General features: G+C 38.2%; 1 long non-coding RNA gene across 1 annotated transcript; it reads left to right on the top strand.

Moving 5' to 3' along the window:
- Positions 1-51828: 51828 nt before the first annotated feature.
- Positions 51829-125765, top strand: LOC110938758. Its single transcript, XR_002591659.2, has 4 exons — positions 51829-51925; positions 114884-114950; positions 115185-115381; positions 125546-125765. It is a non-coding gene; the product is annotated as an uncharacterized LOC110938758 (long non-coding RNA).
- The last annotated feature ends 18414 nt before the right edge of the window (positions 125766-144179 follow it).

Below are 144179 nucleotides of genomic sequence, written 5' to 3'. Positions count from 1 at the left end.
ACGAGACTTCGAGACTTCATCCATGTTGTGGCATCAACGTTTAGGCCACATCTCAAGAGAATGATTAAATCGTCTCGTAAAGGATGAAGTCTTACCTCCTCTCGATTTCTCTGATTTTGGAACATGTGTCAAATGTCATAAAGGTAAAATGACATTAGCGAATAAGAAAGGTGCCACAGGAGCTCTAATTTATTAGAACTCATTCACACTGACATTAGTGGTCCCTACCAAATCGCTGGCATAACAGGACATACTTCATTTATCACTTTCATTGATGATTATTCTCGTTACATGTACTTGTATCTTATTAAGGAAAAGTCTAAATCTCTTACAACTTTTAAAGATTATAAGGCTGAAGTTGAAAGCAATTAGATCGTCAGATTAAAGTTGTGAGATCAAATAGAGGCGGTGAATATTATGGAAGACAAACTGATGTGGGTCAAGCTCCTGGTCCATTTTATGAGTTTTGTAAGGGCCAGAGGATTGTGAACCAATACACCATGCCTGGTACACCTCAGCAGAACGATGTCGCTGAAAGAAGAAGGCATACCCTTATGAAGATGGTGCGCAGTATGTTAGCCAACACTAATATACCATTATTCCTCTAGACTGAAGCGTTAAAAGCAGCTGTTCATATACTCATAGAGTTCCTTCTAAGTCTGTCCACAAAACTCCTTGTGAACTTTGAACGGGAAGGAAACCGAGTCTTAAATATATGAAAGTATGGGGTTGCATTGCTGAAGCAAAACTTTACAATCCTTTCCTAAGGAAACTTGACCCTAAAACAGTTACCTGTTTCTTTATCAGGTATCCTGATAACTCAAAGGGTTATCGTTTCTATTGTCCTTCCCATGTCACCCGTATTGTTGAAACCAAGCGTTCTGCGTTCCTGGAGGATTTCAAGGTCAGTGGGAGCAGTACCAACCCTTACGAAGAATTGCAAGAAGTATAAGATGCGGGGGGAGAGACTCGTCGCTTACCATTACTCCAATTACTCCTCTTTTACCTAATGCAACTACTGCACCTGAAGCTATTGCACCAACTCCAAATTTATCTCCACAATCAGAACCTATTATACCTCATGACGAAGGCACATCAAACTCTCAAAACCAAGACAACGATGAACCCGATAATCCACTCAGGAGGTCATCTAGGCAAAGAAGACCTACTAATTGGGATGATTATGTTACCTATCTGACTGAAATGGATCCTGGAAAGCTCAATGATCCTATCTCTTACAATGAATCCATTACTAGTAATCAGTTTTCTGAATGGAATAAAGCAATGATTGATGAGCTTGAATCCATGAAGAAAAATGACGTTTGGGATTTGGTAGAATTACCCAGCGGTGTCAAACCCGTAGGATGTAAATGGGTGTTCAAAACAAAACTAGATCCGAATGGGAATGTTGAACGCTACAAAGCGAGATTGGTTGCAAAGGGCAACACTCAGAAAGAGGGAATTGGTTATCAAGAGACGTTTCACCTGTCTCTCATAAAGATTCATTAAGGATCGTCATGGCCCTAGTAGCTCATTTTGATTTAGAGTTGCATCAGATGGATGTTAAAACTGATTTCCTTAACGGAGACTTAGACGAAGATGTTTACATGAAACAACCTGAAGGCTTTAAACCTGAAGGTCAGGAGCATCTAGTCTGTAAGTTGAAGAAATCCATTTACGGGTTAAAACAAGTATCACGTCAATGGTACCTCAAGTTTGATGAAGTCATGAAGAAACAAGGTTTTATGAAGAATCAAGTGGATCAATGCACCTACCTCAAGATGAGTGGGAGCAACTTTACTATACTTGCCCTTTACGTAGATGATATTCTATTGGCAAGTAATAGTTTAGACATGTTGCATGAGTCGAAGCTAAGGCCTAGTGCTTCTTTCCTTGATATGTACTTCACTTCACCATTGGTTCTGACCAGAGTCAATACGTGGGTCTTTTGATCAGATATCCACTTTAGTATTTTTAAACCTAATGGGTTTCTTGGGAGAGATTTATTCTTTGATGAGTTTGGAGATGATGGCCTTGTGAACACTTGCAGACTTTCAGACATTCTTTTGAAGGCCATCTCAATGACATTGTTAGCAGCAGCTATGTCTTCTGCAGTCTCCTTTTCGATCAGCTCTTGCCTTTCAAAGTCTGTCATGCCTGTCGAAGTGTTTGGTGATGCAGGCTTGGTTAATACCTTTTAAAAAAGGTTCTGAAGCTTTGTTGAGTTCTCTTCTTTTAGACCCATTTTCATGATGGCATCACTGAAGTACCCAGCTTCCTTTTCTTTGACCTCTTCTTCAGACAGTTGTTTTCCTTCTTCTTGGTTTGTCACAAGAGTAGGACTGTCTGCTGATTTGAACATTGTTCTGAGGTTTTCTATCTGATGTTCAAGCTTCATCATTTGTTCATGCTTCTTTGAAGTGCTTCAAACAGTTATCTTTCTTTTCTTCAGCCTTTCATAGGCTTCATCAGTCTGCTATTTTGACCATTTTGCTATGGCATCAGCAGTGTCTACTTTAGTATCTACCAATTCCCGTTTCCTCTTTTTATATTCAGAAGTAAGATAAGCAATTAGCTTTTTATATTTGTTCCAGTTTGGAGCTGTCTTCTTCTTACTTGGATCACCGTTAATCCTTTCAATCTTGTTTGCTTCATGCTTCAGAGCCACTATTGGCCATTCTTCAAATTGGTTTTCTTCAGCTGGATAGAATTTTTCTTTCATGATATATGCAATAAGTTCTTTTCTTATCGCCTTTCTTTGATCTGTCTTTTCTTTGCTCAGAACTTGTGCATAATCTTCCATCAGCTTAACTTTTGTAAGTAGGAACTCCAATCTTTTAGAAATGGCTTCATCACCCTGATCTTTACATTCGAGTTTAGCTCTAATCTTTGCTTGCCTTGCTTTCATTTCAAGATATTCATCCATGTCTTCTGGAACTATGAAGCCTATGAGAGAAGGAAATTTTCTTTTTGAAAGATCATCCTCGGTGTAGAATTGTTTCATCTCATTCTTTACAGCATCTAGTTCCAATGGATATTTTGCAGCAATAAGATCAAATTTTTCATCGGTGGCTTGAGTTGTTTCTCTTTTTCTTTTGTAAAGCTTTGTGGATGAAAAGGATTTTGCTTGTGACATAGGAATGGTGAGAGCAGAGGTGGATGATTGACTAACAGCAGTTGAAACAACTGGTGTCTCAACCGCTGTTGTCATTACAACTACTGATGTATCAGCAGATGTCTTCTGCTTTTGAGCAGGGGTTGTGATGGCAGTTGTTTGAGTTGTGATGAGTGGCTGACTAATAGTAGTTGGAACAACAGGTGTTTCAACCACTGTTGTCATTACAACAGATGTTGTAACATCTGTTGTCTTCTGCTTTTTGGCAGGAGGTGATGATGGGGTTGCTGTTTTTGATGGTGATGATGGTTTTGGTGCTGTAGACACAGATGGTGGTGGAGCAGTAGTTGTGGTGGTGTGTGGTGATGTGGTGTGTGTTGATACTGCAGTTTTGGTTTGGCTACTTTCTGGCTCAACATATATACCATCATCAATTCCCTTTTTCTTCCACTTGATCTTCTCCCCCCTTTTTGGCATTATCTGAGAAGGGTTCGTTCATGAAGAGAACAGTGGAGGGAACTTTTCCAGAGGCACTTTGAATGTGAGCTTTGATAGCTTTGATATCTGCCTAGGTATCTTTGAATCTTGATTCCACCATATTTGTCAGCTTTTGAACATGTATAGCATGCTGCTGATCTGCCATCTGCTTTTGTCTTTCCAGTAGTGGTTGGAACATGTTCCATAACTCATTTGCAGCAGGTGCCTGTTGAGCAGGTGCTTGAGCTGGAGGAGCAGTGGATTGGGCTTTTTGAGCTTTTAACAGCTGCTGTACCATCTCCTTTATTTCAGCAACTGAGGTTTCCAGGTTTTCAACCCTGCCCGTCAATTCCTGATATTTTGAATCATCACCTGAATTAACAGGATCATCTTAATCCCCACCAGCAATGGTTTTACCAATGTATGACTTAGGAACAGAGTGCCAAAAGTCAGCCATTGATGCCCCTTGTTCTTGGTACTGGGGACTTCTTTCTTCAGCACTTGATAATGTTTTGATGTTGCCAGTAGTTAGAACAAACTCACTGGTGGTTCTCACTGGTGCTATTGAAGAAATTGCCTTCAAGGCAGTCTTATGAATGTAACCACTGTCCAAATGTAAACCAGTGGGTTCAACATTTGTAGTGGCTGCTCCACTTGAACTACTGACAGGAATTACTTGTAATTCCTGCAGTGTACCTCCTCAGTTGTTGCTGGGATAACAGAGATATCAACATCAGACCCAGTCACTTGTGGGAGTATACTCTCAGTGATAGGTGTTTGAGAGGAACTGGTTTGTGTCTGAGTAATACCAACTCTCTGCAACAAAGGTATCATAGATTGTAGTAATATGGGGGGTGAGGGTGAAGGTGTAGAAAGAGACATGTCCTTGGCATTAGGACTGTGGAAGATGGATCCGAGTGGGTCCAGAGCTTCATATTGTGGGGTCCCTGTGCTTACAACCTGATCCTTTTGTGAGGATGCAGGAGGAGTTTGAGGCAAGGGTTGAGATCTTTCTTTCATCTGCTGTGAGGAAGTAGCAGCAATGGTTATTGGTGACTTTTGTGCTGTCACTGGCATTGACTCTGGGATCTCATCTTCCAGAGGTGCCTTTGGTTTGGGTTTGGTGGGCTTTCTGGATGTTTTCTTTTTGGTCTTTTTAGTGGTGGCAGGTGTGGGTTTCAAAATAGTGGGTGTGCTGCTTTGATCACCTGGAGTAGTGGGCTCAGCAGCAGATACCTGAGGAGCAGTTTCATCTGCTAAATTCTGCTCAGGCACCTCTTCTTTTGTTTTTATTGGTGCCAACATTCTAGAGAATGTTTCAGGTGTTAAACAGTTTATTTTAAAAGAAGCACCTTGTTTGGGAAATTCTGCATCTTCCTTTACAAATTTTTGTTCAAAATAGTAGCTTAAAAATCTTGGAAAGAGCAGGAATGCTTTATTATCAACGTTTTTCACCAAATCATCAAATATTTCCTGGGAATAGCTAAAATTTTCATTGTTTAAAATTGATACCCCAGGCATTGAATTTTTGATGGTATTTCATTAAAAGACGTTGTTTTATTAGAAACACACATCAATAGAGTGTGAAAAAAAATCTGGGTACAGAAGGGAAATAGCCTTTTTGTAAGCTATCCCTTTTTGGTTGCTCTGCATAACCCCTATTTATGAAATCCCTTTTCAACTCAGTTTTCGAAAAAGAAGTTTTACCTTTCAGATCATTGAGTTTGAATACTTCAGAAATAGATTGTGGAGAGATTTGAATCTTTTTACGATGTATCGAGGAGTTGATGGCTGTGATAGTGTCTCCTTGTTTTTCAAGGGTGGCATTGTTCCAGAACTCTCTCTGGGTTTTTAGATAGATAGGAGCGTCTGCTGTTATAAAGTTTTATACTTTGATGTAGATAAGGTGTCAATGATGGCGTCAAAGGTGTTTTCAGTTGTGGGTTTTATGAGTATACCCACATAGTTGTGAGGGGCTTTGTAACGGATTTCTATGGTTTCAGCGGCCATTTGAGTGGCGTCTGTTGGGGTGGTGGAAGAAGATGGTTTTGATTTTGACTTCGATTTTGGTTTCGTCATTTTTGATGAAGAAGATCGAAGAAAGTTTTTGTGAAGAAGAGTGGGAAACTACTTTGAGAAGAGAATTTTGGAATTCAATTCGACAGTGTGAGCCCCTGTTTGGGTTTAAACAGGGTTTTATTTTAGGGAAAAAGTGAATGCTGATGTGGCAGCGGTTATAACGATCTGATGACTAAAAAGCTGACCACGTGTACACCTGATGAAAGAGTAAATAATGGAGGACAGTTGTTTTGACAGCCACTGATGGATCAACCATTAGTAGTTACAACAGTAACAAAATGAGGTAGTTGATGATTTTTACTATCAGTGGATAGTATATCAGTGGATAGAACAATGATTTTGAACATCAGTGTTTTTCAAGATTTTCAAGGAGTAGGGGTTGACTTTTGGCGGTGGATAGACTTTAGAGAGCAGATGTTGAGGCACAACAGCATTTAAGGTACAACAGTGGTATAAAGCAATAATGAGGGTCATTAGTATAACAACTGTTTGTGTAGCAGTGTTTTGACTTTTGACAAATAATCTTAGCATCTGCTTGATCAGAAGTGGGTATTGATTTTGCCTTGTGTAAACACAATATCATGTCCAACATCTGTTTACCTTCAGAAATGCTATACTCAACAATTTACATTTTGGATGTAAATTCTCAAGTTTAAATTGCCAGTAGTTATCTCAGAAATCTTTGTTCAAGGCTTTGCCACATGTTCATTATTCCTGACAGTGGTTCAGCATCCCAGATAATGAAGTCTTTTCTACCAAGGCTACTCAATTTGTGTCTAATTATTTGAAGTAGAACATGAGTATCTCAGTAGTTGAAAATCAATTTGCAATCAATTTTTTGATCTGTGACAAATAAACTTGAGCTTAACATGACTTTGACATGTGTGCCATTTCCTTTTGATCAGATTTAGGGATAGAAATTTCACACAAAAATAACGAAATTGTATCCTGACCGGTGAGAAAACTTTTACTATAAAAAATGAGTAAAAGTCCAAAAAATATTATTCGAAATAAAATGAAGTAATATATCCGGTTTTATTTGAGAAAAAAAAACACCTTAAGAAATAGTAGAAAGGATGTTTTGAAAAATAACATCAAAAGGATCTGACAGCTTTTCAAGTAAGAACATGATCATGTCATTCTCAAGTTATTTTGACCATTGTTTAGGGTCATTTTCTTGACAATTGATTGTAAATTCTTCTTTTAAGGTCAATCACTGGAGATGCCATTGTTACCTGAACGATTCCTGTATTTGGTGAAAGCGCACAGTTGCAGGATGACCACTGTTTACCTAACTTTGACCTCACAAGTGTTTTATGCTTATACTCTTTTTCTTTTGGTTTCAAAAGCTTTGAGATAAGCACACTTTTGAGTTTTGTTCATTTTCTTCTTCCCTTTTTACCCTTCCCATTCATAAGTAATAAATTACTTACTGGGAGGTTTTTATGAAAGAATCCTCAACCCAAAATCATTTTCAGCAATGTTTTGAGAGATATGGCAACGTTTGTACATGTTTTATTACCAATTCTCACATTACATATGATTTGGACAGTTTTGACTCCAGATTTTCTTCATGTGTTTTAACAGAGTTGATTTGGTCCTTTTTAGGATTCTCAACCTGCCTTGTAACACATAGGATTTCATGACTAAAGTTTTATTTCCCTCTTTCTAAGTTAGCAAAACACTAGTGTTTATTATGAACATAGGTTTTGTTAATCTGAGGTTCATACTTTAGCATAAAACATGATGAAATCATCACAAATTCCATAACAACAGTAGAAATCAATTTTGAATGAAGATAATCATATCATAGTTACCAGATAAGTTTCCAGATCTGGGGACTATGAGTGATTTGTGCATGACATCACTAGTTGTATGAGATTTGTGAATCTTATGACATCTTGGTTGTTTTACAGAGTATCAGATTTATCATTTTGAACATGATTTCTCTTGCTCTGTTTTTCAACAAAATGCAATCAACCTTAGTATCAATAAATTTTTGAGCTGAACTGTTATGTCAAATTGATTGTTAGATCGAATTTGACTGTCCTTGCTCTGATACCAATTGTTAGGATCGGAGGCTGTCATGATTGTGCTTGTTTGTAAGAATTTGACAAATCAATGGATATAAAACAATGTAAAGTGAAGCGGAAATGGATACAAACTTTATAAACACAATCAAAGAAGAGAATAGTTTGATAAACACATGCTTTCTCATTAATTTGAATGATTACAATGAAAATCAAAAGATTACAAGCATGCTTACACAACTAAACTCCCCCTCAGCCTGATACCCCAAGGTTGGTTGCACAAGATGAAAGGATTGAATTGAGGAGAAGAACTCACTCAAAACGATCAAGTGTAACAGTACAGAGTACTGTTACATTTATAGACAATCCAAACCACTGAAGCATCTCAGCTGACGTCAACATGAAAGTGACATCTAACAACCTAACAAACACTACCTACTGATCTACCCAACTACTGCTTTGCTAACTACTGATATTGCATTACATTTCGTGAGATGAATAAAACTGCTGCTGCATCGTTCTACTGCTGTGAACCCAAGAGTACTTGTCATGATCGGTAGTGCTTGACTCAAGGCAGCAGATTGAACAGCAGGGCTTTTGGTCTTCATCAGTCCTTGAATGGAACAGCAGTTGTAGGTCAGCAGATGTTGATAGAAGCAGTACTTTGGAGTATAGCAGATGTTGGAGCCACAGTCAAGGGGAAAGCTTATAGTAAACAGTTGCTTAATGTGAGTCCGCTGTTGTGATCCGGTTTTGGCTTTCATTATCTGTTCCTCTGGTAGGGTTCAATCCCAACAGTTTACAATCTTCACAACTCGAGACCAAGATTTCGACTTGAGACCACAAGGTTTCGACTCGAAATCATAAGGGTTCTCAATCTTCACAACTCGAGACCATGGTTCCGACTCGAGACCACAAGGTTGCGACTCGAGACCTCATTATGGAGTCGAGATCTCATAAAACTCAGTACTCGAGACCTCGAGATTTCGACTGAGGTTGCGACTCGAGACCTTAATGACTTGAGACTTTATAATGTTTCAAGATGAGTCGAGACCTGACTCGAGATCTCACTCGAGACCTCATAATTGAGTCGAGATCTAACTCGAAACCTCATTATTTTAGGTTGTTTAATGTGAACTAAAATATGGCTCGGGGCTCTGCCCCAAACCCTGTGAAGGGGGCATGCTGTCCCCCTGCACCTCCCAGCGATCCACGCTAACAGGTGGTTTGCTATTAAATAATTGGTTTTTGTAAATACTTAGTTAATTAATCAGAATCAGATAATGTTTTACAAAACCAAAATGGCTTAACTTGAATGAGCTTCTGATGTATCATTTCTAGCCAAAGTTGATTTGATACATCCACTTATCGTTCAAGTATTACGAAAGCTATGTTAAGTGTGCATTACAAACGTGAATGTCTGATTTAATTCTTTCATGTATATCATACTTCACAAGTGCATAACTAAAGTGATTGTCTCATTTCTGGCCAAAGCTGATTTGTTACAATCACTTTGCACACATGCTTAAATGATTACACTTCTGGCCAAAGCTGATTTGTCTTCGTTTAAGTAGAATTTTAACTAAGTTTATTATTTTGATGTTAGTAATAGACAATATCACAGCTTCATAATTAAAATGGTCATTATTTATGCCAACCTTAGTATAATATGCCCTTAGATCACATTAGGACTTCTTTCTTAGTATCATAACTTGCTCATCTTATTTCCACTATCAGCACCCAATTGCGGGATTCCACCTTTGACTGGTGATAACTTTGTTGCATGTTAGGATGCTCTCATTCTTACGCTTGGATTACTGGACTTTGATTATGCTCTAAGAGAGAATAAGCTAGCGGACCTTACTCCTTAAAGTACTGCTGCTGAGTAGTTGACTCATGAAAAATGGACTAGGTGTAACCGCATGTCTCTCATGTTTGTCAAGCAGTCCGTAAGCAATGCAATCAGAGGAGCTTTTCCTGATTCTGAAGATGCTAAAACCTACTTGGCTTCTGTGGAGGCGCAATTTAAGGGAACGTCTAAAGCACACGCTAGCACCCTTATCCTCAAGCTGGTGACAACTAAGTATGATTGGAGGAGTGGCATTCGCGAGCACATCATGATGATGAATGACATGGCCAATAAACTGAAGGGGCTAGAAATGGAAATCAGTGATGGTTTCCTCGTTCATTTCATCATTGCTTTGCTTCCTTCGTCCTTTGAAACATTCAAGATCAATTACAACACTCAGAAGGACAAATGGATGATGAGTGAGCTGGTCGCTATGTGCGTACAGTAGTAAGAGAGTATGAGGATGGATCGCACTACTGATGTTGCTAACTTCACCACCTCCAACTCTAAGAAAAGGAAGAACAATCATCACAGAAAGGATGCTTCCAAAGTCCAAAGGCCCAATCCTAATACAAGTGCACCTTCCAGCTCTAAGAAATCCTAAGGCAAAATCCATTGCAAGTTCTGTAAAAAGGCAGGACATATGCAGAAGGAATGCCCTGACTTTAAGGAGTGGCTGGCTAAGAAAGGTAACGATTATTTTATGATACTTGAGTCCTATAATTTAAATGCTCTTGTTAATTCTTGGTGGTTTGATTCTGGTTCTATGGTTCATGTTACCAATTCAACTTAGGGATTCCTTACAATCTGGAAGCTGGAAAGAAACCAAAGAACGCTTAAGGTTGGGGATGATCAAGAATTAGAAGTGAAGGTCATTGGAACATTACAATTATTTATGAAAACGGGTTAATGTATTAAACTTTTTGATACCTTATATGTTCCTGAGGTAACTCGGAACCTTGTATCAGGACCAAAGTTAGACATGGACGGTTTTATTGTTTCCCATGGTCATCGCAAACTCTCTATCCTCTATGATTTTGTTCTTTATGGTACTGGTATTCTGGATGGTGGTCTCTATAGATTAGAACTAGATGATGATTTTTTCCAAATCTTTGTTCTCATATAACATTAATGAATCACTCACAAAAATGAAAGAGAAACGAGACTTCGAGACTTCATCCATGTTGTGGCATCAACGTTTAGGCCACATCTCAAGAGAATGATTAAATCGTCTCGTAAAGGATGAAGTCTTACCTCCTCTCGATTTCTCTGATTTTGGAACATGTGTCAAATGTCATAAAGGTAAAATGACATTAGCGAATAAGAAAGGTGCCACAGGAGCTCTAATTTATTAAAATTCATTCACACTGACATTAGTGGTCCCTACCAAATCGCTGGCATAACAGGACATACTTCATTTATCACTTTCATTGATGATTATTCTCGTTACATGTACTTGTATCTTATTAAGGAAAAGTCTAAATCTCTTACAACTTTTAAAGATTATAAGGCTGAAGTTGAAAGCAATTAGATCGTCAGATTAAAGTTGTGAGATCAAATAGAGGCGGTGAATATTATGGAAGACAAACTGATGTGGGTCAAGCTCCTGGTCCATTTTATGAGTTTTGTAAGGGCCAGAGGATTGTGAACCAATACACCATGCCTGGTACACCTCAGCAGAACGGTGTCGCTGAAAGAAGAAGGCATACCCTTATGAAGATGGTGCGCAGTATGTTAGCTAACACTAATATACCATTATTCCTCTAGACTGAAGCGTTAAAAGCAGCTGTTCATATACTCAATAGAGTTCCTTCTAAGTCTGTCCACAAAACTCCTTGTGAACTTTGAACGGGAAGGAAACCGAGTCTTAAATATATGAAAGTATGGGGTTGCATTGCTGAAGCAAAACTTTACAATCCTTTCCTAAGGAAACTTGACCCTAAAACAGTTACCTGTTTCTTTATCAGGTATCCTGATAACTCAAAGGGTTATCGTTTCTATTGTCCTTCCCATGTCACCCGTATTGTTGAAACCAAGCGTTCTGCGTTCCTGGAGGATTTCAAGGTCAGTGGGAGCAGTACCAACCCTTACGAAGAATTGCAAGAAGTATAAGATGCGGGGGGAGAGACTCGTCGCTTACCATTACTCCAATTACTCTTCTTTTACCTAATGCAACTACTGCACCTGAAGCTATTGCACCAACTCCAAATTTATCTTCACAATCAGAACCTATTATACCTCATGACGAAGGCACATCAAACTCTCAAAACCAAGACAACGATGAACCCGATAATCCACTCAGGGGGTCATCTAGGCAAAGAAGACCTACTAATTGGGATGATTATGTTACCTATCTGACTGAAATGGATCCTGGAAAGCTCAATGATCCTATCTCTTACAATGAATCCATTACTAGTAATCAGTTTTCTGAATGGAATAAAGCAATGATTGATGAGCTTGAATCCATGAAGAAAAATGACGTTTGGGATTTGGTAGAATTACCCAGCGGTGTCAAACCCGTAGGATGTAAATGGGTGTTCAAAACAAAACTAGATCCGAATGGGAATGTTGAACGCTACAAAGCGAGATTGGTTGCAAAGGGCAACACTCAGAAAGAGGGAATTGGTTATCAAGAGACGTTTCACCTGTCTCTCATAAAGATTCATTAAGGATCGTCATGGCCCTAGTAGCTCATTTTGATTTAGAGTTGCATCAGATGGATGTTAAAACCGCTTTCCTTAACGGAGACTTAGACGAAGATGTTTACATGAAACAACCTGAAGGCTTTAAACCTGAAGGTCAGGAGCATCTAGTCTGTAAGTTGAAGAAATCCATTTACGGGTTAAAACAAGTATCACGTCAATGGTACCTCAAGTTTGATGAAGTCATGAAGAAACAAGGTTTTATGAAGAATCAAGTGGATCAATGCACCTACCTCAAGATGAGTGGGAGCAACTTTACTATACTTGTCCTTTACGTAGATGATATTCTATTGGCAAGTAATAGTTTAGACATGTTGCATGAGTCGAAGCGGTTACTCTCGCATAACTTCGACATTAAGGATCTCAGAGATGCTTCTTACCTCATTGGCATCGAAATTCACCGAGATAGACAGAAAGGGATCTTAGGATTGTCTCAAAAGGCTTACATAGATCGTGTCCTTACACATTACAACATGCAACAGTGCAAACCCTCCGTCGCTCCAGTAGTTAAGGGAGATGTTTTTAGTTCATTCTAGTGTCCGACAACAGAGGTTGAGAAGGAGCAAATGAGCCAGATACCTTATGCGTCCGTAGTCGGGAGCCTGATGTATGCTCAAGTCTGTACTCGCCCAGATATCGCTTATATTGCTGGAATGCTAGGCCGTTATCAGACTAATCCTGGCCTAGATCAGTGGAAAGCAGCTAAGATGGTACTTCGATATCTGTAAGGGACGAAAGACAATAAACTAACTTATTGAAGTAGTGATCATTTAGAAGTGGTAGGCTATTCTGATTCTGACTTTGCCAAAGGCAAAGATGACAAGAAATCCACTTCGGGCTACATCTTTATGTTAGCAGGCGGACGCATCTCATGGAAGAGTCATAAACAACAGTTGACCACAACTTCCACCATGATGGTAGAGTATATTGCTGTTTATAACGCAACCTGTCATGGAATGTTGCTTAGAAATCTGATCACTGGACTCAAAATCGTTAATTCCATTTTTAGACCATTGAAGCTTTACTGTGATAACTCAGCTGCCGTTAGTTTCTCGAACAGTAACAGTTCAACTGGAGCTGGTTTATATCTCGATACAAAATATCTGTTTGTACGTAAACGAGTTAAGGAAAATAATCTTTGTATTGAGTATATTAGTACTAAAGATATGCTTGCGGATCAGATGACTAAAGGTCTCCCTCCTAAAGTTTACGAAGAACATGTTCGGAATATGGGATTTAGTAAAGACCTTGTTTAGCATATTGTACTAGCTTATGTTTTATGTTAATGAAATTTCCTCAGTTTGATTTTGTATGTCTCTTAGAATATGTTCAACCGGTATAATGGCATATAGACAAATAAAGTTACAAATCAAACAAAGGGCTTATGCGTATTTTGATTATAACGATTAGGTTTAAATTAAGGCTATAGTATGACTAACGGGGGTCCTGAGTCGCATAATGATTCAATGGCTGTATTTCTCTACTATAGTTCTTGTTTAAGGCTATCTGATCAGGCTTATCTAATGCTCATAGTAAATGATTACTCTGCTAAGTGGGAGAATGTAAGATTAAATATATTATGACTTAATATTTAATCTAGTAGCCATTATAATCATTTACATAATATAGATCAAAATAGATAACAAACTATTAAATAATTAGTTGGTAATTGTTGATGTACCATATTACCCTTATTAACTAATTGGGTTTCCTCTTGGGTGCATATATAAGGAGACTTATGTAGAGGTTCTAAGGTTAGAGGCATAACCTAATTATCATAAAATCAAATTCGGACTCCTCTCCATAACCGAACTCCCTATTCGGTTTCATCATCACCATCATCAGTTTGCACCCTAAGGAGGAACCAGATCACAGTGACAAACATGTCGAACTCAATGGCATCATCCCTCACTGGATTCTCCACTGCACTGTCTGCTGTAACAGGTATGTTTTCATGTTTTCCATCATGTTTAAACAGAACTGAACAGTACATATATTACAAAAGACAAAGCCGACGCTCTTTCACAAAATTACATTTCATAATGTCGTATGAATGTGTATAAGTGTTTTAAGCACTTTTTTGTACAAACCATTTGAGCGTAGAGAACCTCAACGACTTACCTTTTACATTCTATACTTCTGCTTTTGTTTTTTTTTCCTTTCATTGGGCCCTTCCTGCTTTTAACACATGGCACACTCATAACTTTTTGTTTGTATCTTATATCTTTTAGAAATATGATGTTTAATATATTTCTGAATATGCTGTTACAATGTGTTTATTTTTTTTCTATATTTCAATGTAAATTTTATTCAAAACCTAGTTATGTATTATAATATACAAATCATCGAAGCAAAAACGTACAAGCTGTCAAAGTTTCTTTAAGATAGGGGTGTTCATGAGCCGATCCGATCCGATCGAGGGTTTGCTCGTGCTCGAAACCGAGTGATCGACAAGCGAGCGGACCTTTGCTTATGCTTGGCTCGTTTTCAAATCGAACCGAGCGGCTCATTTACAAACTGAGCGGAGATCGAACGAGCATTTTCAGGCATTTTTCGAGCGATCATCGAGCGACTCTCGATCGTCGAGTAGTTTAGATAGCCCTACTTTAAAATTTTGTTTTTTCCTCTTACAACCTTTAGACATGAAGGTTTCTAATTTCTAACCATAATCAAATCTTCAATCTTTGTTTTGATTTGTACCGAATGAATTGGAGCAAAATAGATAATAAATAATGTCTTTAGCATATTAGAGATATCAATATATTATTTTAGCTTCGTGGAAATAATTTTTTTTCCTTAGGACCCTCTATAATAGAGATAGAGAACAAAGTTGAGTTATCAAAGAATAAACATACAAGCCAAAGCTAATTTAAGAATACATATACAGACCGGTACCGAAAAACAGGGAAACTGGGAATCGGTACCGAATACTCGGTACCAAATGCTTATCCCTACATCAAAGCTACTCCACAATTTCATCGTCATTTTGCCTTCTCGTTTTATAAAATACCGAATACACTGTTACAATGTGTTCATTTTTACCTACGTTTCAACACAAATTTAATTCAAAAATCAAAATTGAGTTTTACAAATTTCTTATCTATTTATTAAACGCAAATGACATTAATTGCCTAATTTTTTCAAGTTACATTTACTGATTGGTGTTGATTCAAATGACATTAAATCATTTTCATATATTTAAATTTTTTATATATATATATATATTCTTTTTAAAAATTTATATTCAAGAGGCCTGTATTTTCTGTTCGCACAGAACCTAAAGATTTTCGAACATTTTCAAAGACGGCCCTGTCAACATGATATAATCATCTCCTATAGAATTCGCAGATCATTAACCACATTATAAGTTTCTTGAATACTTTTGCAATCATGTGTGTGTATAATAACTTATCCCACTCTACCTCTTTCTCATTACATGTGAAAAGCACGATCTATAAGTGCATTATTACAATATGTATAAATGCATTATGTGATTCTTATAATTATTTACTTCAAAATGATTTCGTAATACATGTGTTCCGATATATGTGTGACTTGTAACATATATTTTGATGAATTAATAATCTTTCTAATTTCTAACCATAACCAAATCTTCAATCTTTGTTTTGATTTGTATCGAATGAATCGGAGCAAAACAGCTAGTAAATAATGTCTTTAGCATATTAGAGATATCAACATATTATTTTGGAAATAATTTTTTTTTTCCTTAGGACCCTCTATAATAGAGATAGAGAACAAAGTTGGGTTATCGAAGAATAAAGATACAAGCCAAAGCTAATTTAAGAATAGACATACAAACCTGTACCGAAAATCAGGGAAACTAGGAACCGATACCAGTATCGAATATATCCGGTACGGTTTGGTACCGGTATGTTACCGGTTCGGTACCGATACCCGATACCAAATGCTCATCCCTACATCAAAGCTACTCCACAATTTTGTTTGCCATTTTGTCTTCTCGTTTTATAAAGGGTTAACTTTATACAATAGTAACCAAGTTTCAAGAGTGTTCTAATTAGGTCACTCATATTTTTTTTTGTTCCAGTTAGGTCATTCAAGTTTTATTTAATGTTTCAATCCTAGATATTTTACCCGAATAGAAGGTCATCCATCCTACATGGCATTTATTTAGGTTTTCTATTTAAAAAATTTGTTGACATGGCACATAAATGCCAAATGGGTTAGAAAAAAATTGCGAAATAGATTTAAAAATTGTAGAAAAGTTAAAAAAATGCGAAAAAATTAAAAAATGTGATTTTTTTTTTTCAAAATCTCTAAAAAGTTATCAAAATTTTTATAAAATCGTGAAAAATAGTTAGATGTCAGTAAATTTTTAATGAAAGAAAGTACTAATTACTTCTACACCAAAAGCATTTAAATTATAGTCATAAAAGAAGATAAACAACTAATCATAAATAAATGCTATGTAGGACTATGACCTACTATTCAGGTAAAATATCTAGCATTAGAACACCAAAATAAAGTAGAATAATCTAATTGGAACAATAAATTTTATTAGTGATTTAATTGAAACACTCCTAAAACTTCATTACTATTCTGTGACATGTTCTCTTTTATAAAATACCGAATACACTGTTACAATATGTTATTTTTACCTACTTTTCAACACAAATTTAATTCAAAAATCAAAACTGAGTTTTACAAATTTCCTCGTGCAAGGTGTGTGGTTTTAATATCAAAGAAAAAAAGATGGCTGAAGTGGCTTGGGATTTTGTGGTGTCCCTAGTTCTATTTCAGTGACTTTATGTATAGCTCAAAGCTTAGGACCCGCAATTGATTCAGTCACATGGTTAAAAATGACCATTTGTTGTCATTCAGATTGACAATCCAAGATGTAAAAAACAAACAAACACGTATTGGGTCACCACTAAACAACAAAGTATCCTCACACATGCACGGGACTATATATAAACCTCTGACCGTTCAAGTTTCAACTTTAGATACTTATAAAGTTCCAGGACCTACAATCCATTATTACACTTCACTAGCTACTCACATGAATCTTAGACCCCACGCAAAAGAGAAAACACACCCCTCGCATTCTACAGACATTTAAGACGAGGGTGACCGTGTCGGGTTTACTAGCCAACGCTATTGTCTAGTAAAAACGTCCTATATTGGTCACCATTAGAGCAGTGGGTGTTGTTTAATTAGGGACGGTATAGACATGCATTGTATGGGGTACCGCTAGGGAACAATGCTCCACCCCATAAAGGATGGTGAGGGGGTGGGTGGGGGGGGGGTATATTTACACCGATCATACCATTTTCATTTTGTATTTTTTTAGTTAACCAATGTACTAACTTTTATTCATATTGTATAATAAGCTAATGGTCTAGAGATGTGAAAGATGGTTATTTTCATGATTCAAAAAATTGAATGAGAAGAATGATTTGACGCTAATTTGAAAGAGAGAAAGAGTTATCGATGCTAAGAATTATAGAGCACCCCACTAACTCGGCTTTAGGGGTTGTTTTTGCTAGTTTTAATACCTTGGACCTTTTATTTATTTTTTTTTTTTTGCAATTTTGCCTAAGAACATCCACAATAATAAACTTGCACTAGTACAAAAATGAACAAAGGATGCTATGGGTGTTTTCAAAAGATGCGGTTGTAGGTTGCAACTGCATCTTTTGATTCATCTTATAAAGTCATGTATTCATTTTGAAAAAAAAACATCACCTAAAAGATGCGGTTCTAATGTAACCGCATCTTTTGCATCTTTCAATTTCGCCCATAAGATGCGGTTCTAATGCAACCACATTTTTTGTATTCTTTCAATTCATCCGATCAAGCATTTAAAGCATCGCCCAAAAGATACGGTTCTGGTTCTAATGTAACCGCATCTTATGTATGAAAAATGAACAACAATATCTTTTGATATTCTTTAAAAATGATCGAGTCATGTGTGAAGTGTTTTACTTATTATTATTTTTTTTAAATTTAAATTTTGATATTGAATTCAAAATTTTTATTATCATCTTCTTATCTTGAGATTTCAAAATTTGATCATCTTCTTCCATCTTCTTCCTTTAATATCTGAAACAAAGATTTCACATTTTTCATCATCTTATTCCTTTTAATATTTGAAGAAACGAAGGCTCATGAAATTTGTATCATCTTCATCGTTTTATCTTGTGTATACATTAAACTAAGAGTAAATGACAAGTTTTGTCCTTTATATTTATACCAAATTGCAGGCGTTGTCCTTTAGCGCAAAAGTTGACAGGTTTTGTACTTAATGTTTCAAAATCTTGCACGTTATGTCCTTTAGGCCAAACCCAGTTAGATTTTTTTGTTTAAATCATATTACACAAGGGTAATTTGGTCATCTAACTCAATTTTTTTTAATTTTATCTAACAAAATAAAGCAGAATGATATGTACATCTCTCTCTCTATCCCCCTCTCTCTCTCTCTCTAAACTTTCTCTCGCTCTCCAGTCACCCACCTCCCAAAAAGTGTCAGATTCTGAATTGGGGACCATAGATGAATCGCTCGTTGAAAACATTTCCGACAAGATTCATCGCTTTAATTCTTCTTCGTCGTCGTCAGATTCTGAATCGGAGAAGAAAATGAAGTTTGATGATGATGATGTTAAGAAGCATCATGATGCTGCTCCGTCGTTATCTTCTTCTCTGAAATGAAAGAGTAACCAATTGGCGGTGGAAACGTAAGGAACAGTTGTTTTATTAGTTTCTTCTTTCAATTTCTTGCTTTCAATTCTCAATCAATCGATATTATTCTCATCAGTCGGATTCAGGATTAGATTTTTCCATCTGGGTTTCACTCAAGATTGATTCTTGTGCATTCAGAAATACAAAAAAACTGTTGATTTGAAATCATTTGATTTATAAATAAATAATCTTTGATATGGGGTTTTGAAGATAGAAACAGAGATAAAGATTATTCAATTCATGGGTTGTTTTTCTTGTTTTGATTCGAGGGTAGAAGAAAAAAAGATTCCTCAAAAAGTTGAGGCTGATCAACCTCAAGTCCACTCACCTGCTTCTTCCAACATCTCCAGATTACCTTCTGGTATGTGTGTTTGTTTAATAGTTTGAAGTATGAATGGATATTAGATAGATAGATATACAATATTGGTTGTTTGTTTGATCTGATCTATGTTTGTATGTATTAGGATTTAGGAATCCCTTTTTGGGTCTGAATGTTGAACATCGAGGTGACACAAATGCTTTAGGGATTGTGAGGGTTATAAAGGGGGAAATAGAAAGGGTTAGAGGGAAAAAGACCATTGTACCCTCGTGTGCATTGCATGTGATAAGAATTAACTGAGATTTCTAACAAGGTTTGGCCTAAAGAACAAAACGTGCAAGATTTTGGAAGGTAAAGGACACCGCCTCTAAACTTTTGGCCAAAAGGACAGCGCCTTCAATTTGGTGCAAACATAAAGGACAAAACTTGTAATTTACTCTTAAACTAAAGGTATTATTTCATTTATTGAAATTTTGTTTTAGTTTCATTGAATGTTATTGAATATCTTTTGTTATATTTAGGTGAAGGTCGAATTTTACAAGTTTTTTTTAAACATCTCGTTCATTCATCAAGCAAAGGTATGAAATTTTAACTTTATGTGGTTATTTGTTATGTGTATATATATTTGTGTAATATATATATATATATATATATATATATATATATATATATATATATATATGGGGAAAGTGAATATGGGGTTGTTAGCAATTTATTCAATTTAATATTCTTCCTATTTAGAGTAAATTAAAAGCTTTATCCTTTATGTTTACACTATTTTGCAGGCGCTGTCCTTTAGTGCGAAACTTTACAAGTTTTGTACTTTATGTTTTAAAATGTTGCATGTTTTAACCTTTAGGCCAAATTCAGTTAATTTTTTCTAGTTAAATCAAATCATGTACAAAGCACATGAGGGTATAATTGTCTTTTTACCCCTTTTATTTAAAAACTCTTTTCTTTTACCTTTAACTTTACCTTTACCTTTCTCTTTATGGCTCTGTACAAACTCCCACCAATGAAACCCCAACCCTAACCAAACACCCACCCACCACCGTCCACCACATTCACCGTGATTATTTTCAATTTCTTTAGAGTATTCTTGATTTGTGTTTACTGCATATGCTGTGTAGTTCTCTCCTTTTTTTCAATTTGGTAAACTGAGTTCTGAATTCATTCAATTCGACTATTTATTCAACGACTTTCCCGGAGGAATGTCTTTTATTGAGTTATATTTACCACATTGTGACTCACAAATGAGCTGAACGGAACGGTAAGTCAGAAACCTTTGGATTCTACTTGGTTTTTCTTTATCTGATTACTTTAACAAAATAATATTATGGAGGCACAATGATGCCGACTGAGCTAATTCTGGAGATTGAAAATGTTGTTTTTGTTAGAAGTTGTTAGTAAGAACATTAGAAAGATCACCATTTCTTTTGATTTATTACTTGCATTTTTTAATTAACCAACTTAATGTGTGTTTATCTGCGCTTGTGTGTGTTTATTTGTCTAATCGACCTCACGCAATCATGCGTCTTATCTGTTAGGCAGACTCGGTCAGACACGAGAAACAGAGTCCGACATACCATAACTGGACTATCAAAGTTTCAATCTTATCTCCCACCCAATTTTTTGAAAACGACGGTAGATTAACAATGGGATGTGGCCTTTTGTGGTAACTAAAATATGTGCTGATCAACTAGTAAGCATTGCAAGAATTGTGATGGTGGTTATGTAAGTTTGATGAATGATAATAATTTTTCAAGCACTTGAATCTGATCGTGTATAAATAAATTTAAGGGGTTGGTGAGAGTTAAAAATGGGGTAATAGAAAAGGGTTGAGAGGGAAATTACCATTTTACCCTCATGTGCATTGCACATGACAGTTTTTAACTGAGATTTCTAACCAGTTTGGCCTAAAGGACAAAACGTGCAAGATTTTGAAAGGTTAAGGACACCGCCTGTAAACTTTTGGACAAAAGGACAGCGCCTGCAATTTGATGTAAACATAAAGGACAAAACTTGTAATTTACTCTTATTTTTTTGTATGGTCTTATACTTGAATTGAGATATTAATATTTAGACAGACGACATACACAACCCAAAGGGTTTAAGAAATGTCATATTAATGTATATAATATATATTTTCATATCCATAATTGTTTTTTAATGTCTTCATTTGGTAATCGCAGGAACTGAGTGAGATTGTTTTTGCACATGAAAAGCAGATAATTGTCAAAAGCCATCAGTGAGGTACAATAATATTAACCACGCGTAACACAGACCGTCTCCATGTATCAGTCTAGTCTCTTAATGACATGTTTTGCAATGTAGTTCGTGCTGCTATACAATTGAAATTTGATTTTCATAGGGCCATCTACAACCTCAACACTGTTTGGGTTAGTTTAACGAACTTTTCTTCTCTACAATTCCGGTTGCAAGCATGGATTGAAGACATTGGTTTGGGTTAAAAATATGAAGACATCGGTTGGTTTAGGAAGTTATTGTATCTCAATTTCATCTTTAGAGTTATATGTATTATTGTGTTACTAGAAAACTTTTGTAATATTGTGTTACTTTGAAACCTTTCTATTTTATATTCTTGGGTTGTATTATATTTGTTCTAACTAATTTTGTTTTTTTATATATTTTATTTTATTTTAATTTTTAGACAATTTGTTAATCATGGGAATTTATTGGAAATTTTTAATAAATTTCCTGAAAATTATATATATATATATATATATATATATATATATATATATATATATATATATATATATATATATATATATATATATATATATATATATATATATATATATATATATATATATATATATATATATATATATATATAATTCCAAACGCTAAAAGATGCGGTTCTAGAACCCCATCTCTTGAGTATATTAGGAATAACTTTTTTTGTTAATATATCAAAAGATGCGGTTCTAGAACCGCATCTCTAAAGCATATTATGAAAAAGTAGTTTTTTTGTTAATATACCAAAAGATGCGGTTCTATAAAAAAATGCGGTTCTAGAACCGCATCTCTTGGCATATAGCCAAAAGATGCCTTGCCATAAGATGCGGGTCTAAAACCGCATCTCATAGCCAATTTAACCACATCTTTTGATCAAATCTGTACTAGTGTTGGTCCAAGCTCCAGAGTGTCTAGTCAACATGCTAAATCATTCCTAATCACCATCATTCTAAACCCAATTTTTTTCCACCAACAATAAACCACTCCAAGAATTCACCTCATTATCCATCTCATCACTTCCTTTTCATATAATTTAAACTAAATCTAGTTTATATAATCTATTTTTATTTTATTTGTTGGTGCAGTCATCTGTCGTCTTCGTCTTATGTCGAGTCTCGAGTTTGTTGCAGATCTGATCAGGCATGAAATCAAGAAACAGGAAAATGAAGGCTGGCCGTTTGAAATGAAGTCTGGTCGTTTGAGATGAGTGATGTCCGTTTGAAACCCTTCCGTTTGAAGGGTGACCGTTTGAAGTGTGGTGTGTCACATTCAAACGGTCAGGGAACTCTATAAATACCTTTCAAACGGATTCATTTGTAACTTTCCTGATTTCCGACGGCGAAGCTCCGTCGAAGTGTCTCTGTACTGTAAAAGTGTTACAAGATCAATAAACAAGACAATTAATAGTGAATCCAAGCTAAACGAAGACCAAAACAATGTATTCCGCCTCTGATTTGGTCTAAGCGCTCTTCTGATCGACTCATCAGGTCGATTCACGATCCTACAATTGGTATCAGAGCTCAGGAGGAAGAGTTCTTACCGTTTAGCTCGTTTTCGCTAGCAAATTCTGATTTTCTACACCTTCTTTCACGAAACTGATACTTTTCATGGTTAAAATCAACTAAAAACTTCACACTGTGTTCGGAATTGATAATAGACAAAGCTTTGAAAGTTTCAGCTTAAAATTCGAAGTAAAAATGGTGAAAATTGACTAAAAACTGGTGACCGTTTGAACGAAGACAGAACCAGACCGCTTGAACTTGTCATCCAATCATTTGAAAAGGAGTCTATCGTTTGAAACTGCTATCCAATCGTTTGAATCAGGAACCTATCGTTTGAAATTGACACGTTCCGTTTGAAATGGTGGTTTCCGTTTGAACTGATCGTTTGAAGCAGTCCTGTCGTTTGAAAGTATACACTTCCGTTTGAAATTAGTTTCTGTCGTTTGAACAACATCTTGTCGTTTGGACAGATCATTACCGTTTGAAACTGTTCCGTTTGAAGGAGGATATAGTTTGAACTTGGTATTTCGTTTGAACTGACTGTGTTGGAAAAATGGCAATGAGGTTTGATGAGCAAGAAAACAATGATCTTAAAAGATTGAATGATTGGTATCGAGGATATCTTAGTAGTTCTTATCAGAAATTACCCAAAGAGGTTTGGAGTAAACGTTTCGAATGTTTTCTGAGTAAGAAAGATGAGAAATTGGATGTTTTGGAGAAACGTTTTGATCGGTTGATTGACTATTTGAAGGAAAATCAAATAGCTATAACAGAAGCTGATAAGATATCAAAGTTTGCTAATGGATCAGCTGAATGGGATGATTGTTTGAAAAATTTGAGAGAAAAGTATAATTTTTCACAAATATCCCTGAATAAATTCATTAGAAAACTTAAAGAACATGATGATGAAAAGTATGAAAAGAAGAGAGAGATATTGGATAAGATAAAATTGAATTTGGAAGATTTGAGTTTAGATGTGATAAAAGAAATAAACAAAAGAATCAATGTTTGTTGGGCAGCAAAAAGAAATTTGATATATGATATGAAAAGAGGTTGCTATATTGATGATAATGAAAATCCTATTGATTTTGTTACGATCTTTGGTGCAGGTACTTATAAGATAGAGAAAGATCAAGTGCCAAAGGTTGAAGAATCTGTGAAGTATGAAACTTCAATTTCTGCTTCAGTGTGTTTCAAATGTGACAACTTCAAGACTGAGAATGACAAACTCTTGAAGGATGCGGAAAGTTTGACATCGAAAGTCAAGAAGTTGGAAGACGAGAAGCAAACTGATATTAAACAGATTCTTATGTTGCAGGGAAATTGTGATAAACTGAAAGTTGAGAATGACAAATTGTTAAGTAATTCGAACAGTTTGAAATTTGAAAACAAGTTTTTGAAAGAAAAAGAAAAAGACTTTGAAAGTAAAAAGAAATCTTCAGAAGATGAGGATTTCTGGATTAAACTGGAAAACAAGAATCTGAAAGCAAATGAATCAAAATTCCAAGAACAGATAAAAGTTTTGGAAAATGAAAAATCTGTTCTTGAAAATTTGAAGAATGAGAATGAAGAAACAATCAAGACTCATTTTGGGAGAATATCTCGGCTTGAAAGTGAAGCTGAGAATTCAAGGAACAAAATTGAGGAACTTGAAAAGAAATTGAAAGGTTTTGTGACATCATCCGAGTTTTTGAATATCCCCTGTCCAAAACCGATCAATTCTGTTCCAATAAGTGACAATGTCACAAACTTTGATAAAATCAAAGTTGAAGATTGCGATGTGAAATCTGATGATGTAAATGAAAAAATTGAAAAACAAAAATTGTTTTTAAATTTAAAAGAAAAATTTCAGAAAACTGTTCTACAATCGACTGAAAAAGGTGAATGTTCTAAACAGAAACCTTTGAAGAAGAAAGTGGAACAGAAACAAAAAGATAATAAAAGTTCATCAGATCGATCATCCAATCAAAAGAAAAAATTACAAAAAGTAAAAAATGATAATTCAAAAAATGTTGGTAATAAGTGGTGCAGGTCGGACCACAGTGCTCAAAAGCCAAATCTAGTAAACTTGAGGAAAGAATATCACCAAGCCAGACAATGCTATGATCTGAGCGTTTGGTGTGAAGGTGGTATACGGTATGATAACAGAGTATGTTACCGATGCGGTTATCAAGGACATATTGCTGTTAACTGCCGGAATTGGAGTTATGAGACCAGAAGATGTTACAATTGCCAAATCAAAGGTCACATTGCCAGAGAATGCCGAAGGAAATCGAATGACAGATTGAGGGTTAATTCTCAGAGATTGGCAAGAATTCCAGTCAAGGTCAAGCCCAAAGAACTAAAAGTTCAAGAACCAAAAGTTCAAGAGCAAAAAGTTCAAAAGACGAAAGTGAAGCTTTCACAGGGGCAGAAAGACCGACTGAGGAAGAAGAGGAAGAAAGCTCGAGAGTATTTAGAGAAGATTTTGTCCTCGGGTTCATCCGTTGGAAAGAATAAGAGTTCTGATGAATCAACTTTCTCGGCTGCAAAGTCAAGCAAGATGTGTTCATCAGATACAAATCTGAGGACGAAAGAGGAGAAGAAGAAGAAGATAATGGTCGGCGATGAATCTGACAGGTCAAAGTCAGACAAGTCACCTGCAGGCAATGATTCTGGTTCGTCGAAGCCAGAGGAGCCATTGGTTGAGGTAAAAAAGGAGAATTCAGATTTAACAATGGATGATGCAAATTTTCCACCATTGTTGAATAAGAATTCGAAATCACCCAAGGACCGTCAGGCTTGGGTGAATCTGTTTAAATGAAAAACCTGACTTGCCGGAGTTCCCAGGTTAGTAAGCGTGGAACATGAATCGGCACATTTCTTGAGAAATTTCACTCTAGTGATTTTTCGTTTTACATGTGGTAAATCAGGGACATTAAGTTGTACTTGATTTTCTACAAGTGGTGTTTGAGATCTAAAACTGAAATTGTAAAATTTGTCATGTGTGTGTAGAAAACAAGGTGATGGAGTAACCCCGAACCTATAAATGATTGGTAAACAAACTAATTTTTCCGGAAAAACCATTTTGATTAAAACAAATTTAAGTGTTTTGAAATCATAATGGGAAAATAGTTTGCTGTGAGGGGGAGTTCTGATTGGTTAAGCCAAACGGATGGAGAATTGTAGTGATTCTCATCAAGTTGTCAAGTTTGTACAGTTTGTTTCAAATTTTCCCAAAAAATCAAAACTGAAACATATTTTGATTTTAGGGGGAGTAAAATTTTAAAAATATTAGAAAATTTGTAAATGTCAAAAACATTGAAAAATTCAAAACGAGTTTTGCTGAAACAAGAGGAAATGATAATAGATCAGTTGGACTGTCACATCATGCTAAAGAATTGGAGAGATAAAATGTGATAAGCGATCTCACTAAAGATGTGACGATAGACTCAGCTAGATTAGTAGATTTGCGATAACGATACAAACTTAAATGAAAAAGCCTAGTTCTAGTGGGAAACATGATTGAAAGCATAGTACTTAGTTTTTGTCCTTCTTGATTGTGTGCCTACTCAGTAATCGCTGATTGTCAAAAGACATAAAACTGGTTAAGTTTGTGAACTTTCACAACTTTGCTAAAAAGTCGCTGTGACTGTGCATTTCATTTTGCAAAGATTTAAACTTGTCTTATTTCTTTATTTTGTTTAAGCATCGAACATCCTCTGCGTATACGTGAGTATCGACCTGGATGTTGTTGCCTAAACGTTCTGCTTTATTTTCTTTGGTGTTTCGTTTAAGCTTTGGATCACCTCTCCGTATACGGGAGTATCGACCTGGTGGTTAAAGCCTAAACAACTTCAACTTGTTTTATTTTCTTATTTTGTTTAAACATTGGACTTTCTCTGCGTATACGGAAGTATCGACCTGATTGTTAATGTTTAAACATTCTGCTTTGTTTTCGCACAATTCACAGTTGACGAAAGTTTAAAGGCATTACTTGAGTTAGTGTATTACATGATGAGGGGATATGCTGAGATCGTGGGGTCCATAAGAATTTAGTGCAAAATTAATATTCCTTAACGTATCGGTAAGCATTTCGAAAGTTTTTAGATTGAGTTTAAGTGGACAACAATATCGTCAATCTACGTGAATCGTTTAGAACTTAAAACGATTAAAAGCTTAACGGTGCATGTGATGTGTTTAAAAAAAAACTGATATGATCCTCTTTCGCAAACTCACAAAAATATGTTTGTACATATTTCATTTCTGCATTTAATTTTTGCATTTATGTTTCATATTTTGAAAATCCAAAAAGATTTTCGACGACAACTGATGATGAAGAGCTGATATTCAAAATTTCAAGTGCTGAACATGATGAACAGGTTTGGGAGTGTGAGATTAACAGAAGGAATTTGTTTTAAGAAAGAAAAGTTTGATTAGTTAATCAGGGTCATTAATTTGAACTTGGTATAACTATTTCTAGTAAGTTTTTCTTATTGATTTAAGTAAAAAAAAAAAAAAACTTATGTTTCGATGAGTAGTATGCAGGAAATGAGCTTAACAGAGATAAAGCTAGGATTTGATCTCAAGGTGATAGCAAATTCCAGATAGCGATCCCATCATGATGAAAGGGGGAGTCTGACGAGGCTAGAGCCAAAGAGAAGAAGATCCTGGATAATATGAAAAGCTGTAAAATGGAAAAGACAGACAACGATCCTAAAGCTGATGATGCTGATGATCTGAAGAAATACCAGTATATCGCAAGGGGGAGTCTGAAGGCCTGCAAGACAAGACTGAGAGTGAAGCCTAGAGACTGATAAAGACTGAAGATTGTGAAGACTCGACAATTAAGACTCGTCAACATCTGAGGGGGAGTCTGTTGGTGCAGTCATCTGTCGTCTTCGTCTTATGTCGAGTCTCGAGTTTGCTGCAGATCTGATCAGGCATGAAATCAAGAAACAGGAAAATGAAGGCTGGCCGTTTGAAATGAAGTCTGGTCGTTTGAGATGAGTGATGTCCGTTTGAAACCCTTCCGTTTGAAGGGTGACCGTTTGAAGTGTGGTGTGTCACATTCAAACGGTCAGGGAACTCTATAAATACCTTTCAAACGGATTCATTTGTAACTTTTCTGATTTCCGACGGCGAAGCTCAGTCGAAGTGTCTCTGTACTGTAAAAGCGTTACAAAATCAATAAACAAGACAATTAATAGTGAATCCAAGCTAAACGAAGACCAAATCAATGTATTCCGCCTCTGATTCGGTCTAAGCGCTCTTCTGATCGACTCATCAGGTCGATTCACGATCCTACATTATTTAATTAATAATTATACTATTTTTATTCGCCGTTGGCCGCCAACAGTCCCAACTTCAAAAATAATCACTAGCAGTCTCAACTATTAACATATTGGCCTCCAATGAACCCTGACTAACAGAACCCTAACGCTGTTAGTCTCCGGTCACCGGAAAAATATTTTTCAGCGGAAAACTCATTTTTTGCCGGAAAACTCAACATTTTCATCCCAAACCTCTTTGTAACTTTATTACGAACCTTAACAGAACCCTAACGCCGTCAGTCTCCAGTCACCGGAAAAACATTTTTTAGCGGAAAACTCATTTTTGGCCGGAAAACTCAACATTTTCATCCCAATCCTCTTTGTAACTTTATTACAGACCTTTAGGAACCTTTTCTATTAAAAACCCTAATTATTGAAGTCGCCGGAAAACTGCTTTTTGGCCGGAAAACTCAACTTTTGTCACACCCGCATCAGAGGTGGAAGTGCGTAGTATGACTTGATTGGTTTTCATAGCATACGATGTAATTAAACAAATTATATGAAATAAAACATGTACAATGTTCATCCATTACCATAACATAAAATACAAGTCATAAGTTATTTAGTAGCAAAAGACAACATAAGTTAAAAGTTTTACAAACTATACTTGTCCAAAATAAAGTTTAAAAACAACAAGGCTTTGCATCCTATGTCATGTTCGAAGACGGGATATATGGACCAAATCCTTCCAAAATGTGGATGAAATCGTGTTCTTAACAATCTTGAAAAACTTGTAAACTTCCGCACCAAGATCCACTTAGTTTCCTGAAATACATGTAAGTTTAAAAACATCAACAAAAGTTGAGCGAGTTCATGTGTATTAATTTCGCATTGCATCAAATGAATCTTAAAAACCTATGAATGTTCGAGTATCGAAAGCTGGTATGTAAAGCGTCAATGAATTTAGTGATCATTAATTTGTAGCTAGGACATTAATATGTGTGCTGACATAGGAAACACTCAACCTGGTAGATGATTTTATATGCCGATTACCCTCGACTTTGACACAAAAGCACTCTAAGTGGTCTCATAAGGACTTGTGAGTGGGGCTTGTCCGTACCCGATAGATCTAACCATTTTGTTCCTTGGTCCTTAATAGGATTAACGGTGCCTAAGTTTTGCGCCTATTCGCACATGATCTGATATTTCATTCCATAGCTTAACCATACCATAGTTAAGATGTATTTCCCCCCGAGAGTTATAAAACTGAAAACGTTTAAAAGAAAAGGGGGACATGACCTCACAAGTTTGCGTCCAAAATATGTGCTAGGAAATCGGGTATCCAAAAGCGCGTAACAACTTACAAGTGCTCTAACTCATTAGACACTTGGGTTTATGTTAAATCGTGTACTCGTTGCTCATCTTGAACGTTATTGTATTTGTTAGGAAAAATTACACTTTTCGTCCTTTATGTTTGTAACAGATTACAACGGATGACCTTTAACTTCAATAATTACAGTCACAGTCCTTTATTTGAAAAACTCATTACACCTTTCATCCTTTAGCCCTAACCAGGTTAAAAATTTTCAATTAAGTTTATTTACTAAAGGGCAATTTAGTCTTTTTACTTATAAATATATGAATAAAAGAAAATAACATATAAAATCTTATAAAAACAAATATAAATACTCATTTTTCTTCTCTCTGTAACACCCAAACACATTTCATCTTCCTCTTTAAACAAACTAGCAGCCCCCACCACCCAACCTACCACCAGAAGCTTGTCCCCATTTTTTTCGATTATAATATAATGTTTCCATACCTATTTTACTGTCATTCTATACAAATCACATATCTTATATCATTGCATTTATCAGAAAACATTCAGATTTAGCATTCGATGATGGCATTGGCAAGACTATCTAGAAACTTGAAGCAATCATCCGGAACATACGCCATTAACCGCTGCATAACAGACAAAGATGTCCCTTCCAATGCCGAAACAGTTGACAAGGTGTACGTATTTGGGGTTGGGAGGATGAAAAAACAAAAAAACATATACATACACTCTGCAGATCTGATGGTTCTTGGCCGGAAAAAAAACCGAAGGTGGTTGTGGGTTCGCTGGATAAGGCGGCACGTGGTGGTGGAGATGGATTTTGGTGAACTAAAAATATTTATTCCGTCTTCGCCTACCCACCCATTTTTCTACAGACACTGGTTTTCAATTTTTCATCTCTTCAAAATCAAATCGATTGAAAACATCGAAACGGTAGCGTTTCATTTCCCCCAATTTTTAAGATTTCCAGTGCAATCGAAGCCTTAAATCGACAAATCTTCGTTCAAATTCGTTTGTGGCTGGATTAGATGGTGGTGATGGTTGGGCTTGGTGGACATATTTGGTTGTGGTGGTGGTAGGTGGGATGGTGGTGGTAATTAGATGGAAAGAGAAAGAGAGATGGAGACAGATGGTTGAAAAGGGATTTATATATAAATACTTTTTTTTATTTTGTAACAAATGAGTAAAATTACCAATCTACCCTCATGTGCATGGCATATGTCTGAATTAACTGAAAATTTTAACCAAGTTAGAACTAAAGGACGTAGGGTGTAATGAGTTTTATAAAAAAAGGACTATGACTGTAATTATTGAAGTTAAAGGTCATCCGTTGCAATCTGGTACAAACATAAAGGAAGAAAAGTGTAATTTACCCTATTTGTTATGTATTTGGAACCCTTATGTATTTTGAACATGTTGGCGTTTGTTTCGTATGTTCGTTTTTCTTTATATATATATATATATATATATATATATATATATATATTCTTGCATTCATAATGCATACGAACGGGCCTTGCCCTTCGTGAGTCTCCGTACCTCGCACGAGTATATGTGGGCCTACCCCATGAGAGTTCTTGTGCCTCGCATAAGTGAGAATGGGCCTAGCCCATATGAGTTCCCATGTCTCACACGGTATAAGTGGCCTAGCCCATGAATGTCTTTGTGCCTTGCACAATAAGGATGGGCCTAGCCCGTTTGAATCCCCGTGCCACGCATGGTATAAGTTCGTTGTGTGAAATATATATTCTTTAAAATATATACTTTAAGTTCGGTGAACCTCATTCACATGTACGTGTATGATCGGTTTGTTTTGCGTATATTTGTTTCAAGATATAATTACGATGTTGAAAATAAATATTTTTAGCAATTATATCTTCAAAAGATATATATATATATATATATATATATATATAATCTTTTCAAGATATAATTGCTAGAAATATTTATTTTCAACATCGTATATATGTTAAGGTACGTGTACGGTACCTTTTGTGAGTGTACACTTCAACAAGTGTATTTGAGTACATTACTATGTAGTTGCATATTTTATACGTGTACGTATACCGTATTTATATGCGTACGTATACCGTATTTATACGTGTAGGTATACTGTATTTATACGTGTACATATACCATATGTATACGTGTATTTGTACGTTTCATCATTGGTGTTTATGTACGCATTTTATACGTATTTGTATACATGTACAATCTTCGTATTTTTTGCAATTTCCATCAAGTGTATTCTTGTACATATTTTTATACATATTCGTTTACTTATTAAATTCTTAAGTTTCATGTTATTCCGGAATTTGTTGTTTCGAATATATATATTGACGGGTCTAAAAGTTTTATTATTTTTAGTGTTTCATCGTAGTAACCGACTATATATATTTTTGCGCCGAAAGTGACAAAGTGTCGTCCGGGATGTGTGCACGCTCCTCGTCGTGGCGCTAAGGCGATCGTTGCCGATGACGACGTATTAAGTTCGTCATAGTGCTTATAATACATTTCTCATCGGTTTGGATATATATATATTATTTTGTCACTAAATATGATTGTATAATGGTTCGTCCGGTGTCCGATTGTCTGTTGTCCGCGTCTTGTTTAAGGGTATAATGTAACTGTGTTTCATGTGTGTATTTTTGTGGAAATAAATTCCCAAGTATATAGATACATGAAGGATCTCGTTCGTATTTATACATTTAAGTATTTATGTGTCTTCATGTATAATGTATTTTCTTTGTATTTGATTAGTATGTCCCTAACTCTAGTACATACACAAAATACACAAGTATTTATACATATACACACATGATGGTAATCAAAATAGATATATGTATTTTTACCCCTAAAAATATATAACCAAATATTATCCATTTTAAATTATAAAATATATATAAGTGTTTATTAAAAACCCTTATAGTTTAGGACTTAAACTTTTCATTAAAACTTTCTTAATCACGATCAGGGTTGCTAATCACTTTTAGCCTTGTTAATCACACTTTAATCGCGATTAAGATTTTAGAAAATTTAGCCATAGTTTCCCCTAAACTATGGCGTTTTTTCACGTTTTAAAAACGTATTTTGAACATGTTTAAAGCCATAATCACAATCAAACTCAAATCAAGTTTCATTCTATCAACTTTGCATGTATAATTTTCACATAAACACCCTCACATTCCATGAACTTTACATATCAAGAGGTTTAGATCATCATTTCTAATTAAGTTGTAGTAAAGTTCATGGATCATAAGGTTGATGATCTTGTTTAGATCTAAACATCAAGAGGTTTAGATCATCATTTCTAATTAAGTTCATACAAGATCATCCGCTAAACAACCTACTTTAATCAATATCATCAAGTTTATACAAACTAACTAACACAAAACAACGTAATCATCATATTATATATCATTTTTAATAGACTTTTAAGTTGTGATTAAGGTTTTACTTTGATTTATGTTGTGTTTCAAGATGAACAACCTGTACTTTTTGATTCTACATAGTATAAAGAGCTTAAGAATGGTAAGAATTGATCTTACAACTTTGCACAAATTAAAGAAGCTCTAAGATGAAGATGATGAAGATATGATGGCCTCCAAAGTGTCCTCTAATGCTTCTCCATGTTGTAGCACCCTTAGAACATCTTGAAAAGGTTTGAAATGCTTAATTTTGAGGGGTTTATGGAATGAAAAATGGTGTAGTGTGTGTGTGTAAAGAGGCTGTAGGTAGAGGGAGACAAAAGGGGTGTTTTGGTTTCATGTTTTGAGTAGTGATGTGATGAAGATGATGTGGTGGTTGATTTTAAAGATTATAATCTTTTCAAAATCCAAAAGTCTTCAAGGAACCATACTTCCATCCATAATGCTCTTCAAGTTGTAGGTTGATGTGTGGGCCCATATGGGGGAGGGGTAAAGTGTAAATTTTTTATAAAATATCTTTTATAAATTGTAACATGTGATAAATAATTAATGGTAGATATTTTGGTCATTAAGAATATCTTGCATGATTAAGACATTAATCATGTTTAGGGTGTTAAACTAGTCTTAACTAGCTCATTAGATTGGTTGGTATTAATTTTGGATGGTAAAAATATTACTAGTTCACTCATCGGTTCAATATGGGGTGATATACGAAAGTTGTAATATAGTACTGGGAGCAATGGTTTTAATTTACCATCGATGCTAGGGCGTTTATTCAAGGCCTTTAAGATGCCAAAATATCGCTAACTAGTTCGCTAGATGATTCGTTTAGGCATTAGGGTGATAAAAAATACCATTTACTAGCTTGTCAGCTCGAAGCTGAACAAGATGTGCAAGTAGCGACGTAGTACCAGTAGCTTATGTTTCGGATATCCCATTGGTATCCCCAAGCTTCTTTAGGGTGTAAAATATTATTTACGAGTCCTACGGACATTAAAATGACGTATTTTAGTGTTGCGGACAATTTATTTTCATTACAGTTTGGCGTGGATCGGACACTTTATGTTTATGTGCATTTTCCGGAAAGTTTATGTGTTTTAACATTTGGTGCCCTTAATTAGGGGTTTTTATTTTTATTCCAACGATCATAAACTTTCATGCCATTCATTGCTCGTTTGGATAGTTTTCAGAACTATCTGGCATGAATAGTGTGTTCCGGTGAATAGTGTTTTCAGCATTTCGCCAACATATTTGGACATAGTTTGTAGTTTTCTCGCGACGGCGAATATATCCATATTGTTTAGCATATTTAACCATGTCCTATGATTGCTAGACTTTACGCGACCTAATCATGCAGAAATTAAGTCGTAAACGAACGCAATTAAGGGTATAATTAATTGTTAAGTTGTATGGAATTACCACTTATTTTTGCCGGTTGTCCCAACTTTTTCGTCTCAAACCTCTTTGTAACCTTCTATTGGACCTTTAGAAACCTTGTTTCTAGCCAAAAAAGGTTTGCCGACGACCGGAGAATAACGGCGTTAGTGTTCTGTTAGTCAGGGTCCATTGATGGCCAATATATCAACAGTTGGGACTGTCAGTGGTTATTTTTTAAGTTGAGACTGTTGGCGGCCAACGACAAGTAGTTGGGATTATTAAAATCCAATATTCCTTTTAAAAAGTAAAACTAGTAACAATATATTTAACTATTTTTTTATTTGAGTAAACTGCCATTTTGGTCCCTGTGGTTTGGGCACTTTTGCCATGTTAGTCCAAATCTCAAACTTTTTAAATCTGGGTCCTTGTGGTTTCACTTTTATTGCCATTTTAGTCCAAAATTCAAAAACCCTCTTTTTAGACTGTTGCAACATGTCTATTTTGTCTTTTTGTTTAGGGGCATTTTTGTCCATCTGATTTCAATATAACATATTAATAACTAATAAACTAAATTAAATATATTTAATTCCTTTATACCCTTATTTAACCATCATCTTCCCCCCATTTAACCATCATCTTTCCAAAAAAAACCCTAACCCACAAAATCGAAGTAGATCATCTTCCCCAAAAATACCCCTAACCCACAACCTTTAATGCACCTAAGCAAACATATATCCTCCTGAAACCACAACCCTCGCCTCTTCATTACAACAAATCTTCACAGTTGTTCAACGAAACCTTCAAAATCATTCAACAATTCATCACAGAATTCTTCAATCAATCTCATGAGGCCTCCGTTCAAATCAAACAACACAATCGGCAACAAAAACCTATCCGATTCTTCACCATCCGATGCGATGTTCAGCAATCTATGGGTCGGAAACCTGACGGCCTATGTTATGGAGTTAGATTTGCGCAATTTGTTCGAGAAACACGGTGTTGTTGATAACGTTACGTGTTATCCGACTCGTAGTTATGCCTTTGTGAATATGAGGCGGCCAAAGGATGCCAAAAGAGCCAAGGAGTCGCTTCAAGCTGTTGTGTTGCGTGGTGGATCGCTCAAGATTAATTTTGCTAAACTGGTTTGTATTGTTTTTGTTGTTTTTGTTACGGTTTTTAGGATGTTATTGTCGTTGTTGTTATATGGAATTATTAATATGTTATATTAGAATCAGATGGAGAAAAATGCCCCTGAACAAAAAGACAAAATAGGCAGGTTGCAACAGTTAAAAAAGGGGGTTTTTGAATTTTGGACTAAAATGGCAATAAAAGTGAAACCACAGGGACCCAGATTTAAAAAGTTTGAGATTTGGACTATAATGGCAAAAGTGGCCAAACCATAGGGACCAAAATGGCAGTTTACTCTATTTATTTTTTCGCTATCTAGTGTTTTTATTTAATTATAAATTCTAATAAAATTGTAAAAAAGAATATTTAATTCTTATAACAGCTCTTTTTTCAAACGACTACTTTCGCAATAGCTAGTTTTTCGAACGGCTACTTTTACAAGGCTAGTTTTTACTGGCTATAAATTCAATTCATATTTCAGGCGACATGTGCCCTTCTCAACTAATAATTCAGGACATAGATTCTTAAAAAATGGTAAGAAACCCTTGGACGGAATTTGAAGGATTCCATTAACGTGTTGGAGAAACCATTCGCAATTCGAACGCCACTTTGTTAAGGTTTCATATTTTATTCGAGGAGGTTCGCACATTTCATGCATTTTTCAATCATGTTATGGCTCAAGGTGACGGCATAACGGATGCACAAGCGATTGCCCGAGCTCGCCGGGAATACGAAAACATACGGAATAGAAGATTTATGCACATGGCAGCCAAGCAAGTAATAAGAAACCATCCCCGTATGTAGGGGTGCTAAACGGGTCATGTTGGCCAGTTGGCGGGTTCAACCCAACCCGAACCCGAAAATTATGTCATACATATGAAACCGAACACGACCCGCACATTCGCGGGTTGACCCGAACACGACATATTTAACCTAAATTATGTTAGTTTTTAATTTTTTTCGCAAATTAATATATCAAAACTAAAATTTACTACAAAAAAACAAAAATGTATATGATACAATCATATAAGAATTATAAAATCTTATGTCAGTTTATCTTTTTAATTTATATTTATGGCATAAAATACACACTCAATTTAACTTATTAAATAAAACATATTGTAAAAAATACAATATAATGGGTCGACTCGCCTACCCGACCGGGTTGACCCTAACCCGGCCCATTTTGCTAAACGGGTTCGTGGGTTCAACCCAAAACTGACCAAACCCGTTTAGATTAAACATAAACCCGTGAATTTCGTGTTAGGTTCGTGTCGTGTTTTCGGGTCATGTAAGAAATTCACACCCCTACCCATATGCAACCCGCTCCCCCTCCAGATGTCGGCTCTGACGGTTCAGGTGTTGACGATTAGGTTTAATTATCTCGTCTTGTTTAGGTTTAATTATCTGGTGTGTTAGTTTAATAGTGTGGTTTGTTTAGGTTTAATTATTTGGTTTGTTTAATATTTTTAATTTTGATAAATTGCGTGTCACAACCAGAGGCTGCCACGTGTTACGTGATATGCAACCCGCTCCCCCTCTAGATGTCGGCTCTGGTGGTTCAGGTGTTGACGATTAGGTTTAATTATCTCGTCTTGTTTAGGTTTAATTATCTGGTGTGTTGGTTTAATAGTGTGGTTTGTTTAGGTTTAACTATTTGGTTTGTTTAATATTTTTAATTTTGATACATTACGTGTCACAACCAGAGGCTGCCACGTGTTACGTGTAATAGTTTTTGAAAACATTCAGCTTTTTCTAAAAAAGTAAAGGCTATTACATAACACGTGGCAGCCTCTGATTATTACACGTAATACGTTTGCAAAATGGTGTAACACATGGCAAAAGAAGTTTCTTTTATTTGAATTTCTTAACTAATATAGGATTTCTTCCTATAACTGTTCTCTCTATATATATATATATATATATATATATATATATATATATATATATATATATATATATATATATATATATATATATATATATATATATATAGGAGAGGGATTCGTTAGAAACCACCCTTTATTGCGAGAACCAATGTGAACACAACCAAAAATACCTAAAAATAGCTAAAAACACACACAATTTTTTTTTAATATTTTTTTTTGCTATTAAAAGTAGCGATTTTAATGTAAAAAATATTAAAAAAAATTTGTGTTTTTTTTTTATTTTTTTAGGTTTTTTGGGGGTTTAGTTTTTAGCATTTTAGCTTGGGTTGGGGGGGTTAGGTTTTTTGGGGGGTTTAGTTTTTAGCATTTAGCTTGGGTGGGGGGATTAGGTTTTTTTTTTTTTTTTTTTTGGGGGGGGGGGTGGGGGGTGGGGGGGGTTTCGGTTTTTAAGGGAGGGGGTAGGGGTTAGGTTTTTTGGTTGTGTTCACATTGGTTCTCGCGATTCTCGCAATAAAGGTGGTTCTCGCATGAACCTTACCACATATATATATACATATATATATATATATATATATATATATATATATATATATATATATATATATATATATATATATATAACTCATTACGTATTACTTTAGATTTTATTAATTATTATTAAAATGAATATATATATATACAACCTAATAAAAGCCTTAACGGGGACACATGTCCACCTACTAGGGCCTCAATTTCTCATTTTCCCGCCAAAAGTGACAACCATTCCTTTTCCCCGTGACGATGGGTCATGCGGGATCCGATTTAATAATATGGGTAAAAAAGCCTTAGGTATATAAGCTGTTGTAACCCGTTTCAACACAAAAGTTCATACCTACCCTAGGGTTTTTGATCGCCGCTCTCTCCTCCGTTTCGTTTCTTCCTTTCTTCAATCTAGATTTTTGGATCTTCGTCTTAATCAACTCCACCTCATCATCATCATCTAATTCATAAGACAATATTGTTGTAAAAGACGTGACAACCGGTGATTATATCTTAAACGGCGGCGAAACTTACGATTTGGCAGTTATTGGTAAAGATAAGAAATTAGGGCACCGATTGAATACGATGTCGTCTTCTTCTTACCGGAGTCATTACACGAATCGGATGAGTTGATATTGAATTTGACTTTTGAAGTTTCGGCAAAGCTTAAATCTCAAAGAGAGCTTATTGATTGATTAAACTCCGGAAGGCAAACCTCTAAAGGTTATTCCAGATTTTGACTTTCTTTTTCTAATTTTTTTTTTATCAGGGTTCTTCTTTATTTGATGTTTGGATATGTGGGTATTCTTGATTTTATCTATATTTAACTCATGATTATAATAGATTTTGACTTGATTTTTTTTAACAGGGTTCTTCTTTATTTGATGTTAGGGTTTGTGGGATTATACCAGATTTTGACTTTCTTTTTCAAAATTTTAAACACGGTTCTTCTTTTTATGATGTTAGGTTTTGTGGGTGTTTCTTGAATATTAGATAGAAATATATGAGAAGGTTCGGATTGGATTTTGATCTCGCCGTCATCAATCACGCAATGATTCCAGGTAACACTAATACCAATTGAGGCGTCTCTCATATGAATCAAATGTTAGATTTTTGGTTTTCTAATTAGGGCTTATCTGAAGTCCTGATTACTTATATTATGTGGGGTTTTGGTTCTTAGATTAGGGCTGATTAATGGATCTTGATTTAATAATATATTTTCGACCTTTTGATTTTTGTGTGCTAGGTGAGCTATGTTCGAGTTCTTATTAACAAACACACTAACTAAAGCAAGTACATCGATGTTGATGTCAACAATTGTTCAATCAATGAAGATGAAGGTAAGTTGTTCGTTGCAATTTTTTGAATTGTATGACCTGGATCTGGATATTTTCAATTTCAATGGCATTTTCGTTTGATTTTGGAAATGATTGTAGGTTTTGCTACATTAAGCTGCGTTTTCATTTGAAATTTGATCTTCATTTTTTATTGTAGCTTAAGTAAGTACATTGGTATTTAATCGGGCTATTTTGTAGCTTAAGTGAGAAACCATGTTACAAAATACCTTTATTTATGTGACTTGAAATCTAATTTGTTAATGCACAGGGGTGGTGGTGATCTCTTAAGGCAACTTCATGCTTTGGCAGAGGATGAATCAGAGTTAGCTTTACATTAAAAGTGTCTATCAGAAATCGAAGCAAAGGTTTAAATTTAACCTTCAAGGCTACTAAATGTGTTGAGTTTCTAACTTCTGGATGCTAGACTATTGTGATATTGTAAACCTGCCTTCAGTAATTTCTTTTGTATAAAACAGATAATAGGTTATTCTTTAACTGCGTGTCGTTATTCTTTTCGGTTATCCAGACTCTGCCCACCAAATCTACTCCAATTTATTATTTAAGAGCAAGTGATCATTAATCAACTTTCAATTAAGTGGATTACACACTTTTAAGGCGTAGACTAGAGACCCACCCATTGTTGCTTTTTTCATGTGACTGGAAGAGTTTAGACACCTTATTTCTAATTCTTATTGTAGTCACGCGAATAAATTTTCATTTTGATGCAGCAACGCTTTCGACAAATATATGAAATGACATTATAATAGGTTATGTTATGGCTTAGCATTAGTCTGTATGGGTCGTTGACTTGTGAGAATGGGAAGCGAAGGCGTGCGATTGAGGATTCTTATATTAAAGTAATTCTTCTAACCTTTACCACTTATTATTTTACTCTTTTTTGTATGGAAATTATTATTTGTTTACTCAGGAGTTGTTCATATATTCGTATCTGGATATCAAGAACGCTTTCTAAATCTTAGCTTTATGATTTTGTGCTTTTATTTTGCTATCACGGATATTCATTTCCAAGTTCAAGCAAAGTTAACGAAAGTAAATGTCGAATAAATTTTCATTTTGATGCAGCAACGCTTTCGACAAATATATGAAATGACATTATAATAGGTTATGTTATGGCTCAGCATTAGTCTGTATGGGTCGTTGACTTGTGAGAATGGGAAGCGAAGGCGTGCGATTGAGGATTCTTATATTAAAGTAATTCTTCTAACCTTTACCACTTATTATTTTACTCTTTTTTGTATGGAAATTATTATTTGTTTACTCAGGAGTTGTTCATATATTCGTATCTGGATATCAAGAACGCTTTCTAAATCTTAGCTTTATGATTTTGTGCTTTTATTTTGCTATCACGGATATTCATTTCCAAGTTCAAGCAAAGTTAACGAAAGTAAATGTAGATGGGAACGAATCTTCTAATACAGTCATCATTCAAAACATCTGACGCTAAAATCTGGATCTTTCAGCCCTAGTCAGCCCGTTTAGATGAATATTTTGCTGAAACATAAGTCGAAAAGTACATTATGATTTACAACCTCTTTTGTTGCAAATGTTTAACCCAAAGCAGATTCTTTGAACTATATGCTTAGAAAAATCAAGTAAATGTAGGTTCTTTTATAGTGGTTCTTGATTGGAGCATATGTGTTGCATACCCGAAAAGGGAACGAATTAACCCATTCTAATAGGTCACATGGGTAAAATAAGTTATCCTAAGCATGATTGTTAAAAATTGTATTGTGTTTGGATATTTAGACAATTGATTTCAAGTCCCAATAATCATTTTTTAATGTTTGGAACTGTTAATAAACTTCTGTTTCAGATTGTTTAGGGCTCAGATAAGCGGTTTAGGATAATGATTTTCACAATTCATACACCTTTTCACCTACTGTTAGACTTTTACTCCTATTTCACAAGGACATGTCTACTTTCTTTACAAAAATATATATTTTGGTTATTTTATCTATTATTCCATCTAAACCCAAAATATATGTCCGACTCCAAGAAAAAGAACATTTTTTTTTGCATTTCTTCGATCATATCAGATCGTGTCGATACCATATCTGTCCGATTGTTATCATCATTATTATAGATACGATTCATAATGTTTTAGTCATTTTAGTCTTTTTATTGTTTCGCCAGATCTGAATGTCCGTATCTTTAAAGGCAGAGACGATGGCTCTGGTATTGAAGAAATCAATTCCCATTCGACAATTATTGTGGCTTAATCAGTAAAGAGGTATTTCTTAACATTATAATATTCTATGCTATTCTATTATTGTCACACCCCCAAAGTCCACCTGCGGATAACACCCGCTTTGAGGGCGTGACTGACCAGGATCCAGCCACCAATTATACTAAGTATTGGTTATTAGTAAAGTAAATTGCTATCATGAGTAGTTTAGCAACATCTTAGTTTAAGTTCGATAGTAAGTTTAAACAAAACAGCGGAAGCATAAACCAAATAGTTTTAAAAGATAGTTCATAGTTCAAGATAAATAAAACCCAACACACGGGTTTTGACGATCACTACACATTCCCAAGCAGCAGCTCCTCAGTCACTGGTTACCTGCAAAGCATGCAGTGAGGGGGTCAACAATAATGCTGAGTGAGTTCACTAGTTGTCCAGTTTTAATTACCAAAAACTTGTTTCACCAGTTAATTTATCCGTTTATACATGCCATGGGGAGCTACCCCAAAAGTTAGCGACTAAACTGTTTTTCCAATACCGAACACTAGGTAACCGTTTGCGTTTCCGCAGGATGCCCCGATGTCAATGTTCTATCATCATTGACGGATGCCTGAGTACATTAGTTCACGACCGATCCCATACCATGGCACGGTGTGAGGTTGGTAAGACCTAAATAGCGCTATCAACTAATAACCCGTTCGCCTGGCCCCGGCGACTAATCGGTATTATGTAGTAGGGACTTGAGTGACAGAGTTGTGTTTTAGTGCCGTTTGGTTGCATTCCGTATAAACAGTAATTAACTAAAAGGTTTCCCAATGACAAGGGAAGGAAAAGTAAGTTTGTTCCCAGTAACTAGGGAAGGAATGTAAATGGTATCCCCTTTACAAGGGGATAGGGTTGTTTTAGTCTCGTGTCCCAAACCACCGGGACGCATGCTTTTAAGTTGTGAACTCACCTTGGGTTGCTCGGTAGATTATTTTACCCGGTCAAGTATGTTGGTCACCACGTCCTAGCATGGTTACCAAGTATGGGTCAATTTGGGTACAAATAAACACATAGCGAACACGTATAGCAAACATGTATAAACACTTAGCATGCATACAAACAACGAACAGTTGGGTTATTGGGTCAGCCCTAAACACACAATCAGCAGCAACAACACGTAGCCCAATCACAGAAAGCCCAACAGTCAAAGCCCAATAACACCAAAATAGCCCAGTCGAGACAAGGGTGGTTGCGACTCGCAACCGAGGTTACGACTCGCAACCGAGGTCACGGTTCATCACGTTTTGGTTACGACTTTGCAGCAATGGTTACGACTCGCAACCGGATTCGACACGCGTTGATTGCGACTCGCAACTGGGAGGTCTCGACAAAGCTTGATGTGTTCTCGAGTCGCAACCAAAGGTTGCGACTCGCAACCGTGATTACGTGCACAGCAATCATCTAGAACCTGCAATGTACTGACCAATAGAATTGCATTTTCATGTAACAGTGTACTATGCCCACTAAACATGTTTTCTTGTCTAAAATGTGCACAAAACAGATCAAACAAAGCATATTTGAAATATTTAAGCAACCTTCAAGGTGTTCTTCATTTATCATCAACCACATTCAAACACATTCATCATACATATGAACCCTCGAAATAGATCCGAATCAAATTAGGCAACATATAAAACAGTGCATCCTCATTAACAAAGGTTATAATACCGAATCTAACATAAATCATTTCCATTATACCTACAAACCTAAGAATCATGCAATTTTCTCTAACCAACCCTTATTACAAACCGGAACAAGAATCAACAACCATCATTATATGTCACACAACAATGATATCTATCCGAAATGTACACATGTTAGCCGATTACTCACTTTACACATATTGAATTCACATAATGTAACATCAACTTGCATACAATAACAACAACCAACATTTATCGTCTAGCAACCATATTTATCATCAAGCAAGCATTTTATAGCAACAAACATCAACAATCAAGCACTATCAAGCATTTTAGTAACAAGACAAACAAGCAAAACAACTATGAAGATATTCATGCTAACCGGTTGGAAGTGGGGGTACAAGGAATCAATGAACCAAGCTCCAAATGATGATCTCGAGCTAGAATCCGAGAGTGATCTTGTTCTTGGTTGATCCGAGAGGGAAAAGGAGAGGGGAGGGAGGTGATTCTTTGTGAGGGTTTTAGGGTTTTGGTGAGAGAGATGAGAGGAGAGTATGAGAGTGTTTGCAAAAATTGTAAAATGCAAAGGTTGGCCGGTTATATTGAATGGGTCAAGGGTTGTTTCCGGGTGGGCTAGGGGGTGTCAAGGCCCAAACGGCCCATCACTACTGTTCACTCGAGACCGAGCATGTCTCGAGTCGGGTTGAGGTTTCGGCTCTAATATATAACACACACATATATATCTATATACACATATACATAAATACACATAACATGTAACACAATAGTTCAAATTTTCATTTCAATAGATTACGTACACACATGCTACATCGAAAGGTTGTCCGGGAAAACCCGAAGTGTCACATTATCCCCAAGTTTTAGGAACTTTCGTCCCGAAAGTTAAGGCAGCCACTGTCAAGCTAGTATAAGTGAAAGCGTTTCAACGGGGTGTCACATCATCCCCCCGTTAGTTTGGAATTTCGTCCCGAAATTCGGCTGTAGCTTCAGTGCTGGATGTTTCGTTAGGGAATAGCCGGGGATACTTGTGCTTCATCTGGTCTTCCCGCTCCCAGGTAAACTCTGGGCCGCGTCGCGAGTTCCAACGGACTCGTACAAGAGGTATCTGGCTACGTTTGAGGATTTTGATCTCTCGATCAGTTATTTCAATCGGTTCCTCAGTAAAGTGTAGCTGTTCGTCAATAGTTAGTTCCTTGAAAGGAATTACGAGCGTTTCATCTGACAGACACTTCTTCAGATTAGATACGTGAAAAACATTGTGTACCGCACTTAGCTCTTCAGGTAGGTTCAGTCTGTAAGCAACCTTACCAATTTTCTCGGTAATTTCGAATGGTCCGATATATCGCGGATTAAGCTTGCCCCGTTTACCAAAGCGAACCACACCCTTCCAGGGTGAGACTTTAAGTAGAACCCGGTCACCGACCTGGAATTCCAATGGTTTCCTACGCTTATCAGCGTAACTCTTTTGACGGTCACGAGCTGCCGCCATGCGTTGCCTGATCTGGGCAATCTTTTCCGTTGTATCTACCACCATCTCTGGGCCCGTGATTTGACTATCACCAACTTCCGCCCAGCAGAGAGGTGATCGGCATTTACGACCGTACAATGCCTCGAAAGGTGCTGCCTGAATACTAGTGTGGTAGTTGTTGTTATACGAGAACTCTACTAACGGTAGATGCTTCTCCCAATTCTTGCCAAAATCAATCACGCATGCCCCAAGCATGTCCTCTAGGGTTTGGATGGTGCGTTCGGACTGTCCATCCGTTTGCGGGTGATAAGCAGTGCTCATGTCCAAACGTGAGCCAAAGGATTTGTGCATAGCTTGCCACAATTCCGAAGTAAAACGAGCGTCTCGGTCGGAAATAATTGAGGTTGGCACCCCGTGCCTCGAAACTACTTCCTTTAAGTAAATCTCCGCCAAGGTAGAAAACTTGTCTGTTTCCTTAATAGCCAGAAAGTGCGCGGACTTGGTCATTCGATCTACTATTACCCAAATAGTATCATTTCCGCGTTGAGACCTAGGTAGCCCTGTAACGAAATCCATGGAAATTTGCTCCCATTTCCATTTCGGGATTTCTGGTTGTTGGAGTAGGCCTGCTGGCTTCTGGTATTCTGTCTTGACTCTTGCACAAGTCAAACATTTGCTGACGTATGTTTCTATGTGGGCCTTCATACCAGGCCACCAATATGTAGTCTTCAAGTCGTGGTACATCTTATCCGAACCAGGATGTACGGAGTAGCGGGATTTGTGGGCTTCGTCCATTACGAGCTCACGCAAATCTCCATAGAGAGGGACCCAAATGCGCCCTGTTACATAGTAAGCGCCATCTTCTTTCTGTTCTAGTTGCTGTCTCGATCCTCGCAGAGACTCAGCCCTGATGTTTTCCGGTTTCAACGCTTCAACTTGCGCATTTCGGATCTGGGTAGGGAGGTTAGACTGGATGGTAAGTTGCAACGCTCGCACGCGCTTTGGTATAGTGTCCTTTCGGCTGAGGGCGTCTGCCACGACATTGGCCTTGCCCGGATGATACTTGATGGCGCATTCGTAGTCATTCAAGAGTTCGACCCATCGACGTTGTCGCATGTTTAATTCCTTTTGCCTAAAGATATGCTCGAGACTCCTGTGATCGGTGTAAATAGTGCACTTGGTACCGTACAGATAATGTCTCCATATCTTAAGAGCAAAGATTACTGCTCCCAGTTCCAAATCATGCGTAGTGTAGTTCCTTTCGTGTGTCTTGAGTTGTCGTGAGGCGTAGGCAATAACCTTTTCGCGTTGCATTAACACGCAACCGAGCCCATGGATAGACGCATCGCAGTAAACCACAAAGTCGTCAGTGCCTTCAGGTAACGAGAGAATAGGAGCGCTACAGAGGTTATCCTTTAGCCTCTGAAAGGCCGACTCCTGAGCTTCATTCCACTTGTAAACAATGCCTTTCTGAGTAAGAGTCGTGAGGGGTTGTGCAATCTTTGAGAATCCCTGAATGAATCTGCGGTAGTAGCCTGCCAAACCTAAGAATTGGCGAACTTCAGTGGGAGTCTTAGGCGTAGGCCAGTTCTTTATTGATTCGATCTTAGCTGGGTCAACATGAATTCCGTCCTTGTTGACCACATGCCCAAGGAAATGGACCTCTCTAAGCCAGAAGTCACATTTCGAGAATTTGGCGTACAGCTGCTCGTTGCGAAGGAGTTCCAGAATAAGGCGTAGGTGTTGTTCATGCTCCTCTTGACTTTTCGAATAAATCAGGATGTCGTCGATAAACACAATCACGAATTTGTCGAGGTAAGGCTTACATACGCGGTTCATAAGATCCATGAACACTGCCGGCGCGTTGGTCATTCTGAAAGGCATAACGAGAAATTCATAGTGACCATAACGGGTCCTAAACGCAGTCTTGGAAATATCTTCGTCACGTACTCTCAACCGATGATAACCTGACCGTAGGTCGATCTTAGAATAGTAGCTCGATCCTTGCAGCTGATCGAATAGGTCGTCGATGCGCGGGAGAGGGTAACGATTCTTGATGGTAACCTTGTTCAGCTCACGATAGTCGATGCACATTCGGAACGTGCCATCCTTCTTCTTGACAAAGAGTACTGGGGCTCCCCAGGGTGATGAACTAGGACGGATAAATCCTTTATCCAATAGTTCCTGTAGTTGCGTAGAGAGTTCCTTCAGTTCTGCAGGGGCTAGACGGTACGGTGCACGAGCTATGGGTGCTGCTCCAGGAGCTAGCTCGATTTGGAATTCGACCTGACGGTGGGGAGGGAGTCCAGGTAGTTCCTCAGGAAATACCTCGGGATAGTCGCGTACTACAGGGAAATCTTCAATCCTCTTTTCCTTTTCGTGGGTGTCGGTGACGAGTGCTAGGATAGCGGCGTGCCCTTTCTGCAAACACTTCTGGGCTTTTAAAAGCGAGATAATGCCTGTGACTTCTCCACCTTTGTTGCCTTGGACGATGAGGGGTTGGCCAGAACGGCGAGGAATACGAACCGCTTTCTCTTGACAGAGGATCTCAGCGCGATGCTTGGATAACCAATCCATACCGATGACGACGTCGAAGCTTCCAAGCTTGACAGGGAAAAGGTCAATACCAAACGTGTGACCAGACAATTCTAGGGTGCAGTCGTGGATCATGTGCGTGGCCTCGATGTTCTTACCATTAGCTATCTCGACGATGTGCTTAGAACTTAATAATGCAGGCGGGTGCTTAAGTTTCTTACTAATGCGAAGGGATACATAACTGGCATCGGCACCGGAATCAAATAACACAGAAACATAACGATCATCAAGTAGGAACTTACCCGCCACTACGTTGGGGTCGTTCCTTGCTTCTCCAGCTCCAATCACGAAAGCTCTTCCCCTTGCATTCCCAGCATTGTTGTTTTGCTCATTGTTCCCAGCTCCCTGATTGTTGTTGCGATTCTGATTCTGTTCAGGGCAATCTTTTCGCATGTGCCCTGTTGCCCCACATTTAAAACATGCCCGGTTGTTTCCCTGCTGCTGTTGCTGTTGAGGTTGTTGCTGATTCTGCCTTGCTGGGAACTGACTTCTACAATCCTTGGCTTCGTGCCCCATCTTGTGGCATCGCTGACACTGACCCTTGTTACATGCCCCATTGTGGTGCCTGTTACACTTGTTGCACTTAGGGTAGTTTCCCCGATAGCCACCCTGTTGCTGAGTGCCCTTGTTGTTGTCAGTTTTCCTTTGCTGAGCTGGGGCCTGAGTAGAGTTAGCATCTTTGCCCTGATTTCCATCCCACTTTCGTTTGCCATCACTGGAAGTTCCTTCCGCAGCACTGATCCTTTTGGGCAACCTGCCCTCTTCCACAGCCTGGTTAGTGAGTTTGTGGGCGAAGTTACATGGCTTCTGATTTCTGGGACTAAGCCTTTGACGTACAATTCGATCCTTCGGTACATGGGTCGGGACATATTTGGGCAAAGAGCAGCATAGTCGTTGGACAGCTTGGTGTAGGTCTCAATCTCTGACCCAACCATCTTAAGTTCATAATACTCGTCCTCGAGTTTGTGGATGTCATCCCTGTGACAGTACTCTTCCTTGATCATATCCTTGAAATCTTCCCATGCAGTAGCGTTAGCAGTCTCCAAACCAAGCATTTGAATTTGCGCCTTCCACCACGAAAGTGCGCTTCCCTCAAGAGTACCAGTAGCAAACTTCACCCAATTAGCAGGGGGACACTCGCAGACAGCAAAGACAGCTTCGACCTTCTCGATCCAGTGCAGAAGACCTATGGCACCCTCAGTGCCACTGAATGGAAGAGGCTTGCAATCCATGAAGGTCTTGAAGGTACAGACACGTGGTTGCACATGCGCAGGCTGACCTATAGGGTGAGCTGCGAAAGCTGCAGCCACTGTGTTGAGCAGGTTAGTGAACTGAGCCTGAGTCATGTTGACGTTTCCTCGTCCGCGTCCACTCATTGTCTTCATAATCAGAAAACATAGTATGAGTGTGGTGTCGTAACATAGCGAGAATGAGATAGAAGAGGGGAGGCGTATCTATCTAATCAGGCAAACTAGTACGTATAGTAAAGCAGAAAGCATAAGACAAATAAGCAAGTATATATGGGTCCGAGCTAGGAGGTCAGATAAGTCGAGCCTTGCACTTGGAGTGTAGTGTCGTCACGAGTCACGGGTTATAGTCTGGTTTTTCTCAAAAAGATTTTCCCCTTTTTAAAACCAAGTTCACTATAACCAATGGCTCTGATACCAATCTGTCACACCCCCAAAGTCCACCTGCGGATAACACCCGCTTTGAGGGCGTGACTGACCAGGATCCAGCCACCAATTATACTAAGTATTGGTTATTAGTAAAGTAAATTGCTATCATGAGTAGTTTAGCAACATCTTAGTTTAAGTTCGATAGTAAGTTTAAACAAAACAGCGGAAGCATAAACCAAATAGTTTTAAAAGATAGTTCATAGTTCAAGATAAATAAAACCCAACACACGGGTTTTGACGATCACTACACATTCCCAAGCAGCAGCTCCTCAGTCACTGGTTACCTGCAAAGCATGCAGTGAGGGGGTCAACAATAATGCTGAGTGAGTTCACTAGTTGTCCAGTTTTAATTACCAAAAACTTGTTTCACCAGTTAATTTATCCGTTTATACATGCCATGGGGAGCTACCCCAAAAGTTAGCGACTAAACTGTTTTTCCAATACCGAACACTAGGTAACCGTTTGCGTTTCCGCAGGATGCCCCGATGTCAATGTTCTATCATCATTGACGGATGCCTGAGTACATTAGTTCACGACCGATCCCATACCATGGCACGGTGTGAGGTTGGTAAGACCTAAATAGCGCTATCAACTAATAACCCGTTCGCCTGGCCCCGGCGACTAATCGGTATTATGTAGTAGGGACTTGAGTGATAGAGTTGCGTTTTAGTGCCGTTTGGTTGCATTCCGTATAAACAGTAATTAACTAAAAGGTTTCCCAATGACAAGGGAAGGAAAAGTAAGTTTGTTCCCAGTAACTAGGGAAGGAATGTAAATGGTATCCCCTTTACAAGGGGATAGGGTTGTTTTAGTCTCGTGTCCCAAACCACCGGGACGCATGCTTTTAAGTTGTGAACTCACCTTGGGTTGCTCGGTAGATTATTTTACCCGGTCAAGTATGTTGGTCACCACGTCCTAGCATGGTTACCAAGTATGGGTCAAGTTGGGTACAAATAAACACATAGCGAACACGTATAGCAAACATGTATAAACACTTAGCATGCATACAAACAACGAACAGTTGGGTTATTGGGTCAGCCCTAAACACACAATCAGCAGCAACAACACGTAGCCCAATCACAGAAAGCCCAACAGTCAAATCCCAATAACACCAAAATAACCCAGTCGAGACAAGGGTGGTTGCGACTCGCAACCGAGGTTACGACTCGCAACCGAGGTCACGGTTCATCACGTTTTGGTTACGACTTAGCAGCAATGGCTACGACTCGCAACCGGATTCGACACGCGTTGATTGCGACTCGCAACTGGGAGGTCTCGACAAAGCTTGATGTGTTCTCGAGTCGCAACCAAAGGTTGCGACTCGCAACCGTGATTACGTGCACAACAATCATCTAGAACCTGCAATGTACTGACCAATAGAATTGCATTTTCATGTAACAGTGTACTATGCCCACTAAACATGTTTTCTTGTCTAAAATGTGCACAAAACAGATCAAACAAAGCATATTTGAAATATTTAAGCAACCTTCAAGGTGTTCTTCATTTATCATCAACCACATTCAAACACATTCATCATACATATGAACCCTCGAAATAGATCCGAATCAAATTAGGCAACATATAAAACAGTGCATCCTCATTAACAAAGGTTATAATACCGAATCTAACATAAATCATTTCCATTATACCTACAAACCTAAGAATCATGCAATTTTCTCTAACCAACCCTTATTACAAACCGGAACAAGAATCAACAACCATCATTATATGTCACACAACAATGATATCTATCCGAAATGTACACATGTTAGCCGATTACTCACTTTACACATATTGAATTCACATAATGTAACATCAACTTGCATACAATAACAACAACCAACATTTATCGTCTAGCAACCATATTTATCATCAAGCAAGCATTTTATAGCAACAAACATCAACAATCAAGCACTATCAAGCATTTTAGTAACAAGACAAACAAGCAAAACAACTATGAAGATATTCATGCTAACCGGTTGGAAGTGGGGGTACAAGGAATCAATGAACCAAGCTCCAAATGATGATCTTGAGCTAGAATCCGAGAGTGATCTTGTTCTTGGTTGATCCGAGAGGGAAAAGGAGAGGGGAGGGAGGTGATTCTTTGTGAGGGTTTTAGGGTTTTGGTGAGAGAGATGAGAGGAGAGTATGAGAGTGTTTGCAAAAATGGTAAAATGCAAAGGTTGGCCGGTTATATTGAATGGGTCAAGGGTTGTTTCCGGGTGGGCTAGGGGTGTCAAGGCCCAAACGGCCCATCACTACTGTTCACTCGAGACCGAGCATGTCTCGAGTCGGGTTGAGGTTTCGGCTCTAATATATAACACACACATATATATCTATATACACATATACATAAATACATATAACATGTAACACAATAGTTCAAATTTTCATTTCAATAGATTACGTACACACATGCTACATCGAAAGGTTGTCCGGGAAAACCCGAAGTGTCACAATTATGTTAACTGTTACCCTAATTCGCATATTACCATCATTGCTCCGTGTAGCACATATCCGATGATGACTTGAAGGCTCTTTTTGAGGATTGGGCAATTGATTATGACAAAGTCTACAAAACCATTTACGAGAAGCATCGAAGGTTTTTGGTTTTTAGAGACTGTTTTTGGTGGGTTAAAAAGCACAACAGTTCTTGTTCGCCTAACAGGGTAGGTATCACCCAATACACCTATTTCACCCCTGCAGAGCATCGCTTGACCGGTGGGAGCTGCTGCTACCGAACGAAATTATTAAAAGTTTTATATCTCGACAAGGTAACTGTAAGTTTAATCAAATTGATTGGAATTGATATAATTTGCATTTGATGAACTCGATGCGGAAACTGCTGATGCGATGACTGGTAATCAATCCTGATTATGTTTCTAAAGACGGTTCGGTGGCTAGATCTGAAAGTCGTTGTCGCCGATTCAAATCATCAGCGTCTAGGGTTCGACTGGTAAGAAATATTAGCTTAAAAGTTCCTCGATTCTTGAGTTTAATGACTTCTAAATAGATTAGGGTTTGAATATTGATGTATTACTGGTTGGTTGCGATTATCGGCTAACAAGAGCTATAATCTGACCTTTTAGTGTTCTTGGCTTGCATATCCGAAATTTTAAGTTGGAGAACTTATTTATAGCTAAAAACCTATTTATAGCTAATAACCTGTGGGATATATAAAAAACCGTATAATTTGCGCCTCAGATAAGAAAACTGCTTTTGCGCTTGGCGATTTGCGCCTCGATTTTTGACCTCATCGCTTTTGTGCGCTTCGTGTTTTTTTATACCAAGGTTTTAAGTTGTTCTGTTGTTGATGTTTATAAAAGGTGTTTTTTGTTATGTCCTGAATATGGGATAAAAAAGTTGTAAGATGAGATGTTGAACAACTTAAGGATTTTACAAATGGAAGAATGAGTCTTTGATAAAAAAAAATAAAAAATTGGCAATTGATTAGAGTGACATGATATATAAGAGTTTAAGAAATCTTCTTAAGGTGGTTGCCTAAAGTTTTTTATGTTTATAAATGAGTCTAAGATGTTGGCAAATGAAGTCGGTCAGGTAAGGTAGGGCTGGGTAACGATTCACATGTTCCGGTCGAAACACGTTCTGGCCAAAATGGGGTTTAGTAATAGTGGGTTGTTTTAATGAAGTATCAGTTTTGTTCGGGTCAAAATGGGTTCCAAAATTATTATTTAGGTGTTATTGTAGGATCGCTGTAAGACCCGAATAAGTCGTTCAGAAGAGTTGTTTGTCCGAATCAAAGGCGGAATCAGTGAAACGGGTGCTCGATACACTATAAATGTCTCTATTATTGATTCTGATAATGTTTACAACACCTGGAGACAAATCGGCAGTACTTCGTTACCGATACATGACTATGCCCGTTATCCCGCTCCAAATGAACGGAACCCCTATATATAGAGTGTGAGATTCCACTCGAAATGAACAAAAATAAGTTCAAGCGGAATTAGCTTAATGTTGATTTCGCTCGAAATGGACCAAAGCAGTTTTAAGCGGAATCAGGCAATTCTGATTTCGCTTGAAATGGTTATATGCACTTTCGAGCGGAATCAGCCATATATCTACTAAACTCAGTTTCTCGCACCTCGGGCACTGGTTATCCTATCCTATTACATGATACAAGACGAAGTCAATAGACGGAATGCACTAAAAGACTCCCCCTCGGATATTGACGAAGTCTTCAGTGGCTAATCTTCAACATGACACATCTTTACTCTTGATCATTCTGCCTTCTCATTCAAGTTGTAACATTATAAGCATCCATCAATCTTTAACTTCTTCTATCAGCTTCAGGCTCCCGCTTTCATCAAGCTTCCGTGCTTTAGGATCGACACCTAGCTTTTCATCTACAAGCTCCCCCTTGCTTAAAGCTTGTCTTCAGACTCCCCCTTAGACTCTACTCTCGGGATCGTAGTCTGGACTATCTGCAATCACTCAAACATCTATAAATATAATGTTTTCAAATCATCAACCAATCTCTCTAAACCACTCCCCTACCAACAAACTTCATTGATTTGGCAGTTTCATCAAACAGGATCGTAAACTGGCTATATAATAATATAAGCATCCAGATCCAACTCCCTCACAGTTAATCATCCAAGTCCAAACTAATGACCTTGGAGATATAACAAACTGTTTTTGAAATTTTTGATTTTAATTCAAGTTTCAAATTAATGAACTTGTTTTATTTTCAGAAACACAATCAGCTTACTTAGATTTTGAAACTCAGCATTTCAGACAACGGTTGTCGAAAATAAAACAGAATAAAAAATCTTTTTGTATTTTCTGAAAATATAAAGCAGTAAAGAAATATGTACAAACATATTTACAGACAATATTTTTGTTTGAGTATGTGTCAGAGGATCATATCACTTTTTGACAAGTCACAAGTACCGTTGAGCTTAGTTACACATTAAGAATTAAACAATTCACTTAGATTGTCAATATACTGATCCATTTAAATTTTCACACAAATTTCAACTGATTCAGGATACGAATTAGATGTTTTAAGACTTAAACTTATTCATGTGTCCCACCTCTTGAATATACTCCCGTATCCAGATCCCAATATTCAGTCTTACAGGTGAGTATACGACAGATGATATCTGTAAGGGGTTAGATGCGAGACCGTGAGAGCTCAGGTCAGAACTTCCGTTCAGCAAAGAGATGACGGTTCGACTTTAGGTGTGTCCCCTTTAGAGGATATTTTTTACAACAGCAATGATTATCAATTTTATTGTTTCATCAATTTGCTGAGGGCGATGCTATGTTTCAAGCAATGCGGAAAGTATTATTCGGGGACTAGGTCAGAACTTCCATTCAGCAGAAGTCCCGGAATAATACCCCAGATATCACTGAGTATAAAGACCTAGTATTTGTCACACCCCGTCTTCCACGTGTTTCACCGGTGGGCCTGGTGGGGGATTACCGTGACGTAGTTGGCAACAATATAGTCAAACCACACAATATTTAAATGCACAGCAGAAGCATAAAGATAGATTATATTTCAACCATCAAATGTAATATCCAAGTATCACAAGTAGTTGAAATGAATCCACAGGGGATCAAAATAAAATAGAAAAATATTGTTCAACAGATAACGGCATCCCAAGCTTGCGAGACTCTAACGATGCTAAGGAGTGGCCAGCCTATTACGTGTAGAACCTGCATTTAATCTTTTTGGGGAAAATACGTCAGTTTACACTGGTGTAAGTCCCGTTTTCACCGGATCTTTCAATGATATCAAACAACCAATTGATTGTGCGGAATCCAATCAATTGGTGATTCAAGAAAAACACGAAAATATGAAGAACAAACCGAATACGAAAAACACACCGAATCACTTTTAACACTTGCACACGATTCTATTACTATCAAAGCAAAATCGTCTGGTACAAGTGTTTTCACAACCAATCGCCTCTCTCTCTCTCCCTCTGTAGGTAATTCTGTAACTATGAAGTGCAAACCCTAAAACAAGTTAGAAACTTGTTTATATACTAACTCAAGCCCACTTCCCTACATGGGCTCCCCTTGGGCCTGCTTGGCCCACATGGCCTAAAGCTTGGCCCAGGTGACCTATAAAGGTCCAAAACCTAATATAAACTAACCGATAAGGCCCAGTTCATAACCATAGCCCGCTATGTTAATTTGATGCGTCAGTCTCACACTCTAGGGCCTAACAATCTCCCCCTAGACTGATGCCATCAAATTGTCTTCATAACATGAATTCAGCAACGTCTTCAACAAAGTCTATGGTTGTCGCTATGCTGCAGATGTTGTGGAAGTTCTTGACTTCTGAACTCTCAGCACTGGGTCTCTTTCTTCAGCTCTTGTGGTTAGCTTCATATGAGGATCATGATCAGCTTTGCTTGAAAATCTTGTCAAAAAGAATGTGAGAGGAGGATTCTCAACAGCTCTTTCTTCTTCAGTCTTTTTCTTTCAAGCAGGTTCACAGGTACTTCTTTAAATGTACTTTCACTGTCGGGCGGCGCTTCGTATCCGGTTTTTCTGACTCAGGTATATCTTGTTGGTGTGATGCTCCGTGCTTCATCAGCAGCTAACAACATCTCAGTCTTCAACAACCCCTGTTCTTGATTAAAATCAAGTTTTGCACATGCTCACAAACTCATAAGCAAACATTTCTTATCCAACAGGGAGAGTACCATATGAACATTAGGTACATATAAGTACTTGTACTCGGATTTCACAATTTAAATTCTTTCTACTTTTGATGATCAGCCAAATCTTCAAGAACGGTTACATTTTTAAGTTTTAAGAAAACAAATAAACATTCTATTTTTGGATTTTTGGTTTTATAGAAAAACAAGACACTATTTTTGTATTTTAGAATTTTTCTATTTTTTTAATTTTTAATTTTTAAGAACTAAAAACAAATAAAAACTCAAAATATAAACAACTACCATAATATACAATTACAATTGCAATGGGATCAAAATTCGTTCTCAGGCAGACTAAGGAACACTTTTCAGTACGAGCCTAATCAAACTGGTCTGTGCGATTGCCAATATGTTTGTCCACTTAAACTTTAACGCTCAACTTTCAATTTTTCAACTTCATGATATGCTTAAGGTAATATTATACTATTATACCCGTGTGTCCCATTCCAAGGCATACCCCCACGATCAAGGTAAGCACAACGATTCATCGTAGCAGGTGAGTATACTGATGTCATCCTTTAAGATATCCTGACTGTGTCTAGGTCTGCATATAATATGTTTTGATTTCTTAACAATGAACACCCAAATAAATACTAATCAAATCCTGGAAATATAAACAGCACACTCTATCATGCAAGTATCTTCCCTACCACATATTTCACAAGTCCAATCCAGATTTCTGAAATCTTAACTGGGAATAGGTTGAGAAGAGAACAAAATAAATCTTAAGCAGAGATGGTATAATATACAGATCAAATGAGTTTTTCTCAATTTGATATAGGTTTCTTGGGGTTTCTTTTGGGCACTTGAGGGCCTCTTTCGGGTGTATTAGATCTATAGCGCGACAACGTACAACTAGGTCAGCATGTATCTGGATGCAGCAGAAGCTGTCGTTGCCTAGCACCTCCAGGTCAGCATATATCTGGATGCAGCAGAGGAGGTACACGACTTTTTCAGAGATGATTTCAGAATCAGATCAAAATTGTGTGTATCGGGACAACATACAGACATTCAAATAGAAATGAGCTAGTTCCAAGTGACTTTCTTTCCTGGGGTCATGTACAATTTTAGTTCTGAACAGAAGGACAGCCAAGATATCCCCGGATGATTCAACAATATAAAGACCCAAAACCTCAGATGTTTGCTATCTATCAACGCAAGATTTAAGACCATAAAATCATACGCCATTGGTATGTTACCCACATGGTACATAGTTCGTTATGTTTATATCACTTAGTATCTTTTATCTTTTTGAGCGTCAAGCCTATCGACATATCGCAGTAGATCCTAGTCTTTTCAGCTATGGCACCTAACACCTTACATGTGTTAGTCAAACCCTTTAACACGAACATTTATTTCACTTCCCATATCATGCAATTTTTCTTTTTGGCTTTTTCATTTTTCTAATGTTTTTGTATTTTTCGCATTTTCTCCCCCTAAAACAATGCATATATATACAGCAAACTCTTTTTGTATTTTTCTTTTCTAAGTTTTCTCCCCCTAAACTCTATATCTATCTATATGTTCCTCTCCCCCCCTAAATTTGTGCATAAATCTTGCATTTTTGCGCAAATTTACTATTTACTAGAGAAATGACACTTTATGTACAAAGTTATAAACTAAGAAAAAGAGAAAATATTTTTGTTTAACCGTTCTGTCATCAGATTGAAGACTAATCAAAATCAAATCAAAGTACTGAATTTAAACGGTACCTTTTGCTGATCATTTCTTATTTCTCTTATCTCCTCCAAAGGAAACATATCATCTGTAAAAAAATTTGAACTTTTTGCAACACTGAGATGTTACCCGTTTTTATCTCTGGAACAACCGCTATCAACATTCCAGAGATTGTCAACAGCTCCTCCTTGGTTGTTCCTGAAAAGTAAGGAGATTAGTGAGACATGGGTACCCAGGCCATCGTGGTCCTGGGATTTCCTGAAGCATCAAAATAAGACACTTCCTTTAAACACAAGTCCCCTTTTGTTTTAAGGATTGGAGATGTAGCTACTTTTTGTTTTGCTCTCCAAATTTGTTTCGGCTTAGAAAACTCGTTTATTGCCTTTGGTTGAGCAACTTTAGCTGTTTCAGGTTTATTAGTTTTAGAAAAACGTTTTTGTTCTTGAACAGCCTTGCGTTTGTTTTTAGCAGTGTTCCAATCCCCATCAGAACGTTTAACCTTGGGATTCACATTCTTCATTGCCTTAGGTGAAGATACCTTCATTGGCTTGGAATGATAGTTACCCTTTGGTGTAACCCTCTGATTTTGCACACGATCGGGTATATAGGGACGATGTGTGCAGTTTCTTGCAATATGACCCGTAATGCCACAATTGTAGCAAGTTTGTCTTTTCATCGGAAAGACATTTTGAGCAGCTTGATTTGCTCTAGCAAGTCCTGAAGGATAAACCGGTCCGTTTTGCGTTGGATGCGCCTGCACATTTCTCTTAAACGAAGACGAATTGGGGTGCTTGTATTTGTTGGTTGTAGAAGTCTTGTTGCTTTGAGCACCATTCTTTATCTTTTCTCCCTTATTGGAGCTTTCAATCACCTTGTCACGAGCCTTATGAGATCGTGATTTGTAACACCCCGTGTTTCCCAAAAAGTCAAAGTCAAAGTCAAGTGTTGACTGTTATTGGAATTAAAGATTAATAAAGATTAATTTCATTTTAGTTTCATTTTGATTTTCGTATTATTTGGAGTAAGTGTTGTATAATCAAACTAATCGACCGATAATCGAACGGTGAATCAACGACCGACTGTGAATGGTAGGAAGTAACAATGCAATAAAGCTAGTCAATCAATAATCAAGCTAATCAAATCAATCATCGAACTCAAGTGTGGGGATTTTAATGCTTTTATACGTGTGTGTGTGCCTTATGTGTTACTTGTGCATGTTTACTTTTATGTTAAAGTGTGTGGTGAATCAATCAAATCAATCAAGACTCAAAGGTGAATCAAACTCAATGGAAACCGAAACCGACTTTGGAATTAGGTTGTAAGGATGCTTGTATGTTAAATATAGTCTCGACTACTACTAAAAGTAATTTGATTAGGAATTCTATCATTCTCAAATCATCGTTCATCGAAGTCGAAATATCAAAAATCGTCGCGAAACACTCAAAACCAGGCAAGCCGATCGAACAGGGCAACCTGATCGAACAGGCTAGCCGATCGAACAGGCTGTTCGATCGGACAGCTGCTCGATCAGGGATGCTGTTCGATCAGCTGACCTTTCCTCTTTTGGAAGCCTATAAATAGGGCTGTCCTTGTCAAGCTTTCCACTTTTGGAAAAGCTCTGACCGACCAGCCTCTTCCTCTCACTAAATCTCAGATTTCTCTCAAACCGGTAAGTATTTCGCTCTAATTCTTGTACGTTTTTGTTCATTAATCGATTCTCCATCTTTCTATCTTTCAAAACTTGGATTTCAACCATGAAATCACCAAGATCTAGGTGTTCTTGAGTGATGTCATCATGGTGTTCTTGGTGTTCATCAAGAACTTCATGTTCTTGACTTCATTCAACCATGAATAAGCTAGATCTAACCGATTTCCACATAAATAACCTAAAATCTTCCAAAGATCTTAACATTTCACGGTGGAAAAGGATTGGAAGATGGGTTTTCATCTATCTTTCAACTCTTTTACACTCAAAAAGGTGAAAACGAGACTTGAACCGATTTACAAATCAATCTAAACAAACACATGGTTCAAGATTCGGGTTCTACCGAGAAATATACCGATTTCGGGTTAAACGTTAAACTTGGGTTCCAAACCGTCTCTGACCGGGTTTGGGTGATTCCTGCTCGAGTCAGTAGGCTAAGTGGGGACTTCAGTTTTGTGGTTCAACTCGTAGTCAAAATATCTCTAAAACATCAACAATTAATGGGAAGAAACAAGTGTTAAGTGGTAGGTTAACCAAATCGAGAAGCTGGCCGAACGGCTAGGCTGTTCGATCGAACAGCCCAACCGAACGACTATGCCAGCCGATCGACTAGGCTAACCGATCGACTAGCACTTAGTCCCACAAACTCATGAAGTGTAGTATTGACGAGGTACTGTTCGATCGACTACGCCACTCGATTGTAATCATTACTGCTCGAATCATGAGATACTATACTTCAACACTTAGACTTTTCGAAACATTGGAATGTCACCCGATCGAGCATGCCAACCGATCGAGTGACATGTTTGAAAACAATGAAGTGCTAGCCGATCGGTTGGGCTAACCGATCGAACAGCTGTTCGATCGGCCAACCTGAAAGGTAGTACAAACCATCATACACAAACACATCCTTCACATCAAAGGAAGAAACAATCCACTCGAAGGAACCAGCCGATCGAGCCAGCCGGCCGATCGAATGGATGTTCGAACGGACTTTCAAACCAATCGAACAGCCCACTCGATCGAACTGCTGTCCGATCGAATGGCCTACTCGATCCAAGTACATTGTTTACTTTTCCGCGTTACTCATCGTTGTGTTATCGAACTATTCAGGCTAAACTATTCTCAGTGCTCCCTTCAATCCACGATCAACCACTGTGAGTATACTCGATCCCTTTTTGCTTTCAGCACTTTTGGGTGTTACATACGTAATCTATCAAATTCACAAACAACACAAACTATTTGAACGCTAACCTACTTGCATGTATTACTTGTCTAAATGATTGCTGTTTATTATGTTTTCACGTGGAGTGCTATCTGCCTGCTTTAGCAACGTAGTACTATAGTTTGGACTCAGCACCCGTTCACACGGGGGTTGCTAAGGACAATTACTTGCATGGATTACGGTGGTAATCATGTATTGCGAACTGTCTCGGACAGTCAAATCGAAGTCGTTGGTATCGATGGTCCCATGTTGATAATTTACATGCATCGTTTGCCCTTGTGTACGTGCTCGGTTATGCGTAAACTATTCGAACTCTATATGCTATATCAAACTTGTGTACTCACCTTTACATTATATGTATTGACTTTTATTTTAACGTATGTGACAGGTGTTTAAGCTACTAGCGTGCTAGGGAAGCGAGGCACTAATAAGCTTTTAGGAGCCTGTGACCTTAGGACAGTGTCCACGTATCTGTTCCAGGGCCATAATTATCTGTAGATCTTGTACTGGCACCTGTAGTCAGTAAGATTTACGGATAGCCGTCTAGAAGTCTTAAAACAATATTTACTTTCGGTCTGTAATAATTAAGAATTTGAGTTGTCGGAACAGTTCCCATATTGTTTAGTTGATTTCTATGATAACTTGTTATTATTTGGGACACGGTATGGGACGTGTTATATAACTGAATTGTATGATAGTTGTTGTGGAAACTTCTGAACAATCTGTTTCGCTCAGTGCCGCGCCCCGATGATTCCGCCATCGGTTGGGGTGTGACAGATTGGTATCAGAGCCATAACTATAGGGAATTAGGTTAGACACGATCTAGTCCGGATCGCTGTCTTAGAGACCTAGACTATAGTTAGGAACCAAGAGACCAAGTTTATGTGCTTATTTTATGTTGTTTCCTTCTATACTATCATTACGTCCGAACTCCGAGCCAATTTTGTAATTTGGACGGGATTAGGAGTGAAACCCGCAAATTCCTGACTAAATTACGAATTTTTGCCAGCTATTTGTGCGATTTTCTAGCAACAAACGGGGGAGAATTATACCAAATTAGGGCTGAAACCCGTAATTTGATGAAAACTTTCCTCCAAATTTTCTTAAAACAAGGAAGAAATTGCTGAGCTAGGGGTGAAACCCTAACCTTGGCAGTTATTCCAACTTTAATTTTATCTCGCCAAGGCAATTGACGGACTCCAACGACCTGAACTCACGAGTATGGCCTAGAATGCGCATGCATAATGCCCAAGAATCGAGGCAGGAACATGTCCCCTAGAGTCGAAAGTGACGACAAGTCAACTGTGAATAGTTAAATTGCCATGGTTAGTCAAAGTCTAGTAGCCGCAGACAATCCATTTTCCGGTTTTGAGTGTTGTTTTGTTGATTTTATATGATTTACCTGTTTACGTGTTTTAAGATTTGTTGGTTACTCCATTTGTTATCAATCTGCGTGACCTTTGTTGCTATCCTATCTCGATTCAAATCCCTGTTGATGTGATCTAAACGAAACCAGTGTGCTATGCTACGCTATACGACTAAGTTAGACGATACAATGTGATGCTATCCGATACGCAAAACGAACGACACTCGACTTGTGGTTATAGGTTTCTGTTTTCTGACCGCCTCTGTGATAAAAATGCGTACGTGTTAGGAAATTAAGTGCCCTATTTGCTTAATTGCTTATGTGCCCTAATTGCTTCTGTGCTTATGTGCCCTAATTGCTTCTGTGCTTATGTGCCTCTATGATTATGTGCTTATGTGATTATATGTGTTACGTGACGAGAGATGCGACGTGATTCTAAGCTTTAGAGATCTAAGAACGTGTGAGACTCGAATTCGTTGTGTTGAGCCTGTGACGATGTCTATTGCAGACCATGTCGTCATCTGGACAACCTAGATCACGCTCACGTCTTACCCGCCAGGAGAAAAGAGATCGACGTCTAGCTGCTATCATCTCTAAGACCGTGGCGAAGGCCGTGAGTGAGGTTTATGAGAACGCCAGCAAATCATCTGAGATGTCACAAGCTGATGCTCCGAAAGAATCCAGCAAGACTGCTTTTAGCTTCAAGCAATTTAAGGCATGTGGGCCAAAAGAGTTCACCGGCGAGGATGGTCCAACGGCTATGTTTCACTGGTTTGACTCGATAGAAGTCACATTTCGTCAAAGTGGATGCCCAGATAATCTCCGGACTCTCAATGCTACTGGCGTCTTCCAGTCCCGTGCTTTGGACTGGTGGACTGCTGAAAGAAACAAGCGCGGAAACGACGCAGCCTATGCTCTGTCATGGAAGAAGCTGAAGGAAATCATGATCGAAGAATACTGTCCCTCCCATGAGCGTCATAAGTTGGAGGATGAATTCTGGGGTATTAAACAAGACAAGGGTGACAACGCCGGTCTCACTGCTCGCTTCAAGCAGTTAAGCATCATCTGTCCAGACCAGGTCAAGACTCCCGACATGACCATCAAAAAAAATACATCCGCGCTCTTCCTGACTGTGTAGCGGATTTTGTCCTAGCTTCAAAGCCCGCAACGATTGAGGAGACCTACCTGCTCGCCGCTGAGATTAATGACAAGCGGGTGAAGGCTGGTTTCTGGGATAAGCAAGTCAAGCCCTTGCATCAAGTTACTGCCGCATCAACCGACAACACCACCACTCAAGCCTCCAAGTCTTCGAGAAGAAGAAAGAAGAACAAAAGTTGTGCTGCCGCAACCACTGCTGCTCCACTACAGTCTGTACCAGCCCAGCAGCAACAGCCACAGCGTTCAGCGCCAGTGATCAATGCGCCGCCAGCGAAGCGTGCGTACACCGGCCCCCACCCACTCTGTGCTACATGTTCCTATCATCACCCGGTGGGTGTGGCCTGCCGATTCTGTGCCCACTGCAACGTTTACGGGCATTTCACTGCGAATTGCCGCTATGGTCCCCGTCAAACGCAAGCTCAGGCTGCTGTTAACCAAGCTCTACTCCCTGCTCCTCAAGCTCAACAAGCCGCTCAGGCCCCAACAACCAATGTTCGGACCTGCTTTGCATGTGGTGACCCTAACCACTTTGCAAACCGGTGCCCGAACAGGGTAGTCAAGCAAGAAGCTCAACAACCCCAGCAACAACAACAGCCTCAACAGCAAGCAGCTCACGCCAGAACCTTCAACATCAATGCACGTCAGGCTCAAGCTGACAACAACGTGGTCAATGGTACGTTCCTTGTGAATGGTATATATGCATCATGTTTGTTTGATACTGGAGCCGATAACTGCTTTGTGTCCTTTGAATTCGAGAAACTTCTTAGACGTAAGCGCTCTTATCTTTCGACACCCTTCGAAGTAGAAATCGCTACCGGAAGAACCATTGCTGTCAATTCTGTGCTCCGTGATTGTACCCTCGAGCTCAACAGCCATATCTTTCCTATCAATCTTATCCCGATGCAACTCGGAAGTTTCGACGTCATAGTAGGCATGGACTTTCTTCGCGAAAACCATGCTGAAGTCGTGTGCTTCGATAAAATGATTCGATTTGTGTTAGCTAGTGGTGATATTCTATGTGTGTACGGTGAAACTACTGCGAAAGGTCTCAAGCTCATGTCATGTCTTCAAGCTCGCAAATATCTCCGCAAGGAATATCGAGCCTTCTTGGCCAACATTGTTGAAGCAGAGACGGACAAGAAAAAGAAAGTTGAGGTCAAGGATGTCCCAGTTGTCCGAGAATTTCCTCAGGTGTTCCCTGATGATCTTCCTGGATTACCTCCTAGTCGTGATATCGACTTTCGAATCGACCTTATTCCAGGAGCCAACCCAGTGGCGAAAGCTCCGTATCGACTCGCTCCATCTGAGATGCGAGAACTCTCAAACCAACTCCAAGAGTTACTTGAAAAAGGCTTCATTCGCCCGAGCACTTCTCCATGGGGCGCACCAGTCCTTTTCGTCAAAAAGAAGGACGGGTCGTTCCGAATGTGCATCGATTACCGGGAATTGAACAAGCTGACCATCAAGAACCGATACCCCTTACCAAGAATCGATGATCTGTTTGACCAACTACAAGGTGCTCAGTGTTTCTCCAAGATTGATCTACGTTCAGGCTACCATCAGTTGCGGATTCAGGAGGAAGACATACCCAAAACCGCTTTTCGAACCCGATACGGCCACTATGAATTTGTTGTCATGCCTTTTGGTCTGACCAACGCACCCGCGGTCTTTATGGATCTGATGAATCGCGTGTGTAAACCGTTCTTAGACCGTTTCGTCATTGTATTCATCGACGATGTCCTGATCTATTCCAGATCGAGGGCCGAACATGCGCAGCATTTGCGATTGGTTCTCGAGTTGCTTCAGGGAAACCAACTCTACGCCAAATTCTCCAAGTGTGAGTTCTGGTTGGAGGAGGTTCAATTTCTGGGTCACATTGTGAATAGTCGGGGTATACACATTGATCCTGCAAAGATTGAGGCAGTCAAGGGATGGGTTACGCCAAGGAATCCGTCAGAAGTTCGCTCTTTTCTCGGATTAGCTGGTTACTACCGGCGATTCATCGAAGGATTCTCAAAGATTGCTGTACCACTTACCTCCCTTACTCATAAAGACAAGCCTTTTGTGTGGGGAACCGCGCAGGAGACTGCTTTCCAAACCCTCAAACACATGCTGTGCCATGCACCAGTTCTTACACTGCCGGACGGAAGCGATGACTTCGTTGTCTATTGTGATGCTTCAAACCTTGGACTTGGCTGTGTTCTCATGCAACGAGACAAGGTTATAGCTTACGCATCTCGACAGCTCAAGATCCACGAGAAGAACTATACAACCCATGACCTCGAGCTAGGCGCAGTTGTCTTTGCCTTAAAGATTTGGCGACACTACCTGTATGGTACAAAGTGTACGATCTTCACCGATCACAAGAGCCTACAACATATCTTTAACCAGAGAGAACTCAATATGCGTCAACGCCGATGGGTAGAACTTCTCAATGATTACGACTGTGAGATCCGTTATCACCCAGGCAAGGCGAATGTAGTTGCAGACGCCCTCAGCAGAAAGAATTACGTGATAGGTGTTCGAAACATCCAGGCTCAGTATAACCTCGAAGCTCTCATCCGCGAAGCACAACACGCATGCTTTAACGAGCGTACGTTGAAGAAAGAACGAATCTATCACGATGGAACTCAGCTCGTGAGCAAAGCCAACGGGATATTCTATTATCTGGACCGAATCTGGGTTCCGAGGAGGACAGATTTGCGAAAGATCATCATGAACGAAGCCCACAAATCCCGATATTCCATCCATCCCGGTGCGGACAAAATGTACCAGGACCTTCGCTACAAGTACTGGTGGCCTGGGATGAAAAGGGATATTGCTCTATATGTTGGTAGCTGTTTAACTTGTGCAAGAGTCAAGGCTGAACACCAAAGACCTTCAGGCTTACTCGAACAACCGCCGATACCCGTATGGAAGTGGGAAAGCATAGCTATGGATTTCATAACTAAGCTTCCGACCACGCCATCAGGTCACGACAGTATTTGGGTTATAGTCGACCGTCTAACCAAATCAGCCCACTTTTTGCCAATACGAGAAGACTATAAGGTGGCCAAGCTAGCCCAAATCTACACCGACGAGATCATTAAGAATCATGGTACGCCTCGAGACATCATTTCTGATCGCGATGCTCGGTTTACATCGAGATTGTGGGAAACTTTTCAAGCAGCTCTTGGTACGACGCTGAATTTGAGTACCGCATTCCACCCGCAAACCGACGGGCAGACTGAAAGAACGATTCGTACTATTGAAGACATGCTCCGTGCGTGTGTTATCGATTTTGGTGGTAGTTGGAGCAAACACCTACCATTGGTCGAATTTTCGTACAATAATAGCTATCACTCCAGCATCGAAATGGCACCTTTCGAAGCCTTGTATGGTAGGAGATGTCGCTCGCCTATTGTATGGCACGAGGTCGGTCATTCACAATTGACTGGGCCCGAGATTCTGCAAGAAACGACTGACAAGATCCACCAGATAAGGGAAAACTTGGTAAAGGCCCGGGACAGACAAAAGATGTACGCCGATAAACGACGCAGGCCCCGCGAATTTGCAGTTGGCGACTACGTGCTCCTAAAGGTATCGCCTTGGAAGGGAGTAGTCCGATTCGGCAAAAAAGGGAAACTTGCGCCTCGATTTGTTGGACCTTTTAAGATTCTGGAAAGGATCGGTAAAGTTGCCTACAAACTCGAATTACCGGAGGAACTCAGCAATGTCCACCCGACTTTCCATATCTCAAACCTTCGAAAATGCGTAGCCGACCACGACGCAATAATACCACTCGACGATCTTCAGGTCAATGAGACGCTACACTTCGTGGAAAAGCCTGTCGAAATCATGGACCGACAGACCAAGCAACTCAGACGCTCTCGCATTCCTATTATAAAAGTACGATGGGAAGGCAAACGAGGCGCGGAGTTCACTTGGGAACTCGAAAGTGACATGAAGGCCAAGTACCCGCAGTTGTTCAGATAGATCTGAAGCATCAAATTGGTAAAATCACACGGTGATGTACGGTTCTCGGCCTAATTTCGGGACGAAATTCCCTAAAGGAGGGGAGACTGTAACACCCCGTGTTTCCCAAAAAGTCAAAGTCAAAGTCAAGTGTTGACTGTTATTGGAATTAAAGATTAATAAAGATTAATTTCATTTTAGTTTCATTTTGATTTTCGTATTATTTGGAGTAAGTGTTGTATAATCAAACTAATCGACCGATAATCGAACGGTGAATCAACGACCGACTGTGAATGGTAGGAAGTAACAATGCAATAAAGCTAGTCAATCAATAATCAAGCTAATCAAATCAATCATCGAACTCAAGTGTGGGGATTTTAATGCTTTTATACGTGTGTGTGTGCCTTATGTGTTACTTGTGCATGTTTACTTTTATGTTAAAGTGTGTGGTGAATCAATCAAATCAATCAAGACTCAAAGGTGAATCAAACTCAATGGAAACCGAAACCGACTTTGGAATTAGGTTGTAAGGATGCTTGTATGTTAAATATAGTCTCGACTACTACTAAAAGTAATTTGATTAGGAATTCTATCATTCTCAAATCATCGTTCATCGAAGTCGAAATATCAAAAATCGTCGCGAAACACTCAAAACCAGGCAAGCCGATCGAACAGGGCAACCTGATCGAACAGGCTAGCCGATCGAACAGGCTGTTCGATCGGACAGCTGCTCGATCAGGGATGCTGTTCGATCAGCTGACCTTTCCTCTTTTGGAAGCCTATAAATAGGGCTGTCCTTGTCAAGCTTTCCACTTTTGGAAAAGCTCTGACCGACCAGCCTCTTCCTCTCACTAAATCTCAGATTTCTCTCAAACCGGTAAGTATTTCGCTCTAATTCTTGTACGTTTTTGTTCATTAATCGATTCTCCATCTTTCTATCTTTCAAAACTTGGATTTCAACCATGAAATCACCAAGATCTAGGTGTTCTTGAGTGATGTCATCATGGTGTTCTTGGTGTTCATCAAGAACTTCATGTTCTTAACTTCATTCAACCATGAATAAGCTAGATCTAACCGATTTCCACATAAATAACCTAAAATCTTCCAAAGATCTTAACATTTCACGGTGGAAAAGGATTGGAAGATGGGTTTTCATCTATCTTTCAACTCTTTTACACTCAAAAAGGTGAAAACGAGACTTGAACCGATTTACAAATCAATCTAAACAAACACATGGTTCAAGATTCGGGTTCTACCGAGAAATATACCGATTTCGGGTTAAACGTTAAACTTGGGTTCCAAACCGTCTCTGACCGGGTTTGGGTGATTCCTGCTCGAGTCAGTAGGCTAAGTGGGGACTTCAGTTTTGTGGTTCAACTCGTAGTCAAAATATCTCTAAAACATCAACAATTAATGGGAAGAAACAAGTGTTAAGTGGTAGGTTAACCAAATCGAGAAGCTGGCCGAACGGCTAGGCTGTTCGATCGAACAGCCCAACCGAACGACTATGCCAGCCGATCGACTAGGCTAACCGATCGACTAGCACTTAGTCCCACAAACTCATGAAGTGTAGTATTGACGAGGTACTGTTCGATCGACTACGCCACTCGATTGTAATCATTACTGCTCGAATCATGAGATACTATACTTCAACACTTAGACTTTTCGAAACATTGGAATGTCACCCGATCGAGCATGCCAACCGATCGAGTGACATATTTGAAAACAATGAAGTGCTAGCCGATCGGTTGGGCTAACCGATCGAACAGCTGTTCGATCGGCCAACCTGAAAGGTAGTACAAACCATCATACACAAACACATCCTTCACATCAAAGGAAGAAACAATCCACTCGAAGGAACCAGCCGATCGAGCCAGCCGGCCGATCGAATGGATGTTCGAACGGACTTTCAAACCAATCGAACAGCCCACTCGATCGAACTGCTGTCCGATCGAATGGCCTACTCGATCCAAGTACATTGTTTACTTTTCCGCGTTACTCATCGTTGTGTTATCGAACTATTCAGGCTAAACTATTCTCAGTGCTCCCTTCAATCCACGATCAACCACTGTGAGTATACTCGATCCCTTTTTGCTTTCAGCACTTTTGGGTGTTACATACGTAATCTATCAAATTCACAAACAACACAAACTATTTGAACGCTAACCTACTTGCATGTATTACTTGTCTAAATGATTGCTGTTTATTATGTTTTCACGTGGAGTGCTATCTGCCTGCTTTAGCAACGTAGTACTATAGTTTGGACTCAGCACCCGTTCACACGGGGGTTGCTAAGGACAATTACTTGCATGGATTACGGTGGTAATCATGTATTGCGAACTGTCTCGGACAGTCAAATCGAAGTCGTTGGTATCGATGGTCCCATGTTGATAATTTACATGCATCGTTTGCCCTTGTGTACGTGCTCGGTTATGCGTAAACTATTCGAACTCTATATGCTATATCAAACTTGTGTACTCACCTTTACATTATATGTATTGACTTTTATTTTAACGTATGTGACAGGTGTTTAAGCTACTAGCGTGCTAGGGAAGCGAGGCACTAATAAGCTTTTAGGAGCCTGTGACCTTAGGACAGTGTCCACGTATCTGTTCCAGGGCCATAATTATCTGTAGATCTTGTACTGGCACCTGTAGTCAGTAAGATTTACGGATAGCCGTCTAGAAGTCTTAAAACAATATTTACTTTCGGTCTGTAATAATTAAGAATTTGAGTTGTCGGAACAGTTCCCATATTGTTTAGTTGATTTCTATGATAACTTGTTATTATTTGGGACACGGTATGGGACATGTTATATAACTGAATTGTATGATAGTTGTTGTGGAAACTTCTGAACAATCTGTTTCGCTCAGTGCCGCGCCCCGATGATTCCGCCATCGGTTGGGGTGTGACATGATTGTCCTTGATAAGCAGACTTCGTATACCCCCGACTTTGATCTGCTCGTTTTGTCTCCTTTTGCGTGTTGTGAACCGGCTCACAAACACCAGCACAAGAATGAGTGTTGACTTTTTGTTGCACTTTTGGACAATGAACACACTTTCTAGCAATGTGTCCAGGAATTTCACATTTGAAACATGTCTGTCGTTTCACTGTATGGAGATTCGGAGATCCAGCAGTAGTAGCTAATCTGATGGGTTTAGATTGCTCTGATTGCTTTGCTTGTGTTCCATGTGCCTTTTCTGAGTTCTTCTGTACCACTGATGTATGATTTCGCGAGCTCCCTTCATCATGTTTCTCTTCTTCTGTATCACCAAACGAAACTGGTTGTTTTGGAGTTGACACACCTGCATCAGGGGAAACACTAGACAATCTGGACCAACTCTAGCGTCCGTAGTATTTTCTTCGAGCCATTCAATGTTGCACGACTCAACGATTTTCTTGGTTACTTTTTTGTACACTCTATAGGAGGATCCTTTAGCGTATCCAATAAAGAAACATTCATCCCCTTTGACCTCAAACTTCCCATTAGTGTCCATGAGCAACAAGACACACGGACAACCAAAGTTACGGAAGTGTGAGACTGAGGGTTTACGTCCTTCCAGAATCTCGTAAGGAGTTTTCATATGACATTTGTTTACTAAAGCGTGATTCTGGATGTAACAAGCCATGCTAATTGCTTCGGCCCAGAAGAAACTAGGAAGCTTTGAGTCGGCCAGCATGGTTCGTGCCGCCTCTATAAGAGTACGATTTCGTCTCTCAGCCACTCCATTTTGTTGTGCAGTTCGTGGTGCACTGTACTGTCGTTCGATTCCCTTTTCTGCACAGAATGTATCAAAGGTGATATTCTTGAATTCTATCCCATTGTCTGATCGAATTGCTTTCACCCTAGTAGTAGCTTGATTTTCAACTAGAGTAACAAATTGTTTGATCAAACTCGCATCCTCGTTCTTGTGACTAAGAAAGTATACCCATGTGTAACGAGAGTAGTCATCTACGATCACAAGATAATACGCCTTCTTGTCAATGCTCACCACATTTACAGGACCAAAAAGATCAATGTGTAGTAATTCAAGCACGACTTTTGTCGAAGGTGTAGACTTGGACTTATGAGGCTTTCGATGAGCGTTTCCTTTTGCGCAAGCAACACACTTTTCTACCAACATGAAGTCTTTGATTGGTAGATCATGGACCATTTGACCTTTAGAAGATGATTCAGTTTCTGTTTTAACTTCCTTTTCAGGGACATTTTCTAGTGACTGTTCATTTATAGTGACCACATCTTCTTTTTTCAAAATCTGGTTCAGATTTAACTTCTAAAGATGCAGAAGTTTCATCAACACATGTTTCATCAACACATGTATCATGTGAATCTAATTGAGATTTCCTTTCAGCTATGGTTTCCAATGGAGTCCCACTAGATTCAACATTAGGGACGTCCACTGAGACTGATTCAAAAGAAGAATCAGGATACTCTTGATTTTCTTGAGAAGGAGTTTCAGTGGTTTCACTGAATGTGTCCTGGGGGACCTCACTTGTAACACTGTCATCAACTGAAACATTAGAAACATTACAATCACACGCATTAACTGAAACACAATCATCACCACAATTATTGTTCAAGGTTTCAACACAAACATCATCAGTTTTGGCCCAAACATCAGGCTCACTTGACGACACATAAGCACAAAACGACTCAAACAAGGTTTTTCCAAAAGCATTTTCAGACTCAGTTTGTTCAACATAAGTTTCAGAAAAATCAGAATGAAAAACTGATTCACTCCCAAGAACATCTCCACACTTTACTTCAGATACTTTATCTGCACATAAAGACGAAGCATTAGGATCAATTGAGCCTTTAGAAACAAAATTTATTGAGGTAGATTCCTGTTTCTCAACTGGTCTGCCATTAAATGATGACTTATTGTTTTTGGAACCATAAGTCATTTTACTTTCATTCATCAGTTCCTCCTCAGTCATAGGTAAATAAGTGTAATTGTCATTATAAGGAGGAGGAGCCTGATTGAAACCCAATCCACATCCTTTCTTTTTCTTGTATGCAAGTTGCTGATCACATAGATTTTTGACCAATTTACTGGAAGAATCATACTTTTTAATGTTAAGTTCATTAATTTGATATCTTTCTCTGATATCTTCCAGTTCTTTGATCAAAATGCATACCTTCTCCTATGCCTCTAAGAAATGGGCTGTTTTTACACTTACATCATCCTTATGTTTGATGATGTCTTTCCATTGAGCTTCAATTTTATCTTTATAAAGCTTTTCATTCTTTGATAAAGTAAAATTTTTATTTTTTATGTCTTGATAATCTTGTATTAGCTCAGCGTTGTGTATTCTATATGCCTCAACCCTTTCTCGACACTCAGGAGTGCAAAAGACAGAAAGTATCTCTTCACGAGTAATTTCTTGAGCCGCGGGTTTGTGAAACATAAATGCCATAATTTCAGTGGGTGGCTATTACTTTTGTTCTTTCCCAAAAAACACAAACCAAACAAGAACCCGTGTACTCGCTAACTCAAACCCTTTGCACGTGATCGAGCTCGCTTTCTGAACCACACCTCAAAACCTGTCAAACTGTTATCACAAACAAACCTTTTTTTTAATTTTTTTAATAAAGTACACTAATGTTATTATTATTATTATTATTATTTTTATTATTATTATTATTATTATTATTATTATTATTATTATTATTATTATTATTATTATAAAAACCAATGATTAAATAATGATTGCTAAATGATTTGATTATTATTATAATTAATATTATTAATAAAACCTAAAAAATATTAAAAACAAAAAACGACAGTATGTCTTCCTCGTATGAACAAAACACCCAAAACCCTATTTTCTTTCAGCCGTCAAAGCGGTGATATGAAGAACGATGATGGTGACCGGATAGGAAGAAAATATGAACGATGATTGTTGTCAGCCGGAGTTGGAGAATGGAGGAACGATGAAGGTGTTTAGGGTGTGGTACTCCGGCGAAGGTGATGACGGCGACCGGAGATGAGTCGAGACCAGTTGATGATACTGAATTTTGATGAGTCGATACCTCAAGAGATGAGTCGAGACCGTGATTGCGACTTCAGAATGATGTTGTGAAACAAGTCGAACTCGAAATCGAAAAGGTTGGTTGCGAGTCGGAACAGCGGTTGCGACTCGAGATCAGTTGAGTTACTGGTGGTTGCGACACAGTATGCTAATGAACAGATGACTCGAGAACTCTGCGTGATAATTGATTGCGACTTATGAAGATGGAGTCGAGACCTAGGAGATGATGTTAAGTCGAAACCGTGATCAAGAGATAAGTCGAGACCAGATGATGAAGATGATGACTCGAGACCGTCGGTGAAGATGAGTCGAGACCTCAGATGTGGTAATGATTGACTGGTTGTAACACCTCGAATTTTTGTGTCCAATAATGTGTTAACACGTGTCATTTGTTTACACGTGGCATTGATATTAAATAAAGGATCGATTTTGACAAACCTTGAAAGTATATCAATTCGAGGGTTATAAATGTCAACAAGGGTAAATATACTGTATAGTAACCCTAAATAACGCTTGAACCTTCAAACGAATAAATCATAGATCGTACGGGAACGAAACGCGGAAGAAAGTGAGAGATTACGAGCTACAGGGGTTAACTGTGTCAACATGTTTAATATTACCTCTGAGTGACCCTTTAACGTTCCCAAGGCTTCGTAACAGTATTATACGCTCACTAGAATATACTGTATAAATTCCGCGAAGTTCCGTCTTAAAACGAGAGAGTTATACTCAAACTCGTATGAGAAGGGTTAAAAGCGTCGGCAATGAAAGTTAAGACTTTCAGAATAATTAAATTAACTAACCGGGGACTTAATTGTGCGGGTAAATAACACGAGGTCCTTAGTTGTAATTAGCTGAGGGCCAAACCGCAAAGTTACCCCTTCAAACCCGAAAGGTCAGGTAAATCATTACGAAAGATTTCGTTATTAATTACCAGGATTTCGTAATCATTTCAAAAGATTTTAAAAATCTGAAAAACAGGCCCCTCGCGACCCGCATTGCATGTTTAGGTAAGTTGAGGCGGGCCGCGAGCCTCCTCTTTTACTCGCCTGGTATTTAAATCCCAGGCGGCCCGCATTAGAAACGCATGGAACTCCCATGCGGGCCGCATTAGACGCCCAGATGCAGAATACTTGTAACTACATGCCTTTTGGAGCTTTTGAATGACCAACAACCAATTAATGGAGCATGGGCGCCCCCTACTCGACCCATAGCCCTCAGGGACACCTACCCATCATCTCTGGACTGTTGTGAGTGTTTGTAATGATCATAGATGCTTGGCATTGGCTATAAATAGCCACATTATACGCATAACCTTCACAACACCAAAAACACACATCTCTGGTCATTACAAGAGCTCTCAAGTCCTCTTCTCTGCTCTATAAGCAAGAACACACTTCTGTAAGTCGTTCACAACCATTTTGGTCATACATTTCCATAGTTATAGCCTAAAAACACAACCGTCGTAACTAACGGTTGTCATTACAATAACTTGCAAATGGTTCAGTCTTATGACGGATCAAAAGTAGTTTTGAGTAGGTAATTATGTGGGTAATAAACCTCTAAAAAGGTTCCCCCTGATCACCACTCTAACTATGTCAAATATCGAGTCAAACGTGCGGTTAAAAAGTCAACAGAAAGCTATTTTAGCGATTTATGCATAATCTGTAATGTATATGTTATGAAACCTGTTTTGACACTTATAAAACATGATATTAAGTATATAAACTTGTTTGCGCTCGTTTGGATCGATCATTTGCTATATTGACCCGGTTCGGAGCCGAATGTCGCAAAAGTTTGACTTTGCTTTGACTTCAGTTCTGACCCGTTTTAGTGAGGTATAGATATACCTTAGGACTCTCTTAGGACCAGGTTACATGATGGTACCAACCTCTGTGATCGGTTCATGAGTTATCCGAGTCTTTTGCGCATTTCCGTCATTCGCCTAAAAGTTGACCGTAACGGCCTTTTGAAATTAAAACGAGTATTTCGGACACGTGAACGGACCAAAACCTTGCTTATTAAATTATGAGCATGTCCTTAAAGTTTCACGTCAATCCGAGGTCTAGAATGAGAGTTATGCTAATTAGCGCAATTTAAATAAACTTTTGTAATAAACGGCGTAATTAGCATAACACCTATCTAAACCAAGATTTCGTCACCAAAACTTTTACCCACTGTATTAAAATAATATTTTGGGAATTTTAAAGATTTTTAATATTTTTTACCTCGCTCATAACCTGCGGTTATGGCTACGGTTCGGTAAATACCGAATATGCCCTTTTCGGCCAAAACATGAGTTCTACAAGGTCTTTTGACCCGATTCCAGTTGCTACTGATTTTAAATAATAAATAAAGTATTTTAAGCTTTATAAGCTGTTTGGGAAACTCAGATTTCCTGTAGAACTCGAAAAGCCCTTTTTAAAGTCTTTAAAAGGACCAAAAAGCCCCTACGGGGCATAATAATAACTTAAACTCGTTACGGGCGTCACGGAAGGTATCCTACTGATACCACAACCCATTTAAGGCATATTGACTTAGGAAATAAGCGTACGACTCTCATGGTTAACCGTTTCGCCTATTGCGCGCACGGTTCGGCTTATGAAACTAGTTTTCATAAATTAGCCGATACGGGTCAAATTATATTATTTGAACCCCAAAATCCAGAGTGTGAACCATTAACCCATATAAAACAAGTCTCTGAACTTGTTGGGTCAGAATCACACTCCATTCTCGGTTTTCGCCTTTTCGCGCGATTAAACCATATCTATATATATCGGAACCAACCAGTCTAGGCTACGGCCATTATAAAGACTCGTTAGGATTCTAAGAGGTTAATTAAAACCTTCGTTCCAGATTAGGAGCCCCAGTAAAAGCTATCGGTGATTTAATCCAAATTAAGGAAATATACTTGCAAAGGTAAATACTTTAACTTATTTCCCCTATATGGGCTTGGGTTACGGTATATTAATACCGCTTGATTGAGCATTGTATTCTTCCATCGCTTAGGTGGTTAATTAAATAATATGATCGGCTCATTTAAACAGTTTTGTTTCTTATAAGACTTTGGGGGGTTTAATGACCGTTGTCCCGGATATCCTTGGCATCATTTTACGAAATGGCCACGACCATCGACATCCCGGTGTAGGCGTACACCCGGTATAAAGTGTCGACATTAAATTAAAAGACGTAGCCGTTGGTTTTTATACTACGGTTTTACGAAATGTGGTGTGTCTACAAATCTTTAACCCGGCACGACCCGGGCTACTGAACGCATAAAAGAACATGTAAAACGTTCACAAGATTTTATTATAATTTTCAAATGTGTCAGTTGAATGTATATACCAGTGTAAACTGACGTATTTTCCCCAAAAAGATTAAGTGCAGGTACTAGACGAAATTGGCTGGTATTAGCTGCCTAGGCATCATGAATAGTCTCGCAAACTCGATGCCGTATCTGAATGAACAATATTTATTTATGTTGATCCGTTGTGGATATATTCAACTTCTGTAATACATTTGATATTACAACCAGAGGTTGAAGTTTATATATTTATCTTAAGCTTCCGCTGTGCATTATATAATTGTGTGGTTTGACTATATTGTTGCCAACATCGTCACGGTAATCCCCTACCGGGCCCACCGGTGAGACACGTGGAAACCGGGGTGTGACAGGTTGGTATCAGAGCCAACGTTGAGTGAATTAAACACTACCCTATTGTGTTTAATCTCAATGACACAATTGCACATACTTGAGTCTAGACAAGAACTTAGGACAAATTCGGATTAATACTCCTTATTGTCTTTATTTTCGATTCGATTTTTAATAAGTTTTGGAGCAGGAAAATGCCACCTGTTATATTCCGAGGAAGAGGAAGGGGAAGAAGAGGCAGAGGAGAAGTCGTGACACATCACGATAACGAAGCTGGACCATCAGGTACAAGACATCCTTCGATGACACGGAGCGAAGAGCCACAACGACGAAGGGATCTTTACGAACGCGCGAGGCATTCCACTTCACACAGCTCGACGCCATCTTATCGGCACTCCTTTGGACCAAACTCAGAGAATGATCCCAACAACCCACAACCTTCCTTCATACCTCTACAACGTTCGGTTTCGCACCGAAATTATGACGACCCTACTCCATACTACATAGGTCAGTTTAATCCGGCTGACTACATACAGGAACCATCAGGTTTTGTTCCACTAGGGCCACAAGACCATTTTTCTGAAGATCCCATGGAGGAAGATGAGGATCCTACTGAACCAGCTCGTGGTACGCCCACGTATCCGATAGAAGTCTCTGATGGGTCATCCTTCCATGGCACACCCTATCAGGGACCAGACAGTTTCCAAGCGTTGTTTGACCGTCACGAGTGGTACTACACGCCACCTCAACAGACATCTCAACAACCGCGACATCCACAGGATCCCTCTGAGGATTCACGCTTTGTGGCAGTTACGCCACCACCTCCGCCACCGGCGCAACCAGTAATACCTGATCCGCCAAGGCGTAGGAGGACAAATGCTAGTATGTCTACACGAGGAGGAGGGGGTATCCACTTCAGCACTCCTCGACATTCTAGTAGTAGCCACTATCCGCCACTACGAGAAGAAGGACCTTCAAGTCCTATACAGGAGGCGAACTCCGCACCAGCTGCACAAAATTCGCCACCATTTGGGTATGACCAACCCATACCTGCTTACACGGGTCCAACGGCTTACAACCCGTTCAAACCGTCACAAGCACAATACAACTACGGCTATGAGCGCGACCCATATGTGGTGTCGGCTAGATATAATGCGCGCTACCCAGACGGAGCTCATGGGAACATGGGACCACCGGACTACTCAGCTCATGGGTATCCAATACCTCCCAGACCTCCAGTTCCGCATCAAGCGCCACAACCACGTTTCTCTCCTCCTGAACAGGAAGAAATACTCCATCGACTAGATCGGGTGGAGAGAGAGTTCGAGGAAGAGAAGAAAAGCCACCGAGGATTTCTCAAAGGCTTGGCGAACCTACTAAAGGGCAAAAAGAAGAAACGTGACCATTAGCCCTTAATAGTTGTACGAATGTAATTTCTACCTTGAAATAAGTCCCAGTGTGGACAACTTATCGTATTTCAGTCCCTACGTGGACTTATCTTTAGTCCTTGCATGGGCATCTATCTTGTATTAGTCCCTGCGTGGACTTGTCACTCATTTTAAGCCTCTATGGAGGTATGTACTATTTGAAAGACCCGTTTAGGGCAATATGTAATTGTACTTGAGATTTTGGAATGTATGTTATGAGTTTTGTTTTAATATGTATAAAATAAATCAAAACCATTCCTTTTATATTGATCTGCCTAAATAAAGAATCTTAAAAGGGGAAACCTAGCTTGGTGTCTTTTAAGATCCAGTCAAGATGGTACGACCTAATTGAAAAGATTCTGATTCCCTGTTAACCTCTGTACGCATGTTAACAATCATGGCAGATGTGATTCGTTAAAATCACGCACGTCATTCATATACAATAATCCTTTAAGGATTTCAAAACCCAACTAAATGATTTATAAATCGTGGGTTAAATCACCAATGAAGGTGATCAATATTATTTAAAACATCCATTAGTGATGTAGTGCCTACGGGCCAGTATTATAAAAACATCCATTAGTGATGTAGTGCCTACGGGCCAACCTTATTAAAACATCCATTAGTGATGTAGTGCCTACGGGCCAGTATTATAAAAACATCCATTAAGTGATGTAGTGCCTACGGGCCAACCTTATTAAAACATCCATTAGTGATGTAGTGCCTACGGGCCAGTATTATAAAAACATCCATTAGTGATGTAGTGCCTACGGGCCAACCTTATTAAAACATCCATTAGTGATGTAGTGCCTACGGGCCAGTATTATAAAAACATCCATTAGTGATGTAGTGCCTACGGGCCAACCATATTAAAACATCCATTAGAGGTGTAGTGCCTATGGGCCGTAATAATTGTCTTATAACGACAAAAGACAGTGGTGGTCTATGACTCCCTGTCAGAAAGAGATAAAAGAACTACGGTTCAATTCTCTATGCCTTTGATTCTCTGAAATCTCGGCTAATATTATAAAACATCATCATGATTAGGCTTTATGCCGCCAATACTATGTATATAGCTGAAATAGGATATATTCAAATCCTAATATATAATGAAATAATAAGTTAACCAAATATGGTATCTGTACCATGGTTGACAAATTGTCATAAATGACGATTATAATAATCTCCTGAATAAAATTTTGTTATCTTCTGTAACAGATTCAAGTTACAATGGCGGATCCCAACGGAGAGAATAGCCATACTAATGATGATGAATACGACAATACGCCAGTACATTTGACAGGCGCACAACTGAAGGCTCTGATTGACAATGCTGTTCAGGCAGCTCTTGATCGTCAATATACTGAGTCCCAAGGCAGAACCGTGTCAAAACCACCCTCTAAACCAAAGACACACTCCAAACCACCCTCTCAACCCAAGAAAGATGACGACAAACACTCGTCCACTGAGAACAGCGTTCATCGCGATAGAGAATATACTGATGCATCAAATGCTAAGGGTTGCACCTACAAATACTTTGTATCTTGTAAGCCCCGGGAATTTACAGGGGAGAAAGGTGCTGTGGATTGTATCACCTGGCTAGATGAGATGGACACTATAGTGGACATCAGCGGGTGTGCAGCGAGGGATGTGGTGAAGTATGTGTCCCAGTCATTCAAGGGCGAGGCCCTGGCATGGTGGAGGGCGTTGGTGCAGGCATCTGGTAAGTCTGCTTTGTACAAGATGACATGGGAGGAATTTATTGCTCTCATTAAGGAAAACTACTGCCCTCAGCATGAGGTTGGGAAGATCGAGGCTGACTTTGTGTCACTGGTGATGACGAACCTGGACTGCCAGGCATATATGACGAGTTTCAATACCATGTCTCGTCTAGTCCCATACCTTGTGACGCCAGAACCTCGAAGAATCAGCCGTTTTATTGGGGGCTTGGAGCCCGCAATAAAGGCGAGTGTAAAGGCCTCTCGGCCAACGACCTTCAGGTCAGTTACTGACCTCTCCTTGTCTCTCACCTTAGACGCTGTCCGTCTGAGGACACTAAGGAACAAGGAGGCTGAGAAGAGAAAACGTGAGGATGATACCTCACGAAGATCAGGGAAGAAGCACCGTGGAAGCGGTGAAGGCAAAAGAGGGTCGGAGGCAAAGAAGGATGGGCAAACTGGTGAAAGGCCCAACTGCAAGATATGCAAGAAACCCCACTCTGGGAAATGCAGATTTGCATCGAACTCACAGTCGCAATCAAAGACTCCTTCCTGTGGACTATGCAAGTCCAAGGATCATAAGACTGTGGAGTGCAAAAAAATAAAGGATGCAACCTGCTATGGTTGTAATGAAAAGGGGCATATCAAGAGTAACTGCCCTAAGTATGCCAAGAAGGCGGAAGAGACAAAGAAGTCAAATGCAAGAGTTTTTCGCATGGATGCAAAGGAAGCGGTCCAGAACGACAACGTGCTTACAGGTACTTTTCTCGTAAATAATATATTTGCAAGAGTACTATTCGATTCTGGCGCTGATAAATCCTTTGTAGACCAGAAATTTTGCCAACTACTAAAAATGCCAATCAAAACCCTTGACGTGAAATACGAAGTAGAGTTAGCAGACGGCACGATCGAAACCGTCTCTACTGTTTTAGAAGGATGTGAAATGTCCATTAGGAACCATTCTTTTCCTTTATCTCCACTTCCCTTCAAATTAGCGGGTTTTGACATTGTGCTAGGCATGGACTGGTTATCCCGTAATCAGGCCCAAATCATTTGCGGCAAGAGGCATATAGTGCTAAAGACTCCGAGTGGTGAATCACTTACCATTCGAGGGGATACGCAGTACGGATTGCCCGAAGACGTATCTATGCTGAAAGCTTCAAGGTGTTTGAACAGAGGCTGTGTAATTTACATGGCTCAGGTGATAATAGAAGAACCTAAGCCGAAGATCGAGGATCTTCCTATCATTTCTGAATATCCCGAAGTTTTTCCCGAAGAACTACCTGGTTTGCCGCCAGATAGACAAGTGGAGTTCAGAATTGACATCATTCCTGGAGCAGCTCCGATAGCAAGAGCACCTTACAGATTAGCTCCGACGGAAATGAAAGAACTAAGGACCCAGTTGGATGAACTGCTGGCGAAAGGTTTTATCAGACCTAGTTCATCTCCCTGGGGAGCTCCTGTCCTATTTGTAAAGAAGAAGGACGGATCGATGCGGTTGTGCATCGACTATCGAGAACTAAATAAAGTTACCATAAAGAATAGATATCCTTTACCAAGGATCGATGATCTATTCGATCAGCTGCAAGGAGCAAGCTACTTCTCCAAGATCGACTTGAGGTCGGGTTATCATCAGCTAAGGGTCAGAGATGAAGATGTACATAAGACAGCATTTAGGACTCGCTATGGTCATTACGAGTTCCTAGTGATGCCTTTTGGGCTCACAAATGCACCGGCTGCGTTCATGGATCTCATGAATCGCGTCTGCAAGCCGTACTTGGACAAATTTGTCATAGTCTTCATCGACGATATCCTTATATATTCCAAGAACCAAGCAGACCACGAGAAGCACCTTCGTTGCATTCTCGAATTATTACAGCGTGAGAAACTCTACGCCAAATTCTCGAAATGTGAATTCTGGCTAAGAGAGGTTCAGTTTTTAGGTCACGTTGTGAGTGAGCGTGGTATCCAAGTAGATCCCGCTAAGGTAGAGGCAGTCATGAACTGGCAAGAGCCAAAGACGCCTACCGAAATCCGTAGTTTCCTGGGGTTAGCAGGATACTACCGGAGGTTTATTGAAAATTTTTCAAGGATTGCTGCGCCCTTGACTTCCTTGACCAAGAAGAAAGAAAAATATATTTGGGGCCCAAAGCAGCAAGAGTCCTTGGAAATACTGAAGCAAAAGCTAAGCAACGCACCTGTGCTGACACTACCTGAAGGTACAGATGAATTCGTAGTTTACTGCGATGCATCACACACGGGCATGGGGTGTGTGCTTATGCAGAAGGGCAAGGTGATTGCCTATGCTTCAAGGCAATTAAAGGTGCATGAAAAGAATTACACCACCCATGATTTGGAGTTGGGTGCCGTTGTATTTGCACTGAAATTATGGAGGCACTACCTTTATGGTATTAAATTTGTGATTTATTCTGATCACAAAAGCCTCCAGCACCTATTCAACCAGAAGGAGTTGAACATGAGGCAGCGCTGTTGGATGGAAACCCTGAATGATTATGACTGCGAAATCAGGTACCATCCCGGCAAGGCGAATGTAGTCGCCGATGCCTTGAGCAGAAAGGAAAGGGTAAAACCCATTCGAATCAATGCCAAGAGCATTGAAGTCAAGAACAATATAATTGAAAGGATATTAGCTGCACAGCGAGAGGCTGTGTTGGAAGCTAATTACCCTAATGAAAAGCTAGGAGTAACTGAGGAGCAGTTAACTCTTAGCAAGGATGGAATCTTGAGGCTGAACGGACGTATATGGGTTCCGATTTATGGAGGACTACGAGATGTTGTTCTCCAGGAAGCCCATAGTTCCAAATACTCAGTCCATCCTGGTGCGGACAAAATGTACCAAGATTTGAAGGCGAATTATTGGTGGATAGGCTTGAAAAAGTCTGTAGCCGCCCACGTAGCAAAGTGCTTGACTTGTGCTCAAGTCAAAGCCGAGCACCAAAAGCCGTCTGGCTTGCTACAACAGCCTGAACTTCCCGAGTGGAAGTGGGAATGCGTAACTATGGACTTCATAACCAAGTTACCCAAAACCAGGAAAGGAAACGATACAATATGGGTCATAGTCGATAGGCTGACTAAATCAGCTCATTTTCTACCCATCAAGGAGACGTATAGCTCCGATATGCTAGCCCAACTTTATGTTGATAAGATTGTAGCCTTACACGGCATACCTGTGTCTATTATCTCCGACAGGGATACTAGATACACATCTCACTTCTGGAAAAGTTTCCAGCAATCTTTGGGCACGCGTTTAAACTTTAGTACGGCTTACCATCCACAGACGGACGGTCAAAGTGAGCGTACTATCCAAACGCTAGAAGACATGCTTCGTGCATGTGCGATCGATTTAGGTGGTAACTGGGATAAGAATCTACCCCTAATCGAATTCTCCTACAATAATAGCTACCACACCAGCATAAAGGCTGCGCCTTTCGAGGCATTATACGGTAGAAAATGTAGATCGCCTGTTTATTGGGCGGAAGTAGGGGAGGTCCAATTATCAGGACCAGAGATTGTTTTCCAGACAACGGACAAGATTGTCCAGATCCGGGAACGTCTCAAGGCTGCCCGCGATAGGCAGAAAAGCTACGCTGATCCAAAACGTAAGGATCTTCACTTCGAAGTAGGTGAAAAAGTGTTACTTAAGGTATCACCCTGGAAGGGGGTGATGCGTTTCGGCAAGAAGGGCAAGCTGAGTCCGAGATACATAGGACCTTTTGAGGTCATTGAACGTGTCGGATCAGTCGCCTATAAGTTAAACTTGCCTGAAAAGCTCAATGGAATTCACAATGTGTTCCACATCTGCAATCTCAAAAAGTGCTTCGCCGATGAATCATTGGTGATTCCACACACAGATGTGCATATAGATGAGAGCTTAAAATTTATAGAAAAACCTTTGTCGATTGAAGATCGACAGGTAAAGAAGCTTCGCAGAAAGCACGTACCGATTGTAAAAGTCAAATGGGATGCTCGTAGAGGTCCTGAATATACGTGGGAAGTCGAAGCTACAATGAAAGAAAAGTACCCCTATTTATTTGAGTAAATCTCGGGTCGAGATTTATTTTAAGGGGGTGAGGATGTAACACCTCGAATTTTTGTGTCCAATAATGTGTTAACACGTGTCATTTGTTTACACGTGGCATTGATATTAAATAAAGGACCGATTTTGACAAACCTTGAAAGTATATCAATTCGAGGGTTATAAATGTCAACAAGGGTAAATATACTGTATAGTAACCCTAAATAACGCTTGAACCTTCAAACGAATAAATCATAGATCGTACGGGAACGAAACGCGGAAGCAAGTGAGAGATTACGAGCTACAGGGGTTAACTGTGTCAACATGTTTAATATTACCTCTGAGTGACCCTTTAACGTTCCCAAGGCTTCGTAGCAGTATTATACGCTCACTAGAATATACTGTATAAATTCCGCGAAATTCCGTCTTAAAACGAGAGAGTTATACTCAAACTCGTATGAGAAGGGTTAAAAGCGTCGGTAATGAAAGTTAAGACTTTCAGAATAATTAAATTAACTAACCGGGGACTTAATAGCGCGGGTAAATAACACGAGGTCCTTAGTTGTAATTAACCGAGGGCCAAACCGCAAAGTTACCCCTTCAAACCCGAAAGGTCAGGTAAATCATTACGAAAGATTTCGTTATTAATTACCAGGATTTCGTAATCATTTCAAAAGATTTTAAAAATCTGAAAAACAGGCCCCTCGCGACCCGCATTGCATGTTTGGGTAAGTTGAGGCGGGCCGCGAGCCTCCTCTTTTACTCGCCTGGTATTTAAATCCCAGGCGGCCCGCATTAGAAACGCATGGAACTCCCATGCGGGCCGCATTAGACGCCCAGATGCAGAATACTTGTAACTACATGCCTTTTGGAGCTTTTGAACGACCAACAACCAATTAATGGAGCATGGGCGCCCCCTACTCGACCCATAGCCCTCAGGGACACCTACCCATCATCTCTGGACTGTTGTGAGTGTTTGTAATGATCATAGATGCTTGGCATTGGCTATAAATAGCCACATTATACGCATAACCTTCACAACACCAAAAACACACATCTCTGGTCATTACAAGAGCTCTCAAGTCCTCTTCTCTGCTCTATAAGCAAGAACACACTTCTGTAAGTCGTTCACAACCATTTTGGTCATACATTTCCATAGTTATAGCCTAAAAACACAACCGTCGTAACTAACGGTTGTCATTACAATAACTTGCAAATGGTTCAGTCTTATGAAGGATCAAAAGTAGTTTTGAGTAGGTAATTATGTGGGTAATAAACCTCTAAAAAGGTTCCCCCTGATCACCACTCTAACTATGTCAAATATCGAGTCAAACGTGCGGTTAAAAAGTCAACAGAAAGCTATTTTAGCGATTTATGCATAATCTGTAATGTATATGTTATGAAACCTGTTTTGACACTTATAAAACATGATATTAAGTATATAAACTTGTTTGCGCTCGTTTGGATCGATCATTTGCTATATTGACCCGGTTCGGAGCCGAATGTCGCAAAAGTTTGACTTTTGCTTTGACTTCAGTTCTGACCCGTTTTAGTGAGGTATAGATATACCTTAGGACTCTCTTAGGACCAGGTTACATGATGGTACCAACCTCTGTGATCGGTTCATGAGTTATCCGAGTCTTTTGCGCATTTCCGTCATTCGCCTAAAAGTTGACCGTAACGGCCTTTTGAAATTAAAACGAGTATTTCGGACACGTGAACGGACCAAAACCTTGCTTATTAAATTATGAGCATGTCCTTAAAGTTTCACGTCAATCCGAGGTCTAGAATGAGAGTTATGCTAATTAGCGCAATTTAAATAAACTTTTGTAATAAACGGCGCAATTAGCATAACACCTATCTAAACCAAGATTTCGTCACCAAAACTTTTACCCACTGTATTAAAATAATATTTTGGGAATTTTAAAGATTTTTAATAATTTTTACCTCGCTCATAACCTGCGGTTATGGCTACGGTTCGGTAAATACCGAATATGCCCTTTTCGGCCAAAACATGAGTTCTACAAGGTCTTTTGACCCGATTCCAGTTGCTACTGATTTTAAATAATAAATAAAGTATTTTAAGCTTTATAAGCTGTTCGGGAAACTCAGATTTCCTGTAGAACTCGAAAAGCCCTTTTTAAAGTCTTTAAAAGGACCAAAAAGCCCCTACGGGGCATAATAATAACTTAAACTCGTTACGGGCGTCACGGAAGGTATCCTACTGATACCACAACCCATTTAAGGCATATTGACTTAGGAAATAAGCGTACGACTCTCATGGTTAACCGTTTCGCCTATTGCGCGCACGGTTCGGCTTATGAAACTAGTTTTCATAAATTAGCCGATACGGGTCAAATTATATTATTTGAACCCCAAAATCCAGAGTGTGAACCATTAACCCATATAAAACAAGTCTCTGAACTTTTTGGGTCAGAATCACACTCCATTCTCGGTTTTCGCCTTTTCGCGCGATTAAACCATATCTATATATATCGGAACCAACCAGTCTAGGCTACGGCCATTATAAAGACTCGTTAGGATTCTAAGAGGTTAATTAAAACCTTCGTTCCAGATTAGGAGCCCCAGTAAAAGCTATCGGTGATTTAATCCAAATTAAGGAAATATACTTGCAAAGGTAAATACTTTAACTTATTTCCCCTATATGGGCTTGGGTTACGGTATATTAATACCGCTTGATTGAGCATTGTATTCTTCCATCGCTTAGGTGGTTAATTAAATAATATGATCGACTCATTTAAACAGTTTTGTTTCTTATAAGCCTTTGGGGGGTTTAATGACCGTTGTCCCGGATATCCTTGGCATCATTTTACGAAATGGTCACGACCATCGTGTAACGACCCAAAATCTGAATGTTAATGTTTGTTGTATGTTATTATGTGACACGTCAGGAAATAAATAACTAGGCTATTTAACCTAGTTAAGGGTATGGTCAAAAGTCTTAAATGATAAAGGTAATGTCAGTTATGTTTTAAAAGTAAACCAAGGGGCTAAAATGGAACAAATGAAAGTTAAGTTATAAAATATCTAACACACACAAACACACACATACGTGTGTTCGAGAGAGAGAGCAGGAGGCTCCCATGGAGCCTCAAACCCTAGTTCCATCTTTATGCTCAAATCGGAAGGCAAGATGAAGCTCAAATCCATAACCGAGCATGGATTAATGATCTCCAACACGAGGGGATCATAAGGTATGTCGAAAATCTAAGATTGGTGATCATGTGTAAAATGGGTTATGTTCTAATCCGTGAGTTCAAGTGAAATTGAGCATTGGTATGTGTTATAATCATCATATAGAACATGGATTATGCATGGTTTAGGTTAATTTGATGTTTAAGGGTGAAACCCGTTTGTTATGGTGAAGATGATGACATGGATAAATCATCTATGTCTAAATTCTTGCTTAAAATTGATGTATTTTGATTTTTAAGATGGATTCTTATGAGGGGAATTGAAAGAAATGTGATACTAGTATGTTTGATGTTTATGCATGTATGATTCATGTTGATTAGAAGGAAGAAATTGATGAATTATGTATGAGATTAGAAGGATATGCATGAACTAGTTGTACACTATGCTTACAAGGTAGTACACATATCAAAAGCATGATGAAATTATGAAGAAATTAAGATTAGATCACTTGTAAGTGATTAATAAGTAGTTATGAAGTGGGTTTTAGATGATGTAATGTAAATTGATGATTTACTTATGTTAACAATGTTTGGAATCATACATGTGTGTGAGTGTTTAAAGAAATTGGATAAGAAATGGTGAATTGTTGTTAGATGAAATGGACAAAATGTGATGATAATATGTATGATGTTTAATTTTAAATACCACATGTTGATTAGTAGAAGGATTTGATGAACTATGTATGAATTTAGAAGATTGTGCATGAATTAGTTGTACGTTATGCTTAAAAGATGGTACGCACCCCAATCGTATGATAAGATGTATGTATTGTCGTCCGTATAGTCGATTATGATGTTGCGGGTATATAATGATAAGTCGAAAGTTAAACTAAATGAACCATTGACTTCTAAAAGTCAACCGTGTATAAGAAGGATGGTTAGGCGGGTTGTCCTAATTGTAAGATTAAGGTAAGTTATATGGAGCGCGTTTGACGAATGTGTGTTTAATGCGATGACATGATGGTTTACATGAGTTTGAAATGATATGAATTTGGTCACATGTATTATGCTTGCTAGAAGTAACTAATGAAAGTCAAATAGGAATTATGCGATCGATATGATCGTTAACATGTACAATTATGTATGCTAATAAGAATGTGATTTCGATGACATGGAAGTATAGGAATCATGTCGAGACGGAATCAAGCACGGAAGGCTAACGGGTCAAAAGTGGCGAGGAAACGAGTATGAACATGGACGCACGAGGTAAGTGATTTCTTTGTAATCACTTCATAGTTGTTTATGGAAAGTTATGTGCAATTTAATTAAGTATGATGATCGAGGTCAAGTAGGTAAGAATTGTATGAGACCGATGAAGTATTAAACGGATCTCCGAGCGAGGTATATGTGATTAAGAACTGTAGCTAAGTAGTAGGATTGGTTACTTATGCAAGGGAGTCCTTTGTTGTTAAGGATAGAGCAAAGTTGACAAAAACGCCCTTGATGGGTAAAACGAGCAAATGGTCTTAAAAGTTGAATACAAACAAGCTATTTGATTAAATGAATGTTTTGAAAAAGCAAGAAAGCGAGAAGTATGGTTGTCGTAAGCAAAAGACCTTAAAATGCGCAAATACCCTTAACGGGTCAAAATAAGCTCTTGAGCGAAAATGGGTCAAGAGGATGCAAGGCATCCGATAACTTAATCTTGTATGATATACAATGTGGATATTATTAGGTTCATAAGAAGTCTTGGTCAAACAAACAAGTTTTGTGGATGAAGGCATGAACGGGTCGAATGAATCATAAATTAATAATAAGGCGATAGCGTGTAAGTTAAGAATTTCCTTAATCCGGATATGGGATTTTAAGTTCATATGATAGAATGTGAATTTACAAGCATGTAGGAAGAAACGGGATGTCAAACGGGTAAACGGTTCAAAAGTTACGTGCGTTTTAGTGTGTACGGACGACGAAACGAACCTGCAGAAAACTGCAAAAACTAGAGGGCGTCGCCGACAGGTAGGGTACCTAAATGTGGGATCCTAAAGAACATGTAGTAATATGGTACCTAAATGTGGGATCCTAAAGAATATGTAGTAATATGGTACCTAAATGTGGGATCCTAAAGGATATGTAGTAATATGGTACCTAAATGTGGGATCCTAAAGGATATGTAGTAATATGGTACCTAAATGTGGGATCCTAAAGGATATGTAGTAATATGGTACCTAAATGTGGGATCCTAAAGAATATGTAGTAATATGGTACCTAAATGTGGGATCCTAAAGAATATGTAGTAATATGGTACCTAAATGTGGGATCCTAAAGGATATGTAGTAATATGGTACCTAAATGTGGGATCCTAAAGGATATGTAGTAATATGGTACCTAAATGTGGGATCCTAAAGAATATGTAGTAATATGGTACCTAAATGTGGGATCCTAAAGAATATGTAGTAATATGGTACCTAAATGTGGGATTCTAAGTTAAGAATTTCCTTTACGTATGTAGAAGCGTATTTATGTATATATGAAGATACGTATGATAGTATGTATATATGTGAAGGCGTAGAAATGTATGTATGTATGCAAATGTGTATTTGTGTATGTATGCGAGTACGTGTGATCGTAGGCATGAAGGTAGAGACGTATAAATGTAGGTACATATGTAGAAGTGTATTTATGAATATATGAAGATACGTATGGGTGTAGGCATGTATGTATTGAGATATGGATGTATGCATGAGTATATGAAGTATGAATTTGGATACGTTAAGTGTTAATGATATTAATTATGTACCTGGAAAACGAAGATTTATGCAGGCACATTATTGAAGACTCACAAGGGAATGGATACGCTGATGATATGCTTAAAGTTAGAGAGAAAGCTGAATGGAAAGTGTACATGTATTGAGTCTTGTTTATGTATTGTATACTAATGTGATGAATGTATGTGGTGAGTGCAGGTTGTACGAATCACGAGTCATGAGGATCATCAAGGAATAGAGATCGAGGATCGAGTCACTAGTGAGATTGTACGGGAACATTGATGTATATAATGTAGTAAACATAAGCTATGTTTTTACTTAGTAAATAAGTCGATTGATGGATTTATGTGAAAGAGTTATGTTAAAGTTAATTTTTAAATAAGTTAAGGTGTTTATAATGAAAGAAAGTTTATGGCTTGAACTTCCGCTGCGACTTTTAGTCAAATACGCATTAGGGTCTTACAAGTTGGTATCAGAGCCCTGGTTTGAGGGAATCAAGTACGAGAAGGTAAGTACTTGAACTCAAACTTGTGTGCTCTTGAGATAAGAAATCCGTACAATCCAAGACTCGATCAAGATCCAAAGGTAAAGGGTTGATGAAAGTATGCATTTATGTATACGTATAACAAAACTGACGGTTTTGTATGTGCAAGGTAAGCATAAGTGTTGGAAGAGGATGATCCGTGAATGCAGCCTAGAATGAATACTAAGGTAGGCAAAGAGGTAATAAGACAGGTAGGCAAATGAACCCAGGTATGTGAATTTAATGTAAGGATGTAAGCAATGGTAAAGTTCATTAAAGGAAGGAAAAGTTTTAAATGAAAGACAAGGATTGTATGTAATGAGGTACTGAAAGTGATACACGCGCCGAAACCTAAGTCTACGGACATAAGGTGACAATTACATGAAGGCACGAAACTACTATGTGGATTGCGTACCTGGCCAGTACACGAGAAACGTATGACGTTCGTGAGATTATGATAATTGTTACAGGTATGTCCGGTAGAGTTGGGTAGCAGGCGGGCGTGTGGGGGAAATGGGAATTAAGACTCTCGGGAAGTTGAGAGTACTATGTAGGAATGAAAAGTATGAGTGATAAAAAAAAATGAAGAATGTTGAATCCGTAAGAAGGTACGGATCAACAAGATATGAATGCAATGTATGAATGAAATGTTTGAATCCACGAGATGGATTCAAGGAATGCAATGTATGAATGAAATGATTTGAATCCATGAGACGGATTCAAGGAAGGAAAGATATGAATAATATGTCTGAATCCGGGAGATGGATTCAAGGAATGAAAGTTATGAATGCAATGTTTGAATTCGTGAGACGGATTCAAGGATGAAAGGCATGAATGATATGTTTGAATCCGTGAGACGGATTCAAGGTATGAAATGCATGAAGAGAATGTTCGAAACCGCTAGAAGGATTCAAAACATAGAAATAATGAAAGGTATGGATGCTATGATTGCGTCCGAAGGACGAGTTAAAATATAGAAATGATGAAAATAGCCCACATCGCGATGTGTCAATAGTTTGACCGTGGTTGTGTCAAACGAATCATGTGAGTAAGTGTAAAGTAACTGGATGAAAGAATGATTAGGATTGGCATGCAAACCCAAATTTTTAATTTTAAAATGAAAGAAAGAAGTTTTGAAACCGGGATGAGTTAGATGTGTTAGTAATCGACTCGTGGGAGTCATAATGTAAGGCGAGCTACCACCCGGACAATAAGTTAAGTATGAATAAGAAGGGTAAGCTTGGTCACGAGTACCAGAATAATGTAATGAATGTCTTTTCAAGTAAGTATGAATGAAAAGAAGCACGAACGTGTACCTCGATGCATCTATGATAAGTAAGAGATGTCAGTGGGACTTGAAGGGTCAAACCGCAAGGGTGACGAAATAAGTAACTAGAGTAAAAGAATTGTATGTAAGGAATGAAGTATGGAATGTGTTATAGCATGTATGTAGGAAAATTGTAGAAGAGTTATAGATGGGTAATCACCTAGTGTAATGAATGATTGAATGATATGTGCTAACCGCTGATGTTGTTGGTGATAATGTTGGATTAGTGATGTGATGAAACCAATCGTATTGGTGAAAGGACGTGCACGAGCGGAAGCTCATTACACGAAGGAATGAAAGTTGGCCTAAACGGTTAGTACTCGAGGAGAAGATGATCGATCTGGGTTGCAGATCGTGGTTTAGGAAATGAAAAAGAGGTTAGTGAAATGTTTAACTCATGATTGGAGAGATATGAACTATTTATATACGTGAACTAAGTAATGCATGAAGAGAAAGTAATAGTAATGTAAAATGAACGAAATGATTTAAAGATAATATAAAGGTATGCAAGGTATACGTAACTGTCGAAAACGTAGAGTAAGATTAACGTTAGAGTTAAGCACGTAGGTGTGACTATGAAATAGTAAGTTTTGTGGTGGTAACAAAACAAAAGTTGAATGTTATACAGAGTATGTAAAGAATGTAAATTTTTAGAGGTGAGATGGAGTAATTAGATCCATTAAGAATGGATCATATTAAAGGATGGAAGAGTATGTGTAATGACCAGTTATTGACAGGTCAAGTAAATGAAAATGCAAATGAAATAGGAAAGAATGATCAGGCAAGTATGGGCTAGTGGTCGTATGAATGGACTGGAAGAAAAGATAATGTGTGTTCGATGAAAGTGAGAAAGGTTTCGGGGACGAAACCTTGTTTAAGGGTGGTAGACTTGTAACGACCCAAAATCTTAATGTTAATGTTTGTTGTATGTTATTATGTGACACGTCAGGAAATAAATAACTAGGCTATTTAACCTAGTTAAGGGTATGGTCAAAAGTCTTAAATGATAAAGGTAATGTCAGTTATGTTTTAAAAGTAAACCAAGGGGCTAAAATGGAACAAATGAAAGTTAAGTTATAAAATATCTAACACACACAAAGACACACATACGTGTGTTCGAGAGAGAGAGCAGGAGGCTCCCATGGAGCCTCAAACCCTAGTTCCATCTTTATGCTCAAATCGGAAGGCAAGATGAAGCTCAAATCCATAACCGAGCATGGATTAATGATCTCCAACACGAGGGGATCATAAGGTATGTCGAAAATCTAAGATTGGTGATCATGTGTAAAATGGGTTATGTTATAATCCGTGAGTTCAAGTGAAATTGAGCATTGGTATGTGTTATAATCATCATATAGAACATGGATTATGCATGGTTTAGGTTAATTTGATGTTTAAGGGTGAAACCCGTTTGTTATGGTGAAGATGATGACATGGATAAATCATCTATGTCTAAATTCTTGCTTAAAATTGATGTATTTTGATTTGTAAGATGGATTCTTATGAGGGGAATTGAAAGAAATGTGATACTAGTATGTTTGATGTTTATGCATGTATGATTCATGTTGATTAGAAGGAAGAAATTGATGAATTATGTATGAGATTAGAAGGATATGCATGAACTAGTTGTACACTATGCTTACAAGGTAGTACACATATCAAAAGCATGATGAAATTATGAAGAAATTAAGATTAGATCACTTGTAAGTGATTAATCAGTAGTTATGAAGTGGGTTTTAGATGATGTAATGTAAATTGATGATTTACTTATGTTAACAATGTTTGGAATCATACATGTGTGTGAGTGTTTAAAGAAATTGGATAAGAAATGGTGAATTGTTGTTAGATGAAATGGACAAAATGTGATGATAATATGTATGATGTTTAATTTTAAATACCACATGTTGATTAGTAGAAGGATTTGATGAACTATGTATGAATTTAGAAGATTGTGCATGAATTAGTTGTACGTTATGCTTAAAAGATGGTACGCACCCCAATCGTATGATAAGATGTATGTATTGTCGTCCGTATAGTCGATTATGATGTTGCGGGTATATAATGATAAGTCGAAAGTTAAACTAAATGAACCGTTGACTTCTAAAAGTCAACCGTGTATAAGAAGGATGGTTAGGCGGGTTGTCCTAATTGTAAGATTAAGGTAAGTTATATGGAGCGCGTTTGACGAATGTGTGTTTAATGCGATGACATGATGGTTTACATGAGTTTGAAATGATATGAATTTGGTCACATGTATTATGCTTGCTAGAAGTAACTAATGAAAGTCAAATAGGAATTATGCGATCGATATGATCGTTAACATGTACAATTATGTATGCTAATAAGAATGTGATTTCGATGACATGGAAGTATAGGAATCATGTCGAGACGGAATCAAGCACGGAAGGCTAACGGGTCAAAAGTGGCGAGGAAACGAGTATGAACATGGACGCACGAGGTAAGTGATTTCTTTGTAATCACTTCTTAGTTGTTTATGGAAAGTTATGTGCAATTTAATTAAGTATGATGATCGAGGTCAAGTAGGTAAGAATTGTATGAGACCGATGAAGTATTAAACGGATCTCCGAGCGAGGTATATGTGATTAAGAACTGTAGCTAAGTAGTAGGATTGGTTACTTATGCAAGGGAGTCCTTTGTTGTTAAGGATAGAGCAAAGTTGACAAAAACGCCCTTGATGGGTAAAACGAGCAAATGGTCTTAAAAGTTGAATACAAACAAGCTATTTGATTAAATGAATGTTTTGAAAAAGCAAGAAAGCGAGAAGTATGGTTGTCGTAAGCTAAAGACCTTAAAATGCGCAAATACCCTTAACGGGTCAAAATAAGCTCTTGAGCGAAAATGGGTCAAGAGGATGCAAGGCATCCGATAACTTAATCTTGTATGATATACAATGTGGATATTATTAGGTTCATAAGAAGTCTTGGTCAAACAAACAAGTTTTGTGGATGAAGGCATGAACGGGTCGAATGAATCATAAATTAATAATAAGGCGATAGCGTGTAAGTTAAGAATTTCCTTAATCCGGATATGGGATTTTAAGTTCATATGATAGAATGTGAATTTACAAGCATGTAGGAAGAAACGGGATGTCAAACGGGTAAACGGTTCAAAAGTTACGTGCGTTTTAGTGTGTACGGACGACGAAACGAACCTGCAGAAAACTACAAAAACTAGAGGGCGTCGCCGACAGGTAGGGTACCTAAATGTGGGATCCTAAAGAACATGTAGTAATATGGTACCTAAATGTGGGATCCTAAAGAATATGTAGTAATATGGTACCTAAATGTGGGATCCTAAAGGATATGTAGTAATATGGTACCTAAATGTGGGATCCTAAAGGATATGTAGTAATATGGTACCTAAATGTGGGATCCTAAAGGATATGTAGTAATATGGTACCTAAATGTGGGATCCTAAAGAATATGTAGTAATATGGTACCTAAATGTGGGATCCTAAAGAATATGTAGTAATATGGTACCTAAATGTGGGATCCTAAAGAATATGTAGTAATATGGTACCTAAATGTGGGATCCTAAAGGATATGTAGTAATATGTTACCTAAATGTGGGATCCTAAAGGATATGTAGTAATATGGTACCTAAATGTGGGATCCTAAAGAATATGTAGTAATATGGTACCTAAATGTGGGATCCTAAAGAATATGTAGTAATATGGTACCTAAATGTGGGATTCTAAGTTAAGAATTTCCTTTACGTATGTAGAAGCGTATTTATGTATATATGAAGATACGTATGATAGTATGTATATATGTGAAGGCGTAGAAATGTATGTATGTATGCAAATGTGTATTTGTGTATGTATGCGAGTACGTGTGATCGTAGGCATGAAGGTAGAGACGTATAAATGTAGGTACATATGTAGAAGTGTATTTATGAATATATGAAGATACGTATGGGTGTAGGCATGTATGTATTGAGATATGGATGTATGCACGAGTATATGAAGTATGAATTTGGATACGTTAAGTGTTAATGATATTAATTATGTACCTGGAAAACGAAGATTTATGCAGGCACATTATTGAAGACTCACAAGGGAATGGATACGCTGATGATATGCTTAAAGTTAGAGAGAAAGCTGAATGGAAAGTGTACATGTATTGAGTCTTGTTTATGTATTGTATACTAATGTGATGAATGTATGTGGTGAGTGCAGGTTGTACGAATCACGAGTCATGAGGATCATCAAGGAATAGAGATCGAGGATCGAGTCACTAGTGAGATTGTACGGGAACGTTGATGTATATAATGTAGTAAACATAAGCTATGTTTTTACTTAGTAAATAAGTCGATTGATGGATTTATGTGAAAGAGTTATGTTAAAGTTAATTTTTAAATAAGTTAAGGTGTTTATAATGAAAGAAAGTTTATGGCTTGAACTTCCGCTGCGACTTTTAGTCAAATACGCATTAGGGTCTTACACATCGACATCCCGGTGTAGGCGTACACCCGGTATAAAGTGTCGACATTAAATTAAAAGACGTAGCCGTTGGTTTTTATACTACGGTTTTACGCAATGTGGTGTGTCTATAAATCTTTAACCCGGCACGACCCGGGCTACTGAACGCATAAAAGAACATGTAAAACGTTCACAAGATTTTATTATAATTTTCCCAAGTTATAAAAGAGTTTGTGCCTTGTGCATTCAAATCAATTTTAACAAACATTTTCAAATGTGTCAGTTGAATGTATTTACCAGTGTAAACTGACGTATTTTCCCCAAAAAGATTAAGTGCAGGTACTAGACGAAATTGGCTGGTATTAGCTGCCTAGGCATCATGAATAGTCTCGCAAACTCGATGCCGTATCTGAAAAGCACAATATTTATTTATGTTGATCCGCTGTGGATATATTCAACTTCTGTAATACATTTGATATTACAACCAGAGGTTGAAGTTTATATATTTATCTTAAGCTTCCGCTGTGCATTATATAATTGTGTGGTTTGACTATATTGTTGCCTACATCGTCACGGTAATCCCCTACCGGGCCCACCGGTGAGACACGTGGAAACCGGGGTGTGACACTGGTCGAGACCGAGACCTTGAAGATGACTCGAGACCTTAATATCAATTGCTCGAGACCAGGAGGATGATGGGACTCGAAACCGAGAAAGCTGGATGACAACTCGAAATCGTGCAAAGATGGAAGTTTGAATTTGAAAGTTAAGAAATTTTCAAAAGATTCTTTCAAATCAACAAATCACCGAAAATTTGTGAAAATTTAAAAATCAAGATCGTTTATTTTATTTTATCTTTTTTAAATAAAAGATTATGTTTAATCTTTAAACAACTTTTTCAACAATTGAAACACCAAAATATATGGATTTTTGATAAAAATTCGATGAACACTACGAAGAACGCGATGAACGCGAAGAATGTTCTTAATGATTTTTAACAAAAATTTCAAAATCTTGAATCTTTGATATCACACCGAGCCTAGAAACAGGTTCTTTGGCTCTGATACCACTTGTAAGTCCCGTTTTCACCGGATCTTTCAATGATATCAAACAACCAATTGATTGTGCGGAATCCAATCAATTGGTGATTCAAGAAAAGCACGAAAATATGAAGAACAAACTGAATACGAAAAACACACCAAATCACTTTCAACACTTGCACATGATTCTATTACTATCAAAGCAAAATCGTCTGGTACAAGTGTTTTCACAACCAATCACCTCTCTCTCTCTCTCTCTCTGTAGGTAATTCTGTAACTATGAAGTTCAAACCCTAAAACAAGTTAGAAACTTGTTTATATACTAACTTAAGCCCACTTCCTTACATGGGCTCCCCTTGGGCCTGCTTGGCCCACATGGCCTAAAGCTTGGCCCAGGTGACCTATAAAGGTCCAAAACCTAATATAAACTAACCGATAAGGCCCAGTTCATAACCATAGCCCGCTATGTTAATTTGATGCGTTAGTCTCACACTTTAGGGCCTAACAACTGGTAAATACATTCAACCGACACTTTTGTAAAATGTTTAATAAAAATTGATTTGAATGCACAAGGCACAAACTCTTTATAACTTGGGATAATTTATCAATTAAATCTTGTGAAAGAATTACATGTTCACTATGCGTTCGGTCGCCCGGGTCGTGTCGGGTTTAAGGTTAATTGACACACCACATAGCATAAAACCGTGGCGCCAAAACCAACGGTTATACCTTTATAATTATGGACACATTGTCGGGTGTACGCCTACACCCGCGTGTCAAGGTCGTGGCCATTTCGTAAAATGCTGCCAAGGATATACGGGACATGGTCATTAAGCTCCCAAAGGCGTAAAGCCAACAAAACCAATTTTTAAACGGGTCACATTGATAATACCCAACCACTAATGATTTGGGGTCAATTTCCCGACCAAGCGGTATTTTAAATACCGTAACCCAAGCCCGTACAACGGAAAATAAGTTAAAAGTATTTATCTGAGCAAGTATCTTTTACTGGTCTCCTATTATGGAACGAAGGTTTATAACAACCTATTAGAATCCTAACGGGTCTTTAATTTAGCCTTAGCTTAGACCGGTCAGTTTCAAAGGATAATTACGGTTTAATCGCGTGAAAGGCGAAAACCGGGAATAGAATGTGGTTTGGATCCAACAAGTTTGAAGACTTGTTTTATGTGGGTATAATAACCACACTCTGGATTTTGAAGTAAAAACGATAAGGTTTGACCCGTTTCGGCTAATTTATGTAAACTAGTTACATAAACCGAACCATGCGCGCAAAAGGCGTAACGGGTAACCGTAGGAGTCCTACACAGGTTTCCAAAGTTAATATGCTCTAAATATGTTGTGGTAACAGTAGGATACCTTCCATAATGCCCGTAATGAGTTTAATCCCAATATACGCCCCGTAGGGGTATTTTGGTCATTTTAAAGGTTATAAAAGAGGTTTTCCGAGTTCTACAGGAAATCTGAGTTTTCCGAACAGCTTATAAGGTTCAAAATACTTTATTTATTATTTAAAATCAGTAGCAACTGGAATCGGGTCAAAATACCATGTAGAACTCAAGTTATGTCCGAAAAGGGTATATTCGGTAATTACCGAATCGATGCCATAACCGCAGGTTATGAGCAGGTTAAAAATAATTAAAAATCTTTAAAAATCCCAAAATATTATTTTAAATCAGTGTGTAAAAGGTTTGGTGTCGAAATTTTGGGTTTAGATAGGCTTTATGCTAATTGCGCCGTTTAAATACTAAAGTTTCCGTAATTGCGCTATTTAGCATAACTCCTATTCTAGACATCGGATTGACGTGAAATTTTAGGGACATGCTTAGAAATCAGTAACTAAGGTTATTGTCCTTCCACATGTCCAAAATTCTCGTTTTAAAGTGAAAAGGGCGTTATGGTCAACTTTTGAGCTTTTAACGGAAATGTGTAAAAGGCTCGGACAAACAACGAACCGGTCACAGAGGGTTAAATCATCATGTAACCTGGTCCTAAGAGAGTCCTAAGGCATATCTAAATCATACCATAACGGGTCAGAACTAAAGTCAAAGCAAAAGTCAAAGTTTTGCGACTTTCGGTTCCGAACCGGGTCAAAATAGTAAATGGCCGGATCAAACAAGCTTAGACTAGTTAATATACTTATTATCATGTTATATGAGTGTCAAAACAGGTTACACGCTATCTACATTACTGATTATGCATAAAATCGCAAATTAGCATTTTGTTGACTTTTTCTAAGCAAGTTTGACTCGACATTCGGACTAGTTAGAATGGGAATCAGAGAGTGCCCTTTTAGGGGTTTAATGCTCACATGATTACCAACATATAACTACCATTGATTCGACAAACCACTGGACCATTTGTGATTTATCGTTAAGTCAATCGTTAATTACGACGGATTGACTTTTAGGCTATATCTAAGCAAAACTTAACCAAGGAAGGGTGGAGCATACTTACAGGAGTCTAATACAAGATTAAGGGTAGTTGCACGGTACCCCTGACCGCGGAAGGGATCTCCCTTCCCAGTTCACCACCCGACAAGGATCCCTGGCGGCAAATACCCATAGCCATCAAAGAGGGGTAAGAAACATGTTTCAAACCCGAGACCTCGAGTGTCCTCGGTCCGGCTTTACAGCGGGTGTCGGTGGCCACCAAAGTCGCACTTGTGCTCCAGAAAAGCTCTAGGAATGCAGAAGTGATGAGTGAACACAATGTGCAACTCATTGGCCTTTTATAGTGAATTTAATCCATTGAGATCATGACAACTAGGTCTATGGGGTGATCCAGATCATTTACAAGTGTTTCCTAGTGTCTAGGAAAGGTTAGGGGTCGCCCATGTTGCTGAAAATATCTTGGTAAGTTGGTTAAACTGTTATAACAGCCAACAGCCAACTTTCTGTCGCTGGGTGTTCCTTACGGACCGTAAGGCAGGGCCTTTGCGGTCCGTAAGCCTTTGATAGAGAAAATGTTTTACCCTTTCGCACCTTACAGACCGTAAGGCAGGACCCTTGCGGTCCGTAAGCTCTTGTCAGAGGCAAAAAAAATAACCTTTCATGATTTGAATGGACAACTTGCAACGCATGATTTCTGGTTTAATTTTCAGCACAATGCCTTTAACCCATGCTTGGACAGTTATCTACTCTATCATGCAGAATCATTGGCTTGCATAAGGATAAAATTCTCTATGAATGATTTATTGAGCATTATTTTCATAGGACCTAAATTAGCAAACTTGGACATCCTTTATTATTAGTAATTAACGGATTAAGGTATAATAGATGTTTGTTAATCATGTTAGGGTCTTGGGATCTATAATGAAGTCGTTCAGAGGTGTAAATTAACATGTTGACATGTTCAAAAATCCTACCACACATCTTTAATTAGATTCGGGTTTATAATACTTTTGTCGTAAGTGACACGTGTCGTTTATTTATTGGACACAATTTTTCGAGGTGTTACATCCTCACCCCCTTAAAAGAAATCTCGACCTCGAGATTTATTGAAATAACTGAGGGTACTTTTCTTTCATCGTGGACTCTACCTCCCACGTGTACTCGGGACCCCTACGGGCATTCCATTTTACCTTCACTATCGGTATATACTTCCTGCAAAGCTTCTTAACCTGTCGATCCTCGATCGACACGGGTTTTTCAACGAACTTTAAGCTCTCGTCGATGTGTACATCTGTATGCGGTATAACCAGTGATTCATCAGCGAAACACTTCTTCAAGTTACAGATGTGGAACACATTGTGGATAGCACTGAGCTCCTCCGGTAAGTTTAATTTGTAGGCAACCGATCCGACATGTTCGATTACTTCGAAGGGTCCAATATATCTCGGGCTTAACTTGCCTTTCTTACCGAATCGCATCACCCCCTTCCAGGGTGATACCTTAAGCAAAACCTTGTCGCCTACTTCGAAATTGAAAGGCTTACGCTTCAAATCTGCGTAGCTCTTCTGCCTGTCTCGGGCAGCTTTCAATCGATCGCGAATTTGGACAATCTTGTCTGTTGTTTCGAATATTATATCAGGTCCTATCATTTCGACATCTCCAACTTCTGCCCAACAAACGGACGTTCTACACTTTCTACCATATAGAGCTTCAAAAGGTGCAGCCTTAATGCTTGTATGGTAGCTGTTGTTATAGGAGAATTCGACTAAGGGTAGGTGGTTATCCCAGCTACCACCTAAGTCGATCGCACATGCACGGAGCATGTCTTCCAACGTTTGGATTGTACGCTCACTCTGTCCATCTGTCCGAGGGTGGTAAGCCGTACTGAAATTCAAACGTGTGCCCAAAGATTGTTGGAAACTTTTCCAAAAGTGTGACGTGTATCTGGTATCTCTATCAAAGATGATAGACATAGGCACGCCATGAAGGGCTACAATCTTATCTACAAACAACTGGGCTAGTATATCGGAGCTATGAGTCTCCTTTATGGGTAGGAAATGTGCTGACTTAGTCAGTCTATAAACTATTACCCATATTGTATCGTTTCCCTTCTTTGTCTTTGGTAACTTGGTGATGAAATCCATCGTCACCATTTCCCATTTCCACTCGGAGAGTTCAGGCTGTTGCAGCAAGCCTGACGGCTTTTGATGCTCGGCTTTTACTTGCGCACAAGTCAAGCACTTTGCTACATAGGTGTCTATAGACTTCTTCAAGCCTATCCACCAAAAGTTTGCCTTCAAATCCTGGTACATTTTATCAGCTCCAGGATGAACGGAATATCGGGAACTGTGGGCTTCCTGAAGGATAACGTCACGAAGACCTCCATAAATAGGAACCCATATCCTTCCATTCAATCTCAGAATTCCGTCTTTGCCATAGGATAACTGCTCCTCAGTTACTCCTAGCTTTTCGTTAGGATAGTTAGCTTCTAACACAGCTTCCTTCTGTGCAGCTAACAATCTTTCATTCAGACTGTTCTTGATTTCAATGCTCTTGGCATTGATCCTTATTGGTTTCACTCTTTCTTTTCTGCTCAAGGCATCTGCGACTACGTTGGCCTTGCCTGGATGGTATCTTATTTCACAATCATAATCGTTAAGAGTTTCCATCCAACGTCGCTGCCTCATATTCAAATCTTTCTGATTGAACAGGTGCTGGAGGCTTTTGTGATCAGAATAGATCACAAATTTAATGCCATATAAGTAATGCCTCCAAAGCTTTAGTGCAAGTACAACGGCACCCAACTCCAAGTCATGGGTGGTGTAATTCTTTTCATGTACTTTTAATTGCCGTGAAGCATAGGCAATCACCTTGCCCCTTTGCATAAGCACACAACCCATACCGGTGTGCAATGCATCGCAATATACGACAAATTCTTCCATTCCGTCCGGCAATGTCAACACTGGAGCATTGCTCAGCTTTTGTTTGAGGATATCAAAAGCTTCTTGCTGCTTAGGGCCCCAATTGAACTTTATACTATTTCTAGTTAAAGAAGTTAGGGGTGCAACAATTCTTGAAAAATTTTCGATGAAACGTCTGTAGTATCCTGCTAGACCTAGGAAACTGCGAATCTCCGTAGGTGTCCTCGGCTCCTGCCAATTCATGACGGCTTCAACTTTGGCGGGATCCACTTGGATACCACGCTCGCTGACTACATGTCCAAGGAATTGGACTTCTCGTAGCCAAAATTCACATTTAGAGAATTTGGCATGAAGCTTTTCTTGATGAAGCAGTTTAAGAATACATCGAAGGTGCTTCTCGTGGTCGGCTTGACTCTTGGAGTAGATGAGGATGTCGTCGATGAAGACAATGACAAATTTATCCAAATACGGCTTGCAAACGCCATTCATGAGATCCATGAATGCGGCAGGTGCATTAGTGAGCCCAAAAGGCATCACTAGGAACTCGAAGTGACCATAACGAGTCCTGAATGCAGTCTTGTGCACATCTTCGTCTTTAACTTTCAATTGATGGTACCCTGACCTTAGGTCAATCTTGGAAAAGTAGCTCGCTCCTTGCAACTGATCAAACAGATCGTCGATCCTAGGCAAAGGATACCTATTCTTGATTGTAACTTTATTCAGCTCACGGTAATCGATGCATAGACGCATCGAACCATCTTTCTTCTTGACGAACAGGATTGATACTCCCCAAGGAGATGAACTTGGTCTAACAAAACCCTTGGCTAGCATATCATCTAGCTGCGTCCTTAATTCTTTCATTTCCGTGGGTGCCGATCTATACGGTGCACTCGCAATAGGCGCGGCTCCTGGAATAATGTCGATACTGAATTCCACTTGCATGTCTGGTGGCAAACCAGGCAGTTCTTCCGGGAAAACTTCAGGATAGTCAGAGATGACTGGAATGTCTTCAATCTTGGGTTTCTCCTCCCCAATAGTCACCTGTGCCATATAAATGACACATCTTTTCTTCAAACATCTTGATGCCTTTAGCATAGATACTTGTGCAGGCAATCCATGTCAAGTATCTCCCTGGATGGTAAGCGGTTCTCCAGACAGAGTCTTGATTACCACCTGTTTCTGGTTGCACACGATTTGCGCTTGGTTATGCGATAACCAATCCATACCCAACACTACGTCGAAACCAGCGAGTTTAAAGGGTAATAGGGATAAAGGAAATGAGTGATTCCTAATGGATATAACACATCCATCTAAAACAGTTGAGACTGTTCCCATAGTCCCATCAGCTAGCTCTACTTCATATTTCACATTCAAGGTTTTAACAGGCAATTTTAACAACTCACAAAACTTATCATCCACAAAGGATTTATCTGCTCCAGAATCAAATAACACTCTTGCGAATACATCATTGATAAGGAACGTACCGGTTATGACGTTGTCGTTCTGGATAGCCTCTTGAACATTCATCTGAAAGACCCTCGCATTGGTCTTTTTCCCTTCTTCAGCCTTCTTCACTATCTTCGGGCAGTTAGTCTTGATGTGCCCCTTCTCGTTTCAACTATAGCAAGTTGCATCCTTGAGTTTCTTGCACTCAAGAGTCCTATGCTCAGAGGACTTGCATATCCCACAGGCCTTCGGCTGGGATTTCTTTTCATACCTGCACCTTCCGAAATGGTGCTTCTGACAAACCTGGCACAAGGGCTTATCGCCCGACTGTCGGTCATTCTTCTTGGTCTCCGATCCCTTCTTATGGTCACGATTCCCCCAGTGCTTCTTGCTTGACCTACGTGAATCATCATCTTCATGTTTCCTCTTCTCACTATCAGCATTTCTCAATGATCTCTGCCTCACTGCATCCAGTGTGAGAGACAGAGATATATCTGCCACGGATCTGAAGGTAGCAGGCCTAGAAGCCTTCACGCTAGCTTTTATCTCCGGGGCCAACCCCCAATGAAGCGCGCGATCCGTTTGGGTTCAGGTGTTACAAGGTACGGAACCAATCTCGACAGAGTGTTGAAACTTGTGAGATATACCTGGCAATCCAGGTTTTTCATGACCAATGATAGGAAATCAGACTCTATCTTCTCAACCTCGTGCTGAGGGCAGTAGTTTTCTTTGATGAGAGCAATAAATTCCTCCCATGTCATGTTATACAAAACAGCCTTCCCAGAGGCTTGAACCAAAGATCTCCACCACGCTAGGGCTTCACCCTTGAACGACTGCGATACAAACTTCACCACGTCTCTCTCAGCACAACCACTGATGTCCACAACAGTGTCCATTTCATCCAGCCAGGTCATACAATCCACTGCGCCCTTTTCCCCAGTAAAATCTCTGGGCTTGCAGGAGACAAAGTACTTATACGTGCAACCCTTGGCGCGAGGTGTTTCAGTGAACACTTTCCTCATAGGACGGACACTATTCTCATTTGATGAGTGCCGATCGTCGTCCTTCTTAGGCTTAGACGGGGTCGAGGGTGGTTTGCTGTGAGATTTAGAATGGGTTCTTGGCTTTGAGTATGGTGTAGATAAGGTCCTGCTTCGAGATTCGCTGTACTCTTCATATTGCCGATCTAAGGCTTCTTTAATAGCATTGTCTACCAAAGCTTTCAATTCAGTGCCCGTTATATGAATTTGGGCGTTATCGTTGTCATCCTCATTCGAATGACTATTAACTTCATTTGGGTTAGCCATTTGAGATCTTGATCTGCTACAAGGAATATGACAGAATTCTATTTAGGAGTTTATTATGGAATTGTCTTTTATGGCAATTCATTAACCATGATAAACATAGACCATATTTGGTTAATTTGTTGCTCACTTTTATTTAGGATTTGAATATAACTTATCTTAATCACAAACAATATTGTTAGTGGCACAACAGTCTAGTCACAAGGACATTTTATATATTAGTAGCCAGGATTTCAGAGAATCAAGGCATGGAGGTTTGAATCATAGTTCTTTGACCTTTTCTGACAGGGAGCCATAGACTACAACTGTCTTTTGTCTCATATGACAATAAGGATGGCCCGTAGGCACTACATCACTAATGGATGATTTAACCTATGATTTATAAATCATTAACTTAGGTCTTGGAATCCTCTGAAGGATTCTTATATAAGAATAACGCGTGTGATTTTTAATGAATCACATCTGCCAAGAATGTTAACACGTTACAAAGGTTAATAGGGAAACTGAATCTTTTATTCAGGTCTTACCATCATGGCCGGGCCTTATAGTGACACAAGGCTAGGTTTCGCCATTAAGATTCTTTATTTAAGCAGATTTATTTAAAAGGAATGATTTTTTTTAATTTATTTCATATAATAATGTATTAAAATGACAAAAATGAAATTTATAAACTTAACATTCCATTAATCATAATAATGATTACACACTGCCCTAAACGGGACTTTTAATAGACAATTACCTACGCAGAGGTTTACAGAAAACAAGTCCACGCAGGGACCAAATACAAGGATAGATGTCCTCACGGGTACAAAAGATAAGTCCACGCAGGGACTGAAAGGCAATTGTCCACGCAGGGACTAAACATAATAAATGTCCACACAGGGACTAAAACAAACAGATGTCCACACAGGGACTTGATTGAAAAGAATTACAATAGAACGTATAAAGACTAATGATCTCGTTTCTTCTTCCCTTTTAGCAGGTTTGCAAGGCCTTTAAGGAATCCACGATTGTTCTTACGTTCTTGCTCAAAGTCTCGTTCCACACGATTCAAACGGTGGAGGATTTCTTCCTGTTCTGGTGGGGAAAAACGTGGCTGCTGCGTTACTTGCTGAGCCGGAGTTCTAGTAGGAGCTGGATATCCATGAGCTGCGTATCCTAATCCCCAAGGATCCCCATAAGGTCTGTCGGGATGGAGGGCGTTTTAATTAGCCGCTACCACGTATGGGTCGGCATCCGCATAATTATAGTTGTAGTGCGTGTGAGTCGGCTGCTCAAACGGGTTGTACGCTGTGGAACCGGCGTACGCTGGTATAGGGTTATCATACCCAAATGGTGGCGGAGGTGGTGCAACTGGTGCAGAATTCACCTCTGCAGGGTGGCTCGAAGGTTCACCTAATTGCGGTTCTTCAGGAAACGGCGGATAATGACTTGCACTCAAGTGGCGAGGGGTGCTAAAATGGAATTCCCCTCCTCGGGTGGACATCCGCGCGCCAGATCTCCTACGCCTTGGCGGATCTGGAGGGGCTTGTTGAACTGGTGGCGGTGGAGTTGGTGGCGTAACTGCCACGAAACGCGAATCCTCGGAAGGATCCTGTTGCTGCTGCTGCTGCTGCTGGTAAGGTGATGAATGGTGAGAGGGTGTAATGTACCACTCGCACTGGTTAAACCTCGCCTGGTAGCTGTCGGGACCTTGATAGGGTGTTCCATGAAAGGATGACCCATCAGAGATCTCGATAGGATGGTTGGGAGTACCTCTTGCAGGTTCGATGGGATCTGTGTCCTCGTCCATATCTACCGCATTATCCTCGGAAAAATGGTCTTCGGGTCCTAAAGGGTTATAACCTATTGGTTCTTGGACATAATCAGCCGGGTTGAACTGGCCTTGGAAGAAAGGAGTAGGATCGCCATAGGAACGGTGCGAAACAGAACGCTAGAGAGGTATGAAAGAAGGTTGAGGGTTACTGGGCTCGTTCTCCGAATTTGGTCCAAAAGAGTGACGGTATGAAGGTGTCGAACTGTGTGAGGTAGACCGTCTTGTGGGCTCAAAGAGGTTTCTTCTACGCCTCTGAGGTTCTTCACTCCTTGTGCTGGAAGGAGCTCGCATGTTGGAAGGTCCGGCCTCGTGATCATTATGAGTAGTGATCGGCCCTTTTCCTCTTCCTCCTCGTCTGATTGCTGGTGGCATGATTCCCGCTTAACAAATTTTTAAATTACAATAAACAATAAAAGACAAACTAGAATAACAATTCGAATTTGTCCTATGTTCTTGTCTAGACTCGAGTATGTGCAATTGTGTCATTGAGATTAAACACATAAGGATAGTGTTTAATTCACTCAACGTTGGCTCTGATACCAACCTGTCACACCCCGTCTTCCACGTGTTTCACCGGTGGGCCCGGTGGGGGATTACCGTGACGTAGTTGGCAACCATATAGTCAAACCACACAATATTTAAATGCACAACGGAAGCATAAAGATAGATTATATTTCAACCATCAAATGTAATATCCAAGTATCACAAGTAGTTGAAATGAATCCACAGGGGATCAAAATAAAATAGAAAAATATTGTTCAACAGATAACGGCATCCCAAGCTTGCGAGACTCTAACGATGCTAAGGAGTGGCCAGCCTATTACGTGTAGAACCTGTATTTAATCTTTTTTGGGGAAAATACGTCAGTTTACAATGGTAAATAGATTCAACCGACACTTTTGTAAAATGTTTAATAAAAATTGATTTGAATGCACAAGGCACAAACTCTTTATAACTTGGGATAATTTATCAATTAAATCTTGTAAAAGAATTACATGTTCACTATGCGTTCGGTCGCCCGGGTCGTACCGGGTTTAAGGTTAATTGACACACCACATAGCATAAAACCGTGGCGGGAAAACCAACGGTTATACCTTTATAATTATGGACACATTGTCGGGTGTACGCCTACACCCGCGTGTCAAGGTCGTGGCCATTTCGTAAAATGCTGCCAAGGATATCCGGGACATGGTCATTAAGCTCCCAAAGGCGTAAAGCCAACAAAACCAATTTTTAAACGGGTCACATTGATAATACCCAACCACTAATGAGTTGGGGTCAATTGCCCGACCAAGCGGTATTTTAAATACCGTAACCCAAGCCCGTATAACGGAAAATAAGTTAAAAGTATTTACCTGAGCAAGTAATAACCTCAATAAACAAATGCAAGTATCTTTTACTGGTCTCCTATTATGGAACGAAGATTTATAACAACCTATTAGAATCCTAACGGGTATTTAATTTAGCCTTAGCTTAGACCGGTCAGTTTCAAAGGATAATTACGGTTTAATCGCGTGAAAGGCGAAAACCGGGAATGAAATGTGGTTTAGACCCAACGAGTTTGAAGACTTGTTTTATATGGGTATAATAACCACACTCTGGATTTTGAAGTAAAAACAATAAGGTTTGACCCGTTTCGGCTAGTTTATGTAAACTAGTTACATAAATCGAAACGTGCGCGCAAAAGGCATAACGGGTAACCATAGGAGTCCTACACTGGTTTCCTAAGTTAATATGCTCTAAATATGTTGTGGTATCAGTAGGATATCTTCCATAATGCCCGTAATGAGTTTAATCCCAATATACGCCCCGTAGGGGTATTTTGGTCATTTTAAAGGTTATAAAAGAGGTTTTCCGAGTTCTACAGGAAATCTGAGTTTTCCGAACAGCTTATAAGGTTCAAAATACTTTATTTATTATTTAAAATCAGTAGCAACTGAAATCGGGTCAAAATACCATGTAGAACTCAAGTTATGTCCGAAAAGGGTATATTCGGTAATTACCGAATCGATGCCATAACCGCAGGTTATGAGCATGTTAAAAATAATTAAAAATCTTTAAAAATCCCAAAATATTATTTTACATCAGTGTGTAAAAGGTTTGGTGTCGAAATTTTGGGTTTAGATAGGCTTTATGCTAATTGCGCCGTTTAATTACTAAAGTTTCCGTTATTGCGCTATTTAGCATAACTCCTATTCTAGACATCGGATTGACGTGAAATTTTAGGGACATGCTTAGAAATCAGTAACTAAGGTTATTGTCCTTCCACATGTCCAAAATTCTTGTTTTAAAGTGAAAAGGGCGTTATGGTCAACTTTTGAGCTTTTAACGGAAATGTGTAAAAGGCTCGGACAAACAACGAACCGGTCACAGAGGGTTAAACCACCATGTAACCTGGTCCTAAGAGAGTCCTAAGGCATATCTAAATTATACCATAACGGGTCAGAACTAAAGTCAAAGCAAAAGTCAAAGTTTTGCGACTTTCGGCTTCGAACCGGGTCAAAATAGTAAATGGCCGGATCAAACTAGCTTAGACTAGTTAATATACTTATTATCATATTATATGAGTGTCAAAACAGGTTACACGCTATCTACATTACTGATTATGCATAAAATCGCAAATTAGCATTCTGTTGACTTTTTCTAAGCAAGTTTGACTCGACATTCGGACTAGTTAGAGTGGGAATCAGAGAGTGCCCTTTTAGGGGTTTAATGCTCACATGATTACCAACATATAACTACCTTTGATTCGACAAACCACTGGACCATTTGTGATTTATCGTTAAGTCAATCGTTGATTACGACGGATTGACTTTTAGGCTATATCTAAGCAAAACTTAACCAAGGAAGGGTGGAGCACACTTACAGGAGTCTAATACAAGATTAGGAAGGCTTAGGAATGGCACTTGTGCTCCAGAAAAGCTCCAGGAATGCAGAAGTGATGAGTGAACACAATGTGCAACTCATTGGCCTTTTATAGTGAATTTAATCCATTGAGATCATGACAACTAGGTCTATGGGGTGATCCAGATCATTTACAAGTGTTTCCTAGTGTCTAGGAAAGGTTAGGGGTCGCCCATGTTGCTGAAAATATCTTGGTAAGTCGGTTAAACTGTTATAACAGCCAACAGCCAACTTTCTGTCGCTGGGCGTTCCTTACGGACCGTAAGGCAGGGCCTTTGCGGTCCGTAAGCCTTTGACAGAGAAATGGTTTTACCCTTTCGCACCTTACGAATCGTAAGGCAGGACCCTTGCGGTCCATAAGCTCTTGTCAGAGGCAAAAAAAATAACCTTTCATGATTTGAATGGACAACTTGCAACGCATGATTTCTGGTTTAATTTTCAGCACAATGCCTTTAACCCATGCTTGGACAATTATCTACTCTATCATGCAGAATCATTGGCTTACATAAGGATAAAATTCTCTATGAATGGTTTATTGAGCATTATTTTCATAGGACCTAAATTAGCAAACTTGGACATCCTTTATTATTAGTAATTAACGGATTAAGGTATAATAGATGTTTGTTAATCATGTTAGGGTCTTGGGATCTATAATGAAGTCGTTCAAATGTGTAAATTAACATGTTGACATGTTCAAAAATCCTACCACACATTTTTAATTAGATCCGGGTTTATAATACTTTTGTCGTAAGTGACACGTGTCGTTTATTTATTAGACACAAATTTTCGAGGTGTTACAGTATTTCAGAAAGAGGGGTCCTTCAAACGAGATTTCAGGGGTTACCTATATGTCCAAGTAGTGTTCCCCACGAAATAAGTAAGTTTGAATTTAGGTTTATATCCCGAAAAAGTTTACTAAATGTATAAAACCTATCGGCATATCATCAGTGAGACTGTTTAACGCTATTTAATCATTACATTTCTTTAGCATACTGTAACTGTCTACTGATGTACTATCATTTCCTCTTTTTACACAAAACTCAATTTTTGAATTTTATCATGTTTTTGGCTTTTTCAAATTTTCTAATGTTTTTGTATTTTCTGACAATTTATATCCATCATGAAAATTACCTTCATTTTCATCCTGTGATTCAGAAAGATAATTCATTCTAGATTGAGCATATTTCATTTCGTCTTTCACTTTTTCATATCACTCTTTTGTAATGTGATATGCTAATTTCATTGAGTCATATTTTTTTTTCATTTCTTGACAAGCCATTTCTTTTTTAGAACAATGTTCTGTCATTTTAGAAACATTTTCTTTCAAAACTTCATTTTCTGTTTCTAATTTTTTACATTTTTCTGAAAGTTTTTCATCATTTTCTTTAAAAACTTTTTCTTTTTCGAGCATTTCTTTGCATTTTTCTTTGAAAATGTTTTCAATTTTTATGAATTCAAGATCTCTTGTTCTGAATTGCTCATCTTTTTCAGTACAAGCTCTGCACGGTTCCATGCATTTCTTGCACTGATCAACAGTTTCATTTAAGATGTTAGAATCAGAATTTACCTTAGTGATTGGCACCTCGGTGTTTGTTGCAGTCTCTGTCTGCTTCTGATCAGCAACCTTCTGCTTTTCTTCAATACCAACTTCATTACCATCATCACCAGCTTTCAAATTCTTCTTTTTTACTTCTTCTTCTGCTTTCTTCACATCTTCTCCAATCTGCTATTCTTTAGTAACAGCTTTCTCAACCTCTTCATTCACCTCAACTTTTTCTTTCACAACTTCAACATTCACAACTTTGATTTATTTCACAGCCTCAACTTCAGCATTTTCAGCTTTAACTTCTTCAACAACTTTCTTCAGATTGTTCACCATTTCTTCAACATTTTTCTTCATTCTCTCTTCATCCCTTTTTGTCAGACACGATAACATGGCATATCTGATTTCTTTTTCATGCCTTTTAGCATATTTGTCATCTTTCATGACATTTCTATAGTATTCGGCTCTCAAAGGAATTATGAGAAGAACATCATCAAAAATTATGTCTTTCTTTGGAACAACTGGTTCTCCTTCTCTATTGTAGTAACACTCTCTCTTCTTATCCCATCTTCTGTTCATAACGGCACTATCATATTCTTCCTGCATCTCATCCATTCTGTTGTAAACAACGTTTCTTTCTCGATAAGTTTTCTCACTCAAGATCTCTTCCTGAGTTTTCTCCTTGACCTCAACAACAACATTTTCTTCTTTGTTTTCAGCCGTGTCTTTGTCTTTGTTATCTTCTTTAATTTCAGCAACAAAAACCAACTTTCTTTCCTCTGTTATAGCCCTGCCATGAGCTGTTTTTCGAACATTCTCCAAACGATATTCTTCTTGACAAATAGAGCTCCAGTCAAAACCTTCATCATCGTGAATTACAAAACAAGCTCTTGATCTGGTTTTATCTTCAATCAATTTCGGTTCTTCTTTGCTTCGGTGGTAGATCGCCTTTCGATAATAGTCATCGTTTTCCTTCAGCAACTTCAGAGTTTCTGCATTCTCTTTTGAAATGACCCTTTTGCTTGCATCTGAAGCAGGTCACTTTGGATTTGTCGAATCCAAGCTTTGTTGACGGACCACCCAATGATTGCTTCCCTGTAATCTCCATATATCTTTGAGCTCTCCGAATGCAACTTGCCAAACACCAGCGAATGTCAATGAGTTCCATTTCCTCCGGATCAATCTGGTCGTAGTCTTCTTTGGTCAATTCGGAGTTTCTAATTTTACCAGCTACAAGAGCTTCATACGATTCCAGAACAGATGCAAGGAAACTCATTTGCTGCTTACCTGCATTGATGCTCATCGATGGAGAATTCTTTAGTTTGAGAGCGATGTTGCACAGAATCTCCTCAGTTTCATCAGAACTTGATTTTGAAGATGAATGATATCCAGAATGATAACTTGATGGAGTTGTTTGAGATTCTTTCATCTTTTCACCACTGAATGCTGTCTTTGGTGAACTAACATCTTTCTCCGAAGGTACACTGCCTTTGTAATATGGACCAACATTCTGTTGATGTGAAGAACCAGCATCTTGCTTTGCTTTTGTAGCTCCGGATCATGACTCTCAATCTTTTCAAACAAAGCATCAAGAGAAATCGTGTCATATAAAGCATCATTTTTCAAAATAAACACAAATGTTTGCCACTGATCAGCTCGTGGTAACGTTTCAATGACTTTATCAATAATTTCTCTTGTTTTCTCAATTTTAAAACGTTCAAGTTCAATTTTGAGGTGACAGAATCTCTCTATCATTTGCCTCACCGACTCTCCTTTTAAACTATCAAATAGATCGAATTCTTTTTTAAGCAATGCAATTTTGTTCTTTCTAATCTGTTTACCCCCCTTAGCTTTAACACGTAAGTCTTCCCAAACAGATTTTGACGACCCGTCATGATTAAGCAATGCAAAGATATCATTTCTAATTGCTGTCTGGATTAAAGCTATCATTCTCTGTTCAGCTGCATAATCTGCTTTGTCTTCTCTAGGTAATTTCTTGAATGAAATTACTTCGCCTTTATCATCCTTCGGTCGTTCGTATCCAAACTCTAAACAGAACCAATTTTCATGCGCATACGCTTTCGCCCAGTTAAGAAACCTTTCTTTCCACCAAGCATAATCTTCAATGCTTTCCAGAGTTGGTGGCTTTGAGTGTGTTCCATAGAAGTTATCATGCTTTATGTTCTCATTGATCGCCATCGTGATGGTTTTTGGTGTAACCGTTGCAATTTCGGACGACTCTGAATTGAACGCGTTGAAAAACGTGTTATAGAATTCCTCAGCCATGGTTTGATCTTTGGATAACCTGAACAGACACAATCAAACAAACACAATCAGTATAAAACAATATCAAATAAACTGAAATAGACTGATACTCGATTGACGTGAAATGATCTCGACACGAAAAATCCACTTTTCAAGCGAAATAAGAATTTCGAGCGAAATCACAAGTTGACAACTCAAGCGAAATCAACTTTATCTTCAAGCGAAATCACTTGAATAGCATTTCGAGCGAAATCAGGATTCTGTTCTCAAGCGGAATCTCTAAGATAGTAATTTGGAGCGAAATCAGAACTAATTTTCAAGCGAAATCACTTGATTTCCCACTTCAAGCGGAATCAGAAATTGATCTTTTGGAGCGAAATCAGAATCACTTCTCAAGCGGAATCAAGTATCGACCAGTTGTAGCGAAATCAGTTGAATGACAATTCGAGCGGAATCAGATCTGTATTTCGAGCGAAATCACTGTCTCGAGCGGAATTAGACCCAAATTCCAAGCGGAATAGCTGTTTTGAGCGGAATTAACTGAATGCTTCAAGCGGAATTAAAAATGTTCATTCGAGCGGAATCTGGTTTTAGGCCTGTTTTAGTCATTTTTAGTCCGAATTTTGGTCTCAAACTCTCAAGGCTTTGTTAATACACTATTATGCACGTTCGGTGAAAAATTCATTCCATTTTGACCACAAAATCTTGTCCAGTTTGAAAAAGAAGATGTAGAAGTCAGAAAACTGATGATATCAAGTTAAACTCTTCTTCCTGTGCTCTGATACCACTTGTAGGATCGCTGTAAGACCCGAATAAGTCGTTCAGAAGAGTTGTTTGTCCGAATCAAAGGCAGAATCAGTGAAACGGATGCTCGATACACTATAAATGTCTCTATTATTGATTCTGATAATGTTTACAACACCTGGAGACAAATCGGCAGCACTTCGTTACCGATACAATGACTATGCCCGTTATCCCACTCCAAATGAACGGAACCCTATATATAGAGTGTGAGATTCCGCTCGAAATGAACAAAAACAAGTTCAAGCGGAATTAGCTTAATGTTGATTTTGCTCGAAATGGACCAAAGTAGTTTCAAGCAGAATCAGGCAATTCTGATTTCGCTTGAAATGGTTATATGCACTTTCGAGCGGAATCAGCCATATATCTACTAAACTCAGTTTCTCGCACCTCGGGCACTGGTTATCCTATCCTATCCTATTACATGATACAAGACGAAGTCAATAGACGGAATGCACTAACAGTTATTGTATGGGAGACTATTTATTTGTTGACCCATTGACTTCCGAAAGTCAACTCATGTTAGTTTATATAAATTACTATACAGTAACTCAACATGCATTTTCATGACATCATGTGTGCTATGGTTGATTTCATAGGTTTCATGAAGTGCACATCAACGTTGCTACACATACCGATAAAAGACTCTTTGTTCCTGTCATAAGGGTTAGTCGCTACACTTTTGATTGCTATCTATATAATTTTCAGGTATTAAAATGGGCGGCCTAAGCATTTTTTTGGACGACTTGAGTCGACTAAAAACACATTTTGTTAAAAAAAGGTTTAAATTTTGTATTAAATAGTTGACATGTTTTGTTAAACCAGCTAACCGCCTTTTTGTTAAACTATTAGCATTGTTTTCAAGCATGATTCAGTACATCATATTCTATTTTTCTATAGGGGTGTTTCAAATCTAGGGGGCCCGTTTGTGGTCAAGCAGTTTTGCACCATCATAAATCCATCCCAAGCTGATACTCTATCACTTGGAAATGGTGAGTAGATGAATAAGTTCATTTCAAATCAAATAGAGCCAAGCCAACAATGGGTTGGAATATGCAAGTAGAGACAATGGGTTTGAATAGGCAAGCCAAAAGTAGGTTTGTCACACCCCGACCGCGTATAACATGCAACCGCGGCGGAAACGTCGGGGAGTGTTGAGACAGAATTATTTGTTTCACAACCATGCCATACAAAGATATATTTTATTTATCAAACAAAAGTGTTACATTGTCTTCAAACAGGAAATAAAGAGTTTATAACATAATTAAACTAAGTCTATCTTCGTTTTATGTCTCTAAGGCACAGGTCCGCCCTAGTATCACAATCATCATCCTATGCGACAGCTCCTGAAAACACATGTGAAAGTAGGTAAGTCAGCATAAAAATGCCTGTGAGATACATAGGTTTGGTGAAAATAGAATTCATGACTTATGTTTGAGAAAATGTTTAGTCATGAACCTTGTAATTTGCTTTGTCTTGTAAATCATTTGAAAAACGATAAGATCAGATGATATGTATAATTAAATGTAAGGTTAAATGGATAACCTAGTAAAAATGAGTTTGTATAAGATAAGTTGTTTGTAAAAATAATGTCTTGTGAAGAATATGTTATTTGTGTAAAACGTAATATGTCTAAACGGAAATGATTTAGATAACGCTACGATATGTAATATTATACAAACACTTATATATAGGAAGTACCAGCGGCGTATCCACCATGTTTGTATCATATTACATACGCCACGTTACTCAAATCATTTTCCCAAACCAACCACCAAAGTATATTGTTCATGTATAAATCAATTGTCAAGTGTTATAGTGTAAACCATATCAAAATGTCCATGTCTAATGTAAACCACCAAATGTGTATATCAATGTCAAATTGTTTATGTTTAATGTAAATCATTGTAATGTGTATCCAAAATATCATGTATGGCATGTGAAGATATATCAATTGGGCCATAGGTAAAATGCACAAAAACATGGTATTGAATTAAACATAGTTTAAGTTAAAGTTATGTTTTGTGGAACAATTGCATCCTATACTGATACAAATATTTATGCGGTATTGTGAAAATGCATACATTCAAGCCTTTGTGACTGTGGTGATAGACCTTTAAACAAATTAAAGGCCTATATGTGTTATTGTTTATCGAATTCGGTCATTCCTTCCAATCCAAACAAACCCGAGATTTCAGGAATGGGAGTTGTCAAGTCCTATGGTACCATTACCTACTAACGAGTGGCGTAGCTAATGTTAATGAATGTACATTGTATCATTTGAACAAACCAAATGTCATAGCAAAATGTGAGCATGTGATGAATAATTATACCAAGTATGCACACAATGGGCATACAAAGCATAAAATGTAATGTAAAATAATGTACTAAGTACGCACACAATGGGCATACATAGCATAAAATGTAATGTAAAATAATGTACTAAGTACGCACACAATGGGCATACATAGCATAAAACGTAATGTAAAATAATGTACTAAGTACGCACACAATGGGCATACATAGCATAAAATGTAATGTAAAACAATGTACTAAGTACGCACACAATGGGCATACATAGCATAGAATGTAATGAAATCGTGTACTATAAATGTACTATTGAACATAACAAGCATATGATATGAAAGCATGAAAGTAACAAGTAGGCACATGTGTTCCACCCCAAAACAGTTTGGAAAACAGTAAAAGAGGGGGTTCTATGTACTCACCTGAGATTGCTTTGAAGTTCTTGTATAACAACCAAATAATGCTAGAGATCACGGATATCAAACGGCACCTAATATAGGTAACTATGTTAATATACCGGACCTAAATCGGAGGATCGGATAGTATGCGGGTTCGTAAACCAAATGAGTATGGAGTCTCGTGTAATATGGTTTAACAAAGCCTTTATACTAAAATGAAACCTAACCTAAGTGCTTACGACCCATTACGACCCGTTTAGGTAGCTTATGCTACCTTAACGCGTCGTTCGCGTAAAACGCGTTTGGAACGCCTAACGTCGTGACCTTAAGGTATAATCTCGGAAGGTTATTCCCTATACAACTATGGTCACCTAATGTGTTTGGTCGGATCCTAATGATCGACCAAATGGGTCGGGTTCGAAAGTATAAGCGATTGTTTAGATCGCTTACCTTACGACCCTATATAAGCACTATACTAAAAGTGACGAGCTAAGCATCTTAGAACATGCTTAACTAAGTTTAGAAAACAGGTTTGGTATCAAAACAAACGGTTTTGATACCCACGAGTAGTTTGGTTACAAAATACGCAAGAATGCGCATTTTGGCCGAAACTACGACTCGTCACTGAGCCTAGATAACGTGGTAATCAGTAGGTATAGTCACTATGGACTATAACCATCGTGATCACGCTCAAGTTATGAAGTTCCAACGAACTTCGTGTTGACCATAAGCTGGTCAACGCAGAGAGTCAAACAAAGTTTGACTTTATCACTCGAAAAGCGATAAAAGAACGAAAGAACATTTACGAAGGGTCCCCGAAAGCAAATCTCGATCCAGGAGCTCAGGTATGAAGCAAAGGCCTCAACTTAGAGCTTTAGATCAGATTTTGTGGGTTTTTAACCAAAAGGGGGGTATTTATAGGAAAAGCAAAACCATTAGGATCATTTCTTGAATATCGTGCCTCGATCTCATTCGTACACTTGTCAAAATGTTGTGGTATCAGAAAGTGACCCCAACCCCAGAGATTGTGAAGAGGCATTGCCCCTTGGATGCTTGAAAGGCCATTTTCAGCAAGAAAAACGAGTTTCTGCATCTGCAGGGCTGACGCGGCCCGCGTAAAGGTTGCCCCTAGGCTTACGCGGGTCGCCTGGAGGTTTTGATCAGAAGCCAAGTTTCAAAAATGATAGTTTAGGTCCCTGTTATGGTTTAAGGCCATTTCCGACACGTTCAAGGCCCGTTAAGCCATCTTTAAGGTCCTAAAATGATGCCTAAACATTGAGGACATGAAACATGCTCAAAGATATGCCGGATGTTGGTTCGTTTAGTTGTACGACCGCGATGTTCGGTTAATTACGACGGAATGCGCATAAGCGCGAAAAACTTTCCAAATTGCGTGACGAATGGATTTTTATCATGCCAAACACTAAGGCATAATATTATGATGCTTACATAAATTTTTGGATGCCCGGATGTATTCAGAACGTAAGTTATGCGCGAAAATGCAAACTTTTGCACTTTTTGACACTTTTAGTCCCTGAATGACCCAAAAGTTTATTTTAGCACACCGAACCCCTCAAAGCCTATTTCTAAGCTATATAAAGGATATTTAAGGTGTGTTTAACTTATGGTCATGTTCCAGAATGTCTGTTACAGTACGAATTGGCATACTTTCGCAGTTTGTCAAGTTTAGTCCCTGTAAGCGAATTAACTTGTTTTTGCCATACCAAAGCCTTTAAAACTTATTCCTAAGTTGTGTAAAGGTTATTTAAGGTATGTTAAGCCTATGTCACTATTCTGGAGTGTTCGTTGGATTAAACTGGTTATTTTTACGCATCGGAGCGCGTATTACCCTCCAGAAAGCGATTTAAAGCTTAAAATCGAACAAGAATTGATATGTGCAAATGATACACATATTTTTACAAATCCCAAGTATGAAATACAATATTTCATTGGTTTGGCATTTGTTTGATGGTTGAAGTGACACAGGTGTCACAGTCTCCCCTACTTTAGGAAATTTCGACCCGAAATTTAATTCTAGAGGAAACTTGTGAAGACAGCTGTGACGGTTTCGCCTTCTAATAGATCCATTGAACCCTTAAGTAAAACTCTGGGCCATGTTAGGAATCTTAGCGAATTTGTTAACCCTCAAAGTGAATTCCTTGTAATAGTAAAACATGGAATTTTGAACTACGGACAGAAGAACGTTTCTTATGAAGACTTATCATAGGAAACTTGGTGTGTGATTGAGATCAGAATTGGGGAGTATGAGAATAAATGACATTGGTCAAGGTCCAAGACTTCTCCCGTATCATTATTCTTGTCACTATAGGTCTTAACACATGACAAAGCTTCATGTGGTTTCTGTGCATTGAATTCCATAATTATGTAGGCTTCCATAATTACGTAATTCCTTGCACAGTCGCACAGTTCATTTCATAATGTGTAGGAAAAAAAAATCACTTGAATAAACATGAAGCGACTCGACTAGACCACCAAAGGATCCTTTTAATTAGATCAACGAACGATCTTTTTAACTAGACCAACACATGATCTTCTCAACTAGACCATCGTACGATCTCCTTAAATAGATCACTTAAGGGATCTTTTTAGTTACATCATCACATGATATTTCTAATCAGATTTTCAAAATCAATCTGTTTAACCAGACCATTCAAGAGGTCCAATTATAGAATAATACTTTATAACCCGAGGGACTTAACTGTAATGTTGAAGTCCATTAAGGATTTAAGATAGTATCTTTGGATATCCTATTATGAATCTCTCGTATGAGATATGGAAGATTCTATGAGGATTTGGATGGATCACATACAACCACAAGACATGTAAGAAAACACATAAGCACAAATTTAGTTAACTTGATTCTTTATTTTGTTATCTTTAGGTATGGATATTTAAAGCACACTAGGAATCCAATCCATGATTTCATTTGGCACTTTAATGATTTTTTAAAGATAGAGGGATTCTCAATAAGAGTTTGACTTTGTTTCTTAAAAGAAACGAGTGTTTAAGGTTCTTGGGAAGATCACAAGTGATCATAAAATGACAGAACCACACGAGTAGCTTGTCCTTGGGTTGACATCATAAGGTTGCATCAAGCATTCACATAAACGCATAAATTTTGCAGAAATAAAAACAACAATTCTTTATTTATGTAACAACCGAATTGTCTTGAAGTGTCAAAAGATAACAACCAAGGAAATACAAAACACTAAATGTTCAATGTTGCATCATTGTTCATGTTTGCCTCATTGATGTTAAACACTCGTCCACGCGCTGGAGGTATGTTAACAAGTCTTGGGCAATTGTTCCTGTAGTGGGTAAGGTCACCACAGTTATAACATGACCCCGGAGGGAACCGTGCTTGAACAGCAGCAGGGTTTGCAGCAGCTTGATTTGCATAACGACAAACATTGATCAAATGTCCCAACCGCCCACAATGGTTACATTTGTGACACTGCTCTTGCTCTGGATGATGACGGTTGCACTTGTTGCACAAAGGTGCGGTACCAACATAGTTTTGTCTTTTGCGAGGTTGTGCTGGCTGGTTTGGTGCAACCTGTTTGTCTTGAGCAGTTACAGCGTAGTTTTGAGAGGCTTTGCGCTTCTTCTTCTTGGACACCTCAGCATTTTCTTCCTTTGGTTCCACATGAGCAGTCTTGTCAGATGGTCTTAAATCGCCCTTCCGAAACAGCTTGCGCTTCCTGATACGGGATTTAGTCAGAGTGGCAGCCAATTCAATGGCTTGTCTGACAGTAGTAGGGTTGCTGCCAGTAACGATATCCTGACCTACGTCAGGAAGACCATCAATGTATTTCTCAATCGCCTTATCCAGAGGCGTAACCATAGCAGGGCATAACAAGCTCAATTCCTCATAGCGGTCAGTATAGGCTCGATGTTCCCCACTGTCTTGCTTCAAATCATCAAATTCCCTTTCTAGAGCCCTTAGCTCATGACGAGGACATAATTCCTTCATCTTAAGAGCCCTAAGCTCGGCCCAAGTCTGTGCTAATGCAACCTCAGCACCGCGGTCTCTCATAACCCCGTTCCACCACGTAAGAGCCCTCTTCTGAAACACACTCGAAGAAAACTCGACCTTGCGATTTTCAGGACACTGAACGTGACGGAAAGTATTCTCAATGCTCTCGAACCATTGAAGAAGCCCAGTTGCTCCCTCAGAACCACTAAACTTGAGCGGGTTAGCCGAGTTAAAATTCTTGAAATTGCATGGAGTATTGTTGTTGTTGGTGGCTTGAATCATTTGAGCATAAAGATTTGGGAAGGCAGCAGCCATTTGCTGCGCGATGATTTCCGCCAGTTCGGCATTCGCCATCTGATTGTCGCGTCGAGGAGGCATTCTAAAAGAGGAAACATGAGAGGAAACGAGTGAGAGAATTAGACGAAAAGAATGAGATGAAACAAATCTGATGAAAGCGAGGATAATGGTCATTTGTTTGTTACTACAAAGCAACAAACGACCCCGGTGATTAATCAAAGTAAATAGGTCAAAAATAATGTATCGCGAAGAGATGCTCGCCTATAAGTGGACACTCACCCCAAGAGTTCCCAGGTAAGAGTGACTGGTCCGATTATGTGGATTTGTACGAACACTCTAGCCTTAGACAGAAAACTCAAGGTACAGGCACCCACCCTTACAGTTTGCACGTGTTTACATTATTTAGACCAACTTTGACGGGATTTTGAAAACTTAAAGGGTTCAAAACCATATAATAAATCATCCTAGAACAGATGATTAGTTTTCAAAGCGGGATAGAAATTTATGTTCTTATTGTGGTTGTCACCTAAGAATAAGTGACGGTATTGTTTTAAAACTAAACACAAGAAAACTTGTGTTAGGGTCCTAGAAAGTTATAGTCTAGGTCAAAGCATTACTAATAACCTAATTCCCTATAACCATTGGTTCTGATACCAACTCTTCTGTCACACCCCGACCGCGTATAACATGCAACCGCGGCGGAAACGTCGGGGAGTGTTGAGACAGAATTATTTGTTTCACAACCATGGCATACAAAGATATATTTTATTTATCAAACAAAAGTGTTACATTGTCTTCAAACAGGAAATAAAGAGTTTATAACATAATTAAACTAAGTCTATCTTCGTTTTATGTCTCTAAGGCACAGGTCCGCCCTAGTATCACAATCATCATCCTATGCGACAGCTCCTGAAAACACATGTGAAAGTAGGTACGTCACCATAAAAATGCCTGTGAGATACATAGGTTTGGTGAAAATAGAATTCGTGACTTATGTTTGAGAAAATGTTTAGTCATGAACCTTGTAATTTGCTTCGTCTTGTAAATAATTTGAAAACGATAAGATCAGATGATATGTATAATTAAATGTAAGGTTAAATGGATAACCTAGTAAAAATGAGTTTGTATAAGATAAGTTGTTTGTAAAAATAATGTCTTGTGAAGAATATGTTATTTGTGTAAAACGTAATATGTCTAAACTAAAATGATTTAGATAACGCTACGATATGTAATATTATACAAACACTTATATATAGGAAGTACCAGCGGCGTATCCACCATGTTTGTATCATATTACATACGCCACGTTACTCAAATCATTTTCCCAAACCAACCACCAAAGTATATTGTTCATGTATAAATCAATTGTCAAGTGTTATTGTGTAAACCATATCAAAATGTCCATGTCTAATGTAAACCACCAAATGTGTATATCAATGTCAAATTGTTTATGTTTAATGTAAATCATTGTAATGTGTATCCAAAATATCATGTATGGCATGTGAAGATATATCAATTGGGCCATAGGTAAAATGCACAAAAACAGGGTATTGAATTAAACATAGTTTAAGTCAAAGTTATGTTTTGTGGAATAATTGCATGCTATACTGATACAAACATTTATGCGGTATTGTGAAAATGCATACATTCAAGCCTTTGTGACTGTGGTGATAGACCTTTAAACAAATTAAAGGCCTATATGTGTTATTGTTTATCGAATTCGGTCATTCCTTCCAATCCAAACAAACCCGAGATTTCAGGAATGGGAGTTGTCAAGTCCTATGGTACCATTACCTACTAACGAGTGGCGTAGCTAATGTTAATGAATGTACATTGTATCATTTGAACAAACCAAATGTCATACCAAAATGTGAGCATGTGATGAATAATTGTACTAAGTATGCACACAGTGGGCATACATAGCATAAAATGTAATGTAAAATAATGTACTAAGTACGCACACAATGGGCATACATATCATAAAATGTAATGTAAAATAATGTACTAAGTACGCACACAATGGGCATACATAGCATAAAATGTAATGTAAAATAATGTACTAAGTACGCACACAATGGGCATACATAGCATAAAATGTAATGTAAAACAATGTACTAAGTACGCACATAATGGGCATACATAGCATAGAATGTAATGAAATCGTGTACTATAAATGTACTATTGAACATAACAAGCATATGATATGAAAGCATGAAAGTAACAAGTAGGCACATGTGTTCCACCCCAAAACAGTTTGGAAAACAGTAAAAGAGGGGGGTTCTATGTACTCACCTGAGATTGCTTTGAAGTTCTTGTATAACAACCAAATAATGCTAGAGATCACGGATATCAAACGGCTCCTAACATAGGTAACTATGTTAATATACCAGACCTAAATCGGAGGATCGGATAGTATGCGGGTTCGTAAACCAAACGAGTATGGAGACTCGTGTAATATGGTTTAACAAAGCCTTTATACTAAAATGAAACCTAACCTAAGTGCCTACGACCCATTACGACCCGTTTAGGTAGCTTATGCTACCTTAACGCGCCGTTCGCGTAAAACGCGTTTGGAACGCCTAACGTCGTGACCTTAAGGTATAACCTCGGAAGGTTATTCCCTAAACAACTATGGTCACCTAATGTGTTTGGTCGGATCCTAATGATCGACCATATGGGTCGGGTTCGAAAGTATAAGCGATTGTTTAGATCGCTTACCTTACGACCCTATATAAGCACTATACTAAAAGTGACGAGCTAAGCATGTTAGAACATCCTTAACTAAGTTTAGAAAACAGGTTTGGTATCAAAACAAACGGTTTTGATACCCACGAGTAGTTTGGTTACAAAATACGCAAGAATGCGCATTTTGGCCGAAACTACGACTCGTCACTGAGCCTAGATAACGTGGTAATCAGTAGGTATAGTCACTATGGACTATAACCATCGTGATCACGCTCAAGTTATGAAGTTCCAACGAACTTCGTGTTGACCATAAGCTGGTCAACGCAGAGAGTCAAACAAAGTTTGACTTTATCACTCGAAAAGCGATAAAAGAACGAAAGAACACTTACGAAGGGTCCCCGAAAGCAAATCTCGATCCAGGAGCTCAGGTATGAAGCAAAGGCCTCAACTTAGAGTTTTAGATCAGATTTTGTGGGTTTTTAACCAAAAGGGGGGGTATTTATAGGAAAAGCAAGACCGTTAGGATCATTTCTTGAATATCGTGCCTCGATCTCATTCGTACACTTGTCAAAATGTTGTGGTATCAAAAAGTGACCCCAACCCCAGAGATTGTAAAGAGGCATTGCCCCTTGGATGCTTGAAAGGCCATTTTCAGCAAGAAAAACGAGTTTCTGCATCTGCAGGGCTGACGCGGCCCGCGTAAAGGTTTCCCCTAGGCTTATGCGGGTCGCCTGGAGGTTCTGATCAGAAGCCAAGTTTCAAAAATGACAGTTTAGGTCCCTGTTATGGTTTAAGGCCATTTCCGACACGTTCAAGGCCCGTTAAGCCATCTTTAAGCCCCTAAAATGATGCCTAAACATTGAGGACATGAAACATGCTCAAAGATATGCCAGATGTTGGTTCGTTTATTCGTACGACCGCGATGTTTGGTTAATTACGACGGAATGCGCATAAGCGCGAAAAACGATCCAAATTGCGTGACGAATGGATTTTTCTCATGCCAAACACTAAGGCATAATATTATGATGCTTACATAAATTTTTGGATGTCCGGATGTATTCAGAACGTAAGTTATGCGCGAGAATGCAAACTTATGCACTTTTTGACACTTTTAGTCCCTGAATGACCCAAAAGTTTTTAGCACACCGAACCCCTCAAAGCCTATTTCTAAGGTATATAAAGGATATTTAAGGTGTCTTTAACTTATGGCCATGTTCCAGAATGTCTGTTACAGTACGAATTGGCATACTTTCGCAGTTTGTCAAGTTTAGTCCCTATAAGCGAATTAACTTGTTTTTGCCATACCAAAGCCTTTAAAACTTATTCCTAAGTTATGTAAAGGTTATTTAAGGTATGTTAAGCCTATGTCACTATTCTGGAGTGTTCGTTGGATTAAACTGGCTATTTTTACGTATCAGAGCGCGTATAACCCTCCAGAAAGTGATTTAAAGCTTAAAATCGAACAAGAGTTGATATGTGCAATTGATACACATATTTTTACAAATCCCAAGTATGAAATACAATATTTCATTGGTTTGGCATTTGTTTGATGGTTGAAGTGACACAGGTGTCACAAGGTTAAATTCTTGACATTTAGAATGTGTTTATAGTCTGATGGTTCAAGTGCGCGATAATTGGCGAGATCAGTCTAATGGATCAATCGTCACATTTGGTTAGTATTACTGTATTAGTATTTTTTATACCATTCTATTAATGAGCCCAAGTTTGTTTGTTTGTAAGCCATAAGTGATTGAAATGTGCATGGTTGAATTTTTTACCTCAAATATGTTGCACGTGTATTCCATTTAAATTTTTGCTTTTTAAATATATAGTATTATTAAAATCAATAAACCTTAAATAAAAAATGATAAATGCGTTATGCATTTATTTTTTATAATTTTTATTTTATTTAAAATATTTTATGAACCCAAAGATGTGCATTACCATTTTTTTTCTTTCTTCATAAAATTTGCAGGTACCATTAACTCTTTTAAATCAAAACTTATATCCAACAATTATCTGTTTCAACCGAACACAAGTTGCTAAATAGACAGGTTGAGTAATGGATCCATAGAAGTCCAGTCTTCGCAGGAGTTATATTATTAAGTTCATTATATAAGTTCTGTCTTTGCAAGAGTTGTATTTTTAATTAACATTTTGTTTATATATAGTACGTTGTTTCATTGTATTTTCATCGTGATCTTCAGATTTCCATAATAATTTTATTCGTACAATTTCTTTATCATCATTGTAAACGTATAATTTTTTTTGACAATAATTTTAAAACATATCATTTGTCAGAATCGTGATGTTCGCGGGTATTAGCACTAGTAGTATATATAATACAAAAGATACCATTAAGTATGAAATTAAACCACACGATTCATTAAAAACCAAATATGTTAAATTTCAAACTACAATTAGTACAAGTGATTATACCAACAATTACAACAGATATATTCCCTCCTAATTCTTCTTCTAAGTTGTTATGTTTTCAGTTATACTTTGACTACATAGTTTTCAGTTATATTTTGACTACATCACTGTGTATATATGTGTGGTTGATAAATGAAAGAGAACACACTTCTCATACACTTCTCATTTTTCATTTCACGTTATCAACACCCTGGCTCTATACCCATTCTAATTCATTAAAGATATTTCAAGTTTGGCTGCTGTTTTTCACCTCCATTTGAGATCTTGTTTCATCTACAAATTCACCCGTCCAGAGGAAATATGTTTATGTAGGATCGCTGTAAGACCCGAATAAGTCGTTCAGAAGAGTTGTTTGTCCGAATCAAAGGTGGAATCAGTGAAACGGATGCTCGATACACTATAAATGTCTCTATTATTGATTCTGATAATGTTTACGACACCTGGAGACAAATCGGCAGCACTTCGTTACCGATACAATGACTATGCCCATTATCCCGCTCCAAATGAACGGAACCCCTATATATAGAGTGTGGGATTCCATTCGAAATGAACAAAAACAAGTTCAAGCGGAATTAGCTTAATGTTGATTTCGCTCGAAATGGACCAAAGTAGTTTCAAGCGGAATCAGGCAATTCTGATTTCGCTTGAAATGGTATATGCACTTTCGAGCGGAATCAACCATGTATCTACTAAACTCAGTTTCTCGCACCTCGGGCACTGGTTATCCTATCCTATCCTATTACATGATACAAGACGAAGTCAATAGACGGAATGCACTAACAGTTTACAAGCTCCAATAAAGCTATCATTGGTGATGAATGTCTCGTAGATAGTGGTACCACCAACACTATTCTAAAACATAAGAAATTTTTCTCTGAGTTGTCTCCTGCAGAGACACTTGTGGGTACTATTTCCGGTGTGTGTGATTTTATAGAATGCTCTGGAAGAGCAAGCATCATATTACCATCGGTTACTAAACTAATTATAAATGATGCATTATACTCTAGTAAATCAAGACGAAATTTACTTAGTTTTAAAAGTGTTCGACAAAATGGTTACCACCTTAAAACAACATCCGAAAATAATAATGAATACTTACAAATTACTTCAAATGAAAATGGCAAAGATACCATTGTAGAAAAGCTAAAATCTTTATCCTCTAGATTATATTGTACTAATATTACTCCTATTGAATCATACATGGTGGTGAGTAACCATAAGGTACTAGATAAAGACACATTCAAAATATGGCATGACCGACTAGGTCACCCTGGTAACATAATGATGAGGCGAATAATTAAAAGTGCAAATGGACACCCTCTTAAAAATTTAAGAGTCTTGTTATCACAAGATTTATCATGTGCGGTATGCTCTCTAGGTAAACTCATTACTCGAGCCTCACAAACTAAGTTGACACAAGAAAATCCCTCATTTTGGAAAGAATCCAAGGGGATATCTGTGGGCCAATACATCCCCCTTGTGATCCATTCCGCTATTTCTTAGTCTTAATTGACGCCTCATCACGATGGTCACACGTGAGTCTTTTAGCTACACGAAATGTAGCGTTTGCCCGACTATTAGCGCAAATCATACAGTTGAGAGCTCATTTCCCTGAAAATCCAATTAAAACCATACGAGTGGATAATGCAGGAGAATTCACATCCCAAGCTTTTAACGATTATTGTATGTCGATTGGGATAAAGGTTGAACATCCATACACAAAATGGTTTAGCTGAATCATTAATTAAACGATTACAAATAATCGGTAGACCTCTCCTGATGAGATGCAAATTGCCATCTTCTGTATGGGGACATGCTATTCTACATGTTGCTTCACTAATCCGATTAAGACCAACTGCCGACAATGAATGCTCCCCATTAGAATTGGTCTCCGGAAGAGAACCAAATCTGTCCCACCTCAAAATATTTGGTTGTGCGGTATATGTACCGATATCGCCACCACAACGTACCATAATGGGACCACAGAGAAGACTGGGCGTTTACATTGGTTTTAATTCCCCTTCTATTATTAAATATTTAGAACCATTAACGAGTGACATGTTTACAGCACGCTTTGCTGACTGTCAGTTTAATGAGACAGTATTCCCAGTCTTAGGGGGAGATAAGACTAAAGAAAGACTGGTAACACAAGAGTTAACATGGAATGCATCATCGTTATCAAATCTCGACCCCCGAAGTGGTTAATGTGAATCTGAAGTCCAAAAGATTATGCATTTGCAAAGAATTGCAAATGAATTACCAGATGCATTCACAGACACAAATAGGGTGACAAAGTCACATATACCAGCATCAAATGCACCTGCTCAAATTGAAGTAATCCAAGAAGCGATTACCATATAAACAAAACGTGGGAGACCAATAGGTTCCAAAGATAAAAACACACGTAAACGAAAAGAGCAGAATAAATCAGTTGGTGAAAATTTAGTAAATGAAACCCTAGAAGAGGTAAATGTCCCAGAACAGACAAATATAATTCCAGAGGAAATTGAAAATCCAGAAGACGCACTTGTACCAAACGAAAACGAGATCTCTATCAATTATATACAAAATAGTACAATATGGAACCGAAATGAAACACGTGTTAATGATATGTTCGCATATGTTACAGCAGCATATGTAATCAATGAAAATGATTACATATCAAAAACTCTGGAAGAGTGCATGCACATAGTTGATTGGCCAAAATGGCAAGAGGCCATAAAGGCTGAGTTAGGTTCGCTTGAAAAGCGAAATGTTTTCGGACCTGTAGTCCGAACACCCATAGACGTTAAACCAGTAGGTTATAAATGGGTGTTTGCTATAAAAAGAAATGAAAGGAATGAGATTGTATGATACAAGGCAAGTCTTGTAGCATAAGGGTTTTCCCAAATCCCAGGAGTTGATTATGAGGAAACGTATTCCCCTGTAGTGGATGCGATAACCCTTAGATTTCTAATTGGCCTTGCAATCTCAGAAGGACTTCAAATGAGACTTATGGATGTCGTCACTGCATACTTGTACGGGACACTAGAAAATGACATCTACATGAAAATCCCTAAAGGATTAAAAATGCCAGAAGCATTAAAATCAATTACTCGAGACATGTGTGCTATAAAGCTAAAAAGATCTTTATATGGTCTTAAACAATCTGGTCGTATGTGGTATAATCGGCTCAGTGAATATCTTGAAAAAGAAGGATACAAGTCTGATGTAATCAGTCCATGTGTTTTTATAAAAAGATCACTCTCAAAATTCACTATAATAGCAGTCTATGTGAATGATATAAACATCATTGGAGCTCCTGAAGAGATAGAAAAAACTGCTAATATATTAAAGGGAGAATTCGAGATGAAAGACCTTGGCACAGCAAAATTATGTCTCAGCCTGCAGTTCGAGCATTTGCGCAACGGTACATTCATACATCAGTCAAACTACATCCAGAAGATGTTAGTACGTTTTAATATGGACAAAGCTCATCCGATTAGCATACCCATGGTTGTCCGACCGCTAGATCCTCAAAAGGATCCTTACCGCCCTCAAGAAGAAGGCGAAGAAGTACTTGGTCCAGAAGTACCGTACTTAAGTGCGATCAGTGCTCTTATATATCTTGCAAATAACACGAGACCTGATATTGCATTCTCGGTACATGTACTAGCGAGATACAGTTCAAACCCAACACGTAGACAATGGAATGGAATAAAACACATATTCCGATATATTTGCGAGACACAAGACTTAGGTCTTTTCTACCAGAAAGATCAAAAGTCCCAGCTTGTTGGGTATGCTGATGCTGGATATTTATCAGATCCACATAAAGCAAAATCTCAAACAGGTTATGTATTCACATATGGTGGCACAACAATTTCTTGGAAGTCAACTAAGCAAACACTTACAGCAACGTCATCAAATCATGCCGAACTAATTGCACTATATGAAGCTGGTCGAGAATGCGTGTGGTTGAGATCAATGATTACTCACATACAAGAAGCAAGTGGATTAGAACAGATCAAGAAGGAGCCGGCAATTATTTATGAAGACAATGCTGCTTGCATAGCTCAGATCAAAGAAGGTTACATCAATGGTGATCGAACAAAGCACATTTCACCAAAATTCTTCTCAACATATGACTTGCAGAAAGAAGGGGAAATTAATATTTGCCAAATCAAGTCAAGTGAAAATTTAGCTGACCTATTTACAAAATATTTACCAAGAAACAGTTTCGAGCAACTGTCACACAAGATCGGTCTCCGTAGATTGAAAGATATTTGTTGAATTCAGGGGGAGAATTATACACACTGTACTCTTTTTCCCTTAACTAAGTTTTGTCCCAATGAGTTTTCTTATTAAGGTTTTTAACGAGGCAGTACAACTGATCAAGTATTATTGGTTTATTATATAGGTCCTGAAGTATCTATTTAATATCATCCTGAAGTATGTTATTAACTGTGTATAATAAATAATAATATATATCTGAGGGGGAGTGTTATAAATACAGATATATTCCCTCTTAATTCTCCTCCTAAATTATTATGTTTTCAGTTATATTTTGACTACATAGTTTTCAGTTATATTTTGACTATATCACTGTGTATATATATGTGGTTGATAAATGAAAGAGAACACACTTCTCATACACTTCTATTTTTTTCATTTCAACTATAACTTAATAAGAATTTTTAGATTTTTTTCAAGCATCACTTTATAGTCGTAGGTACCGCTTGATCAATCTACGTTCATAAGAAGCTTACACCAAATTTATGTGGGGTAATCACCAATACCACACGTAATAACAGAACTTTTATACTTTTTTTCGAAACATCAATTTATCTAAATAAAAAATACCAAAAAGAACAAAACATTGCTTTCACTAAACCACAAGAAGTGGGAGTGAAAATGTGGTGTGGAAGCACCTCTGTGTTAGAACATTCTCATCTAAACCATCAAAATATGTGAGAATAGTTTTTATATTATAAAAGGTATAAAAAATTGTTGTAAGTGGAGAAGAGAGAAAATGTTACTGTTTATCTGTATATTTAGGGGGACACTGTTCACCCATTATAATTTTTTTAATATATATTGAAAGTGGTTGTGAGTAAAGGAGAGAGAAAAATGTAATGATAATATTATTTAATTGAAAAGAATAGAGAAAAAATATTTGTTTTTAGTGAAAATATATTGATATAGGAGTTGTTTTTAGTGGAATGTATGTATAATTTGATGGATTGGATGAGAATGCTCTTAGGGATGGTAATAATACTTGAGTCCGATATGTATACCCGAAACCCGACACAAATAGGACGGGTATACCCGATACCCGACGGTAGAGCTGTAAACGAACACGAACAAGACCTTGTTCGTGTTTGTTTGTTAAGAAATATATGTTTTCACGAACTGTTTATGAACACTTACCGAAAGAAATTTTATGATTGTGTTCGTTTGTTAAGGAAATGAACTTGTTCGTGTTTATTTGTTAATTTTAGGCAACGACCGAAAACGAACGTTGATGCACACGAATGAGTACAAACTAATGTTCATCAACACAAACAAACAAGCATTCATGAGCAGAAAGTATAATACGATGTCACTTATTAAATATATTTTATTTGTCGTAATTTTGAAGTATATAAATAAAATATAGAAACTAAAAACACTAATGAACTATCGAATACAATCGAACACGTTACTGAACGTTCACGAGCATAAATGAAAGAAAACAACCTCTGTTCATGTTCGTTCGTTTAATTAAACGAACGAAATTTCTTGTTCGTGTTTGTTTGTTTAATAAACGAACGAACACAAACGAACTTCCCGCCGAACGGTTCACGAAATGTTCACCGAACGTTTTGTTCATTTGTAGCCCTACCCGACGAGTATTGGGCCGGGTATGGGATTGGTTATAAAAATTTTCGCAGATATGAGATTAGGTGATACCCGACCCGATTATTCGAAACAACATACATGTTTACCCGAACTATATACCCGATTTTTCTAATTTATATTTTTATTTTTTTTCCACTAAGACTTATCTATTGGGATTTATTTTAGTATGTTCATAATGTGAAAAAATTAATTTTCTTTTAGTATATGCATTTGATAATAGTATTTATATATTGTATGTTGTGAAGTATATATATATATATATATACACATACAGGGTAGGGTTCCAGCGTGAACAACCTCCCAAGAGTGAACTGCGTGAACAGATATGGACCCTTGATTTCCTTTTTAGTTGTTAATGGTAGGATTGTAATTATATAAAAAAATTAGATTTAAATCATTATTTTAATAATTGAATTAAGTTACATTTTTCCTAATTTAAATTCATTATCCACATTATGTTTATTTATTAATAAGATAATTATCAAAACAAAAAACAAATCACCAGATTTCAGTTTTAATTTTTATTTCAGATTTCATCACCAGAATTCAAATTTTGAGTTTTAAAATCCACGTAACCTTCATATTTCAACGGTATACACATGTTTAATTGGATATAAATAGAAGAGTACACATGTGTACACAGCATCGTACATATGTGTACAGTAATTCACAGGTGTACATCAACATTCAATACAAAAAAAATTCTGAGATATCACAAAAAACAGACGATATACACATGTGTACATCGCATTAAAAAGAGGGCAAAATCAGAATACATATGTGTATTTCGCATTTAAACAAATAAGTATTTTAATAATTGAATTAAGTTACATCTTTCCTAATCCTTGATTTGATTTGTGAGAGATTTATGCAATCAATTTAAGAGGATAATTGATTACTTGATTTGTGAGAGATTAATGCAATCAATTTAAGATTGAAATTACACATATACCCTTTTTGTATTTAATTAAATGAAAAAAAATTAACCAAATAATTACCATCATGCCACTCACTTTAATCTCAAGATCATAAAAATCAAGGGCCCAGATCAGTTCACGCAATTCACTCTTGGGATTTTGTTCACGTTTGAACCTAATCCTATACATGTAAGTGTACAAGTGTTATAAAGTTATTATTAATTTATGATAAAGCTTATATGTATGTAATGTACAATTTTAGTTTTTAATAGTTGTTGTATAAATAAAATTATATAATATTCAGAAATCCCAACGTATATCTTTTATCGAACTAATGGGTATATCTGATACAAGATGGGTAATTACCCGACAAATATCTGACGTGTATTGGGTCGGATATGGGTATGAGATTACCAACACCCGTCCCATTGCCATCCCCACTCTACGTCGGGCACGTATGACGTGGCAGGCGGCGTTGTGTGTGGACTTGAGGATCTCCACCTACGTGGAACACAATTTTATTGGTGATGTAGCGTGAATTAATTGGTCGTTTGTGGCAGGAGTTATGCTCTTTCCACCCCAACACTACCTCATGCTTTTTAACCACGCGCCCTTGCAGACGTGGCTATCATATGGAGCTTCATACCCCTTTTTCATGTCTTTTCACTCCATATAATCATCACCCTATGTTTTTTTTACCGTGCCCCCTTCTGTGAGAGTAGTCTTATATTCTAAGAGTGAAGGGAGTGGTTACCTATTTGGAATAGGTAAACTTCCCATTTACCCAATCAGATAGTGTCACGTCAATTTACCTAAATTGTTTACCTAATGCTCAAAAACGTTGGCGGTGATTTACCTAATGGGGTTTAGGTAAACTATTTAAAAAAAGAAAAATGTGTGATTGGTTGAGAAGGAATGTACCCCACCACACACCCATCTCTCTCCCCCTTCCCTCCCTCTCACCGACTCGGTGAGCACGCACCGATTTCACCCCCCATTTCGGTAAGATCCGAGTGGTAAAAAGGTTGGCGGTGGATGGGGGTGCGGTAGCGAGTGGGTTTACTGCCCCACTCCGCTCATCCTAAAAATGGTTGCAAGTGGTTATGAGTGGAAAAGAAAGAAAATATTACTTTTTATCTATATATTTAAGTGGACACTGTTCACTTTTTATAGTTTTTTCATATATTTTGAAAGTGATTGTGAGTGAAGAAAAAAAAGATAATGATAAATGTATAAAATGTATTATGTAAAATTGAGAAACAAAAAATATATAGTTATTTATACCATTTAATAGGGTAGATATAACAGGGAAGATTTAATAAAACAAAAACCTCTAATTTTGTCGAACCATCTCTAAAAGAAAATATTTAAGTGCAGGATGAAGCATAAGGATGATGCATGGAGAAACGTGTATTACAGTGACAAGACAGTTGTATAGTCAGACTGGCCGATTAAAGATTTAAAGCAAGCAACCATCAGACATTAATTTTATTTACCATATAGCCCCACTTCATATTTTTACTGTTATTTTTACACAGTATAGCAGACCGGAACACGAAATTTGTTAAAGAGTTACATTTAGATACACATTGTATTTTTACAAATTTACTGTTCCGATTCGGCGTGTCTAAAATAATTTAAGGTTTTCTTTAAAACATTCAATTATGTCCCCTAATATGGCCCGTTTAACACCACTACCACATGAGAGGTTAGAAACAGATCAAATCATCCAGTTAATGTAGTCAAACAACATATAACATTCCAAATTTCTTACATTCAAGATCTAAAATGGCTGTTTTGGGTATACAGAAGTCCAAAAACTGTTAAAACTTGAAAAAAAAAAAAAAAAACAATTAAACAACAATACTCAATAAATATATATATATATCATATATATTTTTGGTATTGTCAAGTTGTGTAGGGATCTCATTGCAATTAACGAGAAACAAAAATCAAAAGGACAAACCTGTCATAAGAAAAGCTATGCTTGCCTATGAAAGCTGATAAAACAACTAAACATCATGTAGTTTCTACTTTCTAGCATTACATCTAGATTGAGCCGTCCTAGCCAATATCACCACCACCGTCATCACCACCTATCAATCCTAACCATCGTCTTCCACCACCACCCCATCACCATTCTTCAACAACCCAACCACCGTCTTCCACCACCTTACTCAACACTAGACATGAAAAACCACCGGAGAATTCATGGGTATTCTCCATTTTGTTAGGTGAAAGAAGCTTTTTGTGTACATTTTGGATGGCAGACAAAAGAGTAAGCTATGAAAGAAACGCCGATAGAATCAAGGGGGAGGATCAGATCGAATTAAAAACAGGAGAGAGGGAGGGAGGGAGGGGGGTGGTAGGTATTTGAAAGGAGGGTCTGAGTATTCTTGTCTTATCTTGGGAAACCCTACACATGGAAGAAAAATGTTTCCTACAAATAGAGTAAAGAAATACAAGGCCTTATTTTCCGGCTATCAGCAATCTTTAAACAAAGTTATGACATCAAAATGTAATAAAGTGTCATTCAATATCATTTAATATAAATAGTAGTGGCCAGCTTGTCAATAACCTCTAGCTCAAGTGCTGAGAGAGTACTTATTTTTTTTTGAAATCTCAAGTTTAATTTCTATTTGAAGCAAAAAAACGAGTGAGACACTGGTGGGCAGTGACATACTGGTAATTTATCGTCGTGTCTATGGATAAATGAGTTACCAGGTTTTGCCCGTAATTGGTGGTGGATGACTCGAGTTACTCTCGGAGTACTCCGTTTGTCCAGTGGGTGTCCGAGAGTGCTCAAGATTGATTTGTTGAACGTTAAAAAAAATAGTAGTAGCCTGCCTATACAACGTTTCATTTTTTTTAATTGTTTAATTCTTCTACAAAAAAAATATAATGTATTTTTTTAATGTCGAACAAAGCTCCGTCATTTTGGTATATCTATTGGCAAAAGGTCACCCGTGCCCGTGATTGCAAACACTTCCGGTGGAAATTCACCGTTGGAAAGGCCTACTATAGTAAATCACTGGCTCGCGCATGACATTTAATTTTTCACGAGCAAAACTCTAACAGATGACCTCCCCTAAAGAAAACACCGAAGTGGCGCTAGAGCCTTACCCCTTGGTAAAATTAAAATGTATAGTTACAAAAGAGACCACAAAATTGTTATTTTTCTGATTTTGTAACGCCATTGTATTATACCACGCAAAAATTATGTCTATAGAAATTAGGGATTAGCATGGTATCAGTTTAGTACCGAAAAACATAGAAAATGAGCACCGATACCGAATATACCGATACTGAAAAACGAAAAAAATAAACACCAGTATCCGATACTAAATATTCATCCCAAACCTTTACTTGTGTAAGAAACATCTTTTCATTAATGTATTCTACAAAATACTATCACTCCCGTTCCATGCACCCTTTTATGGTAGAACATTTTTAAAAAACCACTATTTTATTGAGGATCATGGTAATACATGACACAAACTCGCGAAGTTTCATATTCAAACTTATTCAAGGTTTTGTTGCCCCTTTTGTTGCATCTATTTTTCCTTAGTTTTGCATCTATTTTCTAAATTACCGTAACCTATTGTTCAACCCCAACTATTGAATTTGCCAAATAAGCAGGCCCAACACAACAGAAGGGTGTGTATTAAATAAAAGAACAAACCTAGAAGGAGCAATTTCGCATGATGAATGGCGTCTCTGAGAGTTTACGTACCTTGTTCGAGCTTGAAAAAATGTGTCCTTCCGTAATATCTAATTATTATTTAAAAAAAATCAAAACTAGTATTGAGCTCAATAAACTTAATGTTAAGTGGGCTAAATTCTAAACCATAAAAAATGATTTGTAAATGAACCTATATTGGAATTGGTATGTGTTTACTATTTAAAAAAATAACATATATATATATCAGGATTTTTTTAATCACGTATCCCTTGAAATCATGGGCCTTGTACGGAGATTCTCTTCGCACACCATCAGAGCCTCCACTGCGCATGATAATATGAATTACGTATGAATCATAAGCCACTGATTTTATAGTTCGCGTTGTACACCTAAATGGACAGGTTTATAAAATGTTTGATTTAATTATGTATTTACTTATTATTTGTTTAGTTGCAGTATATCATAAACAAAGTTGGTAAAAGAGTTTGTCGAATCCCAAAGTAATGGAAATGACATCCGTCGTCACTGGAGATTCACCGACGTTCGCCACTTAGCGGAAAGATCCTACAAAAAAGAAACACACGGAGAGCCCGGGGATGGGGGAATCCGTGACCAAGCTCTGGCGTGAGAATAATCTCGTGTCTTGGATCAAATGTTGTTGTAAATGAGAGTAATAAGTTGGTCAGAATGTTGGTTGAGATCTCGTAATTGAATTCTCAGTTGCTGGTAGGGTGCTTTTGATAACTTACCTTCCTCTTTGTGATCACCTCTCCTTCTTATACAACATGGACCCTTTACTTGAGGTGAAGCTTCCTTAGTTAATAACCACTGGATCTTTTCCCGGACAACAAGAATGTCCAATTATTCTCAGGAGGTTGTTCCTTCCGCATGATCTCTTAAGATCTCCTTAATTAATGTATGCTTTCTTTATAAGCAAACAGCTCACCTCTTGCAGGTTTGAGCCGTAAAAGACATCGGCGTCATTCGGAGCATTTAATGTGGTTGTGCAGACACGTCGCATGTTGCTCTGTTGGAATAGTAATCGTTATGCGTTGGTCATGGGCGGAAAGATAAGCTCTTTTGACCAAGTCTTCTTGCAGTCACGTCGTATGCTGCTCTGATTCTGAAACTTGCAAGTCAACCTGTTCTAAATACTCTTTTGATAAACCCAACTTTGAACCAAAAAGAAGTGAAGGCAAACAAGAGTCTGTGAAAACTCCAGAAGCAGTTCACTCATTTTTTCAAAATTATCCCATCATTTCATCACAAGAAAGTATATCAGAAAATTCTGATGAATCTTGTATGTGTGTTGACATACTGAAGCTTGTTCAACACAATCTCCAAAAGAAAAATAAAAATTCTGTTTATGGCTCAGCATATAACAGAAATTCTGATGAAAGACCATTAATAAGAAATAATCGGATTAAAATTTCATCAGAAAAAGTACCCAAGCATGCCTGGGTACCAAAAACCCTCTAACCATTCCATTTCAGGACCATCATGTGCAGCAGATCTGGTACTGCGATTCAGGAAGCTCCAACCACATGACTGGGGATAGGAGCTTACTTAGCAACTTTGTTTCAAAGCTGGGTAAAATGGTAAATTTTGGAAATGGAGTGAAAGGGAGGATCATGGGATACGGGTGTATAAGGTATGGATGCTTGACCATAGAGAAAGTAGCCTATGTTGAAGGCTTAAGGTACAATCTGCTAAATCTTGGTCAATTCTGTGATAAAGGTCTTTCAAAGAACCTTATTACCAGAAAAATGCTTGACAACTTGTCTCAAAGATAATCAAAAGAAAGGGATTGTATATCTGATAAAGTACCAGAAAATCTGATAAATTATCAGAAAATCTAATGTATCATCAGAAAAAACTGATATATCATCAGAATATCTAATAAATCATCAGAAATTTTGGTACCTCATCAGAAAACATTTTGAAAAATCAGAATCATTGATTGATTATTAGAACAAGTTCATGCATGTCATCACCTTTATTTATATCTCATATCGGCAAATTCATAATCCGTATTATGTGAGTTTTAGTTTTCTGTATTTTTTTATTATTTTTTTCCATCTCTTGTGTTGAAAACATCATATGACAGAAGTTTTTCTGGGAACTCGTTAGTGGGTGCAAAGCTTTTTCTCTCTTTCATTAAATACACTGAAGTGACAATGGTAGGTAATCATGATAGATAATCTGAACATGGCCGCCTAAATCATTTAATGCAGAGAGTTTTATCTGAGTTATTCTTTATGCAACCTGATAGAAATTTAATAACGAAGATTGTGGTGTATAAAATCTATTAGTAGGTGGATACCATTTATGGCAAACTTTAAGTTTACTATTGCTAGTACATCTCTTGTGTTAGTTGAAGTATGTCCTCACAGCCAATATAATAGTCTTCCCTGAAATTCTTCAAACATTCTGGCAAAATGCAACTTTGTCAGACTGTGAGGATAGGGGACAGATATTTATTGAAAGTGTTGTGCTCAATCAAAGAGTTCGAGTAACTGAAGATACAATCAGAACGGCTCTACAACTCAATGATGATTATAATGTTCTTATGTTCTCAAAGACTGAGATTGAAGAAACCTTGACGCAAATGGGGTACAATCCCATAAACAAACCCCGAGCAGTCAACAAAATGGCTTCATCAAGCTACGCCAATTTCTGATTACACAAATGGGTGCATGCTTCTCAAAGAAGGCCATTAATCATCATGAAGCATCCCATAGGTTGTTGGAGACTGTCCGAGCCCTCATATTGAACATTCCTTACAACTTCTCTTATTATTTAAGGAAAGATTTTGCAAGTAATATGTGGTCTGGTAGGCCATTTTTGATGTATCCTCGATTTCTAATGAAGATAATCACAAGCCAGCTTGGCTTTGGAGGAGTTCCTGCAGGATATCTCAGGGCTGAGATGAGTTTCCAAGAAAACATGAATATCAGTTTGCTCATACCTACTAATCAAAATTCTGGTTTGATGACTGAACTTCGGGTACTCCTTGAGATAGAGCATGGAGAAGGGATAGATATAGATTAGGACTTTCCTTGTCTGAATCTTGCTTGTGTAGTTAGTTTGTATGTTAATATATTTATATAGTATGCTTCTTATATTGCTTTGATTGACTGACTTATGGATTGGGTAATGGGTAAAGAAAAATCAGAAACATGATCATCAGAAAACAAAATATTTGACACAAAATTCTAAATTTCTGATGACAGAAGATAAAATCTGGTAATCCAAACTGGTTTTCTGATAAAACTCCATCGTGGTAAAAAGTTCTAGAAAACATCAGAAAAAGCCAAAGAAACATTGATGCAACCAGAAAATCACATGTAAGTCCTCTGATCTTGTCTCATTCCCTCTCATCTTAAAAAAAAGTGCTTGTATACCTCTATATCAATCAAAAGTATAACTTCAAAAATCTGTTGAAAAGGGTCACAAGTTTAGGGGGAAAACACAACCAATAAATTCTGTTGAGAATTGTTGACTTCTGTTGACCACATCTAAAAAGTCAACAAAAGTCAGAACAAAAGAAAATACATATTTCTAACAGAATTTATGTTGAAATTCTGATGACATCATCAGAATGGGACTTTGACTTACAAGAAAAGGAGGATGCAGATGAAGAAAAGCTGATTGGACCTCTTACTAAATGGGGTCCACAAAGATGAAAAGGTGTCATATAACCAATAGTTTTCTCCAATCAAAATTCAGTTTAACACTTCAGTGAAAGGAATGATTGAAGAAACTACAAATTGAAAGAAAAAGTTGAAAGGGCACAACCACGATTACACGATTAATCATCATTAATGTCTTGATACCCACGATCCAACGGTTATATTCTGAACCAAAACTCACATCACACGATCTAACGGTAATGAAGACAATTAATGATCCTTTAACCGCCACTACATGACACGTTCCATATCCCCTCAACTCCATAAACCCATAATTCTTTGCTAAAACCCTCACTATATAAATCTCACTTAGCAGAAATTCGAAAATCACATACCTTCTTCACAAAGACTTCAAACCAAAACATCCCCTGTTCCTCACTCAAAATCCAAAAATCCCTAAATTCCAAACCGTAAATCACAAAATTCAACAATGGCCGAAGTAAACCTCAACATCCCAATTGTTCAACATGAAGTACCTTTTGTTGAAGATACATAAGTTCTACAAATGAAAGAAAAAAATCTGCTGATGAATACAGAGCATTCAGAGTATGATGTGAGATGTCAACTTCTGATAGAGTATCTCATGAATTGTCCAATCTCAGGAACACTAACAAAAGATAGAGAAGTACCAGAAAAGCTACTACAGCAATTTGTTCATACTTTTAATGAAGTTGAAGAAAATCAGGTCTCTGCTCATGTATGGGGAAGTGTTTTTGTAACGTTAACCCCTACAAGGGTAAGAGAATGGCTTGAACTACCTATTCTTGATAATTACATTGAGGCACCAAGCAGAGAAGAGTTAATAACCTTTATCATTGGGCTTGGTTACAAGAACAAGAAAATCAACAAAATTGGAGCAATTAGAAGAAATGAAATGCCAGCCATCTGGCAAGTGATGACGGAAGTGCTAAACAAATGTCTCACCTCAAAGATAGGAGGAACTAGTCAAATTAGTCAAGCTATTCTGACAATCATGTATGGACTCATAACTAGGTTCAAAATTGATTACGGGTCAGAAATTTTCAACCTGATCAAGAGGTCAATCATTACCAGAAATGGAAGAATAACCTCACATCTGCCATATCCAAGGTTAATCTCTGTTTTCATTTCTGAAACATTTGCTGCAACAGACATAGAAATTCCAATTTTGGAAGAAATGTGGAGTTCAAATACCATGAAGGCCTGGAGTTCCAATCATGGATGGGAATCTGACAAAGATATCCCTGAGTTACCAGAAAGCATGCTATGCCTCATTGCACCAGATTCACAGTACAGAATACAGCATGAAGCATTTCTTACCAAATCAGATTCTCCAATAGAAAGAGCCAGCAAAGAAGTTTTTAACTATTCTTCATCACCAGAAGAAGAAGAAGTTCAGAAGTCCTGGACATCAGAAACAAAGGCTGCAGGAGGAGAAGGAATTCTGATGATTACTAACTCACCAGAAAATAAGACAGATGATGCTGAGAGTCAACAAATTCATGAAGAAAGAATTCATCATGAGTTTGATATTCATCAAGAGACAGTACATGAACACTATGCAGAATCACACATTGCTGGAAGAACTCATGAAGATGCTGAAGAAGAACATTATGAAGAAACTCACTTTGATGGCACTGAAATTGAAGCAACTGAAGTGATACATCATGATGAATCTCATATTACTGGTACATCTCTTGTGTTAGTTGATACTCACTCAAAACAAACAAAATCAGAAAGTTCAGTTAATGTTTCTTACAATTTAGAACATGAAAAGATTGATGTTGATGAAGAGGTTACTAGTTCTTTTAATCTCTACTCTGAATCAGAAAATGAGGAAGAGGATGAGATCGCAACAGATAGAGATCAGGAAACTGATCAAGGAAATCTGGAAAAAGGTAATATGTTTACCTCAAAAACTTATGGAGAATCACATATTAATGTGATTCAAGGACATAAGGAAATCCAGGATGAGAATATGTTACTCATCACTGGTGGAGATGATACTGGTAAACTTAAGGTTGCACCAAAATCTGGTAAAGCCAAAAGTGACCCTATCATTTCCAAAACAGCAGCAAATGTGTTTGCAGCTGGAATGTTAGCAGGAACATCTGTTGTTCCGAATATCCCTGAAACACCTATGAATCAAGAAAATCTGGAAACTGTGCTGGAAAGTGTTTACAAAGTCTGCAAAAGAAATCCAGTAGAAGAAAATTTTGATATGTTGCTGTCAGAAATACAAGGTCAAAGGGCTGATATGAAGACTTTGTCAGAATCAGTGGAAGTAATGAAGAAACAATCTGAAGAAAACACTGAAGCACTAAAGTCTCTCCAAAAGATGAAAGAAAAGGCACCAGAATCCAACATCTCTGCATCAGAAATCCAGATGATTCTCACAGAAATAGAAAACATCAAGGCATAAGTTGCAAAGGCTGTGGAATCAAGGCAGTCAAGCAGTTCAAACAGAGTTTTGGAGGAAGTTACCATACTAAGGGCAAGTAATAACAGTATCACAGATGCCCTTGAGAAGCTGTCAAAAGAATGGGCTGCAATTCAGATGAAAGCTCAAACTGAATTTAACAAAGTTTAGAAAAACATGGCCAGCAACTCAAAACAGGTGCGAGAAGTGCAACAACTGATGAAGAAGATACAGTTCAACATTGCAAGATTGGCCAAAGTGGATCCCCAAGAACTCATGAAAGAAATTCCTGCTGAAAGTTCACATCAAGAAACTCCAAAGTCAACTCCTCAACAGTCATCAACCACACCAATCACCAAAGCTGGAACCATACTGATGGGTCCACCTCCAAATGTCCCAAGAGATGAAACGCTGAAAAGGTTAGCAACTGCAAAACCTCAAGTTATTACAAATTTGAAATTGCTAGCATCTGTCCCAAAGCCTACATTGTCTGATGACTCAGCCATAAGTAAATTTATGAATATGCAAACAATGAATGAATGGGAACAAGAAGGTGATTCATCAGGAAAATCAAAGATTGTTAAAAGAAAAATCTCTGAAACTAAATCTGTCATGGTTAAAGAGATTACCAGGAATGTAATGATATTCCCTGAGTACAATCTGGTGAGTTATTAGTTAACAAAAGAAGATGAACCACCAAGATCAGTGTCTCCTGTCAGAATGGCTTTAAGAGAAGAAAGGATAAAAAGAGGTTCAGGCAGCATTCACTCCAAGAATGAGAATCCAGTAAAGAGAATTTTAAAGGTGGATGAAGTAAAAGTTGCAACCGATGATGTTGGAGGAACTCATGTGCAAAACAGGTACACACTTCTGAGAAAGAATGGGGAAGAACAAAGGGTGACTGATGAAGAAATAGCTGACCAGTTGCATCCTATAGACATTCTGTTTATTAAGGATCATTATGAAAAGGAAAAGAAAAATAATCAAGAGGTCAGGAGAGCGTTAAATGGGATATCAAAGGCTGGAATACTGCTATTTGAAAGAATGGCTTTTACAGACTTTGATCTATGCATAAACTATGAGCATGTGCACAACAAAAAGGTGTATGTCAGATCACCAAAGACACAAGTTCCCTCAGAAATATTGGAAGATGCAAGATCTGGAGACATCATTGAATTAACAAGCAAAACTAACAGTCACAACTAT

Source organism: Helianthus annuus, chromosome 5 (genome assembly GCF_002127325.2).
Source record: "Helianthus annuus cultivar XRQ/B chromosome 5, HanXRQr2.0-SUNRISE, whole genome shotgun sequence".
NCBI classification, from domain to species: Eukaryota; Viridiplantae; Streptophyta; class Magnoliopsida; order Asterales; family Asteraceae; genus Helianthus; species Helianthus annuus.
Note: the sequence above shows the minus strand (reverse complement) of the source record. Positions and strands in the feature narration are given on the sequence as shown.